This window comes from Camarhynchus parvulus, chromosome 2 (assembly GCF_901933205.1).
Source record: "Camarhynchus parvulus chromosome 2, STF_HiC, whole genome shotgun sequence".
Classification (NCBI taxonomy): Eukaryota; Metazoa; Chordata; class Aves; order Passeriformes; family Thraupidae; genus Camarhynchus; species Camarhynchus parvulus.
In genome coordinates this window covers 129,013,341-129,157,519 of record NC_044572.1, presented here as the reverse complement: position 1 = coordinate 129,157,519, position 144,179 = coordinate 129,013,341, and the positions used below count along the sequence as shown (strand labels likewise).

The 144,179-nt window shown below is 41.9% G+C and overlaps 2 protein-coding genes across 2 annotated transcripts in view; both read right to left on the bottom strand.

The window, feature by feature from the left end:
- Nucleotides 1–38,914, bottom strand: part of CPQ (carboxypeptidase Q) — a 147,059-nt gene extending 108,145 nt beyond the window's left edge. Inside the window, exons 1-3 of the mRNA XM_030968341.1 lie at nucleotides 38,868–38,914; nucleotides 20,513–20,970; nucleotides 8,815–9,022 (exon numbers count right to left, since the gene is read on the bottom strand). Of these exons, the coding sequence (XP_030824201.1) occupies nucleotides 8,815–9,022; nucleotides 20,513–20,939 (635 nt within the window). The 5' untranslated portion in view covers nucleotides 20,940–20,970; nucleotides 38,868–38,914. The remainder of the gene's footprint in view (nucleotides 1–8,814; nucleotides 9,023–20,512; nucleotides 20,971–38,867) is intronic.
- A 10,191-nt stretch (nucleotides 38,915–49,105) lies between these two features.
- On the bottom strand, nucleotides 49,106–109,386 carry SDC2 (syndecan 2). The gene is made up of 5 exons (XM_030968327.1): nucleotides 109,111–109,386; nucleotides 61,354–61,465; nucleotides 53,532–53,665; nucleotides 52,628–52,763; nucleotides 49,106–51,345 (listed from the first exon to the last, which is right to left on the bottom strand). The coding sequence occupies exons 1-5, from the start codon at nucleotides 109,168–109,170 to the stop codon at nucleotides 51,182–51,184; spliced, it is 606 nt and encodes a 201-aa protein (XP_030824187.1). The 5' UTR covers nucleotides 109,171–109,386; the 3' UTR covers nucleotides 49,106–51,181.
- Nucleotides 109,387–144,179: the final 34,793 nt, after the last annotated feature.

Sequence of the window (144,179 nt, the reverse complement as noted above, 5' to 3'; positions counted from 1 at the left end):
ACCTCACAGAGCATTTGGACCTTTCCCGGAGGGGAGATGGAATGGATGATAAAGAGGAAATGGGCAAGTGAATGACAGTCGGAGCAGTGAGTGAGGCTGGGAGAGTAAAGAAGAGGCCGGAAAGAGATGATGGAGTAGCTGGTTGCTGGACTCTTTTTGGTACAGCCATGGACAGAACCATGCTTCCTCGCAACACAGAGGCTGCATGCAGGGGGGAGGCGATGGCTCAGAACTGAGAGGGTTCGGTTTTGGAGACCCCCGGCCCCAGGGGGTAGACAAGTATGGGGGGACAAGAGGTCCCGGGATGAGAGAAAACTGTGCTTTTTTTGGAACTGGTCAAAGCACCCTTAAAAGGATAACCCTTGAAGCAGCTCTGTTCCTTGTCCAGTGGTGAGAGCGCTGGGCATGCAAGGAAGAGGTCACCATGGCCCCAAGAAGGACTCCTCTCCTCTTGATGGACTGAAATTGAGTATTTACAGGGTGATGGATGGAGAGTTGAAATTTGGAAGATGTAATGGAAATGTGGTGGGGGGAGGAGGAAATGTTTTTTGTGGAGTTTTCATTTTCCAGGTGTGTGTGTGTGTGTGTGTGTGGGTGTGTTTTTTTTTCCTTTTGTAGTTTAGTTAATAAACTTTTTTTTCTAAGGTATAGGCCTGCTTTGCTTATTTCCTGGTCACATCTCACAGCAAACACCAGGGAAGTATATTTTCATGGGGCACTGGCATTGTGCCAGTGTCAAACCGTGACACAGGTCTATGAAATTACACAGAGATTGCAGATCTCACATCAGGCCCCATCTACTGGAAACAAAAAAACAACCAAAATCCAGTTATGTAGTTCAAAGCAAAAAAGAGGGGAAAAGTTGGTAAAAGCCAAAGAGAAATTGGGGCTGAAGAAACATCTACAGATTTCTTACTATTATTAGAAGCTACCTGAAATTTGATTCCTAATTGCTGTGCAAATAGCAAGAACCCATTGCATAATACAATAATTTCCTAAAACATAGGCTCTGTTTCTTCTAACGACTTCTTCTAAGTCTCTTTCTGGCAGCTAGGCATTGCCCAAAATTGAGCACAAAAGCTTCACTGCAGAATTCAGTCTGGCATGTTGGTCTGAAGGGAACATAGGAAGCAAAGTAAAAATTAACAAATTGTCAGTCAACAAAATTTACAGACATCCTAGAGGGAAAGCCTCTAAGTGCAAAGCAAATCCCACAGCATACCACCAATTCAGATCTCTAAGGGCAGCAAGACAACATGCACAGCACTATAAAACATAACTAGAATCATTCCACGAGATCCCCAGACACTCATAAAACATGGCCTACTCCTTTTTTTTTTTTTTTTTTAGACCCCAAATAAGGGTTTTATCCTTGCTTCCTGCTCCCTTAGTAGAACAGGAGGCAATACTGCTGTATCCCATTGCCACATGATATTGCTTTAGGACAGTCTGTCATTGAGATGTTTCTTATGATAAAAAATTCTTGTTTGTAGTCTAATCGAGTAAGTGAAAAGTGATCAGAAATAACCAGTGGCACCTCCTGATTTCTTCAGTCATGCTACATCACTATTGTTGCATCTCTAAAATCACCACACTGCTTCCTGCTGCCCTTAGGCTTTGTGCATTCCCCAAGCCTGTGCAAAGCTTGGGGAATGGGAAGATGCTGCCTACTCAGCATGCCACTGCTTCCCCTCTATGGACAGCAGAACAGGTCACAAGAAAGATTCCTCAGATGGCAGCAAAAAATGGGGTATACTGGTATTCATAGTGGAAGGAAGGGCAAAACAGGAGGGAAAGGAGCCTTCAGGGCTCAGGACACAATAGGAAGATACACTTTCAAAGACAGAACATTAATTTTAAGGGCCAGATGCATCTCTTCGCGATTAAAACAAAACCAAAACCAAACAACCAAACCAACACACCAAACAAAAGCCAACCAAAAAGCAAAATAAATACTAGTAAAAGTACTGTATCATCCCAGAATTCAGAAAACATGGCAGGGCAAGAAGAGGAAGCTGAATCTGTGACTACTGATGTGAATTAGCCCTTACTTTTCTTGGACATGGAGTTTTAGGGAAAGGAAGACTATCTCCTTAGCAAGCAATTCTCATGTCTGGAACCAAAAGCAGCAGACCAAGCATTGGAAGAGGTGATGTGGTAAAAAGTCCCTGTGAAAGCACCTGAGAGCTGAAAAATGCCACTAATGCACACACCTTGTCAGCAAGATTGAGAAGGGCATAACCTGCCTAACAAGCCATAAGGAATACAATGGAAAACAATTTATATACAAAAAGGTATCCATGACTATACATGGTAGGAGAAAATAAATTAAGTGAGATTACAGAAAGGGGAAATTAAGATAATGGAAATGCAATGGAAAATAAATGGTTTTCAAATTCACATTCATCCCATGAGATGATGTACTAGCCTTGTGCCATATGTAATGCTATGGATCATCTATGCAACCCCAGTCATAAATCTTGAGTTGCACCATGCCATTAATGACTTCAGCTTTCATCCAGACAAAGTTTTTGATTAGAGTTACTGGAGCTTCACAAGCTGGTGGTGTGTCCTGGCCACCTGTAGACTGAAGACGGAAAGAAAAAGTGAAGGAAAACACTTACTTCAGGTAAGTATAAGATGCTGATAATTTAGTCCAAAAAGAAGAGAACTTGACCAAATATGCGTCCGTGTTTAGAATCTCTAGATTGTGTCAAAGTACTATTTGGTCTATTTTGGCCTTGTAATATGTTCCCTGTTGAATTTCTTGCATTTTGGAGACATTGCTCTGCAGCATCTAAAAAACCATAATAACAGGGCTCTTGGCATTTATCCTGAGGATTCTTGGGAACTTCCTTTTTGAGTTCTCAGAAAAGCACTCAATTTTCCTTCTTTCTTGAGCCCTTAAAGGAGATATTATTACAAGATACAGTGTTATGACATTATCTAATCTATGGTTCTTGAAGAACAGAAGGATTTACTGAAAGTTTTAGATTCATAAGAGTACATTCACTGCAGAATAAATACTGGACCAATAGCTAAAGGACACCTTTTTATCTCTGAAATGTTTCAAAAATGTATAGCTAGGAAACAAAAAACCCCAAAGACTTCTGGATAGCTTATTAGTGTCATACAATTTCAGGAGTCTTACACCTAAACACTTCACTTTTCCTATTTTCTTTCACTTGATTATTTAATGAACAGAACAACTGCTGTGAAAAAGCAAGCCTATGGTAGGAGAAAATAATTTTGTCATCACCATTTCTTCAGTAACACTGCCTGTTGTAGCATGGGACTGGTCATCCAGATAACTGCTCAACTTCAACCATACCTTGTAAACTGAGTATTTTCACTGTAAAAAACATCCACTATGAACTGAGAACACCCATCAGTTTGTTTTACACTACAGTAAGGGTATGTATCATTAATCTAAGCATAGTTAAGTTATTAAAGCAGAAAAAAAAAAGTAAGTACCCAGATTTCTACAAAAGGTCAAATATTATAGATACTGTTGAATTACTACAATAATACATGTTATTTGAGAAAGTTCATTAAAAATAGTTTTGTTACTCTTAACTCCTAATACCCATGTTTACATATTTCACCACTAAATTGCCGGTTCTTCAGAAAAATTGTTACTGGGAAAAGGAGCCTTCAAGAAAGATGGAGAGATGGAGTGAAACTTTTTACAAGGGTCCTGTAGTAACAGGACAAGGGGGAATGGCTTCAAACTGATAGAAAAAATGGGTGCTAATGTCTTCACAAAAGATTCAATGGATGGGAGTCTTCATTAATGATAGCAGAAACAGGATGTTAAAGTCTTCAGGAATGACTAGGTCTGAAAAAACGAACCAGAATGGCTGTGGCAATCTTTAGGACAATGTCTTTGAAATGGGTCTTACTATATCTACAAAAATCAAGCCACCAAGTTTGTTACAGAGCCCAGACAATTAACTTTAGGGTAATAGGAGAAATGAGTCCACACAAATCTACTGCAGAGCCCAGATGGTCTGAACTTCTGATGGATCTGCAAAATCCAGACATCCTTCCAAAATTTAGGGGAAAATTATGATATATGTTTATGGGGGAATGTGTGGTAGGCGGTTTGGGAAGGCTGTACCTTCATCAGTGTGGAAAGGAAGAGGGCAAGATGTGGTCAAGAGTTTATGATGAAAGGAGGCTGCATCCTCTAAAACCTCCAGAGAGACCCCATAGGGGAATGGCCTAGTTGACTCTCTCCCTTTATTAGAATAAAATTGCAGGACTCCTCTGTCTCCTTTATGGACACTGGCATTTCACAGCATGGCTCTTCTGCAAAAAACTTTAAATGAATAGGTTTAGATTTGATATTAGGAACAAATCCTTCACTGTGATGGTGCTGAGGCACTGAAAGAGGTTTCCCAGAAAAGTTGTGGATGCCTCATCTCTGGCAGTGCTCAAGGCCAGGTTGGATGTGGCTTTGGGCAGCTTGGTCTAGTGGAGAGTGCCCCTTACACCAACTACCTATTAATTACAGTTACCTTCTCCTACATAAAAAACCCCACTCTTACATGCTACCAATAAAGAGAAGAGAAATAAAAAACCCAAGAGAATCATTTAACACAAGAGGCAGACAATGCCATGAGACACAACTGTGGCACGCTGTAACATTGCAATACCATGTGGATGCTAATTTTATTTCCTATTCGCTTAGCAACGCTGTTCAAAATGAATGAATCAACTCTTTGAAACTCAACAGCAAATACTTGTCACCAGGGAGGGGCATGAGTCCTTGTACAAACACATCAATAAGTTTTCCTGAGTATAATGATACTCATCCCTTCCTGCCCTTATTAAGAACTCAGATGCTTGAGTCCTCAGGGTGTCTCATTATTCCACAGTTATACTACCACATCTTAAAGAAAAATAAACTGTCCCCAGGTCAAAGATTCCCTTCACACTTTTTGCCTTGACAATGTGGCACCCACTTGCCATTTCTGGGACAAGGAACAGCCACCAAGTTACCAGCAAAAGAACAGTGATTTAATTCATGTTGGGATTTCACCAATTCCACCTTGTAAGTAAGCTTTAATAATGAGCCCTAATAAGCCTAGGGTGTTAATGACAGTACCTAGTTTTAACCTATCAATATTACTCATATTGCAAGATCACACCACAAAGTTGGCTTACATTGTTCCAGCAAATTGAGTAACTAAATAACAATAAGCAATAATAACAATAAGTTGAAATGGGGTTGAAAAATTTGAAAAGCAAGCAAACAGTCAAGCAAAGAAATGAAACAAAAAACCCCATCTACCAAACTTCGATATAGTTTAGGAAAAATTGTGAAATTACACCTTTCATTTATCTGAAACTGGGATGGTACAGTGTGAGGAGGATGCTTTCTTCTAAGATGTTTCCAGGATATTTTGGAAAACTCCACAATCCCATTATCATTTATGTGTATTATCACTGAACATATAAACACAGGCCAAAGAAGTAAAGGAAGGCTCTGGTTAAAAATGCAGCAGCATACAAATTGTAAGAATGCAAGACTTACTTTCACAATATTTAGAAACCTTTTATTATCTTTTTACCTTTCATTTCTCACCCTTCTAACACACTACTCCCTGCAGCAAGGCAGTATTTTCCACCAGTCAATTAAAAAGGCAAGTGACTTGAACAAAGAGTGCCCCAGACACTCACAGATAAGAAGCACCACATCCAGCACATAGTCCATCCAGCACAGCACACTGCTAGGACAGACAAGGAGACCCTCCACTGATGATCAGAAGAAAACAGAAGAATGCATAGAGATAAGAAAATCCATCTTGCCTACAGCAATACCTACTTGTTAAAAATAAAAGAAACAGATCTAGTCATCACTGAGTAACCAAAGGGAGGGACTGGGCCTGAGTATCTTCTGTATTATAGGAAAAACACATTAACCAGTCTATTCCATATTAAAAAAAAAAAAAAAAAAAAACCTAAGTGAAGGTAAATGAAGAGAGTACAGAAAGTGCACCATAAAAAATGCTTCATGGCAGCATCTACATTTGAAATTACTTTTGGGAATGTCACCTCTGCTCCCAGTATCAATTAAGGATTCAATACTTCTAAATAAATATGCATTTGGCATCTACTTCCATTCAATTTTCAAATAGCTGTAATGCCAGTTCCTTCAGTCTCCCCCTCTGTTCCTCACCTCTAATCTTTTCATTCCATACTAAATGCACTTCCATAAATACTGTAGCAAATAGAAGATACAGTAACTTTCAATAGAACAATTCTGCATAGCACCCTAACTACGGCCAGGACACAGATCACCATCTGGTTTTCAGAAAATCAACACATTGCAATATTCTTTGATGATACCAGCTAAGGCTATTTCAAAACCATAGGTTTTTTTTTTTAACTGTTTCTGAAACATATTCCACTATCTGTTCATTATTAGGAGCTTTATTAGAAAATTCCAAGTATTAGAAAATACATGGTAAACATCACATTTGCTGGACACCAAGAAATGCACTAGTAATAGTTTGGATAGTATCTGAATTCAAGTTCTTCATATTTCAGAAAGCATTTTTAAAAGGTAATTTTGACTTCTTTAGGGGAATGTGGAGCACTTTTATGGTTCAACCCACCTGGCAACTAAGTACCATGCAGCTGCTTGCTCATTATTTCCCTGCGTGTGATGGGAAGAAGACTCAGAAAAAGAAATACAAAAACTCATGGGTTGAGGACTGTTAAGAACAGTTAAACAGTTCAGAAAAAATCAGAGTGAAATATTATAATAAAAAATATCATTTTAATGACAAAAAAACACCCCCTAACAACAGCAAATAAGTAAATCCAAGAAGAACAAGTGATGCACAATGCAATTGCTCACCACCCTCTGACTGATGCCCAGCCTGTTCCCAAGAAGGGGCTGGCCCCTTCTGGCCAAGCTCCCCTCCTCCCTCCCCCACCCAGTTTTCATAATGAACACGACATCCCATGGTATGGAATATCCCTTTGGTCAGTGTAGGTCAGTTGTCCTGCTGTGCTCCCTCCCAACTTCTTGTGCAGCTCCTCATTCACAGAGGACGAGACACTGGAAATCCTTAACTTAGGGTAAGCACTGCTTAGCAACAACCAAAACATCAGTGTGTTATCAATGTTATTCTCATGCTGAATCCAAACCAGAGCACTGTATCAGCTGCTAAGAAGAAAATGAACTCTATCCCAGCTGAAACCAGGACAAGCATACAAAAATGCTACCAAGCAACTACAGAGACAGCAGAGCTGTTCTCTGCATGTGTTCCAATACAGTTAGTTGGCTTTACTGACTTTTCTGACTCTCTGAAGCATTACAAATGGAGAAGCTTGCGCACTTCTTATATTGCTGACGTGTGACCATTCATGTTCTCCCTGAAGAAGTGGATTCAAGCATGCCTCCAAATGCCTCCCAAGTCACCTCTCAGTCTCAGCCTCAGGAAAGACCCAAAGCTAAATCATGCTTTCCACCTACCAGCCCAGACTTCTGCAGAAAGAAAACATAGGAGCAGAGATCAAAAAGAAGCCATGGGGTTACCTAAACAGAACACAAGTCCAGGTTAAGTTGTGGCACACATTCAGGGACAGGTTAGCTACTGCCAATAACTCCTGTGTGGGTAAAGAGTTACTGGGCGGGCAGCTAGGGGGAGGAATGAAGGATCTGTATTGTTGTAAACATGTACTTGCCAAAGAAAGAATGTTACAAAATATAGCACCTCTTGTATAAACTGTATATCATTCATATTTTCTTATGTAAATGATTTTATTATCAGAGCTCTACAGTTCACGCACTCAAGCTTTGTGTGTGGCATCACTTATGCCCTGCCAGTCCTGCTCAGGCTGCAGCTCAGGGACAGGATTGTGGGCAGCTGGATGGGCCTGTCCTGATCCAGCACTCAGCCCAGCTCTGCTGCCTGGGCCTGCCTGACCAGAACTCCCATCACAGCCAGCAGGCTCCTACAAAGATCACTGCAGGCATTAAGGTCACCAATAACAGTGTAAGATTTTAGAAATACTGTGTTAAAGGACAGTGTGCATCTGTCAGCATTCCACTATATGGCTGAACCCTTCTCCATTTCCTCTCTACTCCTCAACTAGTCTTTTTCACAATAGATAAGCATTTTAAGTGTAAGCTTTCAGACTTGGAAAAAACTCCCAGATAAAAAAGGAATTCTGTTACCAACCAGAAAACAAAAATATATAATTTCAGTAACATAACATTACAGTGTTAAACAAATAATGTACTAAGAAATTGAAAAACATTTACATTTTTGAAAAATTCATGATTTCCACACACCTTACTTAAAATGGAGTGTGAGAATTACAAACCTTGCTGCTAAAGAGTTCTAAATAATTATGTTCAAAGCAGACTATTCCTTTATCTAGTACAAGTCAGCCTTATGCTAGGAAAATTAACAATACATTGAAAACTGTACACGTACATTCTAGTCAAACACACAGGAAGACCAGTTCATATCATCACTGACAGCCTGTTGTCACCAAAGACATTTGGTTTTGGTTCTTCTCAGAGTATTTATGGCAGCCTTGAGAATGCAGAAAGTTCTTTAAAACAAATATTATACAAAACTTGGATCAAGAACAAAAAAAAAATGAAAACATTCTGAAAGAATGACAAAGCACAGGGGAAAAGAACTATTGTGAAGCCAATAGTTTCAAAACCAAACACCCACTCATAACTGGCATGGTTTAAGTCACAGAGAACAAAAATTCCTGCCCAGAAATGACATGTCAGCTAACATTGAAATGCGAGTTGCAGGAAGAAAAGAGAAAAATGCTTACCTGTGTATAGAAAAAGAAGCAATAGACCTAATGAGGGATGCCACTGCTCCAACTCTAGCAGCTTCCACTGCTCCCTGTAACCTGTATTGCACAGTTTCACCATAACTGATGAAAGGTTGGTTGTAGACGACAATCTTCCCCTTGGCCTCCTGAGCTCGTTGGCGCAGTTCATCAAATGAGGCTACAACTATGACTTCTGCTGTAATTCCTGAAAGAAAGTATTACAGTGGTCTTAGCAATGCTTTCCTAGAGCTCTCCTATGGCCACTTCAAACAGACAGAAAAGCATGGATGTCACAGACATCCTTTTCACTAAAAATCCTTTCTTTAGGATTTTTTCCTTCCGGGAAGCTGAGGCCCCAGAAACAAAAGGTAAACAATAGGTTATCTGCTTCTGTGGAATGCAACAGGTCAGTTCTGGATTGGCCCAGATTGAGTGTTTGGAAATAATGGCCAATCCAGAACTGAGCTCTCTCGGACACAGTCCGAGAGAGCAAGGTTTGTTGATCATTCTTTACTTTCTATTCTTAGGTAGTTAGCAGCTTCTGGAAAATCTCTTTTTCTTTTTCTTTTAGTATAGTTATAATGTAATATATATATATATATATCATAACATAATAAATCAAGCCTTCTGATCATGGAGCCCATCTCGTCTCTTCCTTCACCCCGAAAACCTTGTGACCAACCGTCGACACATGGACTGTGCAGAACTCAGGAAATCAGGATTAGGTTTTATTCCTGAGGAAGGAAGACAATGTGGAATGCTACATCAGGGATCAGTACTAAACAGATGCAATAGAACCCTGTAAACCATGCTATCAGGCTGGAATTAAAACATAACTTGAAGAGCAAGAAGGATACATGGGGGGAATTTTGCTCTCTGCATAGGCTTTAATGTCTTACTGTAATCATTTGTAGCATCAAAATATTTGCAAAAGCTGCCTATGGGATTAATTTAAAAAGATAGTAATCTTTTCGTGGAAATGTTTTGATATGTTGCTAAACAACTTAGCTTAACATAAGACAGTGGAAGCCCATCTTAAGACTGTAACTCCTATAAAATTATTTAATCCATAAATGAAATTAAATTAAAGCTTTGCAGTGTCAACAAATTTTGCAATGTTCTTAATAAAAATAATAATAATATCATTTTCATATTTAAGTCAGAAGAATACAACAGTTCTATTGGATCTCCTTCAGAGAGTTTTTCCAGGAATCCACGCTTCCCAGTTCATGATACAGAAAACACAAGCAGGTTCCTGTGCAGGACTATTCACACATGGTAAGTTAGATCCCACCCAGATCTTTGTTTTTAATAGTTGGAATAGTTTTAAATTGCTGTATTATCTTACTTGAAAAAACAAAGAATGTTACAGATAAGCCAGAGAATCCTTCTAATTTTTAAGGACATTAATTGAGGAACTATATTTCACAGCATTTGAGAAGTAATTCATTAAAATGAGCACAACGCTGAAAATTAAATTTTGTTGATTGGTTACAGAAATAAGTAGAGACTGCTTAACAACACGGGCTGGTACTTTGCTTCTAAATATAGAAGAAGTAATGGATGTCTGAAATTTTAGTGTTGTGCATTTCACCTAATAATCACAAAATACATAAATGGAAGCTGAAACTAATAACAAATCCTCTAGCAAGGATTTGTCACAATGAAGTGAAACTATCATGTTTTTAAGAATAAAATTATTCTCCTTTTATTTTCCAGTTGGTTGGTTGTTGGTTTTTTGTGTATTAAATAAGAATTATTTAGAGGATTTCAAAGACTTGTATTTAAAATCACAATAAACAAGAAAAACTCTTAGAAAAATAGGAAGATAATGTCTCCCAGCATCAGCGTGCCCAGGCTCATGGCTTCTTTAGGATGAAATTACACTTCAAAACCTTAAAGAAACCATTCCAGAAGTTTGGTTTCATTAGAATGTACCACTAAGAGTAGAACAGACATTTACTGCTACAACAAAAGTGAGTTTCAGCTACAAAAATAGCCTAGTGTGAGAGGGATCAAAATTTTAACTATTCAGATTCTTACCTTACCCTGACAACGTTTTAGAAAGGCAAACCAAAGAATCACCTTCACATATTACTAGCTGCTGTTGGCAGGCAGGTGAGCATACTAGCAGACTCCAACTGCTTGTAATTAATGGCAGGTTCAGCCACCTAGCTAAGGAACATCCCAGCAACAGGATAATTTTGGCTATGAAACCATGCAACTGGAAATAAAGCCAGGTATCTGCAAAATTTCATTTTCCACGAGAGAAGTCGTGGTTGATACTGCAATCTCTATTTCATTTTATCTCTCCCCAGTGCTCCACTTGGATCGTGCAGCAGGCACTGGAAGGACACGTCTTGGTGACTGTTTGTCAAGGGAAGCAAGGAGTGTAACTCTTCTGGGCATTACTGCATACATGAACAAACACCAACTCTGCAAAGCTTTTTAAGAAAGCTAAAGACATCTAATAAGTATGATTCCTAAGAAATAGGAATAATAATAATAATAATTCCTAAGAATTAGGAATTATATAATTCCTAATTATAATTCCTAAGAAATATGATGGTGAAATAAATTTATAGTCCTTTCTAGATGACAGGCATCAGGAGTTTGTACAGTGAGAATTACTGGAAATCTGTGCTAAAGGAAAGCTAAGGGAAAGAACACAAGCTTGCAAATTCTAGCTCAGTATCTCTACCCTCAAATGTCCCCAAAGAAGCTAAATAAAGCCATCCTTTGATAAAATGAAAAAAACCAAACATTCTCTCTGCAAGTTTTACTTAATGGCAGCATGGTTTACATAAAACATGAATTACACTGCTTTCCATAACAACATAAAACTTCACTCTTGTGTAGCTTCTGACTAATTCAATACTCATTTGCATTTTAGTGCCATTTTATACCATTTCAGATTCTTTGACTGAAGTTACAAGAGCAATGTTTATCTTAAACATATATGTGGACATACATACACAAACCACTCTCAAACCTTTTGTGCAAAAGGAGAAATAAAACAAAAACCCCAACAGTTTACCTGTTAAGGGGGAATGAGTTATTCCCTTTAGAAATTCCCTTTGGAAATGCTTCACCTTACTGAGCCTTTAAGCAAATCAATAGAAATCTACCCTAATATCTCCTACCAGTTCAGTGCCTCATGGCTCTGCTTCCCATGTTGAAAGATACTGTCTCTTACACCTATCATTACATTATTGGCTGTGTGTTATTGAACAGAATTCTTCAGAAACCCCATGTAAGGAGGAAGACAGACTGCCTGCTTACTTAAGCAAGATATAAAGATTATAACACACACAGTCCAAGAGATGAATACAGAGTATTTGGAGAATTAGCAAAGTAAAGGGCATGAATCATAGAAAGCAGAATTTCAAACATTATCAACTTGGCTGAGTGTATAAAGCTGAAGATTATTTATTTGATCTCATCACATGAAACATTGCTGGGTTGGGCGAGTGAACAATAAATCTAGCTAGTACTATGGGTTTCCTCTCATTTCTCACATTAAACAGAAAATTGTATCCTATTCTTTCTGAGAATTAAGGTATAGGAAGAGTATTAATGGTGGGAACAAGCAGGCAATTTTCACTTATCAACAAAATATTATTTTACAAAGTCCTCTGTACATTGAAATGTGTGTTTCTATCTCAAAACTCGAATATGTCACAACTGATGATCACACTGCCTGTTGAAATAATAGTATGGTATGCACTCGCAATCTAAAATCTGTCACAGGCAGGATGAACACAAGACTGATTGTGTATATATATAAATATATATATACATATATATTTTTATATATGTATATGTATTTTTATATATACACATGCATACACACATATATATAAAAGCACCCATAAATCAGCTGTGTGTAATACTGCTGTATAGAAGAAGTCTGATTCCTGGCATCAACAATTCTCTCTGGAGAGTCACCTCCTCACAGTGGTTTACCTGCCAGCAGTGAAGGAGTAGATTAGTTCAAAGGGGATTCCTCACAAGATAACTTCTCCCCAAGATTAACTGCAGCTAATACTTACATCATTTCAGTATCTAGAGATGTGCATCTGTCTGTGTTAGTAACAGGTTTCAGTGAAGAGAAAGAAAAAAAGGAAAAAGAAAAACCCTATGATCAGATTTTAGAAACTGGTGGATCTTCATTAAAACATCAATGAAATTTCATACAGAATACATTTTTACTTATCCCAGAAACACTCCATCCACAAACACAAAGAAATTCAATCAAGTTAGTTATAATCTATTACTATATTAAAAGGATGTCGTAAACCCAGAAAGAAATATTATTTGCATACTGTTTAATCTTATTACATACCAATTTCCTCATTACTTAACTATGGCCTTACTCTCTTCTTTTTTTCCCCCAGTCTCATTTTTGTCATTCAGGTAATAGAATCAGTACCTTGGAGATCCAGTTACAAAGCCAAATGCAGTCATCATTAATTTGACAATAAATTCTTTTCAACAGCAGCAAGCAAACAACTCATTCCTATAGACCTCCTAAACTTCATTTACTTCACACTAAAGTAAGAACTATGATTTCTTCTACAAATCACAGTATGGAACAGTGATGCTATTGACCCACATGCACTGAAGATACCACTGTCAAATAAATAAGCTGATAGGCAAGGCAATTTTTGCTTAAAACAACTAAAATACAGTAATTCTAAGCCTAGGCAAGACAAAGCTGGAAAAGAAGTATCAACACAAAAGTCAACAACACATCTAATTGTTCTGACAGCAGTGGAAATTTTGAAACTGGAGGAGATGTATCTGAAACATGTCCTGGCCTCTGTAGTCATGAGAGCAAGGACAGGATGTTACCTCTCCGTTCATCAGAACCAGGCATCAGGATATCAGGACAGGAAATCAAGACAGCTCTTCATGGTAGAGCAGGGGCAACAACACACCACAGCCACAGTGCCTGACCCCCATGTGGTGATCACAGCCCTGCTTCACACACCAGCCACTCTCACACCTCATCTCCTGCAACATCCCAGATTTCTCTGTTTCTACTTCAGCTCTCCCCACAAAGCTAATTTAGCCCAGAGCTGCTTCATCAGGTATGCTGTATTCTATGCTGACCCTGAACACATGCAAGCAGTAGCCCCAAGCTTTTCTTACCTTAGTCTGGCTATTCCCATTGTCCTTCAGACTTGATCATCTCTCCAGATTAAAAGTAACATGCCCCTGCTTCTTTCAGACACAGTCCACAAGCACTGTCTGGTGCCCATTTGCAAGGTAGCTTCTTTTAGAGAGCCTAGAATTTTTTCGCATGGGTCATATGATACAAAGGTAGGTATGTATGTCTGGAGATAAGGCAGTTGTTGGGACAGGTCAAAGGAAAGAAGGTCTTGGGGAGTGGAGCGGAAATGCAAATATATGCTTCAAAGCTAAGTAAGATTAGGGACTTGGCATTAAATCCTTTTTTAAGTTCAACATCCTCTAAAATCAGCTCAGAAAACATTTTCCTCCTCAACTTCTAGCATACCACTCTTAAAAACACGTTGCTTTCCAAAAACTCTCTAGGAACTCGTTCAGCTTTCCTGCAATGCTCCACAAACTTCAACCAGATTTTTAGAAAAACAGACCCAAATTTTTTGTCTTTAATGACCTCATCCAATTAAGGCTTTGTGTCAGGCTGAAGTAAATGAGAGATTAATATCATCACATCTTTTTTTTTCTCACTCAAAAATTATTAGCATGTATTGAAAATCTGAAATATTCTAACACCTAGAAACACATTTGCTCTGTCCACACATATAAATATGTACTAATATAATAATTATAATATGAAGAAAATACTAAATATTTTAAGGGAACTGTGAAATGAAGAAGAGGGTTTTATTAGGAAGAAGAATTTTGTAAAATATGAACAATACTTCTAGAAAATGTGACCTTCCTACCCTGTGGAACAGCAAAGAGAATTACTTCACGAAAATAAAATTACATAGGACAGTTATAAAAAAGGATATGAGGCTATTCAGCTCTGATGCTTTGCACAGAGACTAAACATATTGTACCATTCCTTAAGAACACAGAGAAAAATATACACTATACAATAGTCAGTTTTTTTACAAATATGACTTAAAATTTCCAGCAAGTACTGGATCTCTTTTAAACAGTTCGGTTTCAATGTCATGTAGCTTACTGTGCAACACAAATCCTAGGAGAAAATGGGTTTGTCCCAACCCCCAGCACAAAGCCTTGGATGCCAAAAGAGTGGGGCAACAGGTTAGGTGCTCCCAGGAGCAGTCCTAGACAGAGCACAGGCTTGCTATGCAATGCGTAGGGAGAATCAGGCACCCAAAACTAAGATCCACAAAAATCAGTTTCTGAGGACACAGGTGCTGAAGGCAGGCAGAGCTGAGGACAACCATTTTCTCCTCAGTGAGCCAAAGGTGCCAGTCACCACTGGCTATCCCTTGGGATGAAGGTAATGTGGCCATCCAGCTGTGTCTGCATACCGCACACATGCAGAAAATCATACTCAAATCCTGCCTTCAATAGCTTCAGCCTGGCCTTAACGCCCTTGAGGTAACCACCCTCAACACAGTGACACTGCAAAAGGACAAGACCCAAAAATTCACTTGTTTACCATTGGCAATCCACACAGTTCACCTGAACATTGGTTAAAGTAGCAACTGGAACCCATGTTCTCCCCAGACAGCATGTCCACCTCAAAGTCATGCAGATACTTCTACCCTCTAAATCTTTGAAATGCTACTGCACTAACTTTTAGCCCAGATGCTGGGTCACTGAACACCACAGTGTCTGATGTCCTTCACAAATGTCACCTTCTACATTCCATGAAAAACAGAAGCATAATTACCATAACACAATCAGTGCTACTCTAAGTAATAATAAACAATTCAGGTATGCAATACTGAGGCTCATGGTCTCAAGATGTCCATCAATAGCTCCTCATACATGAAAGAAGAGAAATCCAGTGAAAACAGGAGGGCTTTGCTGTGCACTGTGCTCTCATACCTATGACTCTCTCCAACCCCTGTTCTCAGCACTGAACCCCTCATCAAATGGGTACCCAAGTCCCTCCAGAAGCATCACTTTTCTTCCAGGAGATCAGTGGTCATCCAAAATGCTGGCAACTTAAGGGTAAATCCTCTGATACACATTAAAAATAACTTTTTTATTGGCCTTTTGTTTATCTAGCTGAATTCCCTAATCCATTTCACCACTGAGATAAAAAAGAGGATGGTCAACACTGGGGACTAAATGCATCAATGAGGACAGGAGCCAGACCACTTCTTTCAGCAGCATTCCTGGTTTAATAAAAGGGTGGACCGACAGCAACAGCCCACACCAACAATTTCAAGACAACATGCATTATCCCCATTTTATACAGAACAGGCTGGAATTGCTTTCATATTATGTAATTGCAAAGCTCCTATCACCTGTAAGAGCAGAGCTGGAGCAAATGTTGCAGGTTAAACAAAAAAAAATCCCCATAACTTGAACACAAAAACTAGGAAAAAGTCTGCCAATGGATCATTTTCATATTTATATTATTTCAATTTTGCTGCAACTAACAGTATATAAAAAAACAGAGACTGTTCCTTTTTTTTGAGGAGACATTTCAGGGCAGGCTGCTCTGAAGTTGGTTCTGCTTGTCAGGATTTCTTTAAAATTAAAGGGCATGGTCACCCATCAGGGTAAAAAAAGTGCATTTTAAAACACATGCAAAAAAATGAACTCTTTGATACTTTATGGTCAAACATCTGCTAAACTACCGCTTTCCTTCAATTATGGGATTCTCAAAACAACAATTATATTTGGGGGATATAATCAGTACCACCAGAAATCAACACAGTCTCTCTCTCTCTCTCTCTATATATATATATATCTATGTTTTGCCAATGTTGAAACACTGAAAATGAGACAAGGACATTGACTAAATATGGTAGATCTCCAGTTTTCCAGCGCCCAAAACCAAGCACCTTCTATCATTCAATTCTGTTTGCTACCTAGGAATCCATTTCTTCAAGGTGATGACTATTTTCAGCCCCTGCTGATTTCTGGAAATCCAGGTCACTCTCTTTTATGTTTCTTCTCTCCCTGTCACTAAAGCGGGCAGTGAAGTGACTCCCTCCTTGTAAAGAGATCAAAGGAAGTGAAAACTTTCTCTTTGACTCAACACCTTCATATCTTGGAACACACTTGGAGAGGGAGAATGTTGGAGGTTTTTCCTCTTCAATAGAAAAATCTAACCTTTTCTGTACTCTCCTTTTTTGCTGTGTAAATCAGATGGAATCTGGGAACTTGACATCTTGGCATATTTCCCAGTCATGAAGAAGAAAGTAGGATTTTATCCACAAGATCACAAGGTACTGAAAAGCCTCCTGCACATCATCCAACTGTTCTGTATCTGAGCCAAAGTGGGCAAATCTCATAAAATCAAATAAATGAGAAAAGCTCTGTGCACATCCCAATAGGGTTTCAATGCCATAGGCATGACTTAGAAGACCTGCAGGAAGACACACTCCTGGTATCCTGGAGTCAATGGACTGGCTTGGACTTCATAGCTAAAAATACTGCTACTATTTAGGGCTTCCTGTTCCTGCCCTGAAGGATTGCAGTTTTTTTCTACACTCACATGGTGTATGCTGAAATGGAAAGTAACCAACCTCAGCATGTGCTCTAGCCATTGGGTTCCTCTTAGAAAACACTGGTTTGAATTTCCATGGAGAGAAGGGAAATTAAACCCTGCACGTCCAACATCCAAAGCCAGGTGTCCTGGTTTAGGGCAAATCTGGGGGGAAACCTCTGAATGGGGTCCCTCTAGAAAGCAAATTCAAGTGGCCCCTCCCCCAACTGGTTCAGGAAAATATTTCCTTGGAGAAAAGTGGAAGATACTGTTTATTTAACAAGCAAAGTATTTACAAGCATAAAAAATGAATAATATTAAAAAATAAAACCTCTTGCTATTCTGAAGAGATGGCAAATTCAGAAAGTCCTTGTCATGGGGTGTAACTCAGCTCGCTCAGTCTCTTATCAGTCCCTCCTGAGCTGGAGAATGCTGTGTCCCAGCCCCTGATGGGCCACAGGTGTGAGCTGCCAGTGTTTTTCTGGGTTTTCAGTCCACAGCAGGTTTGAACAGTTTCAAGAAAAAGAAAAAACACAGTCCAGGGAATTTCTTTGCCTCAGCTAGCTAAAAAAAACCTAACTAAAAAGCAAAGAGCTCTCTTGTGCTGTCTGTCCATGCTGCAGACAACACAGTCCAGAAGCAGGAATGCAGAGGAGTGAGTGCAGTTTCTGAAAACAAACTGTGTGCTTCTTTTCCCTCTTCTTCGCTCTCGGAACCAATCTTAAAGATGCAGAACTCAATATCCAGCACAAACAGAACAGACAACTGGGGATACAGCATCATAAAGGAATCTCAAGCACACCAGGTTTCTAAAAGCCCTTAGGCTATTGCTATGGCAATGAAGAGCCCTCCTGAGCACTTGCATGGGGTGCTGAGCTTCAGGAAGGGCTCTGAGAGAACCAAAGGCCACCAAGTCCAGCACCAAGTTTTAAGCTTCTGCCAATGTCTCCTATTTTCTTAGCTTCTCAGGTCGTAAGCCTGGGGCCAAATCATGGGAAGAGAGGAATACAGGACATAACTAAAAAGACGAAAAAGCAAGAAATGGTCTCCCGTATCTCCTGCTGGGATGGGGGAGTCAACCCCTCTCATCTCAACCCCATTCTTAGACCTTAAAAGACAAGAAGTCCAACTCTGTCTCTAACAGGCATCAGTATTGTCAAGGAAGGGATTTGTTTGGGCTGTACTAAGACAGTGGTTTGGAAACTGGGGGGTCTGAAACACATCCTGACAGGAACACTGACTTAGAACAAGTAGTACCTATCAAGCTAACAGCAAACAACTCCAGGAATCATCTGCACATTCCACTTTAGAGGCAAAGAATCATCATAGAGCCAACATCTGAAGGACAGCCTTCAGCCTTTAAAACATCCCTCTGCCAAAGCTCAGCACAGCAGCAGATCTCCCTAGTTTGATCCCATGTAACAACAGTACTGTAACTGGGTAACTGGCATCAGGCATCTCATATTGAGTTGCATTATTCTGGTTACAGGAAGAGTCATACCCCCACAACTTCATGCCTAGAACAAGATGTATCAGAATTGCTGATAATCCCTCAATGAGGGAAATTGTTCAACTATTAGCAAGGTTCAGCAACACTTGCTAAACACCAAAAAAGACCTTTTGATTTTAGCTTACTTTTTAGGAAGCTTGAAATAAGACTGGAAAGAATACAAAATAAGTTGTAGGCTTAAAATTTGCTCTAAATTTTCTCCTATCAAAGCACTAAACCTTGCACATATCATGGGACAAACTGATAGTAATGGTTCTAGTTGCTTCGCATTTTAGGCATGTGTTTACCTCAATATAACAGAACCGTCTCAGATAAAATTCACAGCAGCAGTTTTGCCAACCAAGTATAATTTATTCCAAGCATATCTTAAATTACCCAGTTTTATTTGTTGTATTTTGACGAGCTATATATTTTTTTCTAAACCTTCAACAGTTTTATATGTTGTTTCATTTCAAACAGAAAGCTCTCTATCACAAAAATTTACAATTCATAAAAAAATTATGAGTATCATGTTACCTTTTATTTCCTAAACTAAATTTATTTTCTCATAAAGGAATACAAATGCTTTTGAAGTGGTCTAGGAGTAAGTATATTGTTTTTTATGGAGAGCAGTCACAGAAGAAGGTTCTCATCTGGCCTTTAAATAACAATTCTCAAAGCTTCACATCAATAAGTACAAATAGAGAACCTTATACATCATTTTGTTTGTAGGCAATCTAATATTTTGGGGTTTAAAAGACCAGAATCTTGTTAAGCGCAGCTAATGGTTATTCTTGCTCCTGAGTAACACCTCACACACAATCATCTAAAAGGCAACACACAGTTCAGTGACAGGAAAGTGACAAAGTGAGCATGCAAACAATGTGAACAGTGAGTTCCAAGCTGAGCATGGGGAGGGGAAGGAGGAAGGGAAGGGGAAGGGGAAGGGGAAGGGAAGGAAGGAAGGGGAAGGGAAGGGAAAGGAAGGAAGGAAGGGAAGGGAAGGGGAAGGAAGGGAAGGGAAGGAGGAAGAGGAAGGGAAGGAAGGGAGGGGGAAGGAAGGAAGAAGGAAGAGAAAGAGGAAGGGACACAAATACCAACTGCTATGTTTAGTGAGGGGCTTGAACTCTCCAAGCTCACCTCCTTTTCCTGCTGCCTTGTTTTTCACTGGAGTGAAGGGCTGAGCCTGGCAAAATAGGGCACATGAAGAGAAGGAGAAATCATGTGTCAACTTGACACCCTATGGAGAACTTCTTTCCTACCAACCACAATGGAAGACCAGAATCTTTGCAAATGACGTTCAGCAGTGTTAAAAAAAAGGGTATAAATTTAATGGAAAGTTCAGGAATCAACTCTAATGTTACAAGTCTGTTCAACCAGACTTTATTAACATAAACTGCACCAGTCACAACCATGCCACATAGAAAAGTCCTAGGAAAATAGCACCTTGTTTTGCAGAACTATTACAGCAAGAAGAAAACTACAGTTTGACCACTGAGAGAAGATATTAGGGGTACAATACAGTTTGTGTTAAAAAGCAAGTCACATGTAATTCCAAAAGGAAGTGTTACCTTCTGGAGGAGTTGCAATACTGTTCCCAAGTCCCAAAATAGCAATGCTATGATTCCTTGGTTCCAGCATCACTGCAAACTCTTCTCCTCTTTCCCAGTGTGGTACTTTCACAGGCTCTAGATGCACATTTTCCAGGCCATCTTTCTGCAAGGCACTGAACATATATTTGATGGCTGCCTCTAAGTTTTTTGAACCACTGAGTCTAGGTCCTATGGTGTCAGCAAAAACTGCTAATCTTTCATAGGATCTGTTCTGAGCCTTTCCATGAACGGCAAGATCAATAATAGCCTTAGCAATATCAGTATAGCCAGCTATCTCATTTTTAATGTCTTCAAATGACTTCAGGGAACTTCCATCTCTTCTCAAAGATTTCCCAGCATACTGGTGTAATAAATTCATGAGAAATATTAAGAATAAGTGCTTCATTTTTTTCTCTTTCTTCTTTTCCACAGATGGCCTGTTGGAGAGGCAAAAAGAAAAAAAAAAGAAAGTTAAAAAAATCATACACCTATCAGCAATACTTTTAGTTATCTGGATTGGCAGACAGATATGAAATGAAAAGAAATTAGTTTATCATGAAAATGCTTTGATCAGAACTAGCAGAAAAGTAAACTCAACTTGAAGACAGAGTTATTGAAAGCAAATGAAAAAGATATTTAGACCACTGGACACAATCTTTGTGGTCTTTAGAAATATCCCTGGAATGCTGCATCTGTTTAAATAAACACATTCTTCAATGAATCAAAACCCAGGGCTGCTCCCATGCAGGAGGAGTTTTGCATCTCCTTTCTCTTAGGAGCAGGACTTTTCAGAAGTGTCAAATCAAATGTCTTTACACAAAACATCCAGACAAAAACTTTTCTTATACCATTCATGAATAAAAGTTCTTTGTGATCTCCATCTCCATATTCAGAAAAGTACTTTCTATTGTACTAAAAAGATTTAAGATTTAGATCCAATGCCTCCAGTGTCCTGGTTTTAACTAGGATAGAGATAATTTTCTGCTTAGTAAGTGATACAGTGCTCTAGTTTGGATTCAGCATGAGAATAACACTGATAACACACTGATGTTTTGGTTGTTGCTAAGCAGTGCTTACCCTAAATCAAGGACTTTCCAGTGTCTCATGCTCTGTGAATGAGGAGCTGCACAAGAAGTTGGGAGGGAGCACAGCCAGGACAACTGACCTACACTGACCAAAGGGATATTCCATACCACGTTGAGTACACAAACGGGGGGCGTTGACTGGAAGGGCCTGATCACTTCTCAGGGAAAGGCTGAGCATTGGTCAGCAGGTGGTAAGCAATTGGATTGTGCATCACTTGTTTTTCTTCGGCTTTTTTTATTTTTTTATCATCATTATTATTATTGTAACACTTTACTTCTTTTCATCTACTTAACTGTTCTTACCTGAACCACCAAGTTTTTGTACCTGTATTGGTTTGGCATGGCCTGGTTTTTGGCAGCAGGGGGGCCACAAAGATGCCTCCTGTGGGAAGCTGCTGGAAGCTTCCCACCATGTCTGGCAGAGCCAATGGTTGATGGCTCAGAAGATGGACATGCTGCTGGCCAAAACCGGGCCAATGAGAGAGGTTGGTAACACCTCTGTGATGACATACTTAAAAGAAAATCCAAACTAAGTCACAGGTTTTTGCTCCTAATTAGAGAAGGAGGTGAGAACATGTGAGGGAAACAACATGGCAACACCAAGGTCACTGGAGAAGGAGGGGAGGAGCTGCTCCAGGCACCGGAGCCAAGATTCCTCTGCAGGCCATGGTGAGGACCAAGGTGAAGCAGCTGTGCCCCTGCAGCCCATGGGGATCCATGGGGGATGCAGAGATCCACCCACAGCCCCTGGGGATCCATGGGGGATGCAGAGATCCACCCACAGCCCCTGGGGATCCATGGGGGATGCAGAGATCCACCCACAACCCATGGGGGTCCATGGGGATGCAGAGATCCACCCACTGCCCATGGGGAGGTGCCCAGGCTGGAGCTGGTGGATCCCTGGAGGAGGCTGTGATCCAGTGGGAGACCTGGTGGAGAGAGCAGGCCCCTGCTCCAGGCTGGAGCAGCCTGTTCATGGAGGACTGCACCACATGGAAAGAGACCCACACCACAGCAGTTTTGGGAGGACTGTGTGCCGGTGGAAGGGACTCACAGTGCAGCAGGTGCAGTTTGGCTGCTGCTTGTGGGAGTGCACCCATGCCAGGGAAGTTCACAGAGAACTGTCTCCTGTGGGAGGGACCCCACGACCTCACAGGGGAAGGACTGCTCTCCCTGAGCAGCAGAAGAAAATCTTAATGATGAACTGACCAAAACCCCCATGCCCTGTCTCCCTGTGCTGTCTGTGGGAAGGGGCAACCCACAACATTTATGAGAGCTTCTGATCAGCTCCCAAAAAGGGGGGATAATCCATCAGGCATAAGACGCCATCTGAAACAGCCACCAGGCATGCACCCTTAAGATGCCATGTGAAACACTGGCTGTGCAATGCAGAAATAAAACACAGAAAGAGTCAAAATACTAACCACATTTCTGGGATCCATAAACCACCAGAATTCAGAAACAAATAAACTAAAACACCCCAATGCCCACAAAAAAACCACTCACGCAATCATTTTGGAGTCACCAAGCCTAGCTCATATGACAACCAACACAAACTGCCAGCCTTCCATAGACCTTTACGGGTCTTTTCACAAACAGCAATTTAAACAATAGCTTTAGCAATAGAGGAATACTAAGGTATTCTCCTCAACTATTCAAATGTCCCCTAAGCTTGAGATCAAGGAAGTAATAAGTTATTCACAGTGAAGCATCGTTTTTGCAAAATGACAAAAATCATCATTGATTTCATCTGTGAACGATAAATCTATCACAGAGATTTCTCTGAGACAGACAGGGCAAAGGTCTTACACAACCAGGAGCAGAAGACTTGGGTTATGTCAGGACACTGCCTGAGAACTGCAAAATGCCTTTTACAGTCTGAGTTACTGTTTATTTGTGGTTATACTACACAGAGAGTATTGGTGTATTTTTATTGCCATGCTCTGCAATTTCTTCATGTACTTTCCCTTAACCAGTTAATTACATGCTCTTAAACATCCTCCTCTAGAGACATCAGTCATTTTCTCAGGATGACCATGCTTGTTCCCTGATTTTTGTGAACTTCATCATGCACAAAGAAGCCAGCAAAACAAATGGATAAGTGCTGACTGGAGTAACACAACTCTGTAGACTTGGTTTCAAAAACTTAATGTCTGGGGGTCTGTTTGTTTAAGAGTTTGCAAAATCTACCAGAAAAAGCAGACACACTTAGCTGTTACACAGAAGACACAGAGGGATTATCTAAATAGCACTGGCCACCTCAAAGAGCCCCCAGCTACCAACTTCATGCATTTTTTTCAATGGACAGATGCGACTGCAGTTATCACATTTCCCTTAACTAAGAAATGTTTTCTTTATTCTTCCTAGCCTCATTCAAAACCAGCAGCATCCTCACTCCAAAGACTGCCCCAGAGGACCTGCATTTAAGAGACATACTTCTTCCAGGAATTTCTCACTCAACACTGAGAACAGGTATGTTTCCACAACTTTTGTGGATGTAACACTTCTGTGTTGCACAGCATTTCACTGGCTCCAATGCATTTTAAGAGGAATATAACTCAATTTAAACCCTGGTCAAGAACAAAAAAAAAGGAATGTAATTTATTGTGCTTTCCTTGAATACTCCAGCATAATCTGTTCAAAAGCAGCTATCTGAAATATTTCCCTGCTGGGTAAAATAACATCATACTCAGACTGCAACAGAGAATCACTCCACTGCTAGTCCAGGGAAAGAATCACACATCTGTTTTCCCAGTCTCTGCAACTTTATCACCCCAGTGAATCATCTAGCAAAGGAGATTACTTATTTTTCCACATATAACTAGTTAAGACTCAGCAAATGAACCTCATAGTGCAAGCCGAATTAATAAAAAATAATAGGGCAATCAAAATTGTTCAATGTGTTTTATTGTCCATGATGCAGAAAGAGGGCATCCAGCCATAGCAGTACCTGGATCCATACGGAAAGAAGGGAATGCTCTGAATATAGCTCACAGGAAGAGAGATTTTTTCCCTGCAAAATACTAGCAGAACATTTAAAAGGGAAAGTCTGGAGCGAGGAAGACCAAGTTAAGTAGCACTTAAACAAACTGTACATATATAAATCCATGGGGCCTCATGGGTTGCACCCACAAATATTGAGAGCTGATATCATTGTGAGGCCACTCTTGTTACCTCACTCCTATCTTTGAGAAGGGCAAGAAATAAAATGAGCTACAATAAGAACTACAGACCAGTCAGCTTCACATCAAGCTCAGCCAAGTGGACAGGAGAAAAATCCTGAAAATTACTTCCACACATATGAAGGACAAGAAGGTGACTCAGAATAGTTAGCATGGATTTACAAAGGGGAAATTGCATAATGAACGTGATGCCCATCAAGGACAAAATTGCTGGCTTGGTAGATGAGGACAGAGCAGTGGATTTGTTTCCCTTTTACATTAGTAAGGCAGTCGGCAGTCTCCATAAAAGTCTCAGGGAAGCTGATGAAGTATAGGCTGGATGAGCAGCGAAGAGGATTGAAAATCAACTGAACAACCAAGCTCAGAGGATTCTGAGTGACATCTAGCTGGCAGATGGTAGCTAGTGGTGATCCCTCAAAGTCCATACCTGGTCCAGAACTCTTATAAATCTCCATTAATAATCTGGATGCTTTGACAGAGTGTGGCTTCCAATGATGGCAAGGTTGGGAGGAGTGGCTGTGTACTCGATGGTTGTGTGAGGAGGCAGGCAGGAAGGAACCTTACAAGTTCAACAAGTCCTGCATCTGAGGAAGACTAACCCCCATGCACTAAGACAAGCTGGGGATACCCAGCTGGAAAGGAGTTGGCAGAGAATGAGTCCAAAACCTCATGTTGGTAAAGACCAGCAGCCTGATGGGCTGCACATCAGGAGTGTTGCCAGCAGGCAGAGGGATGTGATCTTTCCTTCTAGCCAGCATTAGAGAAGGCAGACCTGGATTATTTCTTCATTCCTGGCCTTCCCAGTATATGAAATGATGAGAGAGATGTGGACATGCTGGAGAGTGCAACAAAGGGCCACAAAGATGATTAAGGGACTGGAGTATCCAGTATCCCTATTAGGAGAGGCTGAGAGAGCTTCAACTGTTCAGTCTAGAGAAGAAAATATTATTTTCTTCTCCAGAAGGAGGAGGAGGGATTAATCAGCAGATAGAAATACCTGATGGGAGGGAACAAAGAAGACAGTGCCAGGCTCTTTCTAGTGGTGCCCACCAACAGAACAAGAGTCAATGGAAACAAAGTGAAATGTATGAAATTCCACCTGAACACAAGAATGCACTTTTTTTTTGTTTTGTCTTTTTTTTTTATGTGAGGGTAGTCAAACACTGAAAGAGGTTGCCCAGAGAGGTTGTGAAGTGTCCATACAGGGACATATTCCAAACCTCTCTAGGCATGGAACGTCATGGTTGTCTAGGGCATGGACAACCTGCTGCAGCTGACTCTGCTTAAAAAGGCACTTTGGATTACAGCTCAAAAGATGTCTTTCAAACTAGATGTGTGATTTGGAATATGAAAGGAGACCAGAGACACAAATTGAAAGGCTTTTTAAAAATCAAGGGAGAAAGGTTCTCGGTATGTAGAAGAAAAAGATAAACTGAAGGCAGAAAATAAGTCTTTTCCAGCTCAAATTAGTATGAAAGAATGAAATGTACAGCACAATGCAATGCAGGTAGTGCAGAGGGTATCAGAAAATACATTTATTAGTAGTTACTTTAAGGATACTTCTACTTATTGTGTGGCCAACTTGTCTGTACCTAACTGCTGTCTTTGATGCTAAAGTGCAAGCTCACTGGGATTTTCATCTTTTAATGGTGCCCTTATATAAAAGAAGAGCACATCCAAACTTTAATCAGGCTAACTGGCATTTCTACCATTAAAAACATTATAATACAAATTACTTAAATGTTACAGATGGAAAAGAATAAAAGGAAGAGGAAAAAACACTCTCTGAGATGAGAGATTGATTACTATCTGATTGATTACTGTCTACAGCAATCAGATAACAGAAAAAGGAGCAGAGGGCATAAAAATAGGACAAACAAAGCTAGAGCACTGCTTCTTCTCCAGTGTGGCAAGGTTTTCCCAAAATCCCAATTGAAAATACAGACAAAAGGATACAGAGAGTTCACAGAAGTCATGGTTATGGGAAATGAGGAATGAAAACAATAAATTGAGGCTATTAACCACTTAATTGCTAGAGATCTGCTATATCTGCAGAGTATCTATCAGTTTCCTAACCACCATCTGATTTTCCTTCAGGGACTGGAGGAAATCTTGAAATCACACAGTGGTTTTGATGACATGAGAATAGACTGAAAAGCCCCAGGGTAACAAACTAACATGCTGCAGAGTGATGTCTGATACGTTTAATAGCACTGGAAAAAAGTTTGTTGTGACAGCTGTGGAGTAAGATGGCTGGGAGGCTAGGTGAACTTGCAAAACGAGGTGGAGATTTCTGCCTAAAAATAAAGTCATAGAGTTCTTCCATCACTTATAAAGATAAGGAGGAGGGGTGGATGGGAGGTGGGGGAAATACAAGCTTTATGATCTTGAAGAGTGAAGCAGAAAAGCAGACATTCCTCAAAGACTGCTTTTTCAGAATTGTCATAATTCCTCATCTGGGAACATTTAATCAGTTGGAAGATCTCGGGCTGGGGAACACACACACACATGCGTGTGTGTGTGTGTGTCTGTGTGTGTGTGTGTGTGTAACTATCATTTACATTACAAAGCCCTTAAAATTAGCCTTTTGAATCATAAAACTAAGGTAAAGAAGAGTACAACACAACAAGGATAGAATGTTTTGGGTAATGTTATTACTTGGACCAAAAAGTCTAAAATACTGAAGGAAATACCTGAGCTGTTTTACTTTTATCAACTTCAGAAGAGCTATTTTGATTTTCTACAATTGAAGATACATACTGAAATCCATGACCTATGACCATACAGGCTCTAGTAGTGATACTGACTTATGTAGACATAATAGGAAGTGAAAAGTTTTAAGAATTCTATAAAGATTAAGACTGAGAAAATCCAAACATTCCAAGAGACACTGCAGCCACAGTTCCCCATTTGGCAGAAGTTCATACCCTATTTATAGTCGGTATGGGGGAAGTGCTACAGCTTAACATAGAAAGGAAGCAGCAAAAAGAGCCACTCTTCCCTCTTTCTTCACCTCCAAGTCTCAGAATAATAACAGGCTACCTTGATATACTCTTATTCCATAGCTGCTGCTGAAATGGATGGCAATAATCCTGAAGAATCACACCATAATCATGTGCTGGATACTGTATCCAGCATACTGTATCCAAATTCTGTATCAGCAAAACCACAGAAATGATTAGCCAGCTACTTCTCTAAGTGGTGTGGTCCAGACAAAAATTAAGAATAACAAAAAAATCCCCACAAGCACTGAACAATGCTTCAGCCACACAACAGCTGATATTATTCTTCTTAATAAGCATGGAAAATGTAGTTCTCAAAAGGGAGTACATTATCTTTTCAGAGGCAAAAGACAGGAATTCAACGGCATTTTTAAATGAGAATTGAAGAGAAGTTAAAACTTAATGAATGGAAGGCAGTTAGGAAACAATGACACAAAATACAGTGTTGTTTATATTACATTAAATGCCAAAATGTACCGCTAAAGCCAACTGATAATGTTGAGAGACAACTGAGGGGAGGGGGAGGGAATGATTTTGAACAAATAAATCAACACATACAAGAATAGGGCTACAATTATACTACCTGGTATTTTTATGCTCAACTTCATTCAAACCCACTATTGCCCTAGTGTAAAAAGCAAGACAGATATCTTGTACCGTTTCACAAAATTCCTAAACTACTGAGACACAAACTCTTCAGAATTGCATATTTTTGTGTCAGCCTTTCCTACAGGTGAAAAGGGCTCCCTTTTTAAGGAAGCAACATAACCACAGAAATCTTCTCTCACAACCTCTTCAGTACTTATGCTTAAACTTCTTGCACCCAAAATTCTAAACTAAGTTTCTTTTTGAAAACATGTTCAACAAGACATCTTCCATCCTGTATTAAATTAAATCATTCCAACAAATCAGATGTTAAATATTTTTCTTCTGAGTTTTTACTGAAAGACTAGCAGACTGCATCCAGCCAAATGATGAAACCTATGTCCCTGCCAGGGGGAAGCCTGTGACAGAAGGTATGAGCCATGAGCAAATGATCAATCCACACCTCTGGATAGCAAGAGCTGCTAAAATTGATGGACAGACATCGTAAGAGGAACAAACCAAGTTACGTTAGTGACAGTCAGTACAGGGCTGTTACTGAAAGGAAGGAATCCCACTGTCATGTATCTGGCACTTGCAGGTACTTCCTGATGTGCCTCCAAGCAGCGTTCCAGCAGAAGGCTGTTCAGTCCTACAGAACACATGTGTGCTCTAGATTTTGGCCAGAAAATCTAAATACTTTGAGTGTCTCCTTCCAACAATTAAATCTCAGTTTTAAAGACAACTACAGATTACACTACTAAGAGTCAGGACATTTGCCAAAATGAATCACCAAATTAAGCAACCTTTGTTACTAATTATGTAATGTGTAACAGGAGTGCAACAGACCAACTTTTCTACTGAATTTTAACAAAAATTGCACCAGATGTTTGCAGCTACATATATATTATATACCACCTCAGAATTAAAAACTTTTAAGTTAAATTCTTAGCATTTTCATATATGACAAGAATAATATGCCTCTACAACCACAGATCTACAAAGCACTTTTTGCTCTGCATATGGAACAAAATCTTTCACTTTAAGTCAGCAGGTTCAGAGAAAAGTTATGTACATTAATCACCCTAAAGAAAAAGACAAAAAAAGGGCAACATCAACATTTTCAAAAGTATCCAACCATTTTAGCTACTTTACTTCATACATCTACAGTCCCAGTGTACAAACTATAAGTAGCACAAGAATTCCAAATTAAGTCAATAATCATTCAGCAATGCTGAATATAAGATATCTAAGAATATTAATAAATAAAATTTCCAGATTTAAATAACTGCAACTGTTGAGTATTTCATTTGTCATGTTTTTTCATACAGTCTTTCTCTAGTCACAAGAAAAGGTAAGTTCCTCATACTGCTACAGTAAAAAGCAATAAAGTGGTTTTGTGAAGCTGAGAAGTCTGGTCAACATATTGCTGGATTTGTTAAGAACTTTTGTTTTAGTCTTTCCCCTCCTCATTGCAGGATATACCCACTGAATCGTCCCTTTCCAAAACAACAAAAATTTGCAACTGCAACTATACAAAAAAGTGAAGGAACAAGAATTTTTCATTACAACTGACAGAAAAATTATCTTTATGATGCACATATTTCTTTACTTATATTAAGGGTGGGAAAAGATATTCATTTCTATGAGATATATTATGAAGTATGTCATTTGTGATTTCATCATGTTCACTAGAGCATAATACTGGTACTCAAATATCACACTGTATTCCAACATATCAGCATTAGAAACAAGTGGCTACAGTTCAGTGGCAATGTACAATTGGGGCCATCATCCAACTGCAGAATGCAATGAAATGTGAAAAAAAAAAAAGAAAAAATCTTAAAAAGCTTGAATGTAACAGACTGCTAGGAAGATAAATACACTTTACTTAAAGAGCTTGAGAGAAATCTGGGTTTGGGCCAATTTTGAGAAATAAATTAGCAAAACCAGACCTCTTTTTGATGTGGAAGAAAGCTCCAGCACCACTTTTTCATCAAAGCTACTCTCCAGTGCAGCACACATTTGATCATGAAGCACTACACTTATCATGCATAAGGCAGATCTGATTCTGTATTTAACTTCTAATTACTTTTTACTACCATTTAAAAGATAAAAATTATCAAACCATTTTGCTATTGCAGGATAAAAAAAGCCAGCTAGGACAACAGACACGTATCACTACTAATTTATTTTTAATTTGTAAAAAATTTTTATTTTGAGCAATGTTTAACACAGCCTTGTTATCAGAGTCCTCCGTGCTACTCACTGCACAGACACACTGACAGAAACATGCCTTAAAACTACAGACAAAAAGAACCAACAACTAGAAGAGGAGGGACCCAGAAGTGACACCTCCAAGTGCTTCAGCTGCCACATGAAAGACATTAGCATAACCACTCAGCCCCTTTCTTCTGACACTACCAAGAGCAGACGACCAAAAGCTTGCTGCACTGAAGCAAATGGTCACGTTACAAAATGTCAACTGGCAATCAAAGTGAAAAAAGAAAAAACAAACAAACAACAAACCACCAACAAAAATCCCAAGCAACCACCTCCCCCAAAATATACCACAGAGTAAACACACTAATTATATAGAGATGACAGTGACAGAATGTGATCAACCCTTTCTACAAATGTTAAGACATCTGCCTGACTTTACATTTGATTCTGATACTGCACCTGGACAATAATACTCAGAGATTAGATAATGTCAAGAAATTATGGGAGAAAACAAAACAGACAGGAGTTTTTTCCTAGACCTTCAATACTTCTGCACAGTTCAGATTGCATAAGGCAAAGCAAACACACAGGTCCCAGCTCCCAAACTCCGAAGTACCTGCCTCTGAGAAAACCAACCCATCAGCACTGACAAGAACACAACAGGCTCAGGTCAGTGACTGCACCTGAGCTCAGGAAGCGCACAAGGACTTCAGCCAAAGAGAGTCCAGAGAGCCCACAGCTTCACTTCCATACCCCCACTGCTCCTCCTATCCTTCTGCTATTCCAGGTGACAGCCACAAACTCCTCCTGGCTTTGCTGGACAAGTTATGCCTGGTACACAACAAAAAGTGCAACTACTTTGACACTCTTTAAATTGATATTTTATATACAGTTCTACCAAAATTAGCAGAGAGCTCAGGGAATTAAGACATCTCTGGCTTTGGTTCTTCCTCCAAAATAGCCCTCTGCAAGCACAAGCTTTGGGAATGTGGCCTTAAACTGTTCCTAGTCACAAGACCAACCATTAAGGAGACAAAAGCTTGAAGAAACAAAGCACTTAGAGCAGTCTGCTTTGATTTAGCTATAAATGTTGGTTCTCAAACCCACACAATTGCTCAGTCATAACTACATCAAATTCAGAGGGCTTTATCCACAGCATGAAAAAAGCAACTATCAAACATTTGGGACCCTGACTGTTACTAGTGTGAGTTAAAAATGAAGCCTCTGCATCCTTCAGTAAATCCAGATGTTGCAAATGTCAGTCTCTTGATTAATTAAAAGCAATTCCAAGTTAAAATGGAACCAGTACTGGAGGATCATTTACACTTGGTTTCGATTTTATTGAAAATACACAGCATATACATCAGCTTGCAAGCAGAGGCAATTGATGAAAATAGAGTTCACATGAAGTTACTAATGCTCCTTCATTGAAAAGCATCTTTGACTTCTTCATAAAGAGCTGATCCTTTCAGGATGATGATTTCACCACATGTGACTACACTGATGTTTTGGTTCTGCTCCTCTATGACAACTTCCCAGGTTTTCCCTGAAACACATCTGATGGCAACAATAACCCTACACCCCTTAATCCATGTTAACCAACAAGTCATGCCCGTTGAGCACAAAGTACTTAAATATAAACACCTGGAGGGCAAGCAAGGTCAGCAAGAAGCCTACATTTCTCAAGTTTACCATCCTATTTAATTCCTAGATTAAGGCCTTTTTTACAGCAGTTATGTTTTGCTTTCACAAGAGCAGCTGAGTTTACACAGACAGTTGCCCACAGTTGCAGTGATGCTTGCAGCAAATAGCCCAGCTGTTATTACATCACAGCTGAAAACGTTTTCCAGGGAAAATAGCTGACTTTCATCCTTCCTAGGTCACTTGTACGTAGGGACAGGCAATGTTAGTATGTTTCATTTTGATCATTTTGGGAGGTAACATTAACTAATTTTTATTTATCCAGTATGCACCTGTTTTTTTTTATTTAGAGTTCACATACTGATAAGCTCCCAACAGTTATTTTTATTTAAGATTCTTCAAAGGAACTTTCCTATGCTCCCATTCCTGTCTTCAACTGCTCAGCTGCTCTTGGTCTGGATTTTCAGGAAAGTCACTACAGAGTGATAGAATGGTTTGCATTGGAAGACATGTTCAAGGTCCGTCCAACCCTCCAGCAACAAGCAGGGTCAGCTTCAACTAGAAGGGGTTGCTGCTCAGAGCCCAACCCAACCTGTCCTTGACTGTCCCCAGGAATGGGGCATCTACCACCTCTCTGGACAACCTGTTCTAGAGTTTCATCACCCTCAGTATAAAAATATCTCCTTTATTTCTAGTCAAACTCTACTCTTTTAGCTCAAAACCATTACCCCTTGTTCTATCACAAGATGCCCTGTTAAAAAGTCTCTCTCCTTATTCCTTATAAGCCTCTTTCATAGCCAGATTTGCTTGAACAGTCTAAATCTGTACAACTACCAAAGAGCCCAGTACAATCCTTTTGTATTGGATACACTACAATTGGCTATGCCGGTCTTTTAACCACTGTAGAGTACACCAGAGAGCAATGCAAAGCAAAATACATCTGCTGACTTGGGTGGCATTGGTTGCTGGAGACAAGCACCATCTGCCCTCACTCACTTACTCTCTGAAGGGCAGCCACAGAGACATTCCTTGCTCACTACCACCCTTTCTGCAAGATTTCTCTTCAGCTGTAAGACCTAAATCCAAAATGAAGCACAAATCACAGACTCTAGCTGCTGGAGGAATGTATATTAAAATCAGTGTTTGTGGATTTTACCAGCCTGGACTGAGTGGGATACAGATTAGGATTTGGATTTTTAAGTACATCTAGATCCCAGCTGCAGTCGTTCTGCCCTTCAAACTGACATTCACTTACACCAGAACCTTGTCCATCTGATCAGCAGCTGAGAACCAGTCCATAAATAGCAATTTTGCTTTGTTTGCGGAAATTAATAATGTGCATTAGTACTGTGAGGTTACTGCCAAAGAGAAAATAAAGATGTACTACTCAAAGGAAGGCTGCACCGCAGAAGTCCCTGCACTCTGAGGAGCAGACAGCTCTGCTCTTTAACTGCCCCTGGGTGAGAATGGCTGACCAAAGGCCACTTGGGTGGCTGGGGTGGAAAACTCTGCAGCAGCTGCAGGTAAAATGCACAAGGGCAGTAACCCAGAGCCTGCATAGAATTTTCCAAGCCTATTCCTGAGACTCTTTTCAACTGAAAGCCTTCTAGAAATTCCTAACTCAACGGCTATTTCAAGACAACCAAAATGAACAATTAAAACCAAGTTGACTTTGTTTTCCTTCTTGGGTATCTCACAATGCATTGCTGAGGCAGAAACTGTCTGCTCTGTGTATTTTTCAACAGCACTGAACAGATAACCTGAGATTAGTATTGCACTTGTCCGCTTTACCTCGTTGTCATAGGAGAAAATATTAATAGCCCACTGCAGTAATATACAGAATCGTTCTTAAAGATTGATCATATGGTCAATCTCAAAGAAATTAGTAGCTTACAATTCTTTTTGCTTCCAAAACAATAAAGATTTTCATTAAACTGAAACTCCAAGAAGTGTTTCATAGTCTGCCACAAAAGAGGACTTGTGTTTGGCACAGGAGAACATGACCAGAGAGAGAACTAGAAGATCAGCCTCGTGATTCAGAACAGTATAAACCAACAGAATCAGAAACACTGATCTCAAAACGTGTGCAGAGTAGAAGAGGAAACCATTTAAGACAAATCAAATTTAAGTTCCGGTCAGCAAATGTTACAGATAAAATAGTGGATGCTTTCCCAATGGAGCCTATTGGCTCAGATCATATTTTAAGACCTCAAAAAAGAACATTTCTTTCTCAAATTACTATTGGCACATGCATAATATCATATAAGCCCCTTTTTGTGGGGTTACTTGAAACATAAAATTCCTTTGGACTCACTTGCTTTAATAAAATTCATAGCCAAGTGCCTCCTCTGGGGAAAAAAAAACTAACAAAAAATTAAAGGCACAGTGTATCAATGTACATGTAGGAGATGAAAGCTAGAAAAATTCGGGGAGGACAGAAGAGTGGTCTCATTCCCCTTCATACAGTGTATTCGAACAGAAAATGTAATTTCACTACATTTAAGTAAATGATCAGTCACCTTAACTAGCAACTTGAGAAAAAGAAAGAAAGAAGAAACCCCAAACACATAGAGAACAACAGATTTAAACCCAGAACTGTTTTCTTATATCAGTCCTAAAACAGGCTTTAAAAGGGTGATAACAATTCTCAGTTGGACAAGATTATGAGTCTGTGGGGTCAGAAATCAAGTTTGGGCAAATCCTGACACTGTAGAAACTCTCACTGTTGTACTGAATGCAAGATGGTCACTCAGGCAAGTTTAAAATAATCTTAGTTGTTAATAACTCCTATGATGCAAGGAATGTCTATGATAGGTGACCTGAGATTAACCTCCTCTTACTATAACATAATGATCATTGATTTAAAATTTATCTTAGAGAATTGAGATAAATTTGACTGATACATTTTCTTTTTTAAAACAGCATTAGTATTCTCTTGAAGTCAAGTTGTAAGATCACAAGTGTTTTGCCATACCTCTGATTGTAGTGTGTAGTAAAATACAACACTTTGCCCAAATACATAAATTCTTAGAGATGTATTTTAATCTACATGTCTATTCCTTAGACACTTCTATCAAGTCTCTCTTGGCAGCAACAGCACCAAAGAGATTTCTACGTTTTTTTCTCATCCACTGTGTACAAAATTCATTTAAGAGACCTATGTTAGTTAGACCTAAAGAGTCTGATAAAATATTACTATTATTAATACCAGTACAGAAAAAAAGGAAAGAATCCAAATGAGCCAGGTGTCTGAATATGCTCCATTAAATAAAAAAAGTAAGTAGGGAGGTAAGTAGGTAGATAGATAGATAGATAGACAGACAGACAGACAGAAAGATTAAAAACAAACCTCCCACCATCAGTCCACTCTCTCTATCTCAATATCAGAAATCAAGTCTCTTGTAAGACCAAGGTACCCAAATTACCATTTTTTTAAAAAGGCTAACATTCTTTACAGGCTAACAAGGTTAACATTTTTCCCAAGCTCACATAACAATTTTCTCTTGTACTGTAAAACTGAAGGAGCAAAGCATTCTTCAAAGATTCTAGCAAAAAAACTGACTTAATTGAATAATTGGCATTTAAGAGATTACAAATCTGAGCTAAAACTTCACTACTGCCATCACAGTGAAAATGTAAGTGACTTGGGGTCAGCTGAAGAAAGAATTTACATTTATTTCACTACTTTGAGATTACTGCAGACATTTGGTAACAAAAAAGTGAAAGATTACTGCAATGCAGTTTTTGACAGATAATATTTCCTGTCGAGACAGAACAGAAAGAACTGTAGAGCTTCAAGATTGTAATCGTTTTGTACATTTCTACCCACAAAGTGCTTCTTTAGGCAAAATATTTCACCCCTGCAGCTGCTACCTCTTAGATGTACTGCCACCCTTCATCTTCATCCTCCCACAATCGGAAAGAAAGGAAGAAATGACAAGGCAAACTTTTCAACCTTACAACAAGAAAGTTTTATACAATATAACAGGAATAGATAAAAGAATCCCATGTGTATTATGAGTTTCTGCAATTATATCAAGATATTTAAAGTTGCTTCCTTTCTCAAATCAGCATTAAAGACACACAGGCATTTGCAAAATCGTGTTACAAAACAAATACAGATTTATATGAGCTTTTGCTAACAGATGTCTCCCAACAGGGGTCAATGACAGGTTGTTCTTCCCCAGCCCAGATTTGCAATCTGTTCTTATCTGATTCAGTATCTTATTGTTTTGCTGTTCAAAAGACTTTTATGTATTTTAAACACCAAGAAACAAGATCAGGTAAGACAAAGGCTTTGTATGAATCTCTAAAGCTGTGGTGGCTTTGATCCAAGTTTATCTGCACAGCCTTCATCTGAAAGACAGAAGTTGGAGTAAAGTAAAACTGATTGCAAGGGTCAGTAGATAGATACTATTCAACATAGGGTGGATATGCCTAAGGGAATTAGACAAAATTTACAAGGAAGCAAGGGATGTAAGAACTCTCATGCACATGGCAGGCTTTGTGGAGCTTCTTTAAGGAAATAAGGGTTTGGGATTTTATTAAAAACAATAATCCAACAGAAGGAGCAAGAGACAAGACTGGAAGGTGATTTTAAGAACTGACAGGTAAGCATGAGAAAGACTTGTAATAAAAGCTTTCATCCCTGCAAGAAATTAACCAGAACAAAATCAAGGCCAGCTTTTGTCACCGTAACTTAAATATTAAGAATTTTCACAAGCTAAAATAGAGAGATATATTACAGATAGATGAAGATACAAGCAGCTATTCCATTTCCACACAGGAAGTCTGCTCTACAGCCATCCCAAGTATTGCTTTGTAAGAAGAAACGCTCGCATGCTCTCCTTTAATTAACAGATTACAACACTCCTACAACAGTTCTAGAGAACTATCTCCACAAACAATTAGTAAAAACCAGTAAAACAAAAATTAGTAAAAACTAATCTAATTTTGAATAGAGTGAAAACAACAGACAGGCAAAATTCTGAAATTAAGGCTCACTTAACAAGGCATTAGGATTTTAGGTGCCTTTGTGCGTGGCACTATCTGAGCAGGCACTTTTGGTGCTCATGCAGCAGTTAGGAAAGTCAGGTCCTCGAAATATTGCAGTTTGGAGGAAAAAACAAGTAATTAATACACAAAATGAATTCTTATGATTGTATCTTGAATTTGTTCTTTTGTAGTTTTGAGCACATGTACAACTCGGCAGATATAACCAGTACATTCAAAAGGTTCCTTTGCATCTAATGCTTCCTTAGTCAAATCTAATTCAGACCATAGAACTTTTATATTTTTCATGTTTCTTTATATGTTTTTTAATATTTTTATATATTATTTTCACAATATTTATATATTTTTTAGCTTTCGGTCAGTGACTGCTGTCAACTTTGCTCACTTCAGGACCATGGCAGAGCATCATGCTTTGCCTAACACTGACCATGCATCCCCCAAGCACTTGTGTGACTGCCAACTTTGAGTCCATATTTGTTTTTAAATTAAGAGGAATAAGTGGGTGAGCAAGAATCTTGTTTCACAGAATCACAAAATCAATTAGACTGGAAAAGATCTGAGATCTTTGAGTACAATCTCTGACCAAACATCACATCAACTAGACCCTGGCACAAAGTGCTACGTCCAGTCTTTCCTTAAACACCTCTGGGGATGGTGATTCCGCCACTTCCTGGGCAGTCCATTCCAATGTTTAATCACTCTTTCTGTGACATTCCTCCAAATGTCCAGCTTAAAACTCCCCTGACACAGTTTAGGCTATGTTCACTTGTCCTGTCGCTTGTTACATAGGAAAAAAGACTGATCCCCATGTGGCTACAATCTCCTTTCAGGTAGTTGTACAGAATGATAAGGTCCCCATGAGCCTTCTTTTCTCCAGGCTAGGCACCTCCAGCTCCCTCAGCTGCCCCTCACGGGATTTGTGCTCCAGGCCCTTCTCCAGCTCCGCTGCCCTTCTCTGGACACGCTCCAGCCCCTCAATGTCTTTCCTGTACTGAGGGGCCCAGAAGTGGGTGCAGTACTTGATGTGCCCCTAACCTGAGTCCCGGGGGACAATCCCTGCCCTGCTCCTGCTGGCCACACTTGCTGATACAGGCCAGGATGCCAATGGCTTCCTTGGCCACCTGGGCTCACTGCTGGCTCACATTCAGCCAGCTGTCGGCAAGCACCTCCAGATCTTTTTCTGCTGTGTCACCAATGGACCCACGCTCCTGAAGTACGACCATGCTGGGGTCAGTCACCCCTGCAGCAAAGGGCGAACAGCAGACACAGCGAGGCGGTGCCGAGCGCCGCTGCCAGGCTGGGGGCTCCAGCCCGCCGAGCCGGGCCAGGGCCGGCAGCACCGGGGCTGCGGCCCAGCGGGCGAAGGCCCCATTGCGGGCTGGGGAAGGCAGCACACGCTGCACGGTTCTAACGCAAGACAAGGAGCCGGGGCTGAGCCCGGCCGGGCCCGGGAATGGCGGCGAGGTGCCCCTCCTGCGGGGCGGAAGCTTCCCGAAAAAGCGCTACAGCCCGGCGCAGGAGCCGGCAGCCTGAGGGGACGCCTAGTGCGGTGCCGGAGGAGGAGGTGAAGGAGGTGGATGAGGCAGCGAGCAGAGCAAACACGCACCTTCCCGTGCAGAGCGGGCGGCGGCTCCGGCACAGCCCTGACCCCCGGGCGCCTGCGGACGGGAAGGCGGAGCCGCCGCAGGCTGGGAGGGCCCGGCCGCCGCCCGGTACCCGCCGGTGTCCCCGGCCCTGGCGCCTCGCAGCCCGCCCCGAGGCCAGCGGGACCCGGCCCGGCCTGGCCGCTACCGCCCGGCCCCGGGGGCCTGAAAAACATCATCCGTCACCAGCGGGCTTTGCAGGGGACTGAGACCTGCCGTGCGAGGGGCTGTGAGGGCGGTGAGGCGTTGGACGAAGCTGCCTCCCAAAGAAGTTGTGGATGCCCCATCCCTGGGAATATTCAGTGCCAGGTGGGATGGTGCTCTGGGCAACGTGATCTACTGGAAGGTGTCCTTACCCATGGCAAGAGATTGGAACGAGAGAGTTTTTAAGGTCTATTCCAACCCAAACTGTTGTGATGCTGTGATGATTCTATGATTGCGCTTTTATAGGGAATGCGTGATAGTGGTGCAAGGGCAAATGGAAAATGAATGAAGCATGAGGAGCCTTTCCTGCTGGCTGCACAGTGGCAGTATCCTTCTGAGTATTTGAGAGCATGGCAATTCTTGCTTGTGTAGTTCATTGATGTTTTCCAACTCTCTGAGAGCCTTTCCTGCTGCCTTCATGCTCCTGGGAACTGAGGCACGGCCACTGCTCCTCAAATGGTGGCCGCCTGCAGAAGTAACATTGCACTCATTTAAATAAAGGTGTGTTTATAAAACACTTAGGTAAATGAGTGCAATTTCTTCTGTAGATAAGATCTTAAAATACAAACATGGGTCTTAATCTGCAAGCACTTGAATTAAAGCTCTCATTTTATTCTGTTTAAGTCAATGGCACTACCCAGGTGCTTAGAGGTAAGGGTTTTTACGATCAAAGCCCTTGGTGCATTTCCAAAAAGCTGCTGTAGTAGGAAGACATTAAAGAATTTCCCTATAATATTCACCACTGTATTCCAATATTAATGAACTTTCTGCCTCAGTGAAATGACTGTTACACTAATGAGCTTCATGGGTGTGTACCTTGAGGAGGGGTTTGAAACACATTATTATAAGATAATGGCTGTTCCTGCCAACCTGACTCCACCTCTGTATTTGAGGAGACTCATTTGTATTTTTTCACTTGTATTTTTCAGTACAGCATCTGAACAGTATGTTTTTGCAGCTGGAACTTTGTCCTTTGCAATACAGATCAGGGAGCATGCTGGTGGGATGAAACAACAGATTTCTCAAACTGCCACAGTCCTTAAGAGTCCTGTTCCATTGAGGGTAACAAAACAGCTGCTTCCACAAAAATGTTACACAAGGAAAAGGCTGTCAGATATTTTCCTGTCTGGCTCCATCTTTGCTGCACATTTTGGATATTCTTTACATATAGTACCCTATAAGCTGTAAGCATCCATCTAGTACTGTACCTCTGGAATGAGATCATACAGTGATTAATGTGATAAATATGTCACTGAAAGTCATGCAAGAAAATACTCTATCCTCAAAGTTTGGCTGTTACACCCACAACACCTTGAACTTAACTGCCAATGTATAGCCTTCCTTTTCACTTTCAGCAAGAGAACATAGGGCATGTCTTCATGAACAAGCTCATGTAAAACTGTATTTGCAGTATATAAAGTATATAAATCGATTCATGAGAGTGATTTCTTTTCATTTGCTCCCCTAGCAATTAAATCACTTCACCCAACTAGTTTCCCATTATTTTTTCTTAATTAGCTTCCTTTGTTAATCCTTCTATACCAAGAAGTTGAGAGTCAGGCCATCTTTTTTCTCTCCTTCATCAAATAGTCAGAAGGATAGAGGTATCTTGGCTGTCATTAATCCCAGGTCAGAGGGCAGAGAACTCAGTGCTTTAGTCTTCTGCTGTCCTTGCCAGAGGAGTGACAAAAGCAAGTTAAGAGGCATAACAGCAAAACCTAGAGCTCCACCCCTCTTCAGCCAGCAACATGCACAAATCTGTTTACAGGTTTAAAACACATCAATACCCATTTAGCCTCAGGAAAGGTATTTCCCTTACACCCACCTCTTACGTGATTTTCTCTATTTTGCATTATTCACTAAATACATAGATTTGTTTACAACCTCAGGACTTTCAGATTGCTTGGTTTTCCCTACTTAGGGCTGTAATTGTAAATCTGGGAGTCTGGAGCTGAGGAGTCTTGTGATCAGTTTCACAAACTTTATAGGCTGCTATGCTGGGCAAAATCCCAGCCCCACCATCCAGAAATCATCTTTGTCATGCATCTTGCATACTCTTGAACTCATAAAGACTGTCAGGTGCTTGAAGGGTTCTGTGTGGATGCATCTTTACAAGACTGCTGTGATTATACTGGTAGAAACAGTGTCAGAGTCAAGGACTTCCTATTAAAGATAGGGATTGGATATATATGAATGTCAATAATAATCAGAATCTTCTGATTGTAACTTGGTGCTTCAAGGAATAAGCTGGTACCTAGCTCCTGGAAAGGGGAATTCAACCTAAAATGAGGACATATGACACTATTTACCTGTTGGATTTTCTCACCTTCTGTTATACAGCATATGAAGCAACTGGTGGAGTGTGCTGTTAGGCACAAAACAGTCACTGCCTGAGCAGCTCCTGAATCTCTTCTGATGGAAATTGCTTGGTACAAGGTTTCTCCCTGCAGAGAAGGGGGAGCGACATGATGCTATTTTGCTGTGCTTTAGTTTTCCACTCCACTTAGACTGCATGGCTTTTGGAGCAAGAACTGCTTTGGTTGTCCTCCAAACTTTATTGAAGTCTCTAAAATGTGACTGTATTAAAATAATAAGAAGAAATCACAAGCATATTCACATACTAATTATTATGCAAAGTAGGGAGAGGGAGGGAAAAAAGTATGAGATTCCTTTGAAAAGCTGCCAGCACAGGACCAAATACAAAAGGTGTTTGAAGTGGGAGCACACTGTACCAGACTGAAGAATTACCAATATACCAGTTACCTTTGTTTAGGGGTATGCTTTCAATTATCATTTTATGACATTTATTTACTTTAGCATAGCATTTTTTATTTTTTGACTCAGTCTCCCAGAAGTCTCTCGTAAGTCCACGATGGATTTTAGTATCACTACAAGATGTTTTCTTCGTTTAAAGTTTTTCTCTGTTGCTTTGCACTGTAGGCAGGTAAAAATGAATTGCTAATTAATGCAAACTTCAGCTTTTATTTCCTCTTTTTTTTCAGTTAAAGGAGTTGAAAATAATTACTCGTAAGTTTCAAAGAATAATTTTTCTTCAGTTCTTTGTAGAAGGAAGTACTTAAGCTTGATCCTGACTTATATGTCTCCATTTATGCAGCCTAGTAGCAAATAAATACATCCTAGTAATGCACAGCGCAGGGGAAAAAAGCAGGAACATTGTGAAAGAAAAATAGTAAGCACCTCAAACATGTATTTTTGTACACAGGTCTGTTTGCTTTTCTGCTGCTGTGTCACAGACTTGCTTATTTCAGGTATCAAGATCAGATCATCAGGTGAGAACATCTGCCAGCAGTGGATTGGTAGGGGGCCCTTGGGTCCTCACATCGTAGCTGCAGCCTGGCCAGTGCAATCCAGGTTCCCAGTCAGAAGTCAGCCTTAGTTGCCTCAAGTTTCTCTGCATTGCTGATATAAGCCAACAAAAGTTGATACAAGCCAGCAAAATGAGCCTTCTCCTGGCAAAGTAAGTCTCCTCTCTGAATAACACCAGCCAAAATAGCCAGCAGCAAAATGCCACTGTATTCGTGCTCCTGGCAACTTCAAGTCCTTCTGCTGTTACAGCCTCTTGCAGCAAGGGCACACAGCATCTCCAAAAAGCCATGGTGAACACACATGCTCCAGGGACATAAAGATGTCTGCAACTCATGACCCCAGAAAAGTTCTGGCAGCAAAACTTGCTACTAAAGACACAGTCTGGCAGGGTGATTTTTCATGCAGCCTACTACATGTTTTCTTACAGGGGCAATGGGTTTGCCATATCACAGACAGGATTTGGATAAAAATTGGTGGAACGTGTTCCCACTCAAATCTCCTCATAAACTGTGTGACTTGTGCTGCCATGGAGGGAAAATAGAGCACGAGCACCTGATATAAAACCAGACATGCAAGGAGCCCTGTTCATTCCTGTGGATTTTCAGTTTTCAGGTAGCAATGGGTCCAGGAATATACAAGGTATTTGAATGTCTGACATCAATTATCACATATTTCCATTAAAAATACATTACATACTGCCCTAAAGAGCTTTCCTTACAATGCAGCAATTAAATTATAGTTTCTCTCAAGAACTCTCTTCCCTAGAGCTAGGTACCTTCATTCTTCTCAGTATTTTAGTGAGGATAAAACCCAGGTCCAAATTACTCAAAATCCACCTTTGACTTATTCCACCCATATTTGTCCCAGACAAGTTTAAATCCATGGATAGTTTTAAAAATGCAGATAAAATACATGCTTTATTTCTGGACTTGGCCTGAACTGAACTGTACTGAACAGACTCCCATGCCCATCGCTGGAGGTGTTTAAGGCCAGGACGGGGCTATGAGAAACCTGCTCTAGTGTAAGGGGTCCCTGCCCAGGGCAGGGGGTTGGAACTAGATAATCTCAAAGGTCCCTTCTAACCCAAACCATCCCATGATTCTATGAACACATTACATTAGTGTTCATATTAGTGTTCACACAGGATGTGAACATTAAACCTCCATCTAACAGGCAGATGGGAGGCTGAGTAGAAGTGTGATTTCTCTCAGTAAGCTTCAGCCAGCCATTTTATTGGGAAGGGAAATATTCTTGGAGTGGCAGATACTAGACAGAGGGACAGAAACTCAGTGCTAAAATAGCTTGTTATCATCTAAACAGGCCCAAAAGTGAGGGTGCTTTATTTTGTGATAGGTTTTGAGCAGAGACACAACTTAATGTGTGGATTCATGCCTTGAGACCTAACTTCACCAATATCTCACTCTAGGTTTAACTTCAAGACTCTGAACAGGCTGTTAAAGTCACACATTAATCATTTAAACTTAAAAAAAATGTGACTCTGCAAGAGAGTTAATGTGTTACTTCCAAGAATAACTAAAATTTTGGAGTCCTGATCCTCTGTGGTATATATTTAGAAGGTGGTGTGATTTCTATTCAAATTTGCAAAGTCTGTCTGATCATGGTTTGAAAGTTTTGATAAATGCTGAAAAGTGCAAATTTTATAAACTGAGAGATTGTCTAAAATAACATCTTGCTTCTTTAAGAACAGGTACAGCATTTCTTAGAAGAGCCAGAGGTGAACAAATCTATAGAATTTCAGAATCTGCATTAAAAGTCCCATTAGGAAAGGCTGAAGTAAAATTCTGCTTGGCTTTTAGTGGCTGAAAGTGTGTGATAAAAAGCACAGACTGGATGGGAAAAAGTTATGATTTCTATTGCTAGAGCTTTTACAAAAATCAAACCATGAACTGGGAGAAGTCACATGGCTGGGCACCTGTAACCGATTTTTGAGATGATAAAAGAAAACTTTAGACACTTTGACAGCTCTTCTGTGGGTATAATTTTTTTTCAGTTTGTTTTTTTTTTTTGTATAAAACCACTTAGAAGCTGAAAAAGAGGAAAGCTTCTACTTCTCCTACTTATGATAAAAAGAGAAGACTGAGAGTTGCTGGTTCTAAAGTATTAACAGACATTGTGATTGGAATTACTCAATTCAGTAACTAGCAGAAATGCTTCTGTGTAATAAATAAATTACAATAATTGCACAATTTTCTTTATAGTCAAAATAGTTTTGCTTATCTTTGTTCTGATTGGCCTAATGTATTTTATTTTATAAGAAGTGCTAATTTCATGCATTCATAATGAATTCTTAATTTACATTGAAAAGCAAGTTGAAACAAAAGCTATAAACCTAAATTAGCTGATAAATAAATGTTTACTATTTTAACATAACAGAATGGAAAAACTAAAATGTAAAAAAATGGAAGTTAAGCTTTGTAATGGTGTAAGTATGAAAATAGTCTGTACTACTGCAGAGTAAAATTTAATCTAAAGATTAAATAAACTGTGAGTTAACAAGCCATCTTGTTTACCAGCCAATAAAAATAAATTTTCTTTAGGAAAATGTCTGAGCAAATGCAAAACAGGGTGAAAGCTGATTATTTAAAGACAAGTTTCTAGTTGCTGCTTTGATTGTAGTCAATAATTTCAGCTTACGGTGATTCTCAGGGAAAGTTTTCCTGCAGGATGGAGCTCAGATCATGAAGACTCACTAGAACTGCTCCTGAAGTCTTGGCTCACCAGCACAGAAGTGGCAGAGCTGCCAGCCTGGCAGTGAGGCAATACAGCAAGGCAGGGTCCTTCATTCAGGCTTTTTGGTCTGAGCAGGAGTGAGCCATTCCCTCTGCCATCTGAGACTTTTCCCAAGTCAGCAGTAACTCATCTGGCACTGTGGGCTGCTCCAGAAGAAAGCACATGCTCTGCTTCTGTTCCTTTCATAAGAGACTCTTGTGTTTGCTCTATGGTACTGAAAATTATAGGGATGAATGATGAAAACTGCACTTTGGGCTGTTTTACATTCTTTCAGTACCATTTAGTGTGATGGTTTTTGACTTCTCCCTGCTGCTATACTTAGAAAGGGGACTAGGAAGGAGATGAGTGTTAGTATTATGGGTTGTGACAAAAACATCAAAAAGAAAGTCTGTTCTCACTTCTCTTTGGTATCCTTTGGGGACCTGCAGTGTTTAGAAAAAGCTCCTATTCCACCACAGGAACTTAGGAAAATGGGTACCAAACTTTGTTTACTCTCCAGGACTACATATGGCCATACAAGGTGGGTGGGTAACTAGGACACACAGCTTTTTCCTCCACTGAGCTTAGTTTCCCACCACTAGATAAACTTCAAGTAGGTTGCCTGGTGGAGTTATTGTTCCTTATACGTCAGTGCTTGGATTAAACATAGAAAAATATTAGAAGCTTCCTCTGCATTCATCAAATAAAAATCCATGGGAAAAAACCTGCATAATGCCCCAGAAGAAATCTAAATTAATTAAAGTCACCCCCTACAGAGAACTTGGGCTCTGTTTATTTTCAACAAACTATTACAGGTTTTGCAATATTTTTCTGGAAGTTTTTCACAAACATTTCTACTTCCTCTCATTCCAGGCCAGGGCTGAACTGCCAGGATGGAGGAATTCTTTGGACCTGACCTTTAGTCATGAGAGACAGAGGCACTCAGCCTCAGGAAAACTACAGCATTTTACAGATCTATTACATCAACAGATTTAAAGCTGCAATGTGAGTTAAAGAGTTGTGCAAGCTATGCCACCAAAAGATGTATCACAAGAGCCCAATGTAGTGAAAGTATGACATCTTCCAAGCATGGGAAAGAAATGGAAAGTTGCTTCAATAGGCAACAGCATGCCTCGACTGCAAAGCCCCTGTTGCACATCTCATCCCTTTCTTCCCACCTCCCAGGGACAAGACAACCCAGAGCCTTCCTTCCATGTGCAGCACAGCACCCCAACCACAGCCTCCTGTCAGCCTCCCAGCACCTCTTGCAGGCAGCAGGATATGAGCAGGGTCAACCCTGCAGGTCCTTCTCCTGCTTTGCTGTAGCCAGAATTCCAGGGTAGAGGCACCAGCAGAAGCTGTGATTGGCAACATCCCTGCTGTGCTGGGAAGCTGTGTGCATCCAGGAGTGTCTCTCGGGCTGTGACACCAGCACCTGCTCACTCTCCTGCCTACAGATTCTCTCTGTGAAGGACAATTTCAGTGCAATGGTAACAACTCAAGAAAACAAAATGCCTTATAACTTTCAGTGGAAAACAAGGGCTGTCAGGACAGTTTCTCTTCCTGCCTTCTTTTCCACTCACCCCCAATTAATGTCTGTTAAGGAGCCCTGCCCCCTCCCCCTCATTCCCACTATAAAGTAAACTCAGATACTGCAAGTACACAGAGGGATTTTCAGATTTCCACCCACGTAAGCAGCTACTTGGCACATCTGATGCACATGTGAAATTGGTTCACAGGGGCCAGAGCAGGCACCCACACCTCCATTTCCAGCTCTACTGAGTTTAAATTTTATCATTTACTTGATTTCAAAGCAAAAAATACACAACTTATTTACTTCACAGAGGAAGAAACCTCAGCAAAGCATCCTTTTTCACTTTACTTCACAGAGGAAGAAACCTCAGCAAAGCATCTTTTTTCGCCTGGCAGGGTTGGGTTACTGATCCCCCACTCCCACCCACACAGCTGAACCCAGTGCCTGGTCAGCCTGAGAGCTGTGAGGAAATCAAATGCACATGTCAGCATCCCCCTCTCCTGCTCCAGCCATGAACCATCCCAGAACCAGAAGACATGCCAAGGAGTGGTGTACTAGCTGTGTCTTTTCTCAGATGAACTGTACAGCAAAGTCGTGTTCACTCAGCCTGATGGAAGTTTTGGAAAGGCAATACTCTAAAGGTTCCCAGCACGGAGCTTTCACACCAAAGTTCAGAGCTCTGGGATACACAGACAAGAGCTTAAGTGTAACAAAATTAATATTAATGCTCATTAAAAGTGGACAACAAGTATTTCCTTAAAGGAAATTATGCCAATCTGATTTAGCAAGTGCTAATTAACAAATAAAACTGACTGAAAGTATAAAAAAATTTGCTACATTATTTCCACCTATAAGAATAATGGTTTCCACAGAGCTTTCTTCTTTGGATTCCTCCTCCCTTGCTTACTTAAGCAAAATACATAAATACCCAGCATAATACATAATCTGCCTCAGTCCAATAGCTTTTATTTAATATTTACCTGGGTACTTGTTTCCTTACAAAAGTTTCCTGTATTCCATATGTTGCTGAAGAATAGTATCTGTCATTTAAGACTGCACTTCACCATCATTTCCATACATTGCTTTAAGTAAAAAAAAAAAAAAAAAAGGAACAGCTAGTCAAAGTTACAAATATGCTTCTCTCTTGTTAGGAGATGCAAGAGAACAATTTTTATTTTAATTTATCCTATTTCAGTGAAGTGCAATGCTCAAAGTGAAGAAAAAACTAGCTGTGCAGCTTGTAAACAAGAGCTACAATTCACTCATAAAGCTGGCAAGCAGAGGGACCATGTACCAACTTCTGAAGTTATTTTGCCATGAATAGAGCAGAGGCAAGAGCCTTCTTTCACGTAAGCTTTACACTAGTTCCATTTGGCTTCTTTTACTAAGAATCTAAGAGGAAGCAACAGTTTATAACCCAAGGTAAATCAAAGCAAAATGGCATTTTGATAAACACTAGAGCTTATCAATCACAAGGAGACACTGTATCAGATTGCTGAAGAATTCCAGAGCTGCTAGAGTGGCTCGAGCAGAGCCAAGGGTCTCTAGGAAAAGCCGTTGCTAGATGAGGGCAGGTGGCGCAGCACCACAGCCTGGCACCCAGACTGCCAGCTGCCCAGCAACATCCACCAGCAGCCAGAGTATTGCTAGAAACACATCCAGGAAGCAGAGAACAAAAGGGAAAGGAAACCAAAGACCAACTCGTGCTAGGAAGCCTCAGCATAAGAGACACACATTGGGTTGCCAATTTCTTCTGAACGGCATTGCTGGGAGTCCAGTGTCTGCATCAGACTGATGAAAACTGAAGTTATGTTTGTAACTAAGATGATAACTGTTAGAATTTTTCCCTAATAGTATGGTTTGGCACTGAAACCAGAAAAGCAAAGAGATCATGAGATGATAAATCCTATTAACACACCTACTGCACGTTCAGAAGTTTCAGGTTTTTGTTAGGGAGGGTGGGAAGACTGCAACATTTCACTTCCACATACACAGCTGAAGCATTAAACCTCTTCTGCATATAACAGAGTGGATAATGAATGTGCAGGAAAAAAAAGGCAAATGGTGAAATAAAGCTGAAAATTTACCTTTGCTTCTGTTTGTAAACAGATGCAGGAGGAACCAGACAAGCATAATATTTGGTAGTCTGCATAATTACAACAGATGTCTATGTTGGATAAAGTGGCCTGTACAGTATATATAGAGGCAGTCTAACATACATAAATAAAATTAAAACACTACTTATTATCAATTTGCTTATGAACAAGGAGAAGACAGCTTATCTGGTGTTTAATATTTATAGCTACACTTACAGCAATATTCATTGCACCCTTAAAAGAAATTCAGATCTACTACCTTAAGCAAAGTGGGCTTCAAAAAACTGGATGTCAGACTATACAAATAAAGTATTAGTTTAGGCATAGTAGACTTTATTTTGGCACTTTAACAAATGTTTTATTTTACAGCAGTGGCATAGCATTTGCCAGAAATTTTCTTTTCTTGGCACAGTTATTTCAAGCAGTTATTTTACTAATTGAAGTTCACTAAATATTGCACAAGATATACCTGTTAAATTCTTACCCTGTTTTTACTTGCTGAACTTGTATGGCTTTGAAAAACTTGCCAGTTAAGTATAAGTAAAAAGCAATATATTAAATATTTTAGCACAGGATAGCATTCATTGGTTCCTAAATGACCACTGAACTTGGGACAGCAACAAATAAAAGCTGCACAACTCTTATCTGAAGAGCTACCAGATCTTATTTACAATACATTGCCATTTCTGAAAAGCACTTCAGCTTGACATCCTGAACACCTGTATTTTGGGAATCTCAAAAATAAAAAACCAGGAGGCGAGCAGAGCAGAAGACGAAGCCATTTGTCTGTTACAAAGCATAATATAAGGAGGCAGACTATCATCCTCTCCCTGTGTCCCTCTATCCAGCACCTATCTAAGGTCTAAGCAACAGACACTTCTCTCTTCTACTCAGAATATTTCTTTCTTCTCTTATGAAGACATTCCACTTGTCTCAACTCTTCTGCTGGAGTCTGAGCAGAACAAACCAAAATTCTTCAAAGGGACAGGGAAAAAACAAACGTGAGCAACAAATCAAAAACAAATACACACAGTAAATGAACTGGGGTATTCCTTTGAAATTTACAGTAGGGAAACCAACATTTGCAGGAAGAACAGGCCTGTGTCAACACTGCCATTAAACATAATGCAAAAGTCAAATGTCTCACAGCTAATACACCAGATGCAAGACTTAAACATTCCCACTTCTCTCTGCCACCTTAGCAGTAAATCTGGTGTGAGGATCACCCTCATCAACAGCCTTTCTTTTTTGGTCTGGATTTTTAAGATCTACTAGATGTACTCTGTGACATTAAAACATAAGCAAACAGACATAAAATGAAAAACATACAAAAGTATATCACAATAGAATTTTCAGTATTAGGCCACATGATTTATTCAGTAGTGTTTATGTTCCCAAATTACAATTATGTCTATCCATGTAAGACTACAAAAGTTACCATTAGAATTGTCTGTGCTTATAAAATACCAACATTTTCTTTTACTGTTATATACTCATTAACACCAGTCTGCAACGAGTCACATATAATCATAGGCACTTCAAAGGCTTTAAAGACGTTTACAACTTAAATGCATTTTTAAAGAACAAAAATTTAAACCTCTACTTGTACCTTCAAATTGCAAATAATTAACAAATACAGTGGCCATAGAAATCTGCAGCAACTTCTCAAAATACTGTTAGAGTCTTTGGGTTTGCTTAGGTTCATCAGTAGCTTACTACAAATCTTCCTTACAGGAGATTTGTTTAGTAAGAATATGACTATACAGTTTGTAGTAATAATCCAATTTTACACATTAATTGCTGTTACAAATCTCACTGAAGCTACAGGTAAGCTGAGAAACAATGCAAAGTGTAAAATTGATATTCTGACACTTAAATTTATACAAAGTGGAGGTTGAAGTTTACATAGCTGAAAAATTACATTTACACTAGAAGTTACTGTTATCTGAATTATCTGAAGACAAATTGCACCATGACAACTACAAAAAGGCATTTTTTGGAAACAGATAAATTAATGAAATAAAAACTAACTTGTAAGATAAATCTGAGACATGCTGACCAAAATTAAACAACTTTCATTGAACCATAGGATAAAACAATAATTTTCATTATTTTATATTTATGCATAAAGTTTTAAAAATCATTCAGTGAACATCAATGGTTTTATAAAATAATGCTTTGCCACTGTTATTCACAGAACACTGCAAATGTTAAGTTTTAATTTTACATTTTTAAACGAATATGTGAAAAGTTTTAAATACAATGGGGTTTTATCATAAAGGTGCCATAACGGCTCTTTAATGAAAAAAAAACTTCATTATTCTATGCAAAAGCTTTATTTAAAAAAGTTCAGTGATCTCATAAATAGAGACACTAAATAGGAATTTTATGCATAAAACTCCTTAGTTGGTGCCTTTTGATAGGCAGCACAGGATGGTTTACGTTCACCAAGGTCGTAACTGCCTTCATCCTTCTTTCTCATGCGATACACCAGCAGCAGGATAAGGAAGATTGCAAAAAGAAAACCAATAACTCCGCCAGCAATAACAGCTGTAATCAAAGAAACAGAGATTCACAATATGCCAGTAAAACAAGCTTAGCACCATACTTCATCTCACACAGTAAGTTTGCTATTATTTTCAAATTGCAGGAAAGGGCTCCCATTATGCAACTGTCTTCATTATTAGTATCCTGAAATATACTGTCAGAAAGCTTGTTTGCATTCATGAAGGCAATCATTTAAAATTACATTCCGCTTACAAGTCAGAGATCCAACAACCCAGTTTTAAGAAAGCTATTAAAGTTTTTTAAAACCTCAACTAAGATCACCACTAGTACTGCCAGAGCATAAAGTTGTCTTTCAAACTCATTTTTCAACAGTTACATTTTTGACATTAAAAGATTTTGTTACCCTAGCTAAGAAATGGGCTTTTACTTTTCTCTGTCAGTTTTCACTCTGAGTATATGCTGAAATAAACTTCCTATTGATCAATAATAGGAGAGAACACTTCATGCATTTGTGGGTGTGTGAGAAGTATCAACTCACAACCAGACTTCAAGAGAAAACCCACGTGCTTCCACTGATGTGGATTTAAGGTTATTTCACATTTTGATTCTCATAGGAAGATGTGGTCCAAAACTATGTGATTTTCATGGCTCCCAACTCCCTTTCCAAATACATGGGGGGAAAGTACACCTGTAAACACTGTCCTTAGGCCAAAAAAAAATCTCACAGGTAATGAAAACATTAGTGACCTGCTTGTGCCTCCCTGGGTTATGCACAGACTCTAAATAGAGTCTATATTAGACTATATAGACTCCATTATAGAGTCTATAAATAGAGTCTATAGAAATAGACTCTATTTATCTGAAGGGATTTCTGTACCCTAATGGATTGTGCCTATCCATCCCCTTCCATCCACCTATGCCTGCCATGAGCCCCTCCCAAGCAGTGTTCATCTGCACCACATCGACCAGACAGCAATGTGCTCTTGGGAGGTGAGAAATACATTTCTTCATTACAAGCATGAATCAAATTCCAGCTCCTTTTCTGACCTGTGAAAGCTCCAGATACTCAGCTGGCAGTGTTCAACTTGTGGGCATCATATCAATTAGCGACAGACTTCACTATTAAGTATTTCCCCAAGATGCCCAATTTATTCTCATCAAATCAACCACTGGCTACCCACTAGGAATGTGCTTAGTACTAATGTGTTTAATGGTATGAATCTGCCAAGAAAACTCAAATGTTGAGCTTGCATTATTTGATACAGATCCTCTCTGTTTTCCATTTTATTTCTGGTGAGATAGACCTTGGCAAACACTGCCTCACCTGCCAGAACTTCTGTTCTCTGGAAGAGGTTTTCTGAGTGCTTCTGAGTGAGCACGTCCGTGTCATCCCCTGGCTCATCGCTCTTTTTCTTGCCATCCACCTCAGGCCTTTCCTCTTTATCAATTTCTTCAGGTGACTGTGGCACAAAAAAGAAAACTGAGCATTGCTTACAGAGAGGGCAGACCACAAGTTGGTACAGTCACTGCCTGCTGCGGGCAGTCATGTAGCTGTGGCTTCATGCACATACTGCACAATACCAACACATAGGAAGCTTATAGAGCACAGAAAGCTGGTCTAGACATTGTAATTGGATCTATTTGTTGTCATCATGTCAGAATGAAAAACACTGCCCGTAAGTTTAAAACCTCCAAAAGTACATTTAGCAAACAGCTCTTAATATTGCCTGTGTTTATCAGAATAACAGCCTCTGAAAGAAATAACAACTATGAAATTAACAAATCAGATATGTTATATGCAGAACACCTTTGAGAGTAACTTAGACAGTATCATCTATGGTGGTAGAAGGAAATACTAAAATACTTAATGGAACCTGCAGAGTGTTCAAACTACAGCCAAACCATACAGCATTCTCTTTTGAGAAGGAAAGTTTCACAAAGAATTTTTGAATAACTCTTTGAGAAATATAAAAAAAATTACAGCTCTGACTCAAAAAGTATCATGATACATTATTTTGCATCTCTTTTCTTTCATGTGAAATCCAGATGTTGCCATACAGACTTTTTAGTAGGAATGAAAACAAACAGCTCTGTAGTCATTTAGCAGGCTGTGGTAGTAAGTGAAGTTTAGGGGTGCTTTTTAATCCATATAAATAGAAGACTTAACATCAAACCATCAAAAATGTACAGTGGAATAATTTTAAATGGTCTTGCTCTCCACCACGCACCTTTGTTTGTGCAGGCACCTTGGTCTGCATTTTCACTGTGGTGGTCTCAGCCCTGGATGCATCACTAGTTGTCGGTAACTTTGGAACTGTTCTGGATGTTGTTATCACTGCGCTATCCTCATCTTCCTCAGCACCTGGGGACAAAATGTAACACTTCATTGACCTGTGAAATTCTTTCAGACCAATTACATTTTTTGTTATGACAACACCAAGGTAGAGATGGCTGCACAGCCCACCATAGGCAAGGGCCTAGATGACAATGCCTACTAAGATAAAGATGTGTGTGCAAACAGTCCACCCAAACTGCCAGGGGGATACTTGCCCCAAGTGATCCCCTGGAAAAGGGAGTGCGTCAGCTGCTATAAGTAGCAACCAGGAAATTACCATGACACTCTTCAAACAGAAGAACCCTTCCTGAAAAGAGGTATGAAAAACCTTTAACACTTGCAATAGGGGCAGAAAGTCTGGAGTGAAAGCAGCAGCCATCAGGCCTGTGCGACATGGACAGACCCCAGTGCCAGGGGTTCTGATGAGGTCCCACAGCATCAGGGGCTCTGCTGGAGCTTGGCAGTCCCACCCCCCCACCCTGTGGTTACCCTCAGCAGCTACCTCCAGCTTCCCCAGAGCCACCATGGGCACCCCCAGAACCCACACCCTGGGGTGCACAGTCTCCTCCTGGGCGTGGCAGGAGGTGTTGGTGGGGCCCCAGGCCCATATGGGGGTACCCAAGTCTCCAACAACAAGGATGTGTGGACAGAGGGTCCTGTATTCTCAGACAAGGGGAGCTTCCACACCCATGGCCTGTGAGAAGGGTGGCTGTGTGCACGTGACAGTTACAGAAAGTGATTAAGAAATTTATAGTTGCTTGTTACCATTTGATAAATGGTAGGTATTGTGGTTGTCTGTTGTACTGTTGATATTAAGCCTAAAAGTACAGTTCAGCGATTGCTAGTTAATTACATACCATAAATAAATCAATACACTTATTTATCCTTACTTAAACAATATGAACTGAACTGTTTTTGCCTGTCACATACTGCTTCAACAGAATTTCTCTTCTACAGCACATCTGTTGAATTCTAAAAAACTAAGTAGTTTCTACCTACAGGAAGAGTACTACTACTTTATGTTTCAGTCACTAGGAATTCACATAGTTTTAAACTCCACATAATTCAGAAGCCCTTTTCTTTTGAACTGAGTAAGAGGACAAAAAACTCCCTAAAGATTACCTTAAATTTAATTTCCTCCACATTCAAAGCCGTGCTGGAGTATGAAGGCTCCTTTAGAATAAGGTAATGGACATGTCTAATAAATATCCTTTAGTGATAGTGAAAGGAAGAAGACACAGGAAAGAGACTAAATTATTAGCAAAGCCTGAAAGAGGAAAAAACAATTGGCCCATTCTTGGACCACTCCTTAGGAATCTCAATGTGTTCTGCTCGTTACAGGCACCGGTTGCCCAAGTAACCCCTGGGTAATAAATCTAGCAAATGTGCATAAGAATAGTTCCTAACAAATAAAACGCTCCTACAACAGAATAGTATGACTCACTCATTCCAAACTGATTTTTTAATTTGTTTTTTAAAGAAAGAAGACAGGCTGAAAATATGAGCACAATAATGATGTTTTGAAGTCATGATCAAGAATTACATACATCTGGTATTTAAAGGAGAGGCATTAACAAGACAACACCTAAAACAATCTCTGAAGGAGAGGCATTAACAAGACAACACCTAAAACAATCTCTGTATGGTAGAAAAGAAAATTTAGAATCATTAAAAAAAAGATACTGGCACAGAACAGTACTGGGAAAAAAACTTTTAGAGATACCAAAATTACAACTTCTAGAATGAAGACCTCACAACAAGAATCAGGTATTTTCCTGAAATGCAACTCAAAGATCAAAAAATCAACATCCTGCTTCAAAACAGAGGTGTGGAAAGGCATCCAACAGGAAAAATTTTCTGGCTCTGATTCAAGAGTTTTCTTTGAGAAATAATGGCTCACTGGATAGCTCAACCTACTTTATCTTCTGAAGTTCCTCTATTTTACACAAAGCTTTCACAGGCAAGGAAATTAAAACTGATTATCAGATTAGAGATCTGATAAAACACATCTTCAGAGTACTGAAATGTATTTTATTCTTTTTATGAAATGAAAAGTCCCACTTAATCACAACCACTCCTCCAAATCCTTAAGTGCCACCTTTGCTTCAGGCAATGGTTGTGTCTGCCAGACATAATGGAGAGCATTACAGCCTGAACGTCTTTGGCTAAGGAGGGTGCAGATCCACGTTCGCTCAACAAATGGGCAACTAATCTCATCCCTGGACTAGTCACTAGATTTGCACCACAGGTACCCAGTTCTTCTACCATACAGCCTCAGGGGAATTCTGACAATCCCCAAAAAGTTGAAGCAACTATCATTTAGGCTTGATTTGGGGACCGGCGAAGACACATCCCCCATGGTTCCTGCTTTCTAGTTAGCTTTATCTAAACAGGTCTCTGCCTGGCACGGAATAGATCTAAACAAGGAAGACACTTCGCTTGCTGAACTGACAGTAGTATTTTTAGAATTACCTGTAAATAGGACTGAGAGACCAAAAAAAACCACTCACTAGTCCTCTCCAGAACACAGCAACAGCATTTCACACAGTATCATGTTCCTTAAAAAGCACAAAAAAGAGCATCACTAAATCCAAGTAAGATGGGAAAGAAAAAGCCTACAGTGTCATGAGTGTGACTTCCAAGTAGGTTGTCAAGAGGAATTCTGTGAAATGGTTGGAGTATAAGAACTTACTTCTTCCTCTGGAAAATATCACTGTTACTAAAGCTGGTTTCTGGATTTGGTCAGCTCAGATTTTGGTGCTGGCTATTCACTGCCTCGAGTCCCTCTTATTGAGGGCACCACAAAAACCCTGCAGTAATTAAACCCATAACCATCTTTGTGGTAGAGCTGAAAGCTCTCCACCATCACACACCCTCTTTTATCCACTCTAACTTCTTCAGGACATCCAACTGCTGTCTTCAGTGTAGTCAAAATAGCTCTAAACTGTGCTGTAGTATAGGAAATCCCTAATCTAACCCTCAGTGACATGTCTATTAGCCATCCTTGGATGACAGGAATGTGAATACTTTTTAACACTCTTAGTGCTTGAGGAAACTTGTCAGGAAATCAAGATTGTGCCACCTTCAATTACTGCACAGAAAGTAGAAATTACTGTATAGGTAGTAGTATTTTTTGTAGAAAAAAGAACGCAGTAGTTAGCGCTCTTGACGTGCAAAGTAGGCAGTGATTAACACCTCCTATCAAAAAACATCAAATCATTTCACCCTGTCTTTTGGCATCCTCTTTGTCTGCTGCTGCACATCACACTCTGGGAGTACCACCACCACAAGCAAATTTGTGATAAGGTGGGCACACACATAACCACCATCTCTTTCACACCTTCCATCTCTATCAGCAACGTGACACTCACTAAAACTACATATTTTCAGCTGACTTATCTCACCTCCACCCACTGAACAGTCCCCAAAGCAACCCTTAATCAACATGGTGTTAGGCACCCGGAGATGACACTGTGAACATAACTCTATGCCCTGCTAGGGAACTGCAGCTGAAATAAATTGAGACAATGCAAGGATGTAACATCTCTGGTAGCTCTCACACAAAGAAAAAACCAAGAAATCAACAAAACTTGGAGGATTAAAAGGAATAGTCCTAACTATACTTTAGTATAAGATTCTGTCCAGCACATCAAAAATACACTTTCAAACAGTATCACAGTGGATTTCTATGTCCGAAGACCTGGAGAGCCAGGCAGTCAATGTCACGAAGCATGCTTGGGGCTGGCTTAGCAGGTGGACAGAAGAAGTTCTTGCTCCAAGACAATCTGAAAGGCACTTACAAGCGGGACTGAAGCAAATGGATGATGAATTCTTGCTGTGTTGCCTGCACCATGGCAGGGGAAGCACACCAGGAGAGGTGTGCCTGCTGAGCATGCTGCCATAGGGCGCCCAGGGCCAGCCCTGGACCCATGCTGGCACCCGGGAGAGCGCCTGTGCCCCGCAGCTTCCCCAGCATCATGACCATGACATGCAGTCCCCCAGCCACCCCCAGCCACATCACCCCTGTCCCCAGGCCCCACACCCTGCTCCCACAGGACTCCCAAACTGCCTGCTGGCCTTGGAGTGCAGCGTCAGCTTCCCTCTCGGTCAAGAGCCAAAGCAGATCTGCTCTTGTGTTTCTTGAAAAAGCTCCACCCCACCACAACTCTTCTCCCAGAAGAGTCCCCAGTCACAATGTCAGAATACACACAGTTCATCCTGAGCCAATGTTCTCAACTCAAGCTGCTACTGACTGAGAAATGTTAGGTTGGGGAAGAGAAGAAGGGGAAGGAGAAGTTAGCTTGATTTTCTGATATATATTACCATGAGTAATTTTAGAGAAGACACAAGAACAAGACAGAAGGTTTTTCAAAGAACTTGCAGATAAATCTGACAGAGGTGGTACCTTTCCTTCATGTAATGGGTAGTCATGCTGCTTAGCAGCTACTTTCATTTATCTCCAAGACCAAGGCTCTATTAAAATCTTTTATGCCAGATGGAAAAGTAGCAGTAGTTATAAAAGCATTTCAAGTTGTAGATAGGCTGGAAAACTATTTCTACTTTTTATTATTATGTTACTTAAAACACCAATGCAAAAAAGAGTGATGTTAGACCGAAACATCTCCTCAGAAACTGAGACTACAAGAAGGAAACAACAGACTAATTAAATCACTATGGATATTCTACTGTTGATGTAGGACAATAAGAAGGCAGGCATGGCTTCTCTGGAAACTGCTGACCCATGGATTCAGGTTCAACACTTGGGCAAATGCACAACAGCAGCTGAATGTACACAAAGAAAAAAAAAAGAAAAAAGAAAAAAGAAAAGGCTATGGGAAGAGAAAGAAAAGAAAAATCAGAACACCATCACCTTTGATACTCCTTACAAAAAGCCCTCAGCCAATTTCTGGTTTGAAATGTGTCATGCCTGAAGTGACATTTGTCCATGTTAATGCTGTTTGAAGACCTTCAAGGGCATTAATGGTGGTGCTGACAATTCCTGTTTATTTCCATAGGCCTGGTTGGCAGCTAACAATTTTCACAGCAAAGAAAGGAGTCAGCAATGTTGTCATCTTGGATCTGTTTGCTTGGACTATGCTTGCTACATAGCAAGAAAACCACTCTTGAGTGGGAAGGCTCTTCCTGCTAGGAACATTACATTACACCACTGAGTATCAAGTAAAAGAGAGACTGAACATAAAATGAGAAACATCGATCAATGGTACATCTGCAGGACACTTCCCACAGAAAACAGAGAGCAGTAAGTATAGCTGGAGTAGGGTGCAAAGGCTGCTACTTTGCTTCCCTGATCTAAAGACTTTTTGCTTGGTTCAAAAATATTAAATCTGGGTATACTGTCACATGAGCTCTTTGCAGGGGCATCCAGCTTGTCTCAGTCTTTCCTGTTTTTTGGTAGGAAAGAAACAGAGCCTGCCAGAGACAGCCGCAGTGCACTCCAACTTCCACCCATGGCTCAAAGCTGAGCACAGGAAAAGAAAGAAGAAAGACAAGGTGTTACTGTTGGTGAAGTCTAGAGGTAGTTTCTGTGGTTTTGGCTTCACTTTTACCAAAGAATTGTTAGGCTTGGAAAGGATCTCAGGAGATCATCCAGTCCAACCCCTCTGCCAAGGCAGGGTGACCTATAGCAAACTACAAAGGAATGTGTCCGTGTGGGATTTGAATGTCTCCAAGGAGGCACTCTACAACCTCCCTAGGCAGCTTGTGCCAGTGCTCTGCTCCCTTCAGTGTCAAGAAGTTCTTCCTCCTGTTGAGGTGTTCTAGTTTATGGCCATTGCTCCTTGTCCTGTCACTGGGCACCACTGAAAAGAGTCTGGCACTGTCATCTTGGCATCTGCCTTTGAGGTATGAGAAAGGATCTCACCAACACCTATAGTTGATGAGATCCCTTCTCAGGCCCAGCTCCCCCAGTCTCTCCCCAGATGCTCCAGACCCCTCATCATCTTTGTGCCCCTCTGCTGACCCTCTCCAGTAGCTCCTTGTCTTTCCTGTACCAAGGAGCCCAGAACCGGACAGAGCTCTCCAGATGTGGCCTCACTAGGGCTGAGCAGAGGGACAGGATCACCTCCCTCGACCTGCTGGCCACACTTTTCCTGATGCACCCCAGGAAAGCATTGGCACTCCTGGCCACAGGGGCACTGCTGGCTCATGGTCAGCTTGTCACCCACCAAAACTCTCTGGTCCTTCTCCGCAGAGCTGGGACAACGCCCAGCCTGTGCTGGTACTTGCAGTTATTATTCCTCCCCAGGTGCAGGATTCAACACCTCCTTTGTTGAATACTGGGTTAGTAAGATCTGAAGCCAGTCCTTGTATAGTCTTTTTCACTTCAGAAGCAGGTCTGAATTTTGAATCTTTCATATTAGAAACAGCCAGACACCACAGAGGGATGGAAAAAAACAACGCTAGACCATTCCTCATACAACTATTTATTGTCAATTAATTTCCTTTTTGAAGCTTACAAAGTCACCAGCATCTGAAGACACGACAGAATGGGATGCTGACTGAAAGCACATTTTTCTGGAGATCAGAATAGCCCTCAGACAGTCCTGGGAACTGAATGAAATCACTGATTCACTAATATATTCTTTTCAAATTAAATATTAGATTTCTCCTCAAACAGGTCTACATCAAGGAGGTCCAATTAAGCCTCTGATCAACCTGGCATATCAAATTACCCCAACAGAAGACTCCCAAAACACAGGTCATCATCCAGGTATGAATGATGATGGGCCTGGATTTGCCTGGCAACACAATCAGATGTCTGCAGAAAACAACCCCAAAAATCCATCTGAAAAATCTCAGGTGTGCCTTACAGGTAACATAGACAAGATACCAGAAGAAGGGCTCATCCTTTGAAAGTACACAAATTATACATAAGCATCAAGACATAGTTTAAAAAAAGTAGAGTAACAAACACGTAGGTAACACACTGGAAAAATAAATGGGATTTCCACAACAGCTCAGCAAATACAACAATAAGGAAATGTCTTTTCCAGAACTACCATAAAATCCTGCATTTAGCTTTTAACATTTGGAGTCTCCAAGCAAGTCTAGAAGATACTCCTCAAAGACTTTTAAAGAGAAATTATTAAGGAGGTTTCACTGACACTTTTTTTGAAAAATTTTGAGCTAGCTGCATGTCCCTAATGAGTGTTTAAGTCTGAGAACTCAGGATGTTGTATTTAAGAAATTCTTTATTCATTATATGGATGTAATTTCCTCAGAGAAAACTCACAGTTTTGGCAGTATCTAGATTTCTAAATGTAAAAGAAAACAACAAAAGGAATGGACACCATGTTTACATGAACCTGATTGCATATAAGAGAAAACAACGCTGCTGCTATGTTTTCTTACAGAGTGCTAAATTAGTACTATGTCATGGGAGAACTAAGCCTTCTCTAATCCTTATTTCTAAACTCCAGGGAGATCTACACAGAAATCAGAGGGAATGGAGAGAACCAGCAGAGAGAAAATAAGGCAGTGAAATGATGCAACTCGGGAGTAAGAGAAAAAAGCAGAAAGTTAATACTTAAAACCCAGCCCACAGGGGTGCCCAGTGCTCTGTAAATAGCAAAGCACTCACAATATTCACTGCAAGTATCATCTCCAGCTTAAAAAGCAAAACTGCACAGATTTCCCTCAAATAATTGCATTACTTCTTACGCTTTTAAAAATCAATTTGTGACATGTTGTCTCACCTGAGCCTGACCCAGAAGAATAATCATCATCATCAATTGGATAGACGCCTGATGCTTCTTCAACAGAGCTGTTGTCAAGGTATAAATCTTTATCAGAGGTCAAATCTGCTCTCTGGAAAACAGATAAGAGGGAATGGTTAGAAAGATAACAGTTCTCCAGTGCAGCAGTCTCTTCATCTTCAGTTCTATTTTCTAAGTTGATGGTGGCACACTGAAGTTTGTACTTTCAGTTTATGCCACACATTCATCTAAGTTGTTAAAGAAATTTGTAAAAATTACAGCAGTGCAAAAAAAAAAAATCCAAGGCTGCACAATGAAAACCACACTTCATTTCATTAAATGCATGAATGAATAAATAGGATTTGCAAATATACTCTGCAGAGCTTCTGTAACAAGAAGCAAATCCCAGGACTGAAGCCTTCTTTCTGGATCTCAAATATACAAATCTATAGTCTGTCACATGAAGTCTGTTCATTTGATCTCAGATGAGAAGGAACAAAAGCATGTATGAAAAACTATCTCAGAGTTTAATCAAGCCAAACCTCACTAAACTCTCTAGTAGTAGTTAGAATGAATGACTACAAATGTTTCTAAGACAGTGCTATTGATTAAGGATTATGACATTTCCAGCCAGATCAAACAGCATCATGCTCCAATTCCTAAATGAACGCATCTCTCCTAAAATTTAACTGCATCTTCAACAGGCTAAAAATCAGGTTTCTTTGACTATCACCACATTTCTACACCTGCAGATATTTCCCCACTAAAGACAGATTCTGTTAAAAGGAGCTCAAAATAGAGCAAGGTATCAGCCACCTTTTAAATTGACAATTCAGGCTTAGAAAGGCTAAGAATTGTCTGCTTCCACCTCAGTCTGTGCTTTCTTAACAGAGAACAAACTTTCTTGGGAGAGCCAGTTATCCTGGATGGCTGAGAAGGTACCTGCCACTATTACTCCGATTACTTTAACCAGCACTTCTGTCAACGCCTGTTTGTCATGAATTTTGAAGAAAATATGACAGTTCTAAATGGAATTTCAAGTAAAAAAACCTAAATAACAAAATACTATACCAAAATTCATATATTCAGTATCTCATATAAGCACTCAATTCTGCTGCTCCAAGTCCCAAAGTTTTCCAATTTACTTATTACTGCATGGCATTGACTGCCCCTTTTATTCTACCCACATTCACTCTAACTTTCCTAAAGGAGTACCAAACTGTGAATAGGGTAACTCCTGTACACAAAGATTCATATCTGACTTTACAAGGTAACTTCTTCCTCAGAGGTCTTCCCCAGCGGTCTAAAATTATTGTTAAAGACATCTGTGATTTCTTTTTTATGATTTTTTTCTGGCAACAGATTCCTGTTTAAAGCTTCTTCACGGCAGAACACTGCTCTTCAGTTTGATCTACAATAAAAAATTATTCTTTATGAAAAGCAGAAAGGCCATGCTGATTATTAGTGTATTTCAGAGTAAAAGATCTTTGCATGGGGGATACTTAACACTTCTCTGAACAGCTCTGAACTAAAACAGTATTACCCCTGTTGATCTCCTCTACAGAGGAAACGAAAACCCACTTGATTCTTGGTCAAAGTCTATTCCTCCTATGGCCACTCTTGGGGGGGGATATATAGGAGGGGGGAAAAGTGGCCTGTTATTAAGATAAGCTTACAAAACCTGCTCTGATTCTGCTGCTGTTAGTTCACATGGTCTGCCTGGAACTGGCTGCAGTCCAAAGCAGAAATTCAAGATGATGTCTGGTCACTGTCAAACAATTTAATTCCTTTAAAAGATGTCTCCAAGGGAAGTCATGAAGTACCTTAGTAGGTGTATAGGTGGTATTGTAATTAAGACACAGCTGAGGCTGCTTCCGTATAGGAAAACAACTCCCTGTCATAGGACAAATATCCTGCTCTCGATCCAGCTGCCACAATGGACCCAGCCACTTCACCCTATTTTGCTTTCAGACACAATTATGGTACAAAACACACCACTCCTCGATATCAGGCAGGAAAAAACAAAACTTTTTTAAAAGGACATGCAGGTGGTTGGCTGCGAGTATAGAAAAGGCATACAATATTCAAAAGGTATCAGAGGCAGTGAATGTTACCCAATGCTACATTGCAGGAAGAAAAAGAGTATCTAAATGTAGGAATTTCCCAACAATGGAAGTTGCTTTTGGTAAAAGGTGAGAAACAGCGTGAGTTTACAAAAGTAAGGTAGCCTTCATGAGAACAGAAGCATCACACAACCATGCCCAGAATTTTTAGTGTTCAGTAAAAATATGAATTTATCAATAAATTTATTCTCTAGACCATTTCCAACTTCTGTCTGTACTAGAAGCAAACTGTATTAGGAGGATTCAAAAAACAAACACCAACTTCTCCTTCCCCACTCAAAACAACCAACCTGCTTTTCTTTTTCTTTCCAGCCTCAGAGAACCCAGAAAAGACAGAAATGACTCGTGACAGCTCTTCTAACAACTCAGTTTCTCTAAGACAGATGAGCAGCTAACCCAACCCAGCCCAAGCTGCAAGTGCCTGGTCAGCCAGGCTCCTCACCATCATATTCACTCCCTTTCTTTCAATGAATTATGTCTCTTTGGCTGCCAAAAGCTTTCATTTCTCACTATGCTGAGATGTTCTCAGGATTTAAACCAGCTGAACACAGAGGAACAGAAATGGAAGAGAACTGAGCAGCTTTCGGCAGGAATTTGAGTATCTGTTGTATCTTACTCTGAGGATACAAAGAATGCAATGTGAAACATTATTTAATATCTAGTACTGTGGATGGCACAACTCCATCAGAATGAGCAAACTACTGCCCACAGTCTTATAGAACCAGTACAATATTTACTACAGGGAGAAATACATGGTACAGTGAATTGCAAATGCATTCACATCAGCCATCAAGCTCCACTTGAGGAAGATGCTTTGCAGCCTCTCTGACCAGAGCCCCTCGCCTCAGTTCAGCCTGTTTCAGTACAAATTATTCTTGTCTGGTGGAACTCGGGCAGGATGCAAGCATACTCTCAAATCAAAGGCAAAGGAAGCATATTCTAGCTTAAAAATCTACAAGCATCTGCACAGATAAATGCATTCACTGCACTGTCTTCGCAAGCTGGCTAGTAGACTTGGGGTAGAAGCACCCCCTCTACACCCACAGCTTGCACCTTTTATCCCAGTTGCTCAGAAACACACAGATGCCTTAGGCCACTTGGAATGAAAACTGCCTTAAGGTTCAGAATAAAAAGAAAAGCCTGACAGTTAACAAAAAAACCCACAGCCATTAAAAGAATTCAGTGAAGATTAAGCACAGAAAAATGAGAGAAAAACAGTGAAAATAAAAGAATACCTCATGGTGTTTAAGTCAGTACCAAGCACTGAAGCTATGCTTTACAATTTGACGTTAAGATATGTTAAAATAAACTTGATTTAGTATTTGCTCTAGAAATGTTTTCTCACTTGTCAGCTGGGAATCCATGGGGGTCCATGGACTACTTCCAGGATGTTCACAAAAGACAAGTTGGAAAAACAAATCTGTTGTCAGTAGGCTTGGACACAGAAAGGTCTGTACTAGCATTTCAATATATTTGGGAGGAAAATTTTTAAAAGTTAGCAAATTCTTGTTCCATAAAACTATTTTAAGGTATTATGAAGACCAGATATTTCAGTGACTATTTCCTGTGGCTAACAATTGAAATGAGAGCGCTCATGTCACTTTTATGTAACAGCCTTATTTTCAGACCTATTAAAACGGCAGAACACCAGGCAAGGATGTCTCTGCTATCAGCCCTTTAATCTGGCCCTGAAGCCACAAAACTGCTCGTTACCTTTTGACAGAGATTGCATTCTCGTCTATCATTGTTATCCCACTTACATTTTTATTCTAAGAATATAATGCTGCAAAATCCTGTGACCTGAATACTTCACATGCTACATGCCAATGATCACGGATTCCTGCCTGGTTATTGGCTACATTGGCATAAATCTAAATCTCATGGAAGTAGTGTAAATTAGCACCCATTTAGTACTAGATAAAATATATTTCCATACCAATAATATGTTGAATTTTAAATCTCAATGTCTTTATTTTACTGTATTTTACATTTACAGTAATTTTTGATTTAATAAACTGGGATCATGCAGGACATATTTAAAAAAAAAAAAACAAACTCCAAACCCCTCAGTTTGACACTGAGAGAGGAAACAAAGCAAAAAACCCTTTTTCCTGTCTCATCATCCCATAAAAGATGTAAATCATCCATCAAAATTACAATGACAAAAAATGGAAAACAATCATCAGACAACAGGAGGTTTGGGAATGGATAGCATATTTTGTTTGATAAATTTACAAAGTGCCCTGTCATAGCCATTCCCTTTTCCAGTGCTGCTGTTACTGTCAGTCCTCCCATTCCATGGGGGTGGTTTAGGAGTAAGACATTAAAGACTTTTATGCCATATGGATGAAGCCAAGAAAGCTGGTGTGAGCAGCAGTGAAGGAGTAATGTCTACCGTGGCTGTCGTGGCTGTTCAAACTCAGACACTGGAGCAATGAGTAGCTGACACGTGGAAGGAAATACTTTATTATTTACAGATGAACTCAAATTTTTGTTCTATGTCTTTGGGTATATGCATGGGACAGAGAATTTGAGGTTTGCAGCTGTGTTACTAATGATACTTTGCCTCCCTTCTTCCCCAGATGGAATTCTTTTAGATGTAACCCATTTAGTACACAGAGAACCAGAGACTAATATTTTAAAAGTGATGTTGTATTACAAATTTCTAAGCCAGAAGTCTCTGAAAACTTGCAAGCATTACAGCTGTTGATTAGGCAGAGTTCCTCCATGTAAGAAAGAGAAAGAAAACAGATTTTCTCTTGTATTAACACACAGTGCAGTTTCATATATGCCTGTATGAAAGCATGCTCAGCTGGTGAGTCTGAGTTCACTAAAGTGCTGTACACTACATGTTTGGAAAGCTAACTATATGAACGCATTCATCTAAAGCCTGAGAGTCATTGCAGAGGTTCCCACTGAAGGCTGGAGAAAAGGCAGTTGTGTGAAGAACTCTATTTCCCTCTAGGCATCCTGCAAAAGGAACTATCATCTGCCATGCAACAGGATTTAGTCCTAACAGATCTCAGCACTGCTGACCTTGCAGCTGGCAGGTGTATTCCCATCACTATCTGCCAATTCTTTGCTTTCCTTCATCATACTAGGAAAGGTGAAACTGTCCCATTAAGATTTGTTAACCTTGTCCAGGAATGAGAGGCATGATTTATTAAAAAAAAAAAAAAAAAACCAAACAAAAAAAAACCACACAAAACTTCAAAATCAGATTTCCACCTCAAAACATCATGTTTTTCCAGAGAAGCATGCCAACCAGACCAGCATCCACTTTCCACTTCTCATTGTGTTACTGGTTCTCAGAGATGAGCCTCTCCTGGCTCCCTCAGTCTGCAATTTCCTATGCTGTCCACATGTAGCCAGCTACGAACATGTAATTTTGATGAAGGATTTTATGTTACAAGGTACATTTACCACTAATTGTCTTCGTACAGATGTCTGCCTTCCCTTTCACTGATATGCCCTATGGTTGGCCACAGTAGAAAAGGAGAGAAGTAAACCCCATTACTTCCTTCCAAGGGGACACTGCCCACTTTTAAGGACTCACAGGACAAAATCTTCCCAGCAAACCCTACCTGAGGTGCACTGTGCCAACCACAGTGGAGCCTTCAGTGGAACTGCTGGTGGGATGTATGGTTGTGGGATTTTTTGGGAAGATACTAATAACTGGTGATATCCTTTAAGCACAACACTCTAAGGACTCCCAACTTTCTTCCTTGGAGGAACCATCCTGATTGCACAATGCTGATATTAATGGAACAGCTACTGGCTGCAGGAGACCTGCCCTGCACCACAGTCTGGGTAATTGTGATCACAGCCAAAATATTCTTTCCATAATGAGAGGCCCCAGACTGAATTTACCAAGTTTGAGAGCAAGGATTTTATACAAAAGACGTATCTGTATTGCTTATTTCCCCCAAATCATTCTGACAGTCACCATCTCCCAATTTTACCTCGAAATGGCTTTAAATCCTTGACAATCCTTGTGCCTATCTGCATGCCCAGTGTGAAACCCTGCAATGGCAACTGCCTGGATTTACAAAAGCCAGCCCCTCCTCCACTGCTGCCTTTGGCCAGTTAAATAACAAGCCTTGACCACCCCGACTCATTCTGGAGAGCTCGTTTCACAGGTATTTTTAAAATCTTAGAGGACATTTGCTGTCCCTCCTCCAGTAAGAGTGGAAGAGTAGACTGGCTTTGTATGGGTGTCCCTGCCAGGGTAGCGTTTGCCTCTGGTGATGATGTTGGTGCCTGCAGTGGCGCTGTCATCCTGCACGGTACGCAGCAGAGCCACTGCTATGGCTGGAGCACCTGCCAGAAAGATTATTCACGCTCCTTGTACCTCATGTATAACTTCCTGCACAAAACTATAGCCTTAGGCCTCCAATCTCTCATGACAGATAAAGAAAGGGTTTGACTGTTCGTGGCTGTTGAGGAAAGGCAGAAAGCCCAAAATAAACACAAGTACTGCAAACTGCTTCTACTACTGCTCGTGCTCAACAATACAGAAGTCTACCAGAAGAGATGATTTACAGAGATTGCCTCATGTCAGAGCCAAGAGTCTAAATATGCTGGCTTTTAGGATGCACACAATCTGTTACACCAGACTAATTACCAAAACAGAGGCGTGTTTGACAGGGATGGCATTAATAAAACAACTCTTGCTGGTGTCAGGAATTTCAGCAGCCTATATCATGGCTCACGCTGAAAAAAACCACATCCAAGGAGACACCAACAGGCCACCACCACGTCAGCTACTGTTCACTTACGGCCACGCACTGAAGAAATTACAGTGCTGCAGTTGATAGGTTTGAGTTCACACTCTTCAGGAAGCCACAGAAACTCATGTGCCTGTTTTCTAACAGTCATCTGTGCCTTCAGAAATATTCCCTAATGTGCAATTACATGCCGTATGGTACACTGTGTGGTAACAGAACTTAAAATGGCAACAGGAAATTTTGTTTAACCTTAAATGTTTTTCTTCCCATTATATAGACTCACCAATCTGTGCAGTGCGTCTTTGGCCTGCTTACAGATTTGGAGCTGAAGCCTATCCTATCTTGAGGAGAAAGATAAATACCCTCTGAAGCTCTGGACTGTTTGTGATGAATTCCAAAGGAAAAAGCCTCTCTTTCAATTTATTTTCACAGCATCTTATTTCCAGCTGTGTATCATTTATCTACTAGATGCACAATGAGACCAAACTTTAGTCCTTACCCAGAAATCGTCTTGCCCATGGTGGGACAGAGGTTGCTGTATGAAGATGCAGGAGGGAGACGAGCAAGAATAGTAGCAAGAGCTTTCTGTCCTTACTGGAGTACCAGGAGCATGATCTGTGATAAAGAACACATCAAACTTCCTCTACGGTCTACGCATTAGTTGCCTTACAGCCTGCCCAGGCTGTAAATTAGGCTCAAGCTCAGGAGTAGTGTTAAAGGACTCCTAGCTGAATGAGACCATAGTTACACCACTCCAAAGATGTATTCATCATCTACCCTGAGAAAGCTACCTGTATTTTCATTCAGTTATAATAACTTTCTGCAAAAACCAGCCTTCACATCTGTGGATCTTTGCCCCCTCTACAGTACACTGAAGAGCAGTTCTGCACAGGTTACAGGTTAGGACCAAGAGACCTTCCTAATTCCATGACCACATGAAAGTTACTCAAACTTCAAAACAGTTACTTAGAAATTACAGAGGGGCCCACCAAATCTGATGTCAACTGAGTCAAACAGTACTGCTGTGCTGTTTATGTGAACTCCCCAGCTTGATATTCTCTAACTTCACACCATATGGTCTTTTCTTGTATGTGAAACCCAGAAATGAACACTGCAATTGTCTCCTTCACCTTGAAAACCTCAAGACTGCTTAACAGTCAAATACAGTACATATGAATTCTGTTTCCCATGTAGAAGAAGAAGTTTAGTATCAAAGTTTCTCTGGGTATCCCCAAATTACAAGACTCAAAGCCCTTCCAGGCTTTCATGCCAAGCCATCAATGGGTGCAAAGAAAAGTTTATTCTGCAACTCTGCCTCTGACGTAGACACAATACAACAGGGAAGCTATTTTAAAGGGGCTACAGCTGGATCAGCTTCCAAAGTGCTACTCCAGACTGAAATTTTAAAGGACAATATACAGGCGAAACAGCATCAGAAGCCAGCAACGTGCATCACAGATTGATTAATCTCAATTAGCACAGCAATTTCCTGCACATTTTCCAAGAAGCATCCATCGGTTTCCCTAAAAATAGGATCAAAATCACCATGCAAATTGTTGTCACAGCTCAAAATGCTAATCAGTTTTTTAAGGACATGTCAGCCCATGTGCAGACAGGTTAAATTTAAGGCACAGCTATGACTGAGAAGCTAAATGCACTCCTTTGAAAATGGTGAATGTAGAGGTCAGCCTGTCTTTGAATCACCAGTCACAAGTCTGACAGTAACAGCAGAAGCAGGTAGCTTTTGGTGTAGAGGTCAAAACTGCAAGTACCTGCCCCAGTCAGTGCTTTTAAGTCTAATGCATACTGGCTCTTCCACACACACCTCCTCTCTCCTTTCATGCTTTACTGATCCTTTTTGCTAATCAATCAGAAGAACTAACACTTACATTTTCCTCCCTCCTCTTGAGAGTGTGGATGAATGATTAAAGCTGCCAGGGTAACCTCTTTGGCATGCATGCCAATAACTCCCCACCTAATAGCCTTTCCTCTGCCTCACTGCCCTGGCCCACTGGTGATTACTGCAATCCCTTGAAGTGGTCAAATTGCAGGGCAGACCCCATGGAAACCTATTTGGAGTTGTTCTAGTTCATACCAAAGAATAATGTTTTTAATACAGATTGTTCTTTTTAAAGGTCTACAAAAGCAGCTGTAATCAATCGTAGTGGGAGCACTGCAAACCTCCACCAGGTTTCAGAAGCCCCATATCAATTCCTTTCCAGTCCACAGACTTCAGCAAAATAACCCCACATGAGGAACTGAGAGTCAACTAGCATGTAATCACTTAAATTAAGATCTCTTTGCCATTGGTAGCAAGAATTAGCAATAAACTGTCTCAATCAGTTACATTCCTTCTGCATAAATAGGACAGTTACATATAAAACAACTATATTATTATAGTTACATTAATCAGCAATTAAATACTGCTAGCAAGTGTTTTGCACAGCAACTGAAGTTTGTCTGAGATAAGGAAGAATCAGACTTCACAGTTCAAGGAGTGAGCATTTCCAGTTCTGTAATGCATAATCTGTTATTCAACAGGGACTTACTCATTGAGTAAGTTCTGTGACTACCTCAGTGGACACTCCTGTTTGTCACCTGCAGCCACCAGCACTTCTGGTGACATCCCACCAAAGCTGCCCACAAGCAGAAAAATTACTACTGGTAGATCTACAATCTGCTTGATCTTTCTGAAATTGTGTGCAGTTGTAGCAATTAGCTGCAGAACTTCCCTCCCTCCCACAAACACATGCAACCTATTTCAGAAGGTTAACTCCACTAAATTAAGAGAAATCCTGGATTCTCTAGAACAGAGAAGAATGCTGGTGGTAGCACATTTATATCCCAGGCTCACCAGATTCTTAGTTAAGGAAACTAGAGCTCAAATAAGCTGTAAGTGTGCTTACATGAACACCTTTGTACCAGGTCTCTCATTTTCACTGCAACAGAATATGTAGACTGGGCACACAACACAAGAACAATTAATCACTCTTTAAACAAATATACAAAAACCACCCAAATCATCATCTTGATATAACTTCAGGTGCTAGTAGAGAAGATAATCTGCTCAAAAGTGGTACTGTATAATGATGCAAAATGCAAATTGAACTGCAGATCAATGTAAATTTTGCATTAGCCAGAACATGCTGGATATGCTGACTTCTTTCTCCAGTCCAGGAAAACAATCACTTTATTTATTCAGGTAACTACTTCCAGATTGTTTGATGGTGTCTGGAAGCACAGAGGTAGGGGATTAGCTTGTCCTAGGTCAAAAGCACTGGTAAATTCAAAACCTGGTTAAATTAGGCCACAGTCTCTGCTGCCAGATGGATAAATGGTATCAATGCTACCCTTTCCACTGGTATAGGCTTCCCAGACACCAACAGTAAACACAGACAGCGTTGAGACACCAGGTACATCCATGTGAAATGTCTCTTTGTATTCCAGATCCCCAAACAGAAAGACAACAAAGATGATTTGATTGCTATTTCCTGGTGTCAATTCATCTTGCTGGTTTCTAAGATTAAATTGTTGGATTCAGCACTCTGATCCCATCTTACTTAACTGAATTTTTGCTACAAAGGCTTGGTTTTCATATCCTCTTTGATGCCTACAAAGATAAGAAATTAGTTTACTTCACATGGGATAAAACATCATTCTAATAACTTCCACTATAAAAGCATTTGAGTGAAATCAGAGATGGGGTGGCTTGTACAAGCTATGTGGCTTCAGAAGCAGTCTTCTGTCTGGTATGGTGCCCTTCAGGCATGATTCCCCTCCTTCCACCACCAGGGAGAAGTAACTGGTGCAGCACTGACACAAGCCCACCTGGCTCCCCAGCCAAAGACAGCAGACAGGTTGTGCTGGGGGGGACACAGCATCCTGCCAGCAAGGCCAGACAAATTCCTAGCCAGCTGGGGCTGAGGCAAGAAGGAAGGATTGTCTCTCCTACCCTCCCTCCGTCTCTGATTTCCTGGCCGGCTCCCTGGGGCCTGCAGTGCAGCATCAGACTGGACAAAGGAACCAGAGGGACAGTTTCTTCTGAAGACATACACAGCCCAGAGCTGTGTTCAGAAACTAGATGGATATAGTGAGCAGAACCATTAAAAAAGAATTTCAACTGTATAGTTAGGAATGTCTCCCCACACGGTTGCCCATACCACCTGCACAGCAAGACAAAGCAAGGCAGAGCCTTGGTGAGGCAGTCTGCTGGGAGCCTCCATACTGCACTTCCACACTGGAACAATTAACAAGCATTCTTAGTCCTGAGAAGAACCAGCAAACGTGTCTGCTCCTAAAAACCCCCACAAATGAATAAGGACATGGAGAGCATCAGGCTGAAACTGCACTGTAAAAGGTACGCTAAAATAAAAAGGCTACTCCACAAGCAGTGGAAGGGCTGACACCAGATTTCCAACAGGTTCCCCTTTCCTCTTTCTTTCCCTTGTGCTACTGCCTCCCTATGAATTGTGCACACAGCAGAACATGGACTAAAAAACTCTGAAGATATAGGAATTTCTCAAAACTAAATATTCAACTGGAATTACATAAGGAATCATTGCAAACAGCACATAATGGTTTTGGTTTAAAGCATGGTTAAGAAAGATGTTGATTTAATTGAAGTTTTATTGATAACAATCTCTCAGAGTTCTCATAAGCAACTACTTTTAATAGAATTGAAATAAGCTTCATATTGATTACCTTCAGCTGATGTTTTAAAAATAATGCTATATAAAATGAGCACCAAAAGAATTAATACATTCATAATGAAGGTATAGATAAATTACACTGCATTTGACAAATCTACTTCCCTTGATCCAATGGAAAGCAAGCCAAGTAAGTTGTCTGACAGGATTTTAAACAGTCACAGGTCTGACTGAAGAGTAAAATACAACAAAGACTTTAACGGTATTAAGTATCTTCTAACAAAGAAGAATTCTTTCTTTCTAGCATTCATACTTTAAATCAGAGTTCTGCTGGAGGGAACAAAGATTCCTGTATTGCTATAGCCCAATCTCAAATCTTCATATATCTGTCCCAGCACCATCAATACAAGGTTAGCACCACTCTACAATCTTTACTGCCTTATCAACAGTCTACAGCTTTTAAAAATCTATATGCCTACAAAACCTCCGGGAGCTGTTACACATTGAGGATTTCACAGCATTATTGACCTGGGCAGCCTCTTTATCCTCAAAGTTATTTTAAGCAACTTTCTGCCAGCAAGCAAGTCTCTTTGTTAGGCTTTGTCTGTACGATTGCTAAAGCACTGCTTACAATACAGCACAAAACAGGGAGCAACTAAGCAGAAACCAGAATGAGATCTGTCAAATTCTCTTTTCATTTCTTTTTTTCCTCCACTTTCCTGTTATGCTTCTAATACCCTACAGATCACTGCCCTGCTGCCAGGAATTCTTCCATGCACCTGAGCCACATCCTAAAGGGGGCAATGTGAATGCACAACAGACAAGACAGACTGAATCTATGTGGTTTTGGGACCACGCTCTCTAGCTTGCACACTTTCTTTTGCCTTGTTTGTATATATATATATATATACATATACAGTGGAGAAACAGAACCTGGCAAGTGTATTTACCTCCCGAGTAAGAAAATACATCACCTGCCTGGTGGGGTGAGGAAGACAACAATAAAGAGAGGTCAATTCCTCATACTTGGAACTCAAACTCTGAACACTGCTCAATTCTTAAATCCCTTATCAGATAAAGGTCTCCAGCCTGAGGATCAGATTTCTTCGGCATGGTAGGAAAAGCAAATCTCAACCTGATACAGATCAGCATACATCAAAAAGCTATCTCACGGTCTTCTGCATGCTCGTGCCTGGTGGTATCCACAGAGAAGGCCAGTGCTAGCACAGCAGTCTTCCTTGGATGTAACTTATGAACAGCCACAGCTGAGCAGTCACATCCATGCTGCTTCTACTTCTACCGCCAAAATATTTACAAGGCGATCCTGTTTGAGGGAGCAGCTCTTGCTTGTACTTCTACTCTGAAGCTTTGTATCTTGAAAGCTTGTGTGCCCAGTGACCCATACTATCCCTTGGTGTGATCAGAACTACTAGGACCTAGGTTGTTTTAATCCAAGGGCACATCATAAAATCTAAACTGACAGCCAACACAGGCACAGAGAAGATTTAGATTTGATACCAATTTCTGTATCACACTTGATAACTAGACTCCCAGCTGAGGACCAAGATACACAGTGGAAGCTGCCCAGGGAGAAGGTAAAAGAAAGAGATTTAAACTTTAATCCACAGAGTCTTTGCTAGTGGTTTTTTGTTCCTGGGTATTAGATCAACTTTCCTATTTCCTTGTTAAACCTGTACCTTGTGGAGGGAATGGAAAGAATGGATGTTTTATAAGTTATAAATTCTATAATGCCTGCAAGTCCCATAAAACAGCTTTTAACCAATGTCCTATGGAAGTAACTAATTCAGCACTGACATCTTTCTGCTACTTAACATGGTTAAAGGTTGGCAAAAATAGCAGACAAAATGAGTAAGTAACCTGTCGATCTTGTGTTAGTCTAGATAAAGTGCAGATATATTCCAATTATCTGCACCTTATTTCTAACAGTTCTGCTTCAAAAATACAGCACATAATCTGCTCCATATAGCTGTCAATCAAATGGACAAATTCCCTTCAGTTTTCATTGCAGATATGTCTAAAGCAATTGCACTTTGCAAGGATATCCCAAGATTAATAACAAAACTTTAATTCAAATCACACATTTTTCTCTGCAAGCAATAAAAAAGGTAGCTACACTGATGGCATTAGAAAGCTTCTTAGCTCCTGTTTCTGTTTGCTTCAGGAAAAGGGTCACTCGGTAATTAGAAATGGAACAAAGGAAAAGGGGTTTCATCAGTCTAAGTGTTATGGATGTCAGCTGCTTAACAGACCTGACCTTGCACAAACCTGCTCACCTCCCTGGATCCTATGAGCTTAAAAAAAAAATCCAAGGACAAAGAGGGAAGGTGTAAAAACTCTGCTTAGGGAGACCATACAGCAAGACATTCACACCACTCCAAGACAATGCAGAATACTTTTGCAACATTACTAGTGCAAACTTGCATATGTACATCTAAGGAAACAGAGGTCAAGAACTGCATTGCAAATGACAGCAATCAACACGAAGCAACCTTTAAACAGAAGCATCTATACAGCTAGAAGTATAGAATGCTCATGTAATGTTATTTTAGTAGAAAACGTACAGGACTGATAAAGAGTAAACCTCTCTTCAAAGGGCAGGGCAAGAAGTGTGTAAATCAGGTTTCCTCATAAACATACATGAGCAAATTAGATCAAGAAGTTATCGATAAATACAATTCTTCAAACAACACAAATGGAAGCAGCTTTTTATGGTAAGTCGAGAAAGAACATAAGGAGGCAATTGCAACATGTTGCATCATGGAAGGCAGCATTTGATTATTTGCTTTGACAAGACAGAAAAGATCAGAAAAACACTTCCCTATGTCTTTCTTATGGACAACAACTGAAGAAGGGCAGATGAAGACCACAGCATTTGAGAACTGAGAAGGTGAAGATCATTTCTGCTGAAAATTAAAGTCATGTCACTTCATTCTACTTCATAATGACATTATAAACAAGGACCACTAAGCAGAGGAACAGAATACCTACTGTCATTTGATGAAGGAGAGCCATCAACCCATTTCATTTAAGAAACATGAGTCTGTACTGGACACATCCCACATAAAGTAATGATACTTGTCCAGCGAAATATGTAATTGCACTTTGCTTGCAGAAAAAATTGTCTTATCAAGATATGCTGACAGCTCCAGAGTTTGCTGTCCTGAAACTGCTCACTTCACAGCCTGACAGAGCATGGCCCCCTCTGGAGACCAAAGCCCCAGCCCAGCTCCTGACAGGGACTGTCCTTCCTCCACTAATTACATGTGCACACACACAGGCCCACGCAGCAATCCCCTGGGAAGCCTCTAATGGGCTGGGAGAGCCGATTAGTACTGGCTTACAGCTCAGATGTGTGCAACTGAAAGGCTTAACAAGCCTCCATTTCATTCTTTTTAAGTTAGTTTGAAGGGGGGGAAATGAATGGTTATGAAGAACATCACCAAAAAAAGTGACATAAAACACAGCGCAAAGCAGTGGGGTAATGCTTCAGGTATCACTTTCTAGAATGAGGTCCATGTCAGAAGCATTGATGCCTCCCAGAAGAGAAAGGCAGAACTTTCTCTTTTTCTCCCCAAACACCATGTCCTTCATGAGGTGGTTTACAATTTTTAAAAGAAAGACTAAGCCATGTTCTGCAGGTCTAATATTATCAAAATGTGCTTTGGAGGTCACTCCCTTTTCTATGGCAGACCATGGGGCAGAAAGGAGAGGAAAAGGTCCATCCCACCTGAACCCTGCCCACAGTGCCAGCAGCTACTGGCCACACCATAGTAACACCACTGCCTCTCACAGTCACCATCTCAGCAGCCACCGGATTGAGGCAGGCAGCAAACAGCACCAGGAGCCAAAGGCATCCCTTTGGGCAAGCTGCAGCCTGCTTTTACAGAAAATTTCAGCAGCATTTTCTTCATTACTTTCCCAGCAGGGCTAGTTTAGAGTGGCACAACATTTGCATTCAGAGAGAAAAAAAACCTCATTTTGTCATCAGAAAGCTGTGGAGACATTTCCAGCAAGCTATCTTCAGATAGACATTTCCAGCAAGTTATCTCCCACTGCACACTAATTGCTTTGTGGCAGCTCCAACACAAGCCCAGCAAGGCTCTGGCCAGCCACTGGGATTTGCTTTTTTGAAACCCCATTTTGTGAGGATGGGAGAGGGCTGTGTTGTTTCCCTCTCTGTCTTCATTACTCTCTGTGTCACATTTCAGAGGTAACACAAAATGGAAAGCAGTTGGGTTGGGAGCAGCCAAAAGCAGTCCTTTGGCACTTGCTGAAAAAAAGGATATAAGTGGCACTTAAAGATCCAACCACAAAACCTCAATATGTACAGACCACATACAGTGGGAGGGCTGCAACAGTACTGCCTTTTTTTTTTTTTTTTGTCTGTTCTCTTTTAAAATCAAAACATGAGATTTAAATAAAGGTATAATTTAGAATACCTCACCCCATTGCTCTATCTTACAATGTCTTAGGAAACTAACTTAATATCCACTATTGATGTATAAACAAGATATATAGTATCCTATATATCTTGGGATATGCCATTATCAATTTATAATCAGCCCTATCATCTATAAATTAAAGTTCATGTCACTGAAAGAGTTGCTAAAAGGAGCGAGCTTCTCCCTGACTTTCAAGCCTCCTCCACTGAATCACACAGCTGAAGGTTCCATTTTGTTGGAGAAGGCTGTCATTCATGACATTATGCAGCACTGAAGGAGCCAAACAGATTAAATGGACATCTGCATTTCCAATCTGCTATAAAAGTGGTTTAATACCAAGCAGTGTTTAAACTGTAAAACTGTCTGCAATTTCTGCTCTATAATCTGTGAGTAATCAATCTCTCAATGCTGAGCTTCCATTACTGCTTCTCTGCAAGTAGATGGAAAAATTTCCAGGGCACATACTTCTTATTTATACCCCAACACTAAAGAGGAATTAAACACAGATTCAGTCTGCATTCACAGTGATCCTGGCACACGTCAAGTCTCAGGCTTGTATTTTCAAAGCAAAGCACAGAAAGTACTGTAAAACATCCAGTTATGGCAGCTATTTGGCATTTTACTTCCCCTCTGAATGCACCATTGCAATAAATACCCTGAGGACTTGCCAAAACAAAACAGAGTAACCCATCAGAGCCCTCATCCTCCTACTCTGTGAAACCTCAGTACCTCAGAAGAGAGGTGCTCAGAGAAAGGACAGGATGCAGCTGTGGTCCCATGACGCCAATGGAGTCTGGCTGCTTCCAGCTTGGGAAGCCATCCCAAGCAACAGCATCAAACTCAACATCTTTCTCAGACTTGTTGCTTGATGTTGTAGTGACTGTGGGATTAAGACTGTGCTGCTGGGGATTCAAAGGCTTGCTTCTTTTAACAATGCAATCTGTGTTGACAAATTTTGCTTATCATGTAAGTGTCCCTTGCTCTAGGGAGCTACACAGACACTATGCAGAAAAGCTATGCAGATCAGCAGCTGACCTCCCTGCTCAAGAAAACTGGAGGTGTTTCCATTTAAGCAGGGGAAAGCCAAGAAGGAGACATGGGCACTCTGACCCAGGTTGGAGCGAGGCCAGAGCTAAAGACAGGTAGTTCCCAGAGGATCAGTGTACCTTGTGACAGGGTCACACCTGGATTACACTGCTGCCTCAGCTGGACATGAGCAGGCCCAGGCCAGCCCTCTTATGCAAGAGATGGCTTCCAGAGTGGATTAATGCTCAGCCTTTCCACCTTCCTTAATTCTGATGTGCACAGGCTGTTGCAGAGTTCTCTCTGACATGGTATGAAGCATGACTAGCATCACCACCTGTTCACCCCTTTGATACCAAAACACTGACACCTTCACCCTGCCCCAATGCCAGGCTTCATGTGACAGAGACCCTTGCTTTTACTGAAGTGGTCAAAGAGGTTGTTCCACAAACACACTAGGTTACATCGCCCAGCTCAGTGTAGCAAAAGTGAAACAGCTCTCCCGAACAGGGATATCAGTGGTTGAATTCACGTGTCACAGCTGACAGCTACTTAAAAGCACTCCCTGCCCTATGTATTTATTCATCAATAAATTCTGGGTATTTAGCAAGTGCCCAGCACGGTGGGCTGGACCAGGAGCTCAGAAGATGGGCACTGCTCCTCACTCAGCTCTGCTGTTGCCTGCAGTTACCAAACCTCAATGGTGTCTCCTACATGGGATGGGGGTTTCAGCCAGCCTCACGGGAAGCTCCACAGCCTGAAACATAACATAAGCCTTGGATGAAACCTGAAGTATTTTTCCAGTGTTATCTGCATCTACTCCTACTCACTGTGTCCCTCTGCTTAGCACAGGGAGACAAAGGATCAAAGCAAGTCCTTGAAGAGTCACATACACACGCCTTTCCCTCTCAACACCTATGTATAATTAGGTTTAATCACTACAGATAGAGTTCACTTGAAGTTTTGAATCCACTGGCCTTGTGCTGGTTTATCCAGTTCAGAGCTTTGGCACTCTCAGATGAGACTGAGGAGGGGGAGAGACAAAGTCACTCTGTATTTCAAGCACCTAATTTTACATCTATGCAGAGCAGCTAAATTTAGGACCAAAAGGTCCTTCTACACATCAATGGAGAGACGCATACTCCAGCAGGGTGCTCACAGTCCTGATTTTATGTTTGAATTCAGACTCCTCAGCTAACAGTTGAACAGTCTTTCCAAAACATGGTAAGCAAGGGAGTCAAACTCTGACTGAAACAGCATGTATGACATCAGGCTGCAGTAGGTCTCACTGAGTTTTGGAATAATGGTAGAGAGGCACATTACAAAACCAGCATATTATCTGCATCTTCCAAGGGAACAATTACTGTGACAGCAGCACATTTACAAGACTCTGAAACAAACCTCAGTATCTCAGAGCTGCCATGAGATGTGCTGAAGAAAAACCCAAACCCCATGACTTGGGGCTCCAGACACATACTTGTGCAGCTGATGGTTTCAATAAGAGACCTCTGTTCATCTGCAATGACACAGTATAACCCAACCAAGTAGGCGACTTGTCCCTGGGCTGGAACAGCAAGTACTCATTTCTCTGGACAGTTTATAGGGAAGGGGAAAAATAGCAACCACAGCATAATTCCTGACTGCAGAGCTCTTTCAGCTAGAAGAAGCTGTACTTCTCTGGCCATGTACAACAGCAGCTATTCCAGCTATATAAGCACCTGGATGTCACTGTCATGAAACTAAATGTGCAGACTTGGCTGTATAGAAAACCAATTCTGCTGGATAGCTAGCACAGCATTATGTGCCAAAAAAACTTCTTCCAGGTAAACTTTCTACCTTTCCCACTGCTTCTTATAGTCACTTGTTGACGGATGTGAAAATTATGTTGTTCCACACTTGGAGAACTATAACTCTCCTCCAGTTCTTAATTTTACCCTGTACAGTCATGAAATCAATAGTAACACAAATCCCTTCTAAATGCCATCCAGCACATAGAGGAGAATGCACGCTGAAAATAATGCTTTAGAAACAAGATTTTTCATGCGCCACTTGGAGGAAAGGAAACCAAAGGAGTAGCTGCTTTGTGATACAGTCACTGAAATCCTCAAGACACACAACTATTCAGACTTGTGCTATCCCAGAAGGATGCAATGGTTTGTAAAACCTGCAGACTGTGTATTTTACTGTACTGTCTCATGCACAATGAGAATGAAGTATAATCTACTAAGGTTTTAAATTAAACATCCTGTATCTATCATGCCATGGGACAGAAACCAGTCAAACCAGTTCAAAAGTCACAGTTCTCTTCTATGTAAAAGAGCCTTGTATACCTATCAGTTACAGCATAGCAGGAAAATTGACCTAAAGCCAACCTCTAAAAGGGAGTTGTGACTGTGTTAAAAAGTGCTTGAAGTTTCTTGTAATTATGCACACCTATTCTACCTGCAGACAATAAGAACTTACTCCCCCAGTGTAAGTCAGCACTCCAGTTCCTATTCCTGTGCCACCTTCTTCACTTTCGACCCAGGCTATTGATAAATGCCCATGCACTACGAAAACCCCCTAAGGATACCTGCATATAATGCATTTACAAACAATGGTGTCCTGGTCAGCACAGATGAAATTACCTTACAGCAGCTGAGAAAACCTTCCAAAAGGGACAAACTGTCCTAATGTAATAGGAGGCTGTGGGAACAAACAAGGCGAGAACAAAACAAGACAATTATACAAAAGCAACTTCCCAACAAAGGTCTGAGAGGCAATTACAGGATACTGGTGTGCTTCCTGGCCCCAAGGTGAAGGACCATTGCTGTTCATCAGCAACAGGGAAAAAGGAAAAGAGAAAAAGCACAAGCAAGCATGGAGAATTTAAAATCCATTCCTGGAGAGCCCAAACTGCCCACAGGGTCAGGCTTGGAGCATTCAGCTTCAGAATTTTAGGCAGGTATTTGTATTGAGCTCCATGCCCAAAATCCTATTTTAATCACTGGAAATTTTGTAGATCTGGCCAGGGGAGTCCTGTTGAGCTCCCTAAACACAAGCACCTAGCACAGCTTGAGATGCCTCAGGCACACTGCCCTGTTCCCAGTTCCTGCTTCAGATGGACAAGTGCCTCCTTCCCATCACACCTTCCAGGACTAGACCATGCAAACCTCCCAGTGCCAGAAGCTATCTCAAGTGTCACAAAAAAGTTATTTGTCTTCTGTGTCCCATGCTGGGAGGGCTAGGTTAGCAGGCAGGAGGCCGTCTCTGAACTGGGGACTGGTCTGTGGCATACGAGACAGAAGACCCTGAGTGAAGTTGCGCAGATGTCTGAAACACTACTGGAATGCTCGGCTTTGCAACATAAACAAAGGTCAGCTTATCACCGTTCAGGGGCAGGACCCCTGCACTGCAAGGCAAGCTTTGGAGAGCCAAATCCCCACCTGCTCCTCACAGCAGCAGACATCAGCCTAAACTTCTGCATCCCATGTACGCAAGTTGATTACACAGGATACAAGACCTATGCTCAGATTTTTTTTTCCCCTATCATGGTGGTTTTTTAACTAAAAATGCCAGGCACAGAAAGTTTCCAAACCTTCAAAGCTAATTTAAGTAACTTTTTGTTTCAAGAAGTGAAAAGAACACTAATGTCTTTTTAACACAAATCTATTAGACAATTTCTTTAACAAGTGGAAAACCAAGAAACCAAATCTTCTCCTTCCTCCCCACAACTTTGATTTGCTTAAACTGGTTATCCTTGCTTCTGTGAGAATCTGCAAGAGAACCCTGAGAATCTGCAAAAGAACCCTGAGAATCTGCAATAGCTCCTGCACCAGTGAAGGACATGTCTGAGCTCTCCCAATATACCTTTTCTAGAGACTACTAAGGTCCCTTCATCTCCTGCTGCCTCCAACACATCCATGTCAGAGGCTGTGGGAGTGCAGGCTGCTGCATCAGCCACAGCTTCTTGCAGAAGGAACAATACTCCTCCCCTCTGCCATAACAAAAATATGTTAGGAAGGACTTGAAGGCTGCAATCCCAAACTGGATCTTACATAAAATGAGCAGCTGAAGACAGCACAGTGAACCATTACCAGTTGCTCTATTAAAACACAGGTAGATCTCCTACTTCCAGAGTTTCCCATTGTACAGATCATCAGCCATACTTACACGGACATCAGCAAAAAATCTTGGTGAACATTTCATTCTTTCTTCAGGGCCAGAAAGACAGGTCCAGGCAGAATTTGCCCAGACTGTTACTGATGTTTCTGTCTTGGCTGAGTTAAGCCAGAAACTGGCCAGACAGGGGAGTCGATAGTAGCTCTCCCTTCCTCATCAAGGTGGTGATGAAAGCTCCAAATAAGGCTTCCAAAATAAATCCTACTGTGACATTTTTAGGGCGTAGGCACACCCCAAAACCACAGAAACCAACAAGAGGGCTTTTGTTCTCTTGACTGAAGTCGAAGCATTTCAGAGCACTCCACTAAAGACCAACCAGAAAGGCTACCTATTTCCTTCCTTCCCAGGCTCTCAGAAACACTAGCAATGGTATTTTTCTTCAACCATAAATCAGGCTGTCTACTAACATACTGCAGCATGGTATGTAGAATTTCATTTGTACAGGCAGTCAAAAAAAAAAAAGAAAAGAAAAAATACTGTATACCATACCTCATTCACTTCTATTAAAAAACAGGCATTTTACTTTATTGCAATAATTCCAAGGGGGATAAAAAGACAATTTTAGATTAAAAAAAATAAAAACCAAAAAACCTGTATACACATATACACACAAAAAACCCCCACATTCAAAACCCCATTCACAAAGTCCAGTCATCACCAGAAAAGGACAAGTCTCAGATTTTAATTCCTTTATAAGCTTGAATTCTGTGATCAAATTAAACATATGAGCAATTAACTTTTGCGCAAGTATCATATAAGCTTTACTGCATATACAATTAGGAAGCCTGGACAGCTTCCTACAGAACAGCCATTCCCACAGGGGCTTTTAATTTCTTTTCAATACAAGTACTTCTTGTGATGAACAAAAAACAATACACAAACTCCTCACAACAGCCTGAGGATCACAGCACAGGCTGAGGCACAGGGGAAGGAACAGAGCAATTTTTTTAATCTTTATTTAGAAATTTAGAAAACTTACTATACTCATAAATTTCTTTGATTTTCCCATAAAGTGTGGTTGCTGCAATAACAGTCCCAGGTATGTAAGCAAGCTGCTTGCTCTATGTTCTGTCCTTTATAGGCAGAAAACACATTCCAAGTTTAAACTTGCTCAATGAACTCTATCACCTGGGCCTAAATTTTTTCCTGTGTAAAGCAAGACATCATCTAAATGTTTCTACTGTTTTCAAATACACGGGCAAGATTTGCTGGTTGTGTCTTCCTGATATTGCCTTGAACCAGCAACATTAAATCAAATGTCTCTTGCTTAAGGGAAGGAATAAGCATTATTTTCAAAATTGATCCAGCATAAGTACTGCATGTAAATTTAGACTTAGTTATTTGGGGTAACTTTCTTAAACACCAAACTCTTAAGACTGCTTCTGGTAACAGGAAAAAAAACATCTTCATTTTATTGGAGCTACTGAGTGAGAGATGTCCCCTCTTCAGTGCCTGTAATGAAACTCTCTGTGCCGGTTTTGGCTGGGATAGAACTTGTTTTTTTCATATTGGTTAGTACAGGACTGTGTTTTGAGCTCGTGCTGAACACAGGCTGACAATACAGCTATAAAGTTTTAACAATCTCATTTCTGTTATTGCTGAGCAGGGCTTAAACACAGAGCCAAGGCCTTTTCTGCTTCTTGTACTGCCACAGTGGCAGGGGCCTGGGGCTATATGGGAGGGGACACAGCCAGGACAGGGGACCCAAACTGACCAAAGAGCTATTCCACAACATGACATCAGGCTCAGTAAATGAAGTGGGGAGAAGGAGGAAAAGGGAAATGTTTGGAAGGATGGCATTTGTCTTCCCAAGTCACCGTCACACCTGATGGGGCCCTGCTCTCCTGAGGATGGCTGCCCATGGGAAGCAGTGAATTAATTCCCTGTTTAGCTTTGCTTGTGTGCACAGCTTTTGCTTTCCCTATTAAACTGTCTTCATTCCAAGGCATTCCAGCTTCATTCCAGCTTTTACCCTTCAGTTTCTCTTCTCTCCCTGATGTCACTTGGTGGTTAGTTGCCGGATGGGGTCAAACCATGACACCCTACCTTGTGTGTGCTGAATCCAAAGCACAGATAATATTACTGCCCTTGGAGAGGCAGCCTTAAATTATGGGAACTTGTTCCTGACAACCACTGACAACAGAAAAGAAAGGAAAGGAAAGTTCAGGCATATGCTTCTAAGATTATAGGTTGTGGAAACACTGAAGCCAAAGCTGAGGAATTTTTTTTTCCTTCAGAAATAATTAAATCACATTAGAAAAAAGAATAGAGCAGAGGTAGCATACAAACCTATCTTTTATATCAGACACTAATGGAAAAAGATACAAAACCAAATAAGTTTAGGAAAACATTAACCTTAATTATACTGTGAAAATCCATAGCTGGCAAAACAACCATCCACATCTAATACCTACTTATTATGTGCCTTAAGTAAAACTGAGTACCTAACTCAAGAGAACCCCTGCTTAAAAATTAAACATAAATAAACAGAAGTACAGTAAACCTCCACATTTTAAAGGCAGTGCTCTTAGGAACAGTCATGAAACAACAGTTGTACTACAGCATCTCATTTAAGATTATGTTTAGAAAGAGATGCCATTAGAGGAAGAAATTTATTAGAAGAGAATGCAGCAATTCCTGCCAAGCTGTTTGATAGAAACCAGGCACCTATATAACCTAATCTGAACAACTTCCCATTACCAATACCACTTCCTAAAAGGAAGGCATTAAGGTTGAAGGGCTCTCACAGCAGCTACCACAATTCACTACACAAAGCAAAGCAATCTAGCAGAATTCCTTTTCTAAAAAGTAAAATGGTCATCCTGAGATGTCTTTCCAAATCAGAATTATTTAATGCTTCTTAACAGAGAAGGACTTGTAGCATACTATAGAATTTGCAAGTAATTTAGTTGTTTACATTTTACAGACACTCAAATGGGACTTGTTATCCAGCCCTCCTCCTTCTACCTTAGCTCTTGGTCATGCTGAAGGCAACAGTGCTGTCACTTATGGTTTAGATAAAGAGACCTCAGTGCTCACTCAGTGCTGTGGCGAGAAATACTCTTGACACAGCGTGGATCTGTATTTTTATCTCTTTGCAATCTCACTGAAGACTACAGCTTTCTTTTACACAGCTGAAGTATCAAGTTCTAGCAAGGAGGCTGTAACACTGAGCTCTCAGTACTCACCTCTCTTGAAACTCAGATTACCAGGAAAAAATGCTCCCCTCTTATTAGCCTTTTACAATGAAATAGCTATTCATAGATTCCTGAAATACCTGCAATTCTTTTCATTCATTAGGAAGAAACTCATATAAAGCTTAATGGATTGCAGAAACATTATACACTAACAAAGGCAAGATGCTTCAAGAAACAGGAGGAATGCTCATTCAGCATTGCACAACACCAAAAAATTATAGAAAGAAGCAATGTTAAAAAAGGTATATTTTATAAAAAGTTCCCACAAAATATATGTGGGGGAAATACAAACAGAAAACTGATTTATAAGTGATTTATGTATACACTTTCTAAAACTGAGTAGTTTGAATTATTGGAAGAGAATTAAAAATAGTAGACAGTGGTAAAATATTGTTGTCTCCATATAAACCTGTAATAAACCATAAATTATACCTTCCTTGTGAAGTTCTTTTAAAGGCCAGTAAAGCAGAGTGAGGTGACATGCTAACAGAAATCCCACACTACAGATTACACTGTGCTCTCAAACTCACACAACACTTTTTTTTTGAGATGTATTCCCATGGCATAATTGAGAGGAGAGAGGTCCAAAGCTGAAGCTTCACCTGGAAAAGGCGAGGTGGAAAAACTTCCTCTGCCTATTTTGCTTTTCTCAGCATTATTCCAGCAGGTGTCACAAACTTTGAAGGACAAATAGAGGTCATATCATCAGTGGGCACTAGCTAAGTCTCCACACCAATACAATTTGGAAACCTGCTTACCCAAGAGTCACACCAGAAGCATGGCTACTGGAATTCCTCAATAAAGCAGATTTGCCAAAACCAAAAATCATTTTGCCACGCAGCCTACACCAGTTACTTCCACCTCACAGATACCAACCTCCCTATATTGCTGGTGAAGCAGCCTCAGGAGCAGCCCAGCCCTCCACTGCCAAGGACAGACCCACCCACAGGAGCAGCAGGCATGGCAGTGAGGAAAACAGAGAGACAAGAAGGAAGGAAAAGGATATACTAGGGCAGGTGAAATAAAGGGGTAATTCACCAGTATAGCTTCTCTTCAATAGAGTACCTCAAATTTTACAGTAGCAAAAGCAACCCAGTAGCAAAGATGAATGATAAAAAGGTTGAGCGACTGCAAAAACAAAATATGATGAATCAGTGACTGCAGAAAGGCAGCATTTCATCGCTAATACACCCCAAGAGGATAAATCATGGTGAAAGTCCTATTACATGAAAATTCAGCCACCTGGGAATTCAAACAGTTAGCAGCCAGATCTTTTTTTAATCACATTCATCTGTCATCAGGCCTAACAGCAGAGAGGGAAGGATTTGACAAAGCCAAATCCTCTGAAACTAAGCAGAACTGACTGCTTCAGTTCAGAACTGAGGCTTCAGAGGTACAACCTTACTGCAATCACTATGTGTGTGTATGTATGTGCCTACAAATCCTGCCAGCTCCCCAGGCCAGGGGCAAAACATCCAGCTCCAGAGGAACATGTGTGTGAGCACAGCTTCAGGCAAACCCTTGACTTCAATAAACCAGAACTCATCTGTGCCTGATCTACATGGGACAAGGCACCAAAGCTCCTCTGGTAGGAAACAGTAGAACCAGAAACATGAACAACTTACAGGGACAGTGAGTATATAAAAGCAGAATTAGGGTCTCAGTTGCTGTGTCATATGTGACACAGATTTGGAGGACCCACTCTGCAATGCTGCTGAGGTTCACATGCACCAGTACCTACAGCTGGTGTGAGCTGGCCAGCTCAGTGCCAGACCAAAGTCTTCAGCTGTAGATTCCCAGATGCCACAGAGAGACTCCAGCCCTCGCAAAAATGCACTGATCCTGCCCTGAAGAGTATTCTTAAGCAAGAGCAAGGCAGTGGCCACCCAAAAGCCTGGGCTTCAGCCAGGCCTGTGCAGCAGTACCAGAGACAGGGGAGACCCCATGGGTTTATGACCCCCTACGCTGCTCAGTAATTTGAGTTTGGGGCAGGAGTGAGGATCTGCAAAGAGAGAAGAGCAGAGAATTGCCAGTTACCAAGTAAGAAAAGCATTACTTCTTTACAAATACTTAGCTAGAAGAGCTTGGAATGGAAAGCATTACTTAACTGAAATGGGAATATGACACATGTTTTAATTCAGTCACACATAGGAATGGCGAGTTGACAGAGTTACACAGGCAATCACAACCACTGGTTTGCTTCATGTGAAGCACAGAAGAAACATCCTTTCTTCCAATGAAGATCTGTTAAGACTCACAAACTTCTGTAATTTTGATTTCCCCTTCAAGAGCTGACCAAAGTAAATGAGCCACTTGTACAGCACTTTCTTCTGGAGTTACTCATCTTTTCCACTGAGATAATTCCATGTTTGTCTGCAGCGATCTGCATCCCCCATCTCAGTTGCATTCTTAACTTTTATTGCCAAACACAGCACATAAACCGCCTTCAGTATACAAAATTTACTTTTGATAGGAAGCAACAGTTCCTAGGACAAACTTGCAAGCAGCCAGCTGCCTGTTCTCTGCATTTTTCAGCTCCTCCTGCTCAGCCTGCTCCTCTCAACGCAACACTTTGTGACTTCGCCTTACTTCCATCTTTTCACTGACACAACACTGAATAAAGCAACTAGCGCAGTGTTAGTCTAAGTGTTCACACCATTCCATATTTATACTGAATTTTGTATCATTTTCTCTTCCCTCCAGAACACTAAAATTGCTTGTATTATTTTTTAAGTTCATAAATAAACTAGGCAGCAGACAACAGCACGCTCTGGCCTGTCTTAGATCAATCCAAAACTGTGAAAACACTTTGTGGAGCAATAGAGCCAACAAAACCTCCAAGGAACATATCTGGTCAGTTTTCGCCCTGTACCTTGCTATCGCTTCTGGATTTTGCACCTGCGACTCTGAACTTGGACCTTTATCAGATGCCTGCACGCATGTCTCACTTTATGCACAACAAGGAGTCCCACCAGGGACTCCATCTGGGCTTGCTCAATGGGCTTAACTTAGAGCATGTGCTTACGTCATGGATTGCATCTGATTTTCTTAAATTTTTCATTCATGCTGAAATAAACCACTCTGAAAATACAAGTTCTCTTTTTTTTTTTTTTTTTTTTTACAACTCCAGAATACTTTAGGACACCATACAAGTAAGTGCTTGCACTTTAAGCCCCTAAGATCTTTTTATTTAGCATCATCAACACTTGATCAGTCCTAAAAATGAGATACATGCAAGAGAAATGAAAGAATAACATCTGGGATCCACCTAACCTGAACATCATCACCAGCCTCTCCAGACAGTACCTACTGCATACATCCAACATGAGGCCCAGCAGGAGCCCACCTATCACAACATGAATGCCATCACAGTTACACAAAGTTTTATTTAAAGGTCAACAATCATCAGAAGCTGAAGAGATACAAGTGAGGTGATGGATCAACCATATTTAGTGTTACGCAACCAAGAGACTTTTTTCCAGTAGTATCTAGTCATAAGCAGAGACTGGGATTTTCCTAAATCCCAGCAAAATAAAGAACATCATCCAGCAGAACAAAGCTTGTGCGCTAACAGATGTAGAGTCCTGCACAAGGAATCACTGTCATTTCAGCTTCTCTCCCTTGATGACTGAAATCCTCAAGCATCTTTATCTTGGCTTCTGTTACTGATGCCCCATGGCCAAGCCACAGCCCATGGGCCCACAGGCAGCACTTATCCCACATGGCCATCACATGCCAATGGCAGGGCCCAGACCCCCTGGAGCAGAATGAGGAAGAGTTCAGGGACCATGGGGCACTGGGGGGCTCCCAGCCACATGCCCAGCTCACCTGCTCCCCTGCAGGAACACAGCTGGCAGCAGAACCATGAGCCTCCAAGCCACCCCAGCCCTCCTCTGCCTCTGCAGAGGTGACAGGGGGGCTTGGGGTATGATCCCCAGGGGAAGCTGGTGGCAGGGCTCAGGCAAGGGAGCTGTCCACCCCACCCCACTGTGGGCACTAAGGATGTACTTGGGAAATTAGGATGGTCACAATTCTCTGAATGCCCCTTTTGCCAGTTCAAGCATCAACTTAATTTGGGGGTTAATTTCATTAAGCCGTAACCATGAAACAGTCAATACTTGTTTGCATCTATCAAAGTTATCAGTGGGTATCAAGCATGACCAAAGCACCTTCCTTTCACATATATATGAAGTTCTGCTAAATCTACATCCTGTGTGCACACAGAGATGTAGCTACAGAAAATGGCTTGGAAGAAAAGTGAAGAGAGCTGTGAGCATGTAAGGAACTTTTTTTTAAGAATCACTTTGTTGTGAAGTCTATTTAAAATAAATCTCTTTTGAAAGGCATTGTAATGAAGATCTGCGTGCTTGTCACCGTGCACTTTTACAGGACATCAAAGCATTTCCTTTCTTTGCTGAGACGCCACCTAAACTTCTATCTTTTTCTGTCACACCATATTTATTTTTGTTGCTCAATGTTTATTCCTCTATAAATCAAAGTAGTAAAGAAATAGATGTGCATGTATTTATTATCAAAACAAGTAACAGGTCAGCTATCTTTGTCATGATTTCACTCTAAGGAAAAACAACACTGTTCCATACGCTGCTTCCTACCTGAGGTTATTCCATCCTTCAGCATCTCTAAGAAAAAAAAGCTCTAGTTTTTTTTTCTTTTTCCCCTCTAGAATAAGATTTCCAATTCCTACAACACAAACTTCACTGAAGTCAATGGCATTTGCTCAGGCACAACCAACAGTAAAAGCAATACTAAGTATCCCAATGGAAATTAGTAAACGCTCCAGTAAATTTTGCTCAGAAGCAGACAAGGTGAAAGATGCTATTAACATGAGCTACTTTATGCTGCACTGCTCTAATATTCAACACTGAGCACCATCCCAATTCTTCAGTAATTAGACTGATACTGATGTGGTGGAGGGGGAGAAACAAATACTGGTTTGTGGGAAAAAGGGAAGGAAAGAAAAAAGTCATCACATAGCAGTGTATATATATATATATATATATATATATATATATATATATATATCTTACAAAACTGCTTTTTCCTATACAGATTCAGAACATAATCATGTTTTACAAAGCCCGAACCAATACATTTTCATCCAGAGGATACCAGAAAGTTGAGTTTATTTATTTCTACAACTCTTCGCTCTGCATTCAACCAAGACGTCATCAGGTTAGGTTTCCATAACTTAACTGTCTGCAAGGCCTATAATTCCCCAAAAGCAGAGTCCCTGACTGCCCAGGTGACCATGCCAGGCTGCCCATTTCATCCTTAGGGCACCTTTCTCACTATGCACAAGACAGAAGAGTCTGGGAACAGGCACCCAACCACAGGTACCACAGCCCCAGTGCTGCTGTGCACCCACAGCATGCTCAAGAAGGAGCCACTGAGTTTGCTGCATTGCATGAATGCCTGCAAGCTACCAGATGAATTATGCATTTCGGATAGCACCGGTTTCTATTTTTGTGGTGCTGAGATGGCCATGTGCAGCTGAAGGTCTGGACTCTATTTTTTTTCTGAGCAGAAGACTTAAAATACTTCAAGTTTGCTGCCTGAGGGTGGGAAAGCAGCTTATGCTATAAAACAAGAACCTTCTCACATTGTTATGAGAGGTTCTAATTTAATGTAACTGGGGTACAATTTTAAGCGGGTGGTTTGGTTTAAATATTAACTCTGGTGGTACATAAGGCTTTATTCAAAGGGCAAGTTCAGCTGCAAAGTGACATTCACAGTTTACAAACCAAGTGTAACACAGCAGAGAACTGCCTTGTAATTAGATGTGGTTATTGAGTAAGAAATTATATAGATTTATTAGAAGGTTGATTGGTATAATAATATGTTTTATATTTAGAATTAGGCCCTTGAAAGTTACTTTTAATCCTCAAAGTTTCATATGCTGTGGTTTCTTTAAAAAAAATAAAACCTCACACAGAACACACTGACTGAAAAGCAAATTAATAAAATAAGAAGCATTGACTTTTTAATATGGTAAAAGTATATAACTGAATTCATCTCCATAATCCAGGCAGACCATGCTGATGCGTGGAAATCTCTGAACTGCTGGGCAACAGGAACTGTACATTTGAAAAAGTAAAGTCTCTACCTTGTTTTGACTCCTCAAGGCAAGTCTGCAACAAACTGCCACTTAATGCATAAGCAAAATACCACTTACCAATCATTGCTTTTCAAAAGATCCAGCAACACATCCCAAGCTGTTTTTTGATGCTAGATTGCTTGGCCTTTACTGATTATGGTAAAATCAGTTCAAATTTTAGGGCTGCTTCGTTTGTACCAAGTCTGTTGTTTTTTTAAGAAACAAGCCAATACAATTCTGGGCAATTCCTTTTGGTTCCCCTTTGTTCTGCCTTATAAATGGAGTTTTGCCTTTGTCATCAAACAACCATAACGCATACATATGAATTATTGTTTTCCTGCCCTGAAGAAAATCCTGCCTGCTCCAGCCTGAACCCTACATGCATTCACACAATCCGGATGTTCTGGAAAATGGTAATCTGTAGAACACCCAGACATCCTCTAACACTAAAGCTGAACAGCAATCCCAAATAGACTAATGCTTCACTTCAGTACTGCTTTCCTACTTCCCTCTCCACAAAGACTCTCTGGTCCTAAAAAGACACCTATCAATTCTGGATGCTTAAGCTTCAGAGGTGGATCTACTGACATTCAAAAACAGATTTAAAAAAAAAAAAAGGTGTTCAGAAACTCAGCTGTGTGACATGCATAACAGTCACCTAAATTCATCAGTAAAAACCAAAGCATTGCTTGAGTAGATGATCCATTTCAATCCTCCCTGAGAAACAAACAAATTAATATCTCTAAAAGGATTTGTCTGGGAGAACTAGCCCCTTTCTGAGTGCTGGAAGTGCCAGATACCCACATCTCCATCTGGACCCACTGACAAGCACTGAAAAGGGACATTCCAAAGCAAGCAAAAAGCAGCAGGTGGGGAAATACATTGCCTCATGGTGATCTGGGCAGGGAGGGCAGGAAGAGAGATGCCTTCCCAGCTGAAGCTGCCTCCTGGAGAACCTCATTCATCAGGTATGAGTGACTGATATTTAGCAGCTAATAAATACTTATTAGATAAGAGCTAAGTAAGTTTTAATATCTCATTTAAAATATTAGCTAATTTTCACCATGTAAGTAAGAATTTATAACCATATGCACTGTAACACATGGACTTCAACTTGGTTAATTCATATGTTGAAAGCCCTGAATAACATAGATTTTCAAAGATAAAACTGATGAGATACAGGTAGTGTACTTCCTGCATGAGCATAACAAAGTAATAACTGATTTGCTGATGCTGAAGAAAGAGCTAGAAATTCCTTAGATTATGCTTAAGTATTGCCATGACAGCCTATCAGTTCAGATCTTAAATACCACAACGGGTATTCGTGGTTTTTTCCACCCAAGCAGTCAGTTCCAACTTGCCAGTCTGTCCCACTTCATCTCCTAGTGAAGGTGGTCCTCTGTTTTCACAAGAGCTACACAAGAACATCCCCACTTCCCTGGGTCATCCTCTGGAGTCCCACAAACAATTCCACCATCACCATCTCTCTCATCTCTCACATAACTTGCAACACCATCGTGATTCCCTGATGAAGGAAGGGTTTGGAGGAGGTGAGCAGCTCAGGGACTGGTGAGAAGTCAGCTCTTTCACCTTCTGGCACATGTAGTGGGAATGGCAATGCCATGTACCCACTCACTTTCCATCAGGGCTTCTTCACTTGGCTCCAGGACAGAGCAGAGTGAGGAAATGACTGCAGTCACATCCTCCATGCAACAAACACAAACAAACAAGCAAACAAAAAAAACCCCACAACAAAAACAAAAGTAGAAGGAATCAAAAGTTACAGGACATGGATTGTCTTCAAGGTTTTCCCTTCTTTTCAGGGAAAGCTGCCTCTCTCCTATCTACTGTTGCAGCCACTTTCAAAACATGCATAATCCTCTGGAATGGCATTAATTAGCAGTTGTGAGCAGTCACAGAATGGTTTTCAGCATGTAAAGTCACACCATGGCTCTTCTTTCCTTGTGTCTCTCCACCTGACTTTCTCAGTGCCCTCTGCACACACAAGAGCTTGGCAGCAGTAACACAGCATTACACCATCTCCTCTACAGAATCTTCAGCAGAGTCTGACACTTTTTATTAGTTGAGGGAAGATCTCTCCACATTGGAAATACAGACACCCAAAGCAGCTCTGTTAGCAGGAGTCAGCTGAGAGGTAAAAGTGAATAGAAGTTGATTACCTTTTTCTCACAGAAGTGCTGAGACACCATCACTGGAGTTCCATGATACTTCACCCCTAACTTATTCTAATTTTACTAGAAATCCAGTGTATTTATTTACTGTGCATCAATCCAGCCATTATCATCGAATTAAAAAGTAATTTGAAATTAATGAAATATGGAGAAAATATACTTGGATTTGATATCTGTGGTATTTCCAAGACTGCCTGGAATTGCAATCACAGTGAGGAGGGTATGACATAGTAACTACATATTTACTTGTTTGACCATGATGCTGCCAAGAGACACACTGTCCTTTTGGAAAATGTCATCCATTTCACAACTTTCCCAAAAATACCCTTACTTATGCTTTTTTGAACACCCTAGCATACAAACACAAGCATCAAAAATACAAGAAAACTAAGAGTCACATACTGCCAAGTTTCTTAATCACAGGCTTCTTCTCCCAGCATTAGAAAAAAATTAATCCTGCTCTGCTTGGCATGCCAGTGTATTATCTTAAATAAGTAGAAGGGCTGAAAGAAAGTCTCCCTTCACTTCCCAAACCCCAAGAGAAAACGGAGGAGTTATTTCCAGAGCATGTACTCAATGACCAGTGAAGCCTATTCATTTTGGTCAGTCAGGATCCTGCACCACACCTAAGGAACACATTTGCCTTCTTCTGTTGCATCTTACATTGCTTGGAGAGGATTAAAAATAATGGTGGAAAAGGAAAAAAAAAACCAGCCTTAAAAACCTTATTAAAACAACTCTAATTTTCTTGGTTTGTTCCTCCTCCATTGGAAGATGTCTCCTCATGCAGTAAGTCAGCCTTACAGTTTCAGATTCTGCTTGGATTTTAAAGCAAAAAAATCTCAAGAATTTGGACAATAGGGACATATGGGGGTCTCTGCTGCACAAGTAGGGACTTGGTACACCCCAGCCATCTTCCTGCAAAGGTTAAATAGCTCCCCAGGAAAGCCTGGATGCATCTCCCAGTCTTCTGCTGATGGGGAGTTCGCTGTTGGGGTGCCTTGTGCTCCAGATCTTCTGTGAGCAAAAATTATGAGGCACCAAACTTGTTTGTCAGATCTTCATGCTCTCTCACTACTGAGCAGTTTCTCCACTTCAAAATTGAATGTCTTCCAAGAGTCTCTGCAGAGAATAGGCTTTGTTCAAGTTAGGTGTGACTGAGAAAAGATAAAAGGAAAAACTAGGTGCTTTGAAACATCCGAGGAGCTGAAATCCAGAAAACATTAAGTTCATGCTCTGCCAATAACTTTAATCTCATCCCTTTTCTTTGCCCTGACAAGAGTATCAGCACTGCTCAGTGCATACTCTAAACTCTGGGAACATTTCATGTAATTGACCACAAGTGAAGTAACACAGATGTGCTTTTCCCTAAGCTGGAGGCTCTTTGGCCAGGGGAAGGTGGGTTTTCAGTCACATTGGCAGTGCAGAGGACCAGGAGGGCTGCATGGAGGGAGCAAGGAAGGAGTCTCCTGCAAACTCTGCAGCTGGAGGCTGCCCAGCTTCCCTCCTGTTACAGCCAGCTACTAAAATATACTCAGTGAAACTCCTAGTGCACTTTTTCAGACCTGTGTGAGTCAAGTTTGACTCAAATGATTTTCTCAGAGTTCTTTACTCCTTCTTCTTGCCTTTCCTAACCTGAGAGGGGATGTGGCAGTTGGATGTTACAGCTAAAGCTATGTTTTCTGTACAGTGCAGCTCACCAATTATAAGATTATTCTTAGCTTTACCCCCTGCAATTTTTAAGTCTCTTACTCCTGCTGTCTCTACAGATTCAGGCTTCCCACTTCAAACCTCCTTCTTCTCATGCAGACCCTTCCTCAGATGCCAGAGAAAGGGTCCCTCTGCCTCAAAGGAAACCTCAGCTTACAGCCCTCTGACTGCTCTCCGAATAAACCTCTGGCAGGCCAAACACCAATTCTTTCTCAAGGGGTAAATATTAAGAAAAGGCTTTTTACCAGATGATTATTCCCAAAACTTTACTCAGAGTCCCACAATAAAGCCCAGGACCAGCATAATCTAATAGTCTTATTTATCCCATTCTTTCACACAAACTTCTTCCCTATACAGGCCTGCCCTTCATTACTGGAAATAAACTGCACCCAAACCTCAGCAAGGTATTTTTTGTTTTTTTTTTTTTCTGTGGCTAAGACACCCACATGAGTTTTTCTTTAAAATAAAACAAACTGATATTATTCAAAGGGAGGTAAAAAAAGAGCTCAGAGAGGACTCTCATAGCCTGCTCCTCAAACAAGGCTTCTCCTGTACAGCACATCAAGGCTATTTCAAGAAGCACCTCCCATTTTTCACCCCTGAGTACGTCAAAGTATGTCAGCTTAGGAAGCCAAAGAAAGAAATGGTTACTTAAGGGCAAGTGCAAATACCTTGAAGGGGTGGGAGGGAGACAGGGTTGGGTTAACAGGTTGCTCACTGCAGGGTATGGAGAGGTGTGCATCCACACAGCAGCTGCTGAGCCACGGATAATCCCAGCCCTCCCTGTGCCAGGCTCAGCATCTCCAGAGGGAGCACAAGCACTCGGGGAGAAACCACTTCCCTCCCTGCACTGCAGGCCTTCAGTATGGTCATTAGCTCACGCACACGTCTGCACTCTGGGGGTAGCAACACTCAACATTTTCCCCTCTGGTATCCATGGAGAGAGATTAGCACTCCTGTATTTCATTAGCCAGGAGTGCTAAGTAATCCACCAACTTGTGGAAAGAGTAAAAACACTGAGGTTAATGTATTTGGTGAGTCTCTGTTGAACGGTTGGGGTATTTTGTTTCAGTACAGCATAAGGAAAGCAGCTGTCACCTTGATTACAGTGCCCTCAGTAATCTGACACTTCAACTAGTCCCAACTTCAGACAGCTCCCCCTCCATCTGAGTGAACACACTTACTGATCACTTAAACAGACAAATGGTCATTTGCACAAAATAAGTTTTGAAGTGAGGCTGTAGATCAGAGGAGGAGCAATTTGCACTCATCATTCCCATCCTTCCACAGTCAGAAGGGAGAACACGGAAGTCTTCCAAGAAAATCCAAGGAACAGAGAAAAATGCCAAGCTGCAACATTTGGCTCCACACACTCACTTTCCAAAAAGCAAAGGGGGTGAGGGATGCAGCGCTCAAATGATCCATGTCTGCTTAAACGCTTGGTTTGCGTGCTCCAGGGCTGTCGAACAGACACAGCTGATGAGTCAAAGATGGAATTAGCATCCCTGATACAGCAACTCTTTTCCAGCCCAAACCAGTCACCTCCAGGCTTCTCCTTTAATTAAGGTCTGGCCAAGACATGTCAGCAGTCCAGCATCCCCTTCCTGCCAACAGCTCTGCCAATACTTTGGTCACTCACAACTCCGCCTCACTCCCTGTTTTCCATTGCTGTGAGCTGGGTGAGCAGAAGGATTCCTGAGAGTGGGCAAAGGCCCAGAGCCAGCCCAGATTTTCATCTACCTTTTCTTCTGCTCTTGGATCTGTACTTGCAACATGAGACTGAAGAGCAGTGCCAATGCTAACAGTTACCTTTTGTGCCTGATAGCACAAAAGCAGCAGGAGGGAAAGAAAAAAATCAGTCTAATGAGGTTGGAAGCAAGAGATTGCAAAGAAAAAGATCAAATAAATAACTTAAGGCATAAATTACAATTAAGTGCACTACAGTTACCATGTACTGTGCAGTATTGTTCAGAAATATCACCAGCACAAGTTAAAACATCCCACACTGAACAAAAAGCAATACTTCTTGGTAGTCTTACACCACCACCGTGCTGATAATAGCATGAGAAATTGTACAAGCGACAGGTCAGACAGAATTTAAAAGCCTTCAGTTTGTGTTGCTCTGTTAGTTTTTATCTTCTCATAGAAACAGTCTACACCAATACAGACAATAACACAGAGCACTGCCCGTCCCTGCAGTACACTATTTTGCCACTGTTGAAAAATAAATTTGTTTTCTCCCCATTTTCTTTTGAAGACAAAAGTCCATTAAGACATGTCTTCCATCTGCTTTGATTTACTCAGAGGAAAGTCAAAGCACTTATGCTTTATGCTTTAACTGATAAATTTACATAGCTACATGGACAATGCCTTATAATTTCATTATTTATTTCCCTTGAAAATAAAGCAAACTTTTATTTATAAGCTGCTTTACATTTTAGAGGTTTTCACTAAAATAGAAGTTCAGCATAATACAAAACCTTTACTCACAGGTACAGAGCCAGCACTGAACTTCAATTAATCACAAAAAATAAAAAATTAATCCAGAAAATAAAAAGAAGTCTTAAGGAAGGGTAACTGACAACTGCAAAACACAGGAGGACGTGTCTCTGATAAACTGAAAGTCTTTTCTGTTAAGCTGAGCACTGTATTTACCACCTGGCCTGCAAGGGCTGCTTTTATTCAAAAGCTCTGCAGTAAAATATATGCACGTGTAGAGGATGAAGACTTTATCACTGAAACCTTCTGCAAGAAATTAGGGGAATGAGAAAGACTCACACACTTCTGCAGCAAAATTAGGTCAGGACGCCTTTGAACGGCTCCATTTGAAGGCTGTGCCAGACTTCAGATCAAATACTTTTTAGTGCATTAGGCCCAACGGCTTAAGAGATGAACTTCTATACTGCTGATAATTATTACTGGTATTATGCATTGCTGCTTCCCTCTCCACCTGTGGATAATTATAAATAGCCTAGATTTTCCAGTCCCTGACATATGCCACTTGGTTTATAGCACTTCCAAAACCTATCCTTTATAACCACAGGTCACACATTCCAACTATGACAACCACGTAACTCCACAGAGATTGCTAAACCATGACTTGCCCCACACATGCTCTTATCTAAATGCTTCCTGAATATAGAGAGATGGCTAAATGGCATTAGCATCACAGTAATTAATGATGTGAAGCTGGAAAGTGCCAAGCTGGTGATTCAAATGCAAACCTGCCTCTGCCCTCCTGCGCCTAGGTACAGCCCTGGACAGTGCAACCACGGAACATCACTGCCAATGGCTCCATCACCTCCTGATGGGGCTGGTGCTCTCCTCCATGCCAGCTCTTGCTCCTGATGGCCTTCAGGGCTATCTGCAAATAAAACACAGTCCAGTAGCCAAGCTGGGAGGGAAAAGGCCACGGAAATGTCCCCATATATATAAAGCAGTTAATCATACACCTCTTCCCTGCTCAGCTTCACTGTTCACACTCTGAGGAATAGGCAGTAGAGCCCACCAGACCCATACTCAGTCATGTTTGTGGAAATTTTAATTTAAAAAATCAATCTATAAATAACCTGCAACAATGCCTAGGCATTAAAACTACTTCATCGCATCATTCAGAATTTTAAGTCTTTGAAAATTCAGACTTTTCCTCAGTTTTTTTAAGCTCTTAAAATTCACAGCTGAATTCACTCTAGCAAGCTTGGTCCTTGGGAGGGTTGTTAAGATACACCAAAACATCCTACTCGAGTTTCCTACTGCTCCTTGTTTTGCTCTCCTGTTAGGTGACACTACTAATTGTACAGCTGCTACAGCTAGCTGCCAGAGACTGCTCTAAGGAGGTTTTCCAATTAGATTAGCTGAATTGAATAATGAGAGAGAGAGAGAGAGATTAGCTTTTTCTCTGCATCTCTAGGAAGCCATAGAGAAATCCCCAAAAACACTCTTGCTAATCCTCCCTTAGGACCCTCCATCTCTGATCACAAATACAGAAATGCCATGTGAGCAACTTTACTATGTGGGAACTGTGCCAGCTCTGACTGTCTGTACAGCAACAACCTTCATGACAAGGGATCCTACCTACTTTTTTTAAGAATGACAGTGTCTGCCAGAAGTTCTCCTCAGTCCTCATCAGTTTCCTCAAGTCAAATACATTTACCCATGTAAACCAGAGGAGGCAAGCCTCAGATGTTCGGTGAAACAACAAGAAATGGCAAAAAAGAATCACAGCAACTCTTACCTGTACATTAGAGAACCACCACATTTCTTTCTCTAAAGGAAGGGGATTTTTTGTCATAACCTAAAGCTCCCAAATTCTTTCAGTGCAGATAGAGAAGGTCAGAGAAAAAACTCAAAAATTAAATACTGACTGGCACATGAAGTCAGTAGCATCATAAAATATTCAGAAACACAGAAGACTTCTTTAACCCACAGACAACATTAATGGTTCTCAAAAAAAGTATAAGAAAATCTACATTACTATTAAGTTTATGTCACCAGGCAGAAGACCAATTCAAGGTGTCCACCAGAAGAGACCAACATCAAAACGCCAAGTCACCAGCTTTTGGTTAAATAGGAGAGAGATGGTCAAGCAACAGTAGTGTACGCACAAAACCCAAACCAGCCAAGGGCAGAATAAGCTGCGAACAAAAACAAAAGAAAATAAAGGTATTTTCCCTTTCCTAATGCCCTACAGTTGTGAAGCACACAAGAAGTGGCATTTCCATGGCAGCAATACTATTAAGAGTACTGTCTCAAACCTTTTTGAATCAAATGCTCTGTGTTACCAGGAGCTCAGAAGTTCCCTCCATCAGGGAGAGCCAATGTCATGGGCACACGACTGCCTCTCCACCACAGCAGAAAGGCTGTTTATTACTGAGCCTGAGCCCCACTGAAGGCAGAGACCCCCCTTGCAGACACAGCCTGGCTCCTCAACAGAGCATGGCTGGCTGGGCTAAACAGCACCAGAGAAAAACACCTGCAATAGGCAGTATGACTGCAGACAACGAGCCAACTCAGCTTCAAGGCCCTGGCTCCCCTGGCACCTGCAGACTTAAAAGAGGTTAAGTCTGTTTTTACCAGGTGGCCAGGGAACCTTCTTTCCTCTCCCTCAAACACTGCACAGTGACCATCAAGCAATATTGAGATGTCAAAACATTATCCAAACACGAATCATGAGTCTTCATTAAGGCCGTGAAATAATATATCTCTTCACAGTCAGTTATCAGACTTGTTCCTTCTTCCAACACCTTCATAGCATTCCTCTCCTCCTGCAAACCCACTGATGCTCTGTGCTGCAGGAAGGGCCACAGCTCCTACCAGAAGAGCAAAAACCATCTCATGGTTTGCCAGAGGGCTTGATCACTGCCAAACTCTCAGGAAATTCCTGGAGACATCTGTCATGCTTCCATGCCGCAGACAGACATGTCCACTGAAATATTTTGGTCAAAAGCCATAAAAAGGCAAATTCAATTGCAACACAGACAATTTCTGCTGAGCCAGGAGTCCATTCAGGTCACAGCAGCTCTGGTGGGACCTCTCAGCCTGGTCAGGTCAGGTACAGACCTATGCTAACCGCTATTCCTGGTTTTTCTTCTTAGACCCAAATTTTTCCAATTCATTCACATTTTGCAGCGATGACCATGCCTGTCCTCTTACCAGGGCTTTGAGGGCAGAGAAAAGGCTGTGCTGGAGAATCAAACCAAAAGCACCAATGGGAGTTACTGAGGATCAAATCATACACATGGGGGAAAATTTATGAAACTGTTGTATTAAATTACAAGTGAAGAAACAAGAAAAAAAAAAGAAAAGAACACCTTTTGTTTAAGGCTTTTCTTCCTGGTAAGTAAAGGCAGAGAGGCTGTCCCTTCCACACTAATTCAGGCCAAGAAAATTATTAACACAGTTTTGAGAGAAATTTTGTTCTGTTTATTTAACTGGGAAGCACGTTCTCTGGGGCATTTCTTGTCCTGACACTTGAAAGACACACACATACACAACAGAATAAAAAAAATAAAATGCATGTAAAATAGAGCTCCATATAGAATAAAGTTCTATATAAAACGCATAAACACACAAAGTGTCAAAGACCTTTCAAGCTAGAACTGCAACAGCTGGAGAGAGGTCAGTGCTGAATGCTCTGTGGAAGACAGTCTCTGTGAACACATAATTTCAAAAGTACCCCAAGAGGTTTCACTTCATGACATCTTAGATATCACATTAAAAAAAAAATCAGCCTTCATGGATGAGAAATAATCAAAGAGCACATGTCTGAAAAATCATAAACAGCTTCACCAAAGACAAGAATTTAGAATATACACATGGCACTTTAATAACTTTTTCTGTCTATCTCCAGGACTAGCGATTTTTGTTGTTATACCATGGAGAAGGAGATTTGTGAGTTGCAGATCCTACATATGCTTAAGCTACCAATTATTCTAAAGCATTAATCCTCTAACTTTGGATGCTGCCTCAGCAGTTCCTGAGAACTTTACACCTTTTCTCAATGACATTTACACAAGCCCGTAACTAACACAACCAAATTCCACACACTCTGCTCACGGATGCTCCTTGCTGGACAAACACTTTCCTTTGTGCTTGCACTGCCACCACCGGCAAGTACCAAGTACCTCTGAGCTCCCAAATGGGAGAAGATTCAGTCCCCAGACAGGACAGAACCTAAAGGTTTTGCAATCTGCCTTCCACAAAAATCATCAGAATCTTGCTTCTCAGCAGCATTCTCTTATGCACATCCTTGCTGTACGAATTATACATTATTATTATTATTATTTAAAGGGCTAAGATGTATCTATTTTTATTTATGCAACGTCACAAATTTATATTTAATGGAAGCTCAGTTTCTGGCTGTCCCAAAGATGGTGTGTTTCCATTACTGTGAACTACCTTCACCTTTCCGCTCTGCTTCCCTTGCAGGCTTTCATTTTGAATTATAAGAACAGCAATGTCACACCTCAGTGGCTACGTGTTAGAACATGGAACCACACTTGAAAAGGATTTGAATGGAAAGGCTTTGTGGATGCTTTCACCTGGTAATCAGTTTAAGTGACCTCCTGATTCTGGAATCTCCAGAGTGAGCACAAATAAACAACCTGGAAAAGGAAGAATCTGTCTCCTGGACATCACTCATCTCCGCAGCCTGCAACACACACCACGTATTCAAACCCATTTCTAGCCTTCCCCTGCAGACCCCAGTCCAAAAAGCAAACAGGACTCAGCTCTTAAAGACAAAAGATATCAAGTGGGTGGGGTTTGGCTGTGCCCTTCAGGTACTGTGTCCAGCCAGCTACTCCTGCAGATACTGAAGAATCCACACAGCTGGAATTAATACAGCTCAGCCCAGAGAATGAGGAAAGCTTGCTTCTACTTGTATAATTAATGGAAAGACATACGAGAAGAGATCCCGTTGAAGGTGGGAGAGGGAAGACCTGGCTAGGTTATTCATTCTTGTGGCAGCAAGTATGATACACTTTTTTTGTTTTCTATTGAAGCATCCTTAGTCTTGAGGCTACACTGGTCATGCACCCAACTGCTCCCTGGGAAGTACTTCATCTCCCAGGCTATATTACTTTAGCAGCACTCTGTCCTACAGCTCTGTGAGAATCAGTCCTCTCAGCCCACATAGACAGTCACACTTCTGAAATACACTTCAAATAACAGGGATGGGTCACCTCACACCAATCTCAAAGGTGACAAGTGACTTCCATTAGTGTGGAAGCACCTCTAGAGAAAATTATGCATTAATCAAATGGGAACAAAAGATGTCTGACAACATAATATTTAAATACAGACAATATATTCTGGTTGTTAATCACAATGCTAGCTTCTGAACATTTTGATTCTGTGCCTGTGTATACCACAGGCTATTTGACCTTCTGTAAGTCCCTTTGTCTCCTTACTATTAATAAAAGTACAATGTATTTATCTTCACCCTCACAACTCAAACACAGCCAAACAGGTTTTTATTTGAACTTCCTCAAATCAATTCACCTTGGGAACAAAACAATTTAGCTTAGAAGGGAGATTTCTGAAGAAGTTGTTTATATATAAACTAAAAATAGTGATTTAAGATGTAGCAGACTAGCTCAGGCTTTAGTTAAACACAGCTTCTATATACTACACTCTAATAGCCTATCTATGGACAAGGCCAATTTCTGCAGATTCATCACCACCCTATTAGTCATTATTTCACTTTAAATGAAACACCTGCTTGAGACATCAACAAAAATAATTTGCTCAGCGCAAATGCACTTGTTGCAAATGGCTGTTAAATGCTGCATATTTTCTCCCACTGCAATCAGTATTCCAGTACTTCTGAGGATTACACATACTCTGTTTTTCTGCCTAAATATCTAGTATGCTTTTGAAAGCATCCCCCAGGGCTGAGCTAATCAAGAAAACAACATACATACAGAGAACTGTCATTAATAGAGGGTCAAACACCAATGCAGTCTGTACTCCAGAGCTTGGAAATTATACTTCAATGCGAGCAGGAGAAATAATGTTCCCAAATCACTGAATAGTGTCATGTAACCTATGAATAAATTACTAGTCCTGAAAAGATTATAGATAGCAATTTATTACCACCTTGTAAGCTTGAAGTGAAGATAACCAAACAACAAGCTGTTCACAGAACAGCCTCCAGTAATTCTCTCATGCTTCCTACAACACCAACTGCAAAGTGACTTGAATGTGGACCAAATCACTTGCTTATGACTTGTGCATCCTCTCTCAAATGCAGCAGCACAGAGGGCATCTTTATCATTCAGATTCAAACAGGGTCTTATATGAGGCTTCAAATAAGCTTGCCAATCTCAAATATAACATTTATGTTAAAAATCATAGTCTGTCAAATCTATTCAGAAGACAAAAGAGCACTTCTCCATAACTAGACAAGAGCTCTTTGTTCAGCCACTGAGCCTTACTAAAGCCTGCAATTCTTTGCCATAAGCAAGATGGTTAAATTGCTCAATGGCAAAAGTCAATTTGGTGAGAAAATGTAATTAATAAATGCCATCCATATGCCTCTGCTTGACATTTTATAAAGACAACTCGACACAAAGAGCAGTGCAAATGGAGAACTCTGCACATGACTGGCTCCTCTGCAGGCTCTTCTCCAAGCTCAGGAAGCCCTGCCAAAATGCCACGTTCCCCACCAAGGACGGCAGGCAGCTCCCCACCACCCACCCCACCCTCCCAGAGGCATTAGATCATGGCTGTGTGTTTGACATGCAACTTCTCATGCCTTGCACCTCTAATAGTCAAGAAATTAGGGCTTTATCTTGTCATCCTGAGATTACACTCAATTTAGGACTACAGAAATTTAGATCCACCAAATCTCCAAGCAAAATCCAGACTTACTCCACACTCTCCAAAGTCCACCATCTTCATTCCATTAGCTGCAGTAACTGTCTCAAACCTACCACCAAGGTGTTATCTGCCCAAGAACCACAATCCCAGCACCCAACTTCAAACCCTAAGATATTTGTCCTGACTTGTTCCTGAAGATGATGCTCTCATCTACTTCTTTGATAAGGATCTAGGAAAAAATGCAGAGAAAACATCTCTGCACCTCAGGCCTCAATACTAAGTCAGTTCCAATGCAGACCCCAGGGCTAAGATACAAAAAAGAGGAACTTCAGTGTTTGATCTGGGGTCAAGATTCATCTGTTCTTTAATTTTTAAATGATAATCTAACCTGAGAGAGAAACCCATTTCCAGAAAGTGACTCCTGAGAACATCCATCTAAGGGGTGGCTGTAACACCCAAGACTGGTGGCAAACCCCAGAATTTCCAGTGCATGTGGTGCAGGCAGCTGTTGGATGGCAGAACCCAGAAGTTCAGTCAGAGCAAGGGAAGCAAACAAGGCAGATTCCAGGTGTTGCCAAACCACAAAAAGCAATGGATGAACATTTATTAATTCTATAATGAGAAGAAAAGGTACATGTGAATTGGAGGTGGGTAGAAATAAATGAAGACAGAAAAGACTTCCTCTCTTCTTTGGAACTTATTTGACAAAGCAAATTTAATGCACAGCAGAGACACACACTGCATATAAATCTAAATACCAGCTATCTCTTCAGCCCTTCTTTTCCTCTAATTACTATCTCTGAAGTCTAACTACCTTTTTCAAAAAAACATCCCTCCTCTCCAGCACACTATCAATTTTCCAAATTCCAAAACCAAAGTAACCATTAGAAACAAATGTAGGGAAATTACAGCATCATAGTTCTCAAATACTAAATACTTCTGACAAAATATACCAAATATCACCCTTGGGTCATTGTTCAATGATTATATTTATGCTAACAACTCAGCAGTCAGATGCTTACACAAGAAACCGACAGATCACTCAGGTGACGCCCCAATGCTCTGTTTCACTGACAGTCCCAAACCCAGCCCCACAGGCATGTACTGATGATGGGAAGCAGTCCCCAGACTCCAGAAGCTTCCTGGGGAGAGATGGACTCAACCTGCTGTGAGGAGAGCAACACCATAACACTGCAGTATGCAGCACAACCTGCTAGCCAGCAAAGTTTCTCAGTGTGCACTTGGGCATGCAGACAGGATGCGACTGTCACACAAGCTCTGGAAAAGCATTCGTCCCACTGCTGCAAACCAGAACGAAACGGAAAGGTTTATCAGCCTCTTGTGAATGGGAGCTGACAACTACAGCTGGATACTTGGCACTGCTCTCTGGTGCTATTAAAATCAGCAAAAGCTGGCTCCCAGCAACATCAGGCTCAGGGACTCAACCTTTTAAAAGGTGCATCAGGCCTCTCACTCACAGAGCTTTCCTTTTCTTTCCAACAGTTTCAGGTCGCTATCTTTCCCTCTCTTATAAGCAAACCAAGAAACTTTCAAAGTAGCTAGAAAGCACATTCTTTGCCATTCAGCCAAGCCTGGGTGAATCCCCCATGTCCTTCCAGACTCACACAGGTTACCAGAACCCACTGTAACCTGATGTCTCACTGCACACTGCGCTGATGGCAGAGAAGCACTCTGCAAGCCCCAGCTGCAATCCACCAGCTTTGGTGTGGCTAACACTTGCCACCAGGCAAGTGTGCAGGCTGGCACTAACAGGGCTTCTCTCTCCCTCTCCATCACAGCTCTGTCCCGAAGCAGCTGCTCCCCCGGGGGAGCTGGCACGGCACAGCACGGCACAGCACAGCTGCGGTGTGACAGCCCACAGCACGGCACACAAAGCACGCACCCAGCGCCCGCAAACCACTCCCGGCATCGTTCCGTGGCAGGTCTCACTTCCAGGGCATTCTTAACACAGTGCTAACATCTCCTTGGCCCACCCCAGTAAAAGTGTTGGGTGGTTATGCGTATCAACACAGGGAACTCATTGCTTTAAGAAACAAAATCTGCTGCAGCTTCCCGCTCCTCTGCTCAGAATTATTGTGGATAATTTACTTCATCAGAAACAAGATTTTTACAGTACGGTTTTGCCTAGATAATGATAAATAGTAGAATCTAAAAACATGAAGAAATTTAGAGCTAAATCCATTTGACAGTGGTATGGAGAGCTGGGAGGGTTTTTTAAGCATCCATATAGAATTCTTCTTATGACGAGGACAGACTTCTGCAGAGAACACAGATTTGGCATCTATCTTTCCCAGAGACTGGTCTACAAAATCCTATCTTAAGGGACCGTGAAGCTGCTGCCAGGCACAGTTAAAGGAAAAAGAAGGGAGGTGAAAGAAAAGGAGAAAGACCAACCTCCTTTTACTTTTTCAGCCCCTCCACGACTTTCTGGCAGCAGTAAGGGCGCTGCAGCAGAGCCAGGCAGTCTCCCCCCCTGCCCCTTGAACTGCACGGGATATGCCCCAACAACCACCTCACACTGCCACAGTGCGTTCATCCTAAGGCAAAAACCCATCAAACTTAATACTCTGCTAATTACTGTGGCAGTTTAATAGCTACTCCACCATCAGAGAACTTCGTACTAACAGCATTTCTATAAAATTAAAGGATATTGTAGCTCATTAGCCAAGGGTGTTTCTGCAGCACAGTTATACTTAGCGGAAACAAAGGTCAGTGTTCTACCCAACCCTTTTTTAATCAGTCTTTAAGAAAATGTTTTGCAATTGTACCCTTAGAAATCCCTAACGATGAGGCAGATTTTATGAAGGCTGTGACTTGGCTAATTTATACAACAGCTAGAGAACTTCAAAAGTTAACCCAAGCTAGTGACGTTATTTAGTTCAGTGAAGCGGCTCGTTTTAATTGGATTAAATTGTCATGGGTTTTTAATTTCATATTGAAACCTCAATTTATCATTTCCTAATATTTGCCCAAACACTGCATCAGTGTCATTTGCATACCCCTTCCCTCAAGACAATCTCAAATCCACAGAAAAGACGGAAACCGGCGGAAAAGACCAAAACCCTCTAGCCGGTCCTCACCGGCTCCTGCCACGAAAGGGTGGGAGGTTCGCCGGAGAGAGGCTTTCCCAGAGGTACAAATCCCGGCAACAGAGCTAATTGCATTAAGCAGAGGGCCCGGTTAGCGAATACACTCGTGGCACGGAAAAAGTGTAAACAGCAGCATTATCCCGAGCACCTCGCGGCGAGCCCCTGGGGAAAGGCCGGCCGGGCGCGCAGCACGCTCGGGCTCCGCGGAGCCCGGACCGGGGCTGGCCGAGAGGTGCGCAAGGCGTTCTGTCTGAGGGCTCTGGGAGCTCCTGAGCCGCGCAGCCAGGGGTACTTGCTGCCTTTTTTCTCTTTTTAGCCACGGGCCGTGAGGAGTGGATTTTGCAAGGGACGGTCCCACCTCACCGCCCGCGAAGCCGGGGGAGGCGGCGATGTCCTCGGGCGGCCGCTCGGACACCGGGCGGCCCGGCGGCTCCAGGCGCTGCTCCGGGACGGGACACAAGCCCCCGCTCCCCGACCCAGCCCCGCGCCGCGGCCCCTCGGCCGCCGGGCAGCCGCCCCTCCTCCGGAGAGGCAGGGAGAGAGGCACCGGGGGGGCTCCGGGGCCGGCTGGCGGCTGGGTCGTCGCGGCAAACTTCGGCCGAGGTTCGCTGGAGGGCGGCAGGGTGCTCCGCTGCGGCAGGGTGGTCCTCTCGGCTTAGTGGGAGTGTTTGGGGGTTTGTTATTATTTGGGGTTTGGTTTTTCTTTTTCTTTTTTTTTTTTTTTTGGGGGGTGTCTCTCTTTCTTTTCCTCGCGGGTGGGAGGAATGGTGCCTGCCGTTTGCAGCCCGCTCAACTATCAACAGATGCTCCCCCGAGCCAGCCCAGTGCCCGCGGACGGCGATGCCACGGGGCAAGGTTCGGGCTGCGCGCCCCGCACTCCGCCGGCAGAACCAACCGCCCCTGTCCCGTCCCGTCCCGTCCCCTCCCGAGGGGCTGCCGCCGCCCCCTCCCCTCTGCCCCGGCACTCACCGGCTGCCCGGAGGCGCAGACCACGAAGCTGACGGTGAGCGCCAGCCACACGCCCCGCATTATTCCCGCGGAACCGGCGCGGCTGCCGCCGGGGGCCGGTCACAAAGGAGAAACCGGGGGCCGGCGGCGCTCGGCAGCGCCCGAGGGGCGCGGGGCAGGGCCGGTGGCGCCCCGGATCCGGCCCGCCGCGCTCCTGCCGCGGGGCTCCGCGCTGCGCTCCGGCGGGCCCGGTGCTCGCGGCGCTGGGGCGCGCGGGCTGCAGGCTGCGCGCTGCCGGCTCCGCCGCCCTCCCTCCGCCCCGAGTGCGCGGCGGCGGCGCCGCGGCTCCCAGTTAAACCCCGCAGAAATTCCTGCAGGATTACAACACAGATTGGCAGCTCCCCCAGCCAGTGGAAAGAAGCAGCGCGCAGCCACCGCCAGCTCTCGCCCCTCGCAAATTCAAGCAACTTTCCCCCCTCCCTCCACCTCCTCCTCCTCCTCCGCCCTCGTCCTCCCCCCCAGTGGAAAACATGAGCAGTGCCGCGGACCGACTGGACCGACTGAGAGAAGGCTGGCCCCGTATAAAACCGGGGACGTGGAAAGGCTCCCCCTTCGCAGGAGAAATCCGGCCGCATGTTGTTAGCGCTGCGCTGCCGGGGCTCGCTGCGCTGTTCCGCGCCACCCTCCCCGCTCAGCCTCGGTGGCAGCTTCTAGAGTCAGAAAAACAGCAAAATGGAGGGGTCAAAAATCACGGGAAGCGGGGCTATCCTGAACATGCTAGCTCATTGTGAATCCCCACTTAGCTTTAGCCTCAGGATTCATTTTTTTTAGAATTTTTGCCCTGAACAAGAAGCCTAGAAACTTTTAAGGGTGAGGGGCGGTATAGTAAGAGAGGGCAGTGATTTGTAGCTAGTTACATGGATCCAGAAGCTGTCTTCAAAATAAATATTGCAGGAATTGACAGCACCAAGAATGTGTGCTCCAGAAGCCAAAACAAGAAGTCTTGCTACAACTAGTCCATGGTATTTCTCAACTGGGGAAAATGGTGCTTTTGCATAGCTTAGTAGCCTCAGCCCGATCCACTTACATATGCCAGGATGTTTCCACCACTGAGCGTGTACACACATGATATCAGTCATTGGACATGGGAAAGGAGCAATAACCAGGAAAACAAAAAATCTCAGTCTCACTTGCAAACTACAACTGGTGATTTCAGTCAGAAGGTAGCAAACAGCATTTTATAGCCTGAATCAAATGGTCACAAGGACCATAATGGTCTCTTTTTGTTTGAGCAAAATATATGTCTCTCAGAGGATCCAGGTCCTGGAGAGGGCAAGAAAAGCCTGGGGAGAAACCCCGGGAAGATGTTTTTCCCCGACAGATGTTTTTCCAAGCCCTTCACTTTGCTTACCCTGTGCTCTGTGAAGGACTTTGGCCAACGGGTTGTGTGGAGATCCCAACCACCTCCAGTTCCCAATCTGGTTGCCTTCCTCTCAAAACAGGCATGCCATGTTAGAAAATAAAATGCTCTGGCACAAGCAGTCTCTCACCCCACTCTTCACTTTCCCAGCCTCTCCCAGACAAACACATCCCTGGCGATCCCTGTGCAGTGTGGGCGCAGTGGCTGGGTCTGTGCTGAGACAAGGCAGGACCCTTCTCCTCAAAGAGAGGGCTAGCCGTGCCTGGATTGCTCTTACTGTGTGCAACCCACTCCCAGGAACGTGATACCTTTCAGCAGTTACCACACTTGCTATTTCTAGATCCACCTTCTGGACATGCCATGTCATTGATTTTTAGGCTGCATTCCCCGCTGCAATCCTACCAGATTTTCAGTGGTCTGCTCCTTGTTGGTGTCACACACACAGATTGTTTAATATATTCCTTATATTAAACAGATTGTTTAAAATAATCTTTCTCCTTCAAAGTATGTTGCAAATACTTGAAACCTAATTCTGTGTATCCTCTTCCTTTGTAGGCAGCCGGATTTCAATTCAACTTAGCAACAATTTCAGCACTGTTTGATGTGGGTGAGTGAAGTACAGTGAAGAAGAGGGAGTAAAACTCCGTTTGGGCAAAATCTGTAGGGCCTCACATAGGCATGGGGTCTTATAGGCAGCCCAGTCTGCCCGGAGGGGAGAGATGAAGAGGTTGCAACTTGCCCCCAGTCAAGGGGGAAACAGAAAAAGCATTCCTTAACAGTAGGAAAACAGAACACCACATTAGAAACAAAAAACATGAAAGAGCAAATGCAAAGACAAAGATGCTGCATACAGGAAGCATCCTAAGGGTCATCAGACACCAAGGGGCAGGTGATTTACTACGTTAGGGTATTTTTTTTAGCATTCTTGAACATTTTTTAGTGTTCTTTAACAGGCATGTCTTTTAACTTACAAACCAAGCTCAGCTTTACTTCCATGTTACAATGCATGATTATCAAGGTTTTACATACTTGGCAGAATCTATCACAGGTCAAAATATCATCTGCAAGAAACAAAGAGAAGGCCTTTCTCAGGCAAAGATGATGGGAACAAAGGGGCTCCTCATGGACCACCAGTGTACTTATGGGCAGTGCCCTTGAAGGATCTGGGGCTAAGACCTGCAAAACCTCCAAATCCTTAAGCCTCTGTGGAGATGATATCTGATGCCAAACATGAAGATAGACACAACACATTAATGCTAGAAGGAGCAGAACTAAAGACCAGAAGCCAGACAGATGATTTGAAAATTCAGAAATGAGCATGAGGATTAAAAAATAGAAAACAATTAACCCTTGTAGTTATAACAGAAATAACAAAAATAACAGAATATTGTCCTGTATCCCACTTACTCCCTGCCCACTCTCCTGAGTCTTCTGTCTGAGAAGAGCATTAAGAGCATTTCCACATGTGGTCCCATGGAGAAGCAGCTGCAGGCCTGGGCATTTCTACACAGACTGTCAGGCAGTGTTCACCGTGTCACCCTGGGTCCCCCCAGCCCTGCAGGGCCCAGGCCACCCAGTCACCACACCAACATTGAGTCAAACCAGGCAGGAATGGGATTCAGGTGAGATTAAGGGACAACCTTCACCAAAGGCCTTTTTTTTTTTTTCAAAATATATTATATGTTGGAAGGATGCAAGACAACCTCAAATGTAGCGTGTGCTGTGTGGTTATCAACTACAGAAGACCCAAATGTCCACCAAATTTGGAAATTCAGTTTTGGGTCTCTCCTAAGGGGAGAGTTACTGGACTTTTAGGGAAGAGTCACGATTAGAAATACAGAGGAACTGTGCTGAAAGCAAGTTGGGAAATCTTGGGAACAAGTTTCCAGCCTATGGCTGCCAAGGCACCATTGAGGATAAATGTGCATCACAATTTTTTGAGTGCTTCCCAAGCATTTATTTTTTCATGGCCAATCCTGCAGGTGACTTGCACAACCAGCAGAGCTAAGGAAAGAGATCTGCATGGGGAGTAGAGTTCCTAATCATGCCATTTCTTTTTGTATTATTTCAGTAATACAAGTTGTGGTTGAGAACGCTTGACTCAAAGCACAGCCCTGGGCCTCACACTGCGGTGGGTGACAAGGTGGTGTTGACCAGACTGTTTGTTATGTAAATGACTGATTTGTTGTATTTGTTGTATTTGACTGGTTGTATTTGTGCCCAGGATGGGAAAGACTTGGCATCGCATTCAAAGATCATAAGAGGAGTCAAATTTTCTCAAATAACTTATTCAAAGAGAGACAGAACCTGTGAAAAGGAAAAATACAGCTGACATTAAATCTGTTTGAAGCCACACTGACAATGACCTGAAAAAACTTGGTAAGATGTGTTGGTAGGACAGTTTAAAGAGATTTATCACCACATCCCCAAATTCCCAAATTTTATCCTTCTAATTTAAGAACAATAGAACTGCTCATCTCTTCTATAGAAATATTTCTAAGTAATATTATTCTATGTAATATTTTTAAGTGCAGTTGTGTTTCTGTAGTATAATCTGAATTCAGGGATGTGGTAGAATGGGACTGTTACTTATGGGGCCATTGAACCACAGGAGAGGTGCCAGCAATTTTTGATAACACGTCAATGAATGAGTCTTTTCTGCATCAGTTCTTAACAGTATAATTACATGACCATGCATCCTTCCTCAACAGGCTCTTGTTCTAAAGGGTAGTTCTTCTGAGCAGCCCCAAAATAGCTTAGGACATGCTTGCTTCTCTTTGATCCAGAGGCTTCTTTTGCTATGCAGTTTCTGAATCATGGACATATGCAGGTTATTTAATTTTTATTGTATCTATAGTTTTATTTTGGTTAGATATGAAGTTCAAAACATGTCTGCACAAAACCAGGGATCCCTGATAGCTGAAACAACAGCGCAGCAGGAGCTAAGGGCATTGCTGAGCAGCCAGTGCTTGTTGTGTCTGCTGTGGCACCTCTGGGGCTGCACAGCTGGACTGTATGGGGTTTATAGTGATAGGCTTTATATGAATGCAGCAGAAAGTCTGAGCATGGCCTGCAACAGCTGACAACAGAAACATGCAGCTGACAAAACTTTATTTTGTTCATTTTTCATAGACAAGAATAGCGGTAGGGAGATGTAATAAGAAAATAAAAGGCTGGCATTAAAGGCAGAGCGCAAGCAGCAGCCTCCTACGAGATGGTGGGTTGGGTGAAACAGTCCAGAAGTAGCCTGCAAATGGGGCTGGTTTGTGTTTGTCACTCTGCAACAAAAGGAGTGAGTATCCATGCCAGGAGACAGAGACATGCACCTGGGCTGGGGGCTTTGCTGCAATGAGGGGATGCAAGGGGATGTGCTGGGCAGCAGGGGGATCTGGAGTCATCTGTGCTCGCTGAGAATGGTGTCAGCCAGCTTTCCAGGAGAGCTTCTTTCAGAAAGTCCTGACCTCTGCCTAGAGGGGAACATCTGAACCAGTCATTAATCCAGATTCAAAGATGGCCTTTACACCTGGCATTGAAGTTCAGCTTTGGCAGCACTCCTGGAGTAGGGCTCATTCCCTGCCATTCAGCACCTCGCTGAATCTTTTAAATGTAAAACACGCGCCCCAAGTGCCTTGCTGATTTAAGAATCTCTTTTCCAGTGTAGGTGCCTACCAAGAACCATAAGTGAAGTGAATGACACAATGCTGACAGCAGGAGCTACCAAAAATTATAAAACTTGGCCAAAACCCACTTCTGTCCTGGGTACAGAAGCTTTGTCTTTGGACATTAACTGCAGTAAGAAACTCAGTGTCACTTTGTGCTGGCCCCCTGAACAGGGTAAAATTTACCAATTTACCACTCTGACAATTCTAGCCAAGGCTATTGAGCTTTTTATTTTATTTTATATTTATTTATTTATTTATTTTATTAGGACAAAATGTTCCTTTAAAATAGAAAAGGTATTTCTTTATCTCTGAAAGTTCTATTTAGAGCCATGGCTCAGTATTTGCCTGAGACTTTGGCATATCTGAAAGTGTCTCATATGTGATGATCTCTGCAAATGAAATGCGTTGTTGATTTAGTTTATTATCCCAGAAGATGATATCATAGTTAAGGTTTGTATGCAGTACATCAGAAGAAAAATACAGAAGGGTTGAATTGAAATAGATTTTAATACTGCAAGGTATACTGCTCAAGTTAATGAAAGTCAGACATACATTTGGCTGCTGTTGCTAACTGAATAATACAAGTAATTACAGAAGCATCTATTCAATTTCTGATGAACATGAGTAATTTCCATTATCTTAAAATGTGTAGGAGTTATGAATTAGAGGTGCAGTGATTGCCCAACACTTTTTCATTATTATATCTTGTTGTCAGTTGCTTATACATTTGCCAAAGTTTAATGCAGCAAGCTGAAATTTCCTATACTGGGTATCAACCTCCAGCTAACTTCATTTGTTTCATTTTATTTTTGTTTTGCAAGTTTTATCAAGAATGCTGCATCTGTTTCCAAGAGCAAGGTTAGGAGAAAGTATGTTATTTTGTCTATAGTAATACAAATTCCCTCCAGAATTTCCCTAAGATGTTTTGCCTCCATGCATGGAAGGAAAGCACAAAAATTTGGCAAAAGAAGTCAACCAAACACCAGAAATTTTCTTTTCAACACATTTGGGAAATTATTCCCAGCTTTGGACCATGTCTAAGCATTACTGTCTTTGCAGTTTGTACATGCTCAGTAGAGACTTGTTAAATTCTGACATCTAAAAATCCCATCTAGGCCAAACATGTTCCAGCTCAGAGCCATAGAAATCTTTCTGTGCTTGGTCTCCAAATAAAAGGGCTGTAGAGTTCCCCTTGGCACTTATGACACAAGGTCTGCTGTGTGTGCCTGTGCAGCAAGGGGAAAGAGAGGGGATTTTGGTTTACTCATGGAAGAATAAAGAGAGGTTCAGTGGTTGTGAGAGTTGGAGACTGAAGAAGAAGAAGAGGGGGGATGTAGGGAGGGATATGGGGAGGGAGAAGGACAGGAGTGAGGGTAGGAGGAGACATTGGCACAGAGGGGCAAATGTCAGGACATCAGGCCCATGGTAGGTGATACCCATGGGGGAGCAAGGGAGGAAAGCAGGACCGTGCAGTGCCTGGGGTGGCTGGGAGGAGAAGGGGAAGGATACAGTCCTGACCAAGACAGGATGGTAACTTCCATCACTGAATAACTGCATTCTCCTCCAGACCCTGAAATCACACTGCCGGACATAAGGCACCTTCTTCCTTTGCTGTCAGCAAAGAGCAAAGGGAAGATGTCTGTCAGCCCCAACACTCTGCATTGGCTGATCAGTATAAATAACAGGCTTTTTAGTGAGAGATAATGTTGTCAGTAAGATCCATGCAGCAGCAAGATCCATGCAGTACTTTGTTGCAGAAATTTAAAGCTATGGAGACAATGACACAGATGACTATAATTAAAGATGGTATCAAAAAGTGCTAGTTGCAAGGGCAACCTTAATTTTGATTTTTTCTCAACTTCAAGCACTTTGTTTTCTAGCTTAAATGTTTTTATAGCAAAAATTTTCTTCATTTTGTTCTCAATATATAACGTCCAACGTGTCCCACTTAACTAATTTCTGTTGTCTGGCTCTGGAAATCTGTACCCATATGAGTAATGCTTGTACACATGAAAAAAATCACCAGAATTAGCTGACACCACTTATCACCTCCTAATTTACGAGAGTAAACAGATCCTGAAGTACTTGCCCACTTTATTCACTGAACATGCTAAAGTTAGTCCAGATTTGTGTGTAATTAATGAAAGTATTTTAAAACAGTATCTGCTACCTCTTGCCTGCTCCTGCTTTGTTGTTCAGATACAAATATATTTTAAATAAACATATATTCCAACAGCAAGTGAGCATCTGTCTATGTCAAACCTTATCACAGCTATCTGGGTTTTTTGCATTTCTGTTTCTCTCTCTGTTGGCTTTTACCTTCTCAGGATAGAACTGGATTCAGAGCCAAAAGAATGAAATAAAGATGTGTCCAGGTTGTGCATGTTTCAGCATATTTATTCCAACTTCAGGATATACATCCTGTAAGCATCAAAACAAATTAGTCTACAGTACAAGGAGAGTCTATGGTCTGGCTGTTTTCAAGAGAAAATGCAGCTGGACTTTTCGTGCTAGAGGAAAAGCTTCATTTTCCTACAGCAAGCTTTTATTTTTTGAGTCTAATTGCAAACTCCTCAGGTGTGTAGAAAAATCTGTTTATTAGGGATGAAATGAAATAATAACCAGTGTCCCTCAGAGCTTGTAGAACAGTCTCTAGGGAAGTCTGGCACCCAGGTGAGAAGAACCATCACCTAGTGCCATGAGGTGGAGCAGTATGGGGCTTCCCCTGGCTGGAGTATCCCTCATTTCAGAGTTCTTAAATCAAAGGGTAGTTAGTACACACATTCTTAATAATGACCAGCTTTCTAAGATAGTAAAATGGCAATTATGCAGGGCTGCAAGCAAAGGACAGATTCTGAATGAGAGAAAATGAGTTCAAAGCACATGATTAAATAGTGGTAGGCTTAAGGTCTTAATTCTCATCTCCTGCTATGTGAAGCAGGAGTAACTCATTTGTAGTCAGTGAAGCTACAGAGATGTAAAACAGCATTGGGGGAGAATCAGGCCATTGTTCTCTGCAAAACTCACTGATAAGATATTAATTACTAAAGAGAAAATGCCATCAAAGTATTTGAAATGCTTTGCCGAATTCAGGAGACAAACTCATTAAATGCTATGTCATACAGGGAATTAGTTCCAAATTTGTCAATGTGGAGAAGGCAAATGCTGCACTACAGATAAATGAAAGATCGTCTTGAAAGCCTTCTTCAGAAGACCCCTTGCTTTTGGAGCGGGAGCCAACCCCACACATTACATCCAGAGCCATGAAACAATTCCAGATAAAATAAATCACCCTGAACCTTGGTCCATCTCACATACTGAATGCCAGCCAACTGCAGTTGTTTAAGGTTTGTAGAAGTTCACTGGACTCTGTTTCCTGCCCAGCCTGTCTCCCCTTCCTCCCCTCCACTCATAGCTCTCATCTTAGGTCAAGCAAATCTTGGAAGCAGAAAAATTAAACACCATGTGTGGTCTTCCTAACTGAACACCCAGTTAAGGCGCAAGAAATCTCTGGGGAAAATGCCCACCTCCAGTGATATGATAAAATCTATGGTAAAATTTTCATTTGATCTCTCCAAGGGCAAGATTTTATGCTCATCCTCAGGATAATCCCCAGATTGTTTTTGAGACCCTAATTGCTGAGATAGGGTGACCAAGGATTTGAAGATCCTGATGTCTTTTTGAACAAAAGCCCAGAGCAGTTAACCCTCGATTAAATCCACCATGCAGGAGATGAAGCATATTAGTATACAAGAAGGAGCAGCAGATGAGTTATGAAATGACCGTGTCACAGGGCACAGTGCTGTGAGCCTCAGCCACCACACATGCTGTGTCCTGCTGGCAGACCCTGGATGCTGAGGTTCTCAGTCCAACATCATGGTTGTCTTGAAGGCACATTTTCCCCCCAGTCTGTTTGCTCCGGGCATGGGCCCTGCGGCAAGATGCTGGGAGTGAGGCTTCTCAGGGCTGAGTTCCACATCCAGCTGTGTGATGCAGCAAGCAAAGCAGGACAAGAAGATGTACTTGTCACATGAGACAGGGGCAAGGTAAAGATGCCATGATAATATGTCCCGAATATATGATCTGTGTGCAACACTGCCGTGGGATCTGATGGGGTGATTACATTCTTGTCATGAGATCTGTGTGGAGGACAGAGCCCTTTGAATGTCCCTTATATCCAGCTCTTTCTTGTCACTATTGTTCAAACCCAGCCACTCAAAGCAGAAGGTTCACACTCTGCCATTGGCGTCATTATGTACTGATCACACTCTGGGACTGGTGGCAGGAGCTCAAAAGGATTATTCACAGTCCCTCAAGCTGCCAAAGAGGCTGCCCACTGCAGGAGTGGTTCTCTGGCTCACAGGAAGATGTGTCTGCCAGGACAGCAATGTCCTCAGCTGAGGGACATGTCTGCCAGGACAGCAGTGTCCTCAGCTGTAGGACTTGCCTTGTCATTGCCATCCAGTCCTGGGCACCTGCAGTTCAAATTTCTGGGTGACAAGAAGCATAACAGGTATATAGCCATTGTCAAAGTGCACATGAGAACACAGTTTCACTCCTCAAAAGGGAGATAGATAACTTGTGCATCAGCCAGAGGCTGCTCCGATGATGTCTCTCAGTGAATGGTGCTGCTGCCTCAGTGACATAATTTCCATCTTGAGTGGCACAGTGAGACTGTCACCTTTCCCTTGCACCCTGGGGTGGATGCTCTCCCACTATCAGATAGTTCTGACTAATCCTTGGGTTTCCATGGTTTGGAGCAGTGCAGCTGTCAATCCTGTGGTATAATTCCGGGCAATAGCGCAGATGCTCAAGGAGATCCAGTCTGACCCAGTGGGTGTAACCACAGAGGCTCACAGGCAGAGTCCCTGGAGGTGCAAAGCCTTAGACACAATGCAGAGACTGACCTGAAGAATGTCCAGCTGCACAGTTTGAAGAGGGTAGATGTTTTGGTTGTCCTGTTGCAATGGTAGTGGTAGCTGTGAGCATCCTGGTGCCAGACAGTGTTGCTCACTGAGGCAGCATGTGGCCAGGCTGGCTGACTGCAGGTGTTTGAGACTGTGGTGGGAAAGGAAATGAGTACCACTGGTACAGCACGAGGTCCTTCAATGAAGGTAGCCACTGTCTAGGTGGAGCGTGGCTGACCTGGCCCCTATTGTCTGTGATTTCCTGAGGCAGCAAAACCACATGGGCCTGGATCAGGATAGAACCCAGAGAAGGTGTGAGCCAGAGAAACCACCTAGTGCTTCTGGGAAGGACCAGAAGTTGACATTTATGAAAGATCAGGAAAAGGCTTAGATGCAGCCACAATGGGCTTAATTTAACAAGTGGATGAATTGCAAGCACTGCCTGGAGCAGCCAATCATCACACTAACATGCAGCTCCAAGGCTAGCCAGGAGAGTGTCCTTATCCAACAACAGGTCACAGATCAAGGAGACATAGTAGAAAGAGTGTCTTTTTTTGGGAGTGATATATTTTCAATCCAAATCTATGTGGAACCTATTTTAATAGTAAATTTATACTAAATTGAGGAAAATTTTAGAGATACCCTTTTTCATTCTCGTAAAGGTATCTTTTCAAAACAGGCCAAAAAGTAGATTAATAGTATGGAATAAAAAAGAATTAAAACAGCAAACATCAAAGTCATGGCTGTGCTGCTGCAGTGTCTCATCACTGGGCATCAGCTTGCTGGAGCTGTGTCCATTCCAGTGTTTTGTTAAAACACTGCATTGGGAACAGTAATTAAACAGATTCTGATGATGGTTTTCAACACATGCCAGCTGGCTGCCAGCCAGTGTCGAAGCAAAACATTGTGGAAACTCATGGTCAATGAAGACTTTGATCTTTGAAGGGCTTTGTAGTGGTGGAAGGAAATGGGAGGATAGGAGGGAGGGAGAAGGATGCAAGCAGTAGGGAGAAAAAAGAGTAATGTGCATTGGAGTGGGAATTATCACCTTGACAAAGGCAGTGGGTGCTTTATCTTTCCCCTCTTTCTTTACATGGGGTAGTGGGCATAGTCATAAACTTTATGGTAAAGATTCATGTTTGTGAATGGCAACCCATATGAGCAACAGAAGTCCCTTGAATATTCCCACATGTGTCATTGGAGTTGCTCTGTGAGTGCCTTCCTCTGCAGGCTGGCTTGCAGTGGCAGGCTCTGCCTGCATGTTGATTTGCAGTGGACACTGCATAGTGTTGGAATCCTTCAGGACAGGATCCAGAACAAAGATGAAGAAGACCTCTCTGCAGCCAAGAAAATCATAAACACACATGCTATTCAAATTATCTGCTTAAGACATTGCCTGAAATGCTACAACACCTACAGCTCTTTAGGCACAAGAAGATCATTGCTTCTGTCCCACAAGGTTCACTTTACAAGGTTTAGATGTTTCATGAATGAAGAACAGGGATAATGGACTGCCACATCTGGGATGAACGAGCACATAGGGATGTTCCTACAGTTCCAACCAGTTAGTCGAAATTTGGTATAACTTCCCCACGTTAACAGCAATAGGCATGAAGAAGGAGAATAATTTTGTCCTTTCAAAGCCTTAGAGACTTACAGAGGTAGAGGATGTTGCTGATTTTCAGGTGTAACGCCAGCTGTGACTTGGTCAGAAATGAGCCCATGTTCTCAGCCTGTGCTGGAGGGCTCTGAATACTGGTGTGGTCTCTCTCAAGTAAACCTAAATCTGAGATCACAGATGCTTTCACTCTGTTTTTCTTAGGAAATTCTTTACAGAAGTAGGATTTGCTTGACAGGAACTTACAGAACTATTTACAGAAGTAGGATTTGCTTGTCCTTCTGTAGGACCCCAGGAAAGCTGAAAAAACCTGCAAATATCTTCACATTGAAGAAAAATAATATCTATTTGCCTTCCAAATTCTTCACTAATATTAGATGGTGACACTTATTATTTTTCTGTCTTTCTTGTTTTCTGTAGTGAACAACATTTTAAATTCATTAAATCCTAACTCAGGTAGGACACATTTAGCAGCCGCAGGGTTTTGGTGCAGCTCCTAAGAATTTCAAAGAATAAAAGTCCTTAATGAGTCCTCTTGTGCTTTTGCACACACAAAAGATGCTGTCAGTGAGAATAACCTTTATTTTAGTTCAAGGGCTCTAGCAGATAACTGAGTTAAGTAACTAACCTTGCATCAGCTGAGCTCCCTAAGACGTCAGTAATCATTTCTCTCCTCACCTGCTTTAATTGCAAGGTGAGACAACTAAGCATGAACTCTGGTGGGAGCATTTGAAACTAAAGCATTTCCTCCAGAACTGAATAACAGTAGTTCAGTTTTGTATCTGAGTCATAAGAAAACAATAAGCTGGAAAAGATAACCCTATTGTTTACAGGATAGTGTCTGGCCCCACTGCGAAGAGACCTTGAACTGGAATGAAAGTACAAGCAGAGAATCATTCTTGCCTTTTATATCAACCAGGTCCTCTGTGTAGACATATTTAATCGACTTACAAATTACTAATAGCAAAGGAATTTATGTAAACCAGTTATAAAACAATTTAAGGGTGCAAGATGTATCTCATCCTCTTAATGAAAAACCTATTAATTAATTTATTTTTTGTGTTAATACAATACATATTGCAAACTTCTTCATGTAGTATACCTTGAACTCTGACTGCACAAACAACCATGGCGTTGAATGTCCCAGCAATATGCAGAAGTACAAATGCCATTCCCAGAAAAAATATTCTGGTGATTACATCCACCGTGGATTCTTAGATATTTTTCTTTGTGTTTCTCCAATGTGCCTCACATAACTTGAGCATCTTTGCTTCCTGAATTTGTTTGTATGCTGAGGCAGGCTTGCAGAGATGTGAAAAAGGAGGGCAGCAGGAATTCAGAGGTGCTTCCTCAACAAATGGAGCGTGTACCCACTTGGTCTCCCTGTTGGCTTGCAGGAAAGAGACCTGTAATCATAGCAGAGCCAACTAAAATGCTCAGCCTCTTGGTAATTATCTCAGTGCTATCACAAAATCTTTGTTTAAAAACTGGGAATAAGGAACAGCTCTAGCTGCTGCAGTAGTAAGGACTGAAGCAGGTCAGCAGCCACTGCTGGAGAAGCAGCCTCTTCCTGCAGGGCTCCCAGCTCCTCTCACTCCCAGGTCAGCAGCCATGGGTGCTGCCAGGCCCCTGACATAGGACAAAATCCCTGAAATTTGCCCACCCTGGAAGGAGCCAGGCCTGCAGCACAAGCAAAGGAGTAATTCTTTTCAGAGGGTGCATGGATGCCTCTGTCTGTCCCAGGATGCTGCTCCCAGCACTGGGAGGAGCTGCAGAGCTGCACTGCAGCTGGAGTATTTGCCACCTGCATTTTTAATTGGATTTTTTCCAGGTGAGTAGACATTTATCCATCCATGGTTGATTTTCTACAGCAGGCTGTGGTTTTGCTAAGTGAAGGTAGTAAGGCAGAGAATCTTGGTTGGAAACAAGGCCTTGTTTACTGCAAGTGCAAAAGGGAAACAGGGCCAAGGTAGTCATCTTCTCCAGCACTGCCAGTGAAGCCACTCTCACACCGGCCAGCTCTGGGGACGCGTGGCAGGAGGGGCTGGTGCCTGGGGAAGTACAGGCACAGTTGTGCTGTCCACGGGCTGCTGAGGCCATGTGTCACTGTGGGAAGGTGTCCATGGCCCAGGCAAGGAGTGACACCCACATGTGGCTTAAAATTGTCTTCTTGCGCAACCTCAGCACCAGGCTGGAGCTCTGACCTCAGGCCTCTGCTCTGCCAGGAGCACCTTCCATGAGGCTGAACGGTCAGGTAGCTCAGCTGCAGGTGGAAGGAGAAGGAGGGGGACACTTCTCCACTGCCCAGGAAAAACAGGGACAGTGCACTGAAGGTTGAGAGGCTGTCATGTAGCAGGAGCAGTGTGTCTACAGCTTTTTGTTTTGTTGGAAGTCGCGGTATGAATGGCTAGGAAGTCACATCTGCATCTCAGTGGAGAGCTAGACAAAGCCCAGTAAGAGTAGCATTTCTTGATGAGCCTTCCTTCCTTAATTAATTATTATTTTCCAAAATGCTTTATGAAACTAAAGTCATCATTTTCCTTGGTAAACCAGGTTGCTGCTACCCTTATTCTTCTGGACTGATGCTCTGTCCATGAGAGAAGTGAAAGGGGATTCCTGAGAGATCTTTAGTCATAGTTTAAACAGACCTTGCTTTTTCTGTGGAGTGTGATGGCTCATAAAAGTTACTCCTCCCTTAATGAGCCCCTGGGGATCCAGTTGTGTATTTTTTCAAGATCTGTGATGCACATATGTATCTATATGGCATCCTCCCAAATCCTTTCAAAGATAAAATGTGAGATGAACATCTGGTTTGCACTATTACAGTCCTTATTAAACACTAATCTCTTCTTCAGAAAAGCACCATCTGCCACAGCTCAAGCCCTTGTTTTCTAACATGGATTTTTCTTCAGAAGTACACAATGAAATAAATCTTCACCAGTTATAGTCCCCAGAAATTTCCTGAGATGAAAAAGCACAGTGACAGTAGTAGACTCCAAGAGCTGATTTGTTTCAAAAGTCCTGCATTCTTATTTAACTTGGTAAGAAGGCGTGTTATCAAGCATACTAGTTCCACTTCACATTATGAAGAGTACACTTAAATGTTTTGATAAATCCCTTGCTGAAGGATTTGATACTTTTTCAACAACTTAGAGCACTGCGTCTTCAAGCCTTAATAGTCAAGGTCCAGTTTTAGCAAAATCTCTCTTGTTTCTCACAAAATTTCTGGAAAAGAGAGACAGCTTGTTATACATATTAGAAAGTTAATTTTCATGCCAGTTCAGTTTGTCTTTATGGTCCCTGTTCTTCTGCCTAGCAGTACCAAAAAACCAGGAGAGGAAAACACCTCTGAGCCATCCATCATCTGCTGCCTCGTTCAGAGGCAACAGGATTCCCTGCATTTCCTGTGGTTCTGAGTCTCTCAAGTCTTTTACATGACATTGGAAGATTCACCTCACTCTGCTCAGGAGCTTGAGTGCCTAAAAGGATTATAGTCTCCTGGGCTCTTAGGCCCTTATTCTTGCCCATTACTAAAGCAAATCTAAATAAATGCTGTTAAGAGGCTAAATTCAATTTGCTGTCTCCTGGTGTTCTGGTATCTCACCCATGAGAAGCTATGTGCAAAAATCACTGTGCCCGTGGAGCACCACAGAACCAGCACCCTCACAGGGCTTTGTGAAGTGCTCAGTGGGCAGCAATGGGGCATGACTCCATCCTCTGCAGGCAGGCCTGCCTGGAGAAGATGAAGCTGAATGAGCACATTTAGCTTGATTGCAACCCTGCTCAGGAACTGACAGCTGAAGAGATTTGCACAGAAAGAGCTACTGCCAGGATCAGTGCTGGATTTTGATAGGAAAGGGAGAAGTCCAGGGTGGACTCAGTTCCTCCACCTGTAGATGGCTGAGGATCTGACTTGATGAGGACAGGCAAGCACCTGTAGGGAGTTTTTCTCCAAACATGATACTGTGAGTCCTTTCTCTCTGAAGAGACCCCAAACCTGCTGAATGGCTGGTGTCAATGGCAGGCTAGAGTGTGGCTGAACTCCACAATTGCCTCACAAGGATGCTTTTCCTCATGTCAACACCCAAGAGCAGCCTCCTGCACCCCCAGCTCTCTGTGATGACAACATGCTTGCAAAACTTGTGTTTGTGAGTTCTTGCTGCATTTTGGTGCCTCTGTAATTTGCAGGTGTTTGCGTGGTCCACGGTGCAGCACTGTATGAGCACAGCCATGGAGACTGGGCCTCCTGCTCTGCTCTGCAGCCTGCTCTGCTGAGCTGCCTGCCCTGCCTGCCCTCCTCTCCCAGGAATACTGGGGTTAATGGTCACAGCAGCAACAAAAAGGAATCAAGAAAACTAGCCTCATCATGATACAGCTTCATGGTGAAATTGTTAAAGTTTACATATTACATAAGCCCAATTTTTGTAGTCTCAAGCTGCTGTTTTGAAGATTATTAGAAAGCTGTACCAAGTAGTGACAATGCAAGAGATGAGGGGTGTGCTTTTTTAATAAAAATCTGAAATGGATCTTAAATTTGCTGCTGATAAAAGTGCTTCAAGAAAAACCCTTGGGAGGTATGAACAGTGTAGGGATTTTCACCAGTTATAACCTGTTGGGTGGAGGTTCACATCTGTAGCAGCTTGACAGTAAATTTTACAAAAGTGAGGGATTAACAGGTAGAAGCTGATTATAAAGAATGGGTGAGCATCACGTGGAGTCATAAATGCCTGCTCACACCATGGTGATCATGAGGAAGGCACGAGTGCTGGCATGCTGACTTAAGGGAAACTGTACATTTTCCTGCAGATCTGTATCTGATCCAAAATCTGTACACCTGAGGGGAGGGAAATGTTCGGCCTCCCATGAAAATTGACACCAGCAAGAAGGGTTCAAGGGAGACCCAGGCATGGCCACAGCTATTTCAGGGAAGAATGACCTTTTCTTAGTGGTTTCTGGATTTCAGTGTTAAGTTCTCATTTGCCCTTTGGTGCCAGAACCAGACCCTGAGCTAAGGTTCAAGAGAGCAGCTGAACCACTGCACCTCTCGTGTTGGACACTCCTCTGCCTGTGGTGCTGCCCCTCAGACGCCACACTGGTGCAGAGCAATTTCAGAAGCTCTGTAATTATCTCAGCAGGAAATGGGGCCAAAATCACAGTGGGTTCAGTGCATTGCTGTCTTCTTGAGTGGTGCCTATTGCATAAAAATCCTCCTGTTGTTCCTCCAGTGATGCATCTTTGCCAAACAGCTGGGGGTCTCAGTATATCTGCTACTAAAACTGAAACACAGTAAGTGCAAGTGGTAAAATTTGATTCAGAATCACAGGAAATCCTGTTCTTGAGGGTGGCACTGGCAGAGCAGCCCAGGGCTGGCAGGCTTCTGCTCTGCCCATCACCCAGCTGGGCTCTTTGGAGGAAGGGCGGGGTCAGAGGTGGAGGTCATTTCTGTGCTGCCCTCCAGGTCAAGGATCAATCCTGTGGCATTACTTAAAAAACAGAAGAGTGAATGTGTAACCTCAGCAATGTCACCAAAATTCCTTTTGACCATTAAACAAAATGAAAGAGCCATCCAGAGACACTGGATTTGCTGTGCCTGAGAATTACCTATGCAACATTGCTGTATGGTTGCTACCAGCTGATGGATATCCACTGCAGTTTTACGTACCCCAAGTGTGAAAAATCCAATACAAACTCAAATTCCTCAGGACTTACTTCACAGCAATTTTCATTTTAAATGGCTCATGCACACAGGCAGACTTTGAATGAGAAGCAGATGTCCAGATCCAATACCTATTGTCAAGCATATGCATAGGACGATGAGATGCAAAGCAGCAAACTCTAAACATGTGACCTGAGTTGGTTGTGTGAGCCACTTCCATGCACTGAGCTGAGAGTTTACAGGAACTTAGTGCACTGAATGATTCCAGCAGGGTACGAGGAGTTTCATCCCGTGCCTGAGGGAGGTTTGATGACTCTGTACTGCATGCTGCAATCCTCAATCAAAACGTTTCGCTATGTTCAGTTCCCCGAATGGGAACATCTGGCAATTTACAGCAGAACGTCTTGTAGCATTTAATGCCCAAGTATCTCTTTCCTACAACCTATTTTCATTTTAGTGAACAGAGTCCCAATTTCCTGAATTTTTAAACAGTCTTGCTAACATAATCAAATTACCCTGATTCCTCGGCAACGATTTCTAAAAGTCATAAAAGCGCTGTTCTGGCTTTGCAGTGAATCCCTATTACATGTAGAAGATTTTGTAAACACTTTAAATAGAATGCTTTTAATTCAATCAGATGAGTAAACAGTGTTTGGTTTTGACTATTCAATGTATTTGAGCCACAAGCATTTTTTCAAGTGAGTGGCTATGGGAGTTTGTAATGCAACACAAAGCAAACACTGAGAATATAAAATCACACTTGTTCAAACAGGATTAGAGAGTTTATTCTAGCAGAGTTTCCAAGGATTTCAAAGAGAAAATAGCAATTTTTTTTTTACTTGGAGAGGTGGAAACTATGTGATGCCTGGTCAGTGATTGTACTTGGTAGAATCCCAGCGACACCATGCAGTGGTTCTTGCTGGGTAGCAGGGCACAGATGCCATTCATTTTTTACAGTCTCCCAGCCCTTTGCATCTCTCTCCAGTTCTGCCTTTGCTCAGCAATTGCTTTCATTGTATTTCGTTTACATGAACTGGAAGCCAGAAAAGAATTACAAGCCTATTTCTGGCACGCATGCAGCAGCTGCTGAAAATAGGAACTGCTCCATGTGTCTTCATGTATGCTTTTTGCAGGCCCTGTGTAAGATGTGGTGGTAAGGAAGGGAGGGATTTCCTTGGCCTGGGGTATGGGTACAGTGCCTCAGCCCTTGCTTGGGCAATAGCTCTTGCTCCCCTGCCCACCCCACTGTTCCTCTCCCTGCATCCCTCCTCTCTCTCCATCCCTCCCTGTGCCTCCTGCAAAGGTCTCCAGGTACCTTTTGCCAGCATTTCCCAGTAAACATCCTACACCGTGCTGGAAACATCCAAAAGCATGGAGTGGGCATCATCCCTCCTCCACTTCCAGCTGTGTTGGACTGCATAGTGTGTGGCCATCCCCTCTCCCACAGCCTTCCTCCCCAAGGCAGCAGCACACCAGGGTGACATCAGAGCTTCATAGGAAATAACTGCAAAAACCTCGCCCTGTCCAAAATATTAGGCAGCACAGAGATGTCTCTGCAAACTCCCCTAGAAGTATTTCCTAGGTACTGCATTCCAATTTTCCATGACAGTTAAGTATTTTGTGGGAGTGTGTGAATCCTTTGTCCTGGGTGGTGGTTAGCAGGTCACCTTGTGAGCTCCCACCTATTTCTGCAGAGGCTCTTGTTATTTGTAAGCAGACCTTGGACTGCTTGAACACATGATTTGTAGAATATGGGTCGTGCACAAACACAGCCACACAAATTTTTAATTTTTTTGTTTGTTTGTTTAGCCACTCACTCTTCAGGACTTGTTTTATGCAATTGGCAATTTAAGTGACACAGTGTCTTTTCTGATCCTGGATTAGATGGCTGAAGTATTTTAAAGAGAAGTGGTTAGAACAGCAGACAGAAAACAATGCCATTCTGCTGCAAAGACACATTTCTTCTACAGCACATCATCAACTTCCATGGAATTTTTGTAGGCATGAACAGTGGTCCAAATACTGTCAAAATGTCAGTAAGAAAATTCCACTGTACCCAGGGTATTAAAAATATATACTGAAAATGTAGATTGCTTTTACCAACTGACCTCATGTGTCTGCATACATACCCACATTTGTACAGGGACTCATGTGGATGCAAAACCAGGAAAAAAAATTAACCTTGTGCAAATACCATATGTACAAACAGTTTGTAGGCATTTAATGTAAAAATATACAATTTTGCAATCCTTCTGCAAAGTTTGAGGAAAGGAAATGTTTTGTGTTACCCATTATTGTGCAGAATCTCTTAATGCTGCCTTGATTTAGTACTCCGTTAGCAGTCCAAAATCCTTGTCAAAAATATTAGAGAGATGAATTTTTAGTGTCAATTTCCTTAAAGTTGATGTTCAGAATCAAATAATATTTAGCCACTGCAGTGGTTCCTAATTATTTCTGCTTTTGTTCAGGAGACTGGAGTGCTCTAGAGAGCCTGGGTAATAGGAGGGAAAATTTATGAGTCATTACAGTGAACAGAAGCTCTAAGATTAAACCAGCTATTCCCCATGGGTATTTCCAAAAAAGGGTGATAGTCGTCCCAGACATTTTGGGTCTGAGCAGCACTGCCCTGTGCTGTGCCCCTCTCACTGCTCCACAACTCTTCATGCTGAGGGCTGAGCAGCTCCAGTGCCCCAGGATTTCAAGGCTTTGGAAAAACAAAGCTTGGAAGTGCATCCTTCCTGCAAGTCCTCCCTACATCAGCAGATTCCAGAGCTAACAAAAAGTGCAGGTTAGGGCTCCTTTTCACTCCATACATGATCTAATGCTCATACACATTTGACCAAAGTAGGAAGAATGGGCTTAAAATGGGGAAAGTGAATGCCTTCAGTGGAATATTTAGATTCTGAAGAGTTATCAAATATATTTGTCACATGGGTGGGAGAATTTCCCCATACAGCTTGCAAGATGATATTGCAAAAAGACTACTCATAAGGGTAATATTAGGCAATAGTCATATTTTTAGCAACATTTTAAGTAATTTAGCATCTGGAAATAAGGAGAGAGAATCACTCCCAAGTGATTCACACTGTAGAATCTGCTTTGTAGGCCAGAGTTTGGGATGCTCTCTGCTCTCAGTAGCTATTTCTGCAACAGGCTCCAGTGTGATACCATGAATCATTCAGCACCAGTGTTTAGTGCTTCCTCAACAGCCTGTACCCATGTCAGACCTTTCTTAGAACCCAAACACAATGGCAAAGCTTGCACAGTAGGGTCTTCAGACATGAGACTGTCTCAATCTAGAAGATAACCTTGTCCACAAATCTAATGCTGAAGATTTCCTTAACTTTTTTCTCAGCTATATAGGTGACATTCCTTTGACAGTGGGGGGGACATGAGAAAGTCAATGGCCCTAGACAATGGTAATGGAGTCAGTTATATGGTAACAATTCTCCTGCCTGAAGACCTCTTGCACTTTTTCAGTCCCTCTTTCTTGGTTATTTTTACATAGATAAGTGAAACATAAATTAACAAAATAATTACTGAGGATTTTGGAAACAAATTTCAAAATTTTATAACCAGCTGATATAGTTGGCTGTTTACAAAATACTGAAGCAATGAGATTCTCATTGCATTTGTTGAGGAAGGGGGGGCTAGGGTATTTAGGGAATTTATTTTTCCCTGACCAAAACCATGCTCACAGCACGTTACACCTCTTGCATCCAGGTATTGATCTTTGGGTTTTTTTCTAGATTAAAGCCCTGGTAGGGTAGGATTGTACCATACCAAGATCACATAAAATAAATTAAACCCTCCTTTTCCACAGCTGGACGCTACAGCATCCATGGGGCCCAATGTTGGGGTCTCCAGTCAAGGCCAGCAATTCACTGACACAACAAATCAGATGGGGACACTGGCAGCTGCTTAGGCACAATATGAAACTTTCAATTCCTGCCTTTTATCATTTAATCTCATCACCTTGTCATGGAGGCAGAATTTTATTGGTAAGCTTTGGAAGTCGGTAAATGACATTGTGTAGAAAAGTGGTGTGAATTAAGTGCTCATAATTGTGAGCACTCTGAGATTTCAAATACCTCTGCAGATGGTAGAAGCAGGAGATGGGCACTGGGAAGTATGCTTTTTTTAAAATTTATTTTGGTTTGTGTTTGGGCTTTGTTTAAACTGCTGCAGGTTGTGTAGTTCATTTACAATTAAAATACGAAAGACGAGCGGCCCCAGGAACGGAGTCATTTCCGATTGTGGCCGTGAAAGGCAAGAATGTTGAAATTTCAGTAAATGTTATTCACAGCCTCTTACTTATCAAAATAACCATGCTATTTAGAGGTAACTAATGGATAAAATATGAACAAAGATTAAACTACAAAAGCTAAAAAGGATTATTTAGAGCATTGCCATTATGCAAAATCCTGACATTAATATTTAGACACTCATGAACACTTACATAACTGCAGCTTATTTTTAATGGTCTTCTATCTTGCTTTGACAACAGGCTGACAAAATGTAATTTAGGACTATAAGCTGCGAGCCCCACAAGGAGAAGAAAAGCCTGTAATTCACATCATGCCCAGGCTTTTAAGACTTAAGAGATGATAACAATTGTATGGCAGAGTGCAGCTTGCAGGGCAATATCCATTTACATGCCATTTGAGCACCTCAGGCTATACGAAGCGCTGCAGAGTGCATCATTAAAAAAATAGGATGAAAAGAAGCCGGTTTAGTTACAAGTGAGCTGACATGAAGGCAAATTAATTCATAAGGTAAGAAGAAGAAAGGAAGTCCTGGTTCTGTCAGTGCGGCCACATACCCACTGACTCGGGCACATCTGTGACTTCACTTTGTGTCGTTGATTCATCACGGCAGATTTTCTGTCCTTCCCTTGGTATAAAACTGCAGGAAGGGGGTAAAGCACCAGATCAGTATTTCCCAGGCAAATAGAAAGTCAAGCAGAGCCAATGTTTTAAAAAACCCCATGGTTTGTGTGTACTAGGAAATCAAGGTTATTAGTTACCATTTGTTTTTTCCTCATCCAACCTGAAGTTAATAATTATTCAGCCTGTTTTGAGAAAGACAGGGCCAGGGCTTGACCCCTGTTAAGCATGGATGTCACCAGTAATTAGCCAGGGCTGCCCCTGATGGGCTCCCTGGGAACTTGGTGTGGGTGACAGACTGTGGAGGTGCTGCTGCAGCACCTGAGTGGCTCTTCTGCCCCTGGTTTACTCTGCTGCAGCTGTTTTTCGCTTGGAGGAATCTTTTAGTGGTTCCCTGAGAAAGACCCCAGTGTGTGATTGTGCTCTGAAGTTTGAAGGTGGAGCACTGCTCCTGCTGTCCACACTCAGGACACAGGGACACGGAGGCCAGGTGGCTCTGCAGAGAGAGGAGCCCCAGCCACCTTGGGCTGAGGGCTGATGATACCTTGGAATGGCTACCTAGAACAGGGGCTACACAGAGTTAGAGAATAAAGTATTATTGAAGGCCTTCAATAGTGCAACAGGGCAAAAGCCTTGCAGAGACTACACCCAAGATGGACAAGTTTTTCAGACAGATGTAAGTTTGATTTATTTGCATAGCAGGTGTTAATTGTCCAATTGCAGATTCAGGTAATGAAGTCATATTCCCCAGTTTGCTCCTCCCCAATTCACTTTTGTTTATACTTTTCAGGCCTGAGGGAGTGAGGGTGACTTTGGTTCTCAGGCCTGGAAGGATTGTTTTGTCTGACCAAAATGTGAAGAGAGCTTACTAACATTCTATATGGAGTTCAGAGTTAAATGCTATTGTAGTACAGGATCTGAAAAATATAGAAGCTAAAAACTTAAGGCATCACTGATGCTGCTGCTGTGCTGGGGCACGTCTCAGGGTGGCTGGCAGAGTGGCTTCTCCTTGGTTAGACCTCTCAGGGGCCAGTGGCCTCTGAGGAGTTGAGCAGGAGTCCCAACTCTCTGCTTGGCATCGTATGTGCTGTTTGTCTCCAGTTTTATGGCTGCATGATTTGGCCTTGAATTTATATGCATAAAAATAAGTGTTTCTATTCCCACTCTAACAAAGGTCGGCTTCACTCAGAGATTGCAAGCAAGAGTGAGTATAAAACTAAGATGAAGACAGAAGATCACACTTAAATGCACAGTCACCATATCTGTCATCAGTCAAGGTCTGTTGCTGCACTACATTTCCAGCCTCCTCCTCAACTAAACTCCCAGTGGAGACTCATGGTGGCATGTTGGTCTGGGTCTTGGACTCTCGGGAGAGACCTCAGACGTTGTTCCTCTCCTTCTCCTCCCAGAGCTCATCAGGGAGCTGAGCAAGGCTCTGGTTCAGTGCCAGGCTCTCCTTGGCCAAGCCCTGGAGCCTGGGCTGCAGACCACCACCACCAGTGGCCAGCACTTTCCACTCCTCATCCTCTTTTATGGCTGATGAGCTCTCAGCTGGGCTGTTTGCTTTATGTCAGCTTTGCAAAAACTGGTTTCATCAACACCTTCATCCACTGTGGCTGGCTACAGATGGAGGGAAGTAACAGGCAAGGTTATTAGCCCTCTGTGTGACCTCCAGGCCTGCCTACCTAGTGCTTTCCAGACCAGCATAGGTGTCCTGAACCTGGCTGAGACCTGGCTCTTCCTTTTGTTGATGGAGCCTTTCTTAGGATAACGGCCCTCTAGAAGGTGCTTTGTGGCCCCACAGATTTCCCAAATTACTGAGATGGTGTAGTCCATCTCCATAGGTAAAAGAAGCCTGTGGTGACATGCTAAAGAGGTGTTGGCCTCAGTGTCCATGCAGATTGTGGGAGGGATTTGGGACGATCTTGGTGGATTAGTCTGGGAGAAGGAGGGGCACCCATGCTTGCTGCTGAGGCTGCTGGAGAACACCCTTACCCTGAAGATACGCTTGAGATTTCCACAGGATTGTATCACTTGGGTAATCTTACATATTGTTTAAGGATCATTTGGGCAGTCAGCCCAAGGGGGTGATCTTAAGACATGATGTGATCATAGGACTGCCTCCCTCAGCTCCCGCTGCCAGCAGGTAACATGGGCATCTCCTGAAGGACTGACCCTCCCAGATCAAACACTGCTGCAGAGACAGTGGCTGATGGCTCTTTGTGGCGTTAATGCAAAGTGTGCTGGTGTGACTTCATGTCTCAACATGCCACTGTGTTAGTGTATAAAAATGACTGTGAGAAAAAGTCACTTCAGATCTGACAGTTGTAATTCCTTTCTTCACTCCTTGCTATAAAGATAATCTTCCTCTCCCTTGTTTTTCTGATCACCTTTACTGAGAGGACTTGTGTCTTGAAGACATTTGTAATAGGGAGCTGGAAGCCTCCTGTTTAATGTGTGACAGGCAAAGGAAATCATTCAATGCAGAATTAACTTGACAGAGGCCAGGCTGGCCTGGTCGTGAGCTGCAGCAGGCACTGTTACAGCTCTGCTGGAAAAGAGGCATCAGGCAGAAAATCTGGGGAGCCTGAACTGGGGGTGCACCCAGAAGCAGCACCAAATGGTACAAGCTGGGAAAAGCCACATTGCCCTACACGGAGCCGTAAGAAACAAAAGGGACACTACAGGTTCTCCACCCACTAAGGGTATTGTGAAGAGCATATCACAAGCTTGGAGGGTGTCTGCCATGTCCCCACCCAGAGGGCTGCTGCTTTGGAGCAACAGGGTGAACAAACCATCAACTGGGAAGAAGACTAACATCTCCTTCACAGAAAATGGAGAAAGTGATTGGGGGTGCTCAGGCTGTATGCGGATGTCCACTTCTCCAGACTGCAGGAGGGGGGAGAAATGCTCCTGAGACAGCCACTCTGCCTGAGAAGGCTCCAGAGACAGCCGTGGCTGCTGGTGATCTTATGCCTGAGAACACGAAGTGATGTGACGTTACAGAACTGAGTAAGGAACTCCCTCCACAGTGACACCAGGTAAACCTCACAGACATGAGACTGGGCAGCTGCTGCCTGCCCTCGGACCAGGAGCCTAAATCCCACCAGAAGCACTGATTCTGGGAAGGAGGAGGCAAGAAACTCTTGAGCCTTCCCTGACATCTTGGGCGAATATGGCAAATTCTAAGGTTGTTTTAATATGTGCTGGGATTTCTGTTGTGCTAATAAAGTCAGTGACCTTTTGGTTAGGCTGGGAAGGGCAAGGGAGAGCTTGGTGACAGCCCTACAAGAGGCCCACCAGAGCCAGTCACTGTCTTGTGCAGCAGCTCGCGTTAGCCCTTGTTAAGTGGTTTTGACTCAGACTCAGCAGAAGCACATCCATGATGACTCTGTTGCTAAAAGAGGTTTCTAAGCAGTGCATCTATAACCTGCGTGTATTTTTATGTGTGTGAAAACGTAAGAGTATCACTGCAGTTCTGGATAAACTACGCAAAAGCCACAGGTAGAGTAGGTGTTAGCCCCAGCACTTCAGCAGAGTTGGAAAAGGGCACAAGAGATGACAAAAGATGACAGGAGATGCTGGGGACTGCACTCATTTTGCCTGCACTCTTAGGAAGCTGGTTGTTGGTGCTGTTTGTGAAGTTTATGTCAGTGGCATATTCTCAACACAAGGTAGTCCATGAAATATCAGATCACAAATCAATGATGTGCAAATGCTGTGTGCCACAGACAGACTTCTGCTCATTTCCTGTGTGAAACTGTTTATTTATTTTCTTCAAAACCTGTAGACTGGAAATTCAGGCTTCTAAATTGAATGTAATTCATCCATCACAGCAGGATAGCCATCATATTCCCCACAAAACCATCTGTAGTAATAAAAATACAACATAAAATCCAGGCCTCACAATGAAAAGTCCACTTCATTTTTAAACCTTCTTCTTTGCAATAGTGATACTCTTCACTTCCCTCTTGCTTACTGGTACTGAGAGCCCAGATGTGTCTGCCACACTGGTTTAATATTCTCTTTGGAATATAAAAAATATTTGCTACCAGTGATACATTGTTATTAACCTGCCAAAGAAGGACTCCTTCCATGATTCAATTGCTGCTGCTTTCTCCTGTCAATCTGAGTTTTTAACTTCTCTGTTTATGCTGGATTGGGCACCAGAGGAAGGGAATTATTTTGGGGTGCTGCAAGCCAGATGTTTAAAGGATGTTTGGCTGTAGAAGTGTTGATTTGCTGGAGGGTAGGAGGGCCAAGGCTGGGCTTAGGCCAGTTGTGTGAGGTTCCTCAAGATGAGTCCTGCACTTGTGTCACAAGAACCCCAGGCAGTGCTACAGGCTGGGGGCAGAGTGGCTGGAAAGTGGCTGCTGGAAAGGACCTGGAGGTGCTGGCTGACAGTGGCTGGATGTGAGCCAGAGTGTGCCCAGGTGGTTGAGAAGGCCAATGGCATCCTGGCCTGTGTCAGAAACAGTGTGGCCAGCAGGACCAGGGCAGGGATTGTCCCCCTGTACTGGGCACTGGTGAGGCCACAACCTGAATTAGTTCAGTGTTCAGTTTTGGGCCCCTCACTACAGAAAAGACTGGTGTCCAGAAAAGGGCAATGGAGCTGGTGAAGGGTCTGGAGCACAAGTCCTGTGAGGAGAGGCTGAGGCAGCTGGGCTTGTTTGGCCTGGAAAAAAGGAGGCTCAGGGGCGACCTTTTCACTCTCTACAACTGCATGAAAGGAGTTTGTAGTGAGGAGAGAGTCAGTCTCCTCTTTCAAGTAATAATCTATATGACAAGAGAAATGGCTTCAAATTGTGCCAGGGGATGTTTGGATATAATGAAAAACGTCTTCACTAAAACCGTTGTCAGGCATTGGAACAGGGTGCTCAGGGAAGTGGTGGAGGCACCACCCCTGGAGGTATTTAAGACATGTAGATGTGCCATTCAGTTTAATGGTGCACTTGGCAGTGCCAGGTTAATGGTTGGACTTAACGATCTTAAAGGTCTTTTCCAACATAAACAATTCTATAACTATTTGTTTTAAACATTTCTTTTCTTGAGCACTCCTCAGCTGCCAGACCACTGGGCAGCATGAAGCAAGGAAGCCCCACATGAGTTTTGTTCCCACTGTGGTCTGCAGAGCAGCACAAATAACCCAACAAGTGAGAGCCCTTGCTGTTCAAATGCCTGAAACTTCCCTCCTTCCTAAGGTCCTGAACTCAGCTGGGGCATCCTCACACTACAAGCTTGAAGTTTCACTGTGTCAATGGAAATTGAGTCTTTTTGGGGGAAGAAAAAGCTTTTGTTTGGGTCCATGAACATCCTCTGAGTCCAGTTTATAAGGTTTTCAGTAGGCAATTTTGCCTTGGATTTCATCACAGATTTATCTTGATGCTCTCTGGGTCATTTCCTTGGCTTTACCTGCTGGCATCAGGACTGTGGCTAGAGGCAAATTGATTCTCTGATGTCCTTGCAAATGAATTAAAAAATCATTTCAAATGCAGTTGAGAAAGGTTTTTCAGGTTCCTGTGAACAGCGACTTTTCAATGCTAAATGATTCTGGCTCCAAATCTTTTCCTTGAAAATACCTTGAAAATAAACACAGTCTCATAAAATCATTTAACTTGAGTAAGACTGGATGCATAATTGCTGTTCATAATAAATGATTAATCCAATTAAGGAAATTTTAGCATTAGCTCTGTTTTAATTTTCAAAATAGAAAATTATATCAAATAAGAAAATGGAATTGCTTTTCTAACACAGAAATTACGGAGATGGATTTCCCCCTCCTTTACATGGACCTGGAGTCCCCCTGGATGAGTGTAGGATCTGTAAGGGGAGGGCCTAACTTACAGGTTCAGGTGTAACCAAACCCAGGCCTGCTGCAGTCAGTAGGATGTTCCCCTTCACTTGGGGATGTGCAGACTGAGTTTTAGATGCACATTTTCCTTTAAAGTAAGGGCACACCAGTTAATTGTTTGTGTGTGTATGTGTGTGTATGTGGACCAGATGCACAGATTTGCAGACCCCAGAGAATTTCACTGCTTTCAAAGGATGTGATGTAAAATTCTGTACACTAAATTTATTTCTTCCCATGCAACTGTGTACAATCAGTTCTAATAGGAACTAGACACTTCCTGCATGTCTGTTTTTTAATGGAATCTGCTAAGTTTTACAAGGGCCATATTTAGCTGTACATCCTCTCAACTGTTAACTGTATTATCCTTTTAAGGAAGTCATTAGCTGCTCACTAAACACTCTTCCTATAGTGGTTTTACAATGCATGCACACTGAAATGTGGTTCTCTGCAGGCTAAATGGCTCTCCATAGTAAAAGAGTGCATATGTATGTGACTAGAATAAATGAGGAGAACCTCTAAAATGTATGGCACAAGTAGCAAATGATTCCTTCCTCTCTGCCCTCCAACATCTCCAAAGACAAACTTCATATACTTAAATTTCCTTTTTTTTTTAAGCATCTGATCCCAGGACTTTTGCTCGTGTCACCTGGACATTATATTTCCTGCTACATTTTTGTTCCAACTTGAAGGAGAGAAATTATTTTCACATCCTGACTGGTTCAGCATTTGCAGCTGAAGCTGTTTTCTTCCGTGTGTTATTCTGGACTAGCTTCTACTTTTCATCTCACACCATTCTGCTTGGCTTTGCATGTACAAAGTGGAATCATCAACTTTCAGCCTAAAAGGTCTATTTTAATATGAAGGGCAAATAAAATGAAGAAGATCATAAGTGAAGTCTCCATGAAGAAATTCACAGCACTACCTCTTTATGAAAACAAACGGGAGGCTGCCTCTGGCAAATACAAGGTTTGTTTTAATGTAAGTGTACAGGAAAGACCTTACTCCTTGAACCTGCCACAGTCCTGCTCTGTGAAGTCTGTATAAAGTTTACATGGGAGTTACAAATCTGGAAGAGAGAGCACTGAAATAAATGGTCTCTACTTCCTATGGAATAATGATATTGTCCTCTGCCAAACTGCAGGTTGGATTTTTGTGGTACCTCTTATTGCCTGGAATAATCAAATACCAAGAAAATAGAATCCACATTCCCTTCTTTACTTACCTGCATCTACTTCCTTTACAAAATCAAAAAATAAAGACCCCACCAGTTCTTACTTTCCAATGTACATGTTTTCGTCCTAAGTTTTGTGGCTCTTCCTCCCTCTAACTGAGACTTGTGGAAGTATGTGAACAGGTGCCTAAACAATTTCAAGCATTCCCACATCAGAAAAACTTCCTGTTCTGACTCTATGGGACTCTGTAGCCCCTGGAGACGGGTCAATGGTAACAGGAACTGCCCGTGGGCTTGCATAATCCACCTACTCTGCTGTTCACTTCTGTGGGCTTCTCCCACAGCAGTGGTAGACAGCAGAAAAAATAAATGGCAGAAAAATTATTCTGCGTTGCATTTTTGAGAATTTTAATGTTTGGACTCTTTCCTCCTGTCTGAGCCTGTCATAGGCAGGTCAAGGATGGGGTCACAATCCCAGTGCAGAAGCAAAATGCTGAGGCACAGACACAAAAATAAGATGTTACAATCCCAGTTGGCTGCTGGCTGCCTATTTGGAGAAACAATGAGATGGCTGGGGAGGATGAAACTGTGACAGTGTGTGTGCTCAGAACAGCCAAGTAACGAGCCCTGGGCTCATCCTAGGATGCTGGTGGCATTGGGACCTCAGTGTGACTTCTGCTCTGATGCACTCTAACCAGCACAGGGGCCAGGGAAGTGGGAAGGAGCTGGTAAGTCTTGCCTTCAGTCTGGCAAAAGGACACCTCACTCTCAGCCTCTGTGAAGCCAAGGGGCCACACCACATCATTCTTCCCAAAAATGCAAATCCCGGCAGTCTGATAACTGGGAAAATCCAGAGTAAAACATGAAAAAACTTTTTACAGAGTTTTTCCTTCATCTGCATTTTTAGGAGGTGTGATCAAACTCTCAAGGTTGTTAGCATAACATTTGGCATCCATTAAAAAAATATTTATTTTCATCGTCCACATAAACAGGATTTTTCTCTTTTTCTCTCCCCTCTGAAAGAAAAAAATACTAGCTGATATGTTTCTAGGAAGCTAACAAGAGCAAGAGTGCATACAAAGCTGGATATGTCCACTTCCCACAAAGTTCTGCTGTGTTCTAGTCTAGTAGGACTTGGTCCTTAATGAATGAAAACAAGAAAAATTCATTGAATTCAACATGCCTTAAAACAAAGATTCCTGGAGAAACAATATAAAACAATGAAAAGAAATGTTTCAATTTTTACAGAAATTATGGAGAAAACCTACTTTTCAAAAAAATCCCCAAGCCTCTTTGTAAAAATAGTCAGAACTTAGTTTTTCAAACATTCTCCTACATTTTGTTTTGCTATTCAGAGACTACATCCGTTGATGGAGCAAAGAAAGCATCAGGAAGGCCATGTGTGTAGCAGACATGGCTCCAGTCACACAGAGGGCTGTCATCTCCATGGGAGGTTCCCAGGGAGAACCCAGGGGCCTCATACACAGCTTGCCCCCCCCCCCTTCCAAACTAGGCCCTGCATAAATTCCCTGAGACACACACAGCCAATTTACTTTTAAGAGCAGAAATGTACAAGTCACTACTATTATTATTATTGTTCAATAGGAAATGGATGTGGTGGGTATGGTTTTGATTAAGGAGCAGTTTGCTGCTTCTACATGGAGGAGCAAATGACTGCACAGAGAGTGGAGCATTGGGGAAAACTGTCTTTTTGATGGAGATCTTCAGGCTAAAAGCCAAAGCCTAAACACCTAGCTTGGTGTTTAGGTAAAGGCAGACTCGGCGTCGTGGAGCTGGTGGGGAAAGCACTGTGTGCTAACTCTTGGCAGATGCAAAGAATGAGAGCACCTTGCTTCTCGGCCAATGAGTTCTGACAATACTCCTCACCAGAGCCCTCAGGCCACTGCAGGCTCCGTTACAAAAAACAAAACAAGCCACAACTTTTTTGCAATGGAGGAAGGTCACGGACAGGCTCTAGCAATTTGTGCTGGGACCTGCTGATCAATAGATTCATAAATGACCTAGACAGAGAGGTGAGTAGCAAGACAGGGCATTTTCTGATGATAGTAAGTACTGAGGATAGGAAGGCACCCTGCTTTACCAGGGCAGGGTTAGGAAGTTCAACCTGATGCATAAAACACACAAGATAAAAACTGAACATGCGTCACCTAGTGGCAATGCTGGTAGGTCTAGACTGCCAATGGTGTGTCGTATGCATAACTACACTGTAAAAAGGTTTATTTCAGTTTATCTTTTAATTAAATTCATGTTTATAAGCTGCAAAACCCAAATACTTCCTGCGGACTCAGAAGGGCTGTGCCGGATGGAATGACGTTCTTCAGCTTTGAATCAGATCTCGTGGCCAGGGAAGGAGTATGATTAAGAAAGGCTAAAACATCTGGAAAACAGCTGATGATGATGTCCTCTCAGGGGACATCATCAAAATATCCTGAAAGAATATTTTTGTTGCAGAAGCAAGGCCAGTGTTGCACACACAGAAGTAATTTTTCTTGGGAAAATAAAAAAGTGTCCTCATCCAGAAGTTTTTTTCTTCTCTCTATTAAAATTCAGGGGAAAAAAATGAAATAGCAATTCGTCCTTTTTCGGATAATGAAAACAAATGCTTACTAATATCTCCATATTTAGACAGGACAGCATACTTGGGAGACGTAGTCACTCATTTGATATCAAGGGTTCCTCTGTTTGCAGAAGCAAAAATAGCTTTTGAACAACCCTCATGGACACTTGGACCTTCAAGCATGACATAGCTTTAATACAAAATTACAAGTAGCTCAAACCCTCTTTGAAATTTACATTGAGATTCAGCTCTTTAAAAAGCTGGTGGAGAGGCTGGCTCAGGAGGGGTTTGCAGGGTGTTTGGGTGTCTGCCAGCCAAGCTGAACCCTCCGGGTTCATCCCCAGAGCTGCGAATCTGGGCGGTGCAGTGGCTCAGGCCGACAGCCTCCCGAGGACAGCCCTCATGAGCCTTGCTTTGTAACTGGACAGACAGATAACTGGACATCATAACTGCACATCAAAGCTCCTTCCAAAGGAAGAGTGACCTGCCACTCTTGTCCTTAAGGCCTGAACTCATTTCCTCCCTGGCAGAGTCAGACACTTGTTCAGCAGCACAGGGCTTGGCTCTGCCCTCCATGGCCGTGTGCTCACGGGATGGCACAGAGCTGGCATGTCCCCAGCACAGCTGGTCAGGACAGAAGCAGCACAGCTAGACAGCTCCTTGACCCCGGTAAGGAAGGGAATTACACCTCAAAATCTTCCAGAAGAGTATTTCCACCCCTCTAGCTTTCTGTCTGTGCCAGTCTCCTCTTAATAGACAGGAATGCATGGAGCTGGCTCCTTCAGCTTGACAAAGTGAGACCTCAGCAACTGCTCTCTGTAAATTCTTACCTGACCATCCACGGACATGGAGGTCATGGGTCAGTTTCCTAGTTGGGCAATAGGGACAAGATAAGCTGATGAGCTTTAAGATGGAGCTTCATCTTTTTACTAAAGGACTTCAATGAGTTGTTGGGCTGCTTTGTAGCAACCTGGGAGACCCAAGTTCCTAGGAAGCTGTAGGTTCTGTGTTTTTCTATCTGTATGGTACCAGCTATGGTCCCAGAGGATGATGGGCAGCATCAAACAGCTGAATCTTGGAGTGTTGTAGAGTCACAGAAATGCTGGCCAGTACTGTTTCTAGATATTAACCTTTGATGATGGCATGTAGACAGTCATTGCCCGCACTATGGTGGCAGAAGGCTCCTCCTTATTCCTCATTATGGACATTGTCAAGTTCTCCTCTATTTCTAAGGTAGTTTTCTCCCCTTCTTTTACATTTCCAAAGAGGAAACCAATGAACCAAATGGCCTTAAACCAACCTTTTTTCAGCATGATACTTTTCCATTATGTCTTGTGGTCAGCAGTCTCTTGTGCCTGCCTCCATGGGATTCATTTTTCCCCTTACGGCAGTATTAAGTTTATACAATCCTGCCATTACCTGCTGTGTTTCCAAGGTGAGTCAGGTAATTTTGGCAGGATCTCAGAAGCAGGCATGATTGACTGCTGCAATTTCTGGCACATGGCAAGTACCACATTCCACCTTGCCAGAAGCAATTACCTCGTTAATGCAAAGTTAGTCTACATTCAAGGTAAGGGAACTAAGAACATGGCAAGGAAACTGGACAGCTGCAATTCAAAATTTTATGTGGTCAGAGCCATCTGAGATCCCATGCTGCAAAGATTGGACAAGATATCTAAGGTTGCATAACTCCATGCCTCAGTCCCTCTTCACATCCTCATGCAGTTCTGCTGAGCCAGGGACAGTCCATGTGGCTTCTACTATTTGGAGTTTCAGGATTTTTGCCTGAGTTTCAGTTACCAGAATGTAATGGGAAATGTGATCACAAGGGGTCCAGACTTGGTAGTTTTCCTATATAGTTAATAAACACATTTATTTAAACTTAGCAATTTCCTGTGGTCTGCAGCCTATTTCCAGAAAGGAAACTCAAGTGCTGCTGTACAACTGCTGTCTATAAGCAGCACCACAGAAAGACAATACACAAGCCACTTTCATTTATTTCACAATTCGGAAGTAATCACACTCCTTTGTAGTCATGTGCATTTTACTCAAAGCTCTCTGTGTACTTCCCCTCAAGACAAAGTCACGTTCTGTTGCTAAAATCAATGCTTCCTGAGTAGTGATGTCATGCCAGAAGAGCTGGTAACACCACTGACTCAGAGGCAGCCGCATGCAGCACTCCACCCAGGCAGCACCTTGCCAGAAGGAGTCAGCCTGCCCTAAGGTGCAAGCTGACCCATGCAGAGTCCTTTCCCCAGCACCCTACCCGAGGCTCCTAATGGCCTGCTTTGTTTCCAGCTCCACAGCACAGCACTCACACTATCTTTCTCCATACGAGGTCCTCAATAGAAGATTTGACTCAGCCTGTCCAAGCTGGGTGTAGGACTTGATTTCCAACCATTAGTTAAATTTCCACCTGGTACTTCAGTGGTGTTTATTTAAAACAATAATGAAGTCTTAAAACAGTGTAGCATCCTGCTGTCCAAAACAAATCCATTTATGAAGAAGATCATCATCACTCAGAACTACAAAAATAAATAGAAAAGGATAGTTACTTGAGGTATGTTACAGCTGGTTGCCAGCTCCAGGCAGCTCATGCTGTGCCATCAGACCTTCTCAGAGTTCATCCCTATAACACCGATTAAATAATTTGTCAGTAATCTGGCTAAAGACAGCCTGTGGGGATGAGTTAAAACAGAGGAAAGAAAACTACAGCAATAAAGGAAAGTGAATCTGAGAAATTATGCATAACAGTAAACAGCAAGAAACCTGGCTCCTCTTTTCAATACATAAAGGGTTATGAAAATTCTGTGTGATCATTACAGGGGTGGGGAGAGAACGACAGGAAGCATCAAATACTTACAATCCAAATTCTTGCAGAAGATTTCAGTTGTTAATGCAGGCACTGCTGTGCTGACCTCCCATGTTGCTGGCCCTGGGCGAGCCTCCACTCCAAAGTATTGGGTAGTTTGCCATGGGGAAGTCTGGGAAGAGATCTAGAAAACATGTTCACAAAGATATTATTTAAGACACAGAAATTCAAACCAGCAAATTTGTGGCCAGATTTTATCATAATACTTATACTTATTGCTTACCCAGAAAACAGACTAATTAGCAGTTCTTCCTGTATCCACAGTAACTGAAAGTATTTGCACTGCCCAGGGTATGCACAGTGACTCTGAAACCAAGCTGAAGTTTGAATTTCTAGCCTAGGCTCTTCACTGAGACCTTTGCCAGTGGGGGCTTTGGAGTGAAATAATCTCCCCATTCTTCCTTGGAAAGACTCTCTCTTCAGGTCTGAATATCCCATATCCTCTCTTCTGCTCCCTGTTGTTCCCTGT

Bases quoted from the DNA above. Each gene is read 5' to 3' on its own strand.
- SDC2 (XM_030968327.1), bottom strand. From the start codon at position 109,170: ATGCGGGGCGTGTGGCTGGCGCTCACCGTCAGCTTCGTGGTCTGCGCC. The intron at 61,466-109,110 runs GTGAGTGCCGGG...TCTGTTTTCCAG, and splicing joins TCTGCGCCTCCGGGCAGCCG to AGAGCAGATTTGACCTCTGA. The intron at 53,666-61,353 runs GTGAGACAACAT...TTTTGTCCCCAG, and splicing joins TTCTTCTGGGTCAGGCTCAG to GTGCTGAGGAAGATGAGGAT.